This window comes from Phascolarctos cinereus, unplaced genomic scaffold, assembly GCF_003287225.1.
Source record: "Phascolarctos cinereus isolate Bilbo 61053 unplaced genomic scaffold, phaCin_HiC Scaffold_8;HRSCAF=390, whole genome shotgun sequence".
Classification (NCBI taxonomy): domain Eukaryota; kingdom Metazoa; phylum Chordata; class Mammalia; order Diprotodontia; family Phascolarctidae; genus Phascolarctos; species Phascolarctos cinereus.
In genome coordinates this window covers 61,497,118-61,641,296 of record NW_027556291.1, presented here as the reverse complement: position 1 = coordinate 61,641,296, position 144,179 = coordinate 61,497,118, and the positions used below count along the sequence as shown (strand labels likewise).

General features: G+C 41.6%; 1 protein-coding gene across 6 annotated transcripts; it reads left to right on the top strand.

Annotated features, from left to right (window-relative positions):
* The first annotated feature begins 37,691 nt into the window (after positions 1-37,691).
* Positions 37,692-119,203, top strand: ACSL4 (acyl-CoA synthetase long chain family member 4). Of its 6 annotated transcripts, none has more exons than XM_020967209.2 (17): positions 37,692-37,840; positions 46,622-46,705; positions 63,464-63,510; positions 77,065-77,590; positions 78,058-78,235; positions 85,107-85,216; positions 85,981-86,119; positions 93,465-93,615; positions 93,868-93,991; positions 100,728-100,799; positions 105,767-105,906; positions 106,944-107,116; positions 109,370-109,444; positions 112,270-112,461; positions 113,565-113,679; positions 114,600-114,757; positions 116,254-119,203. In XM_020967209.2, the coding sequence occupies exons 4-17, from the start codon at positions 77,240-77,242 to the stop codon at positions 116,409-116,411; spliced, it is 2,136 nt and encodes a 711-aa protein (XP_020822868.1). In that variant the 5' UTR covers positions 37,692-37,840; positions 46,622-46,705; positions 63,464-63,510; positions 77,065-77,239; the 3' UTR covers positions 116,412-119,203. The 6 variants fall into 6 exon arrangements, with proteins under 6 accessions (XP_020822868.1, XP_020822869.1, XP_020822872.1 ...); XM_020967213.2 differs by having other exon boundaries at positions 37,693-37,840; positions 77,354-77,590; XM_020967211.2 differs by having other exon boundaries at positions 37,693-37,840; positions 77,351-77,590.
* Positions 119,204-144,179: the final 24,976 nt, after the last annotated feature.

Sequence of the window (144,179 nt, the reverse complement as noted above, 5' to 3'; positions counted from 1 at the left end):
CAACTGATCCATCCCTAGAGGGCCAAATAAAAAAGCTATAAGTGCAGATCTGGCCATGCCACTCTCCTACTCAACAAATTCCAGTGGCACTCGATTGCTTCTAGAATCAACTATCATTTTTTTCTCTGCCTGTCTTTCAGAGCCCTTCCACAACCTGGCTCCAGCCTATCTTTCCACTGGACATTGGTCCCCTCACACATGGCACTCTATCTCCCATCTCTGTACCTTTCCACTAACTGTCTCCCATGCCTGGAAAGCACTCTCTCCTCACTTCTGCCTCATAGCATCCTTCTCTTTCTTTCTTTCTTTAAGATGAAGCTGAAGCCTAGCTGCGTGAGTTTCGGGAAATAGACTCAAACAGAAAGCACTATTTCTTACCTTCCTGGGAGAGACCAAGGGACTTGGTCTTTGATTTGGGCTTCTCTTTCGAGAAAATGTACAGAGGGATACAAGGTTGGGAAAGAGGTCCATGACCACCCAAGTCATGTGTGAGAGGAATATACGTGGACCTTAGGGAGACAGAGTGAAGGGAGTCTCCTGGCCAGCACACCAGACTCCATGATGGTAGCTGGTACCTTTGCCCACTGAGACAAATAGGACAGCTGTGATCAGAGCATGGGGTGGTGAAAAAAGTTCCAACTGGCAGAACATTTTCCCCCTAATTGTGAATTAATTCAGATGGTGATGTGCCTTTTCTATCCTTTTCTAAACCCTATTATCCATGTTTTTTAACTGAGTTCTTAAGTCAGCTTTAACTGGGTTCTTACTTTGGCAATAAATTTCAGGAAGGCGCAGCTAGACACGGCACAGTGGATAGAGCACCGGCTCTGGAGTCAGGAGGACCTGAGTTCAAACCTGGCCTCAGATACTTACTAGCTATGGGACTCTGGGCAAGTCATTTAATCCCAGTTGCCTCCACACACACATAAATAAATAAATTCCAGGAAAACTTGACTGAGTTAAACTATCACCTCTATTCAGGTAATTCCCAGACCAATGTACTCAACTACAGTCCCTTTCCTGGGCTTCAGTCCCACATCACCAGACATTTTGAACTCGATGTTCCCATTGGCATCTCAAACTCAACATGCCCAAAATAGAACTTACTATCTTTTTCCCAAAACTGGATTTTTCCTACCTTCCCAGTTTCTGTTGAGGACACCACCATCTTTTCAGTCACCCAGGTCTGCAGTCTTTGAGTTATCCTCAGCTCAGATCTCTCTTTCATCTGTCATATCCAATCAGCTGTATTTTATTCTGGGGGCAATACAGAACCCCTGTGGCCTTCTTGGACAGGAGAGTGACATGGGATTTAGTAGCATCAATTTGGTATCTGTGTGGAGGCTGGATTGGAGAGGAGAGAGATTGGAGGCAGGGAGACCAATAGTCCAGGTGAGAGATGATGAGATCCTGCAGTAGGGTGGTGGCTGAGTAAAGAGGAGTCGGTTGCAGGAGATGTCATGGAAATAGAATCTGACAAGGCTTGGCAACTGATTGGATGTGTGGGATGAAGGAAGGGGAGGACTCAAGGGTGACAAAAAGGTTGTAAAGCTCAATGCCTAGCACAATAGTTGTGCCCTCAGCAGTAAGAAGGAAGTTTGGAAGAGGGAGGTTGGGGTAGTGGGTGGGGGTGGGATAGAAGAACAAATTCTATATTGGACATGTTGAGTTTGAGATGGCTGTGTAACATCAGCTTGAGATTTTAGCAGGCAGCAAGACACTGATGATGAAAGATGTGGGCTCAGAAGAGAGGCAAGGGCTGGATTTTAAATTAATTTAATTTAAATTAATTGATAAATAAATTATAAATTATTATTATTATAATTATTTTACAGCTGTGTGTTATCATCCTCTGTAACCCAGACTGCAATTATGAATACAACATACCACAGGAGCTCAAACCAGAACAGAGGAAAACGAGATTATCATCATCCTCATTTTGGATTTGTCATTCAATCCTTTTTTCAGTTGTGACTGATTCTTTGTGACCCCATTTGGTGTTTTTTTGACAGACATACTGGAGTGGAGATAGGGATGCGATTTGTATAATAAAATAGAGTACCCACATCAGTGATGCCTCACATATATGGAAATACTGATGTGAAGTAATAAAATTTAAATTATGAATACTCGGATTCAAAAAAAGTAATCCCTCAGTTACAGGATAATTATTATAAATTATTATAATTATAAAAAGTATTATAAATTATAATTATTGTATTAATATACAGTTATAAACTAATTAATTAATTAATTTAAATTTTTATATGTGCATAGAGTTGATAGTTGAATCCAGGGGATCTGATGAGATCACAGAGAGAGAGAGTAGAGGCAGAAGATAAGGAGGTCCAGGACAGAAGCCTAGAGTTAGCTAGTCTAGCAAAGAGAATGGGAAAGACCATGGAAAGAGCAGGAGGAAGGCAAGGTTACAGAGAGGCTAAGAAAGATGGTTACACACAGTTAGCCAAGGTTTAGAGGTGGCATTTGAACTTATGCCTTGCTGAGTTCATGTTTAACGCTCCGTCTGCACTACCTCTAGGCTCCATTGCCTTTATCAATACCAAGCAAGGCATAAAAAGAAGAAAACGTCAAAAGTGTCCACCATGGTTGTGGAGAACGTTCTGTGTGGATTACAAACACAAGAAAGATTTCTCACCGATGGAGAGAGCCTATAGATGCTTGTGTTTGCATATTATATTGTGCTGATTATATCAAGCTGCACAACATCACAGAACCTCTTCAGTGAAATCCCTGCTTGCTTAAAAGAGGTTGGTTTAACAAAAAACCAAAGGGATTAAGAATGTATATTGGATGGGGAGTCCAAGTGTATATACACACTTGGTACACACATACACATATACATATATGTGTTATGCTATAAATATTTGTGTGTGTGTGTGCATGTAGGAAGTCACTGCAGATGGATAGCGATCTGGGCCCAGAATTTCAGAAAAGGAAAAGAGAAGGTTGGATTGCCTTTGGGACATGGCACATGGGACATGACTCTCAATGATCCCAAATTACTCCCTGACACAAAACCCATCTTTAACACCAATATTATTCTAGTTGTGCTATTTCGGATGCAAATCTTGAAACAATAACAGCAACACTTTATAACGATCAACTGTGAATGACTTAGCTCTCCTCAGCAATACAACGATCCAAGAGAATTCCAAAAGGCTCCTGATGGAAAATACTATCCATCTCCAGAGAGAGAACTGATGAAGTATGAATGCAGATGGAAGCAGACTATATTCACTTTCTTTATTTCTTGTGTGTGTGTGTGTGTGTGTGTGTGTGTGTGTGTGTGTTTCTTTAGGTCTGTTTCTTCTTTCACAACGTGATTAATATGGAAATATGTTTTACACAATTGTACATATATAACCTATCTAAAGTTGCTTTACTGTCTTAGGAAGGGGGGAGTTGAGGGCGGGAAGGACATAATTTGGAAATCAAAATTTTTAAATTAATGTTAGAATTTGTCTTTACATGCAATAGGAAAAAATAAAGTGCTAGCTGAAAAAAAAAAAGACAGCCCCAATCTCACTTTCTCCAGGAGGCCTTTCTTGGCCTCTTCTCTATCCTCCATTTTCCCCTCTTCCCTAGTGCCTTCCTTTCTGAGATTAACTTCCATTTCTACTGTATAGACCTTGTATATACATAGTTATTTGTGTGTCTCCTCCATTAAAATATGAGTTCTTTGGGGTCAGGGACTGTGTTTCGGCCTTTCTTTGTATCCCCAGCATTTAATATAGTAAGGGCTCAAGAAATGCTAGCATGGGAAATTATATAAATTTACATCATCCAGGCAACATAAAATTGGAAAAAGTAGTAGGCTGGCCATATGGCAATAATACGAGAAATCAGATGGATGGCTCATGGACTATACTGGTACTCACAAAATATTAAAAAGAACAGGCAAAAAAATCATCCAGTCTGTTGGGTACACACTTTTTGGAGAATTTATTGGGAGGCCATGAACAAAGATCTCACCAGTTGAGAAACAACAGTAGGGATATAATTTGTACAATAAAATGGAGTATCCCCATCAGTGACGTCTCACGTATATGGAAATATTGATGTGAAGTAATGAAATTTAAATTATGAATACTTGGATTCCAAAAAATAAATTCCTCAGTTGCAGGATAGGGGAATTATGGTCAGACAACAGTCTTGTAAAAGAGACCTGAAGAGTTTAATGGACTTCAAGTCCATGGTGTTAGATGTAAGTTTAAAAAAAAAAAAGTGGCAGAGCAGCTAGGTGGCACAGTGGATAGAGCACCAGCCCCAGAGAACTTGAGTTCAAATCTGGTCTCAGACCAGACACTTGACACTTACTAGCTATGTGACCCTGGGGCAAGTCACTTAACCCCAACTGCCTCACAAAAAAAAAAAAAGGTGATCCTAACCTCTATACCTAAATGAAGGATAGCATCTGAAATGAATTCAAGTTGGCCTCAGACACTTACTAGCTGTGTGAGCCTGGGTAAGTCACTTCACCTTGCTTGCTTCAGTTTCCTCATCTGTCAAATGAGCTGGAGAAGGAAATGGCAAACCACTCCAGTATCTCTGTCAAGAAAACTCCAAATGGGGCCATGAAGAATCAGATACAACTGAAAAAAGGACTGAACAACAAATCCAAAACGAGGATGATGATAACCTTGCTTTCTTCTGTTCCGGTTTGAGCTCTTGTGGTACGTTGTATTCAGTTCTGGGTGCCACATTTTGGTGGCAGGGAGGCAGATTTTGTATTTATTGCAAGGATAAACATCCTAACAATTAGAGCTGCCCCAAAACAGAACAGGCTGCTTCAAGAGGTCATGGGTTCATCCTTACAGAAAATCCTCAGGTGAAAGCTAGATGGCCATTTGTTGGGGCTATTACAGGAGGGATTTATTCCTCAGTTGATGATTAAACTAAATGACTTTTGCTGTCCCATCCTAGTCAGAGTCTACATTTTTTGTCTTTCTCAGGGATTCTATGATTCCAATATTCTGTGTTCTCTTCTGCACATGATGTCTTTGCCATGGCCTGCCTTCACTTTGGATGCCTCCCTATTCCTATGCCCTTCCTGAGTATACACGGTACTTACTCACTTCCTGGCTCTGACTTTTTTTTGTCGTTGTTACCTGTCTCTATCTCCACTCTGTAGTGGCTCCAGGCTCTATGGCCACCAGCTCTCTCTCAGCCCTGCCTGTCAGAGTTGTTGTTCTAGAGGATGTCAGCACTACCACTTGGGAAAGCAACTCTTCTAAATGAGTAAGAAGATTGGGAGGATAGCAGGGAGCCACTACAGGTGGGCTGCATTCCTAATGTGAAGACTGCATTCCACAAGATATTTATGAAGAAGGAAGGGCTGTTATCAGCACTAGTAGATTTAACTATGTTGGTCAACTTTTGTGCCTTCAGGGTAGTACAGAGTAAACTAGTCTTGGAATCAGGAATACCTCAAATACTTGCTAGCCTTGAGACCCTGGGCAAGTCTTCCTGCCTCAGTTTCCTCACCTGTAAAATGGGAATAATAAAAACACCTACCTTCCAGGGATATTGTGAGGATAGAATGAGATAATATTTATAAAGTGCTTTTTATATAGTGCTTAAGGCACAATAATATGCCATTATTATTATTATTATTATTATTATTAGGTGGTTCCAATGCTTATCACTGTGCCTGGCATATAGTAGGTGCTTAATAAATACTTGTTGATTGTTGATCAATGATTCGTGTAGAAAAAATAAAATCAGGGCAGGTAGGTGGTACAGTGGATAGATCACCGGCCCTAAAGTCTGAGGACCTGAGTTCAAATCCGGCCTCAGACCAAACACTTGACACTTACTAGCTGTGTGACCCTGGGCAAGTCACTTAACCCCAATTGCCTAAAAAGAAATCCAGGTCAAGCTTCTGGTGTATGTATTGTTCCATGGCTGAGTTTTCTGTGAAGAATTGTCCAGAAATGGGTATGCCCTTCTGTAGGGTATACCCACCTGCAGAGAACATGGTGGGAGAGAGCTGTGCATCTATAAGTTCCTTCTCCAGGGGTCTGGTGCCTTGTAGTAAGTAGTATTTGGTTTTGATGTTGTTTTTCAGTCACGTCTGACTCTCTATGACCCCATTTGAGGATTTCTTGGCAAAGATACTGGAGTAGTTTGCCATTTCCTTCTCCAGCTCATTTGACAAATGAGGAAACTGAGGCAAACAGGGTGAAGTGACTTGCCCAGGGTCATACAGCTAGCAAGTGTCTGAGGCCAGATTTGAACTTAGGAACATGAGTCTTCCTGGCTCCAGGCCCAGTGCTCTATGCACTGGACCACCTAACTGCCTAGCAGTATTTGGTACCATCCCCAAATATCAGGGTACCTAGTCCTGGCAAGAGCAGAGTCTGTGATAATGAAGCCTGTCAGGCAGTTCCAGCTGCATTTCTGAGATGCCACCCCATCACCCATGGGCATGTTTAACACCCTAGACTAATGGCATAGCGCCCTGTACTTGTGCCCCTTGCCAAACCTGGTCTTCTAGAGGATTTCCTCAGTCTGCAAGCAGAGGCTAGATGATTGATTACTCATTGTGAAAGTTTTAGAGGGTAGTCTTGGTCAGGTTCAGATTAGACTAGACCTCTAAGCTGGCTTCCAGCACTTAGCACAGTGCCTGGCACATAGTAGGTGCTTAATAAATGTTTATTGGTTGGCTGACTCTGAGGTCCCTTCCAAGTCAGGAAATTCTGTGATTCTATAATTTACTACAGATCTTTGCCCTGACCAATGTAACAACAACAACAACAACAACTACTACTACTACTACCACTACTACCACTACTACCACTACTACTACTACTACTACTACTACTACTACTACTACTACCATCACTACTACCACTACTACTACCACTACCACCACTACTACTACTACTACCACTGCTACTACTACTACTACTACTACTACTACTACTACTGCTACTACTAGCATATTTATAGTGCTTTAAGGTTTGCAAAACACTTTACGTATTATTTCACCCTACCCTCACAATAACCCTGTGAGGTAGGTGCTATTATTATCCTCATTTTACAGATGATGAAACTGAAGCAGAGAGTTAAGTGACTTGCCCAGGATTAAACAGCTAGTAAGTGTCTGAGACTGGGTTTAAGGTCCTACAGACTCCAGGATTAAGGTCCTGCTAACTCCAGGCCAAGCACTTTATCTACCATATCCCTGGTGTTAACATGGAACTAGTCTCACACAAAACTGTGAAGTAGAAAATGTTTTTGTTTGGCATCACTCCTGGATGATATCAGTAATTTACGCTCTAGAAATTTCCAGATTGTCTTCTATTAAACTTTACCAGTCTATGATCTCATACCTTACCTAATTGAATAAATAATATTATAAATGATAATACAGTTAATAATTCATGTTAATGGTATTCCCAGCTCTCTTCTTTCCCGGGTAGCCTAAAGTGCAGTTTAACATGGGCCTTCTGGAAATAATATCTTAACTCAAAGAAATGTTCCTAATGGTGGAAATTTCTGGAACTCTGCCAGGACTTTTGAGGAGATCTCTTTGGGCGGATAAGGTTGTGACTCCCTTCAAATCTTGCTGCATAAGCAGCCATCTATTCTGTCCACCCCCTAAAACACCAAATACTTATAGATAGTTCTGAGGGATACTGAGGGGGAGAAAGAGGTGAATAAGACAGCCCCAATCTCATGGAACTCAGAGTTCAATGACGATGAATAAATATATAAGAAGGTATGTCCAGGTGGGGATTAATTCCATATTCTCTGTGGACTACAGCCTCCACAAGGCTGTGTGTGGGTTCTGCAGAGACCAGCTAGGGTAGCCTCATGAGAATGGGGTTTTGGATACAGCCAAGGTTGTCAGAGACACAACAACACCATTGGAAAAGAAAGCCTGTTGGCTGAAAACAGGTGTTACAACTGGAAGAATCACAAAAGTTAATGGAAATGTCTATGGTGTATGCCAAGAAGCTGGACATATCCAAGAAACACAGAGTATACTTGCCTACCACTTACCAGGAGAGATTGACGTGTAGGGAAGACGTATAAGTTAGTTGGCTCTCAGGAGGTATTCTCAGATGGTAGCTTTGGGGTAATAGGTGCAGAAAATGATTGCTAATTAGTTTTGGTCATCTTGTCTTGACTAAACGCCACCTTTTGAAGTTATGTTTCATCCTGGCTTGGATGAAATTGTGAGATTTGATAGCCATGGGTTTGAGTAGATGGCACATCTAAATAGACCCATCAACTTAGGTAAAGCTTTCAGAGGGTCACACTGAGGGCATCCCAGGTGCTACTGATATATGACAGAGTTGGAAGAAATTATTCCAATTCACTTTTCCTCATCTCGAGACCTCACAACAGGGAGAAACAAGACCAGATGTCTCTTCTCAATTTACCCTAGATTTGAATTTTGATGAAATGGAACTACATGGTTTCTGTGGAAGACTTCTCTTTTTTCATGATCCATCAGAACTCAAGAGGTTTATTTTGGCCATAGACTATCTTGAAAGACTGGTTTCTTCCCCCCAAGCTTACTTCAAAGGGCAAGAGTTCAGTTATACTAGTCCCCAAATAGCCAGAGTATATGAGATCCAGAAGGCTGACCTGAGGCAGATTGTCTCTGCTCTAGACAATGGGCATGCCCCATTCTTCCTGTCCAACTTCCTCTGTTTCTGCCTTCTGGATATTTTTGTACCCCATGCTCATATGCCTTATTTGGTTCAGCCTGACCTCTTGCATTAGCCAATACCTAAGCACTGAAACAGGAAATCAACTGGATTGACCTCAGCAAGTCCCCTCCCTCTGAAAGTCATGACCTTCAGTGGCCTCCTGAAGCTATCATTGGCAGGGAAGCGATTGCAACCCAGGTTGCCTTCTGGCTGACTAGGAGAAAGTTATGGAGAGCTCTGAAGAGATTGATGTGCCTGAGGGTGACCTCTCTCAAGGCTCTTTGACAGCCACCATCACTCTCTCTTCTTCCTCTTGCCAGGCTCTAGGACCAGCTCACCCAAACTGGCTATACATTGTTTCTTTGTGATCCTCTTCCCCCAAGCTCCTACCCTCCCTCCTATCCCAAGCAGGTGCTTTTCATTGCATTCAAATTCATCTATTAAGTGCCAGACCCTCTTACACCAAGAGTTCAGGACACACAAACAAAAACCAGGACCTGCCCTCAAGGAGCTTATAATCTATTATCATTATTACATACACATATTTGTTATTACGTGTACATATGTAGCACTTCCTTGGAGTACCTCCCACCACCCCACTGCCACCCCAGCTTCCATGCACTTGCCTAGAATGTTAGCTGAGTATACCCTAAGTGTGTGTATTGGGGAGGGGGTATTCATGGTGGGTTATACAAAGCAAGTGTAGATATTCTCTCTCCCTGTGGCCAACCCAACATGTGGACCTTCAGAAGCTAGTTCTGTCCACAGAGTTTCAGGATCAGTACTGTATGTTGAAGGGGGAAGGCCCCTTGATCACACATACTGGGAAGCTGCGTACTCCATCTGCTTGCCTGTAATGCCCATGGAGCAAACTGAAGGGGGGCACCATACACAGATGAGTGAAAAGTAGAGAGAGTACACACCCCTTACACATGACTGCTGGGATCCAGGACAGGTTGATAGAGAGTGGTACCTGAGCTAAGCCCAGAAAGGATTCCAAGAGGTGGAGGTGAGGTGGGTGTATGTTCCAAGTGAGTGAACTCTTGGGCCAAAAGACTGAGAGACCATTTTGGCTTGAATGTGTCTGGGAAGGCTAATGGTGAGGGAAGGCTTTTACCAGGCAAGTAGAGGAGGTTGTTTCTGTTTTATCCTAGAGGCAATTGAGGGGGGAGGGCTCCTGAAGATTCCGCATCATGGTTAGGTCCCAAGCCTTCTCTTGTGTGAAATGCACAGTATATAAAGGCCTGTTGCTTTAGGCACTACTGGTCAAAAAAGAGAAAAATCAAATGCTGTGTCTGATGCCAACTACCAGTGTGAGCTGGACAAGTCACTTTACCTTCCTGGGCCTTGGGAACAGAAGGAAGATATATAGATATAGATATAGATATATAGATATAGATATAGATATATACACATACACACATATATACATACACATACCTATATGGTGGTCTATAGAATATATGTATATGTATATGTATATGTGTATATATATATGTATATGTATATGTATATGTATATGTATATGTATATGTATATGTATATGTATATGTATATGTATATGTATATGTATATGTATATGTATATGTATATGGTGGCCAATAGATCCTAGGCCTAGGGGCCCATAATTTCTGTTAAGGCCTGGGGTACTTGCCTTATGGCATGCTTTTCATCACTAAGTGGGTTTTTAATGGACGTAATCGGTTTTTTTTTAATAGAATCAGGCCCATTTGAATACTCTAAAATAATCAGAAGTATTTTTGAGTACTTGGTGCTAAACATATGAGCCTGGGCATGTCGGACCTGGAAGTCTGATTTGAGAAGCTGTGGAGGGGTGGGGGTAGGGGTTGAGAAAGGAGACAAATCATTTGGTTTCCATGCTCTCATCCCTAAGATGAGGGATTTAATGTAGATGACTTTAGGCTCAACTGATCTCCAACAAAGAGTTAAATATTTCAAAATCTGTATAGGCAAAGTACTTCAAGAACAATAGGTCATAAAAAACTAATCTCAAGGAGATGGGAAATTTTCCGGGCCCTGGAGCTGTAGACTTTGGCTTTGGGATCACTAATAGCTGAAGGTTAAACTGAATCACTTAGAATACTTTCTATCATACACAACCAGAGAGATAAATAGATGCCCAGAGTCAAGTCCTGTCAACGCCATGCTGCTGATGTCCTCTGTATGAGCAGGAGATGCAGAAGGGAACAGCCAGCTGTCTTTGGGGATGAAATCTTTGGGATTGAAGCTGGTGATTCCTCTGTAAGTAGTCCTTGAGAATTACCTCAGAGAGATTAAGTGACTTGCCCAGGGTCACACAGTTAATATGTATTTGTGGCGGGTCTTGGAGCCAGATCTTCCTGGTTATAAGGCCAGTCATCTATTCAATCTGCCTTGTTGGAACATAGAGTGGAAGGGAATAAGAAAAAGGAAGCTTAAAAGTTAGATCAAGGTCAGTTTATGGAAGGCCTTAAATGTCAATCTAAGGACTTTGTCTCTTCCAGTGTTGTAACAGGATATTTTCACAGGCAGATTCCTACCCTGTGCCACTTACCTCCACCTCTCTTTTGGGTATTGTCTTCCCACATTTGATTGTAAGCATCCTTGAGGGGAGGGACGTTTTTCTCTTATTTGTACCCCCAGCTGCTTAGCACAGTACCTGGTACACAGTAGGCACTTAATAAATGCTTATTGACCATTAACTAATTATACTTCAATTTTCTGAAATAAACTGATGGGTCTACCTCATCAACTGACCATCCAAGCCAACCCTTTTGTTTTACAGAAGATAAAGTTGAGATCCAAGGAGGTGAAGTCATTTGTCTAGGGTCACACAGATGTGTCAGGGGGCAGCTAGGTGGCACAGTGGATAGAGCGCCAGCTTTGGAGTCAGGAGGACCTGAGTTCAAATCCAGCCTCAGACACATAACACTCACTAGCTGTGTGACTCTGGGCAAGTCACTTAACCCCAATTGCCTCATCAAAAACAAAACAAAACAAAACAAAACAAAAAACACAGATGTGTCAGAGGTGAGACTTGAAAGGATGTCAAACACTGCTGGAAATATAAATAATAAAAAGAAAGACAGTCCCTTCCCTCAAGGAGCTTACACTCTAATGGGGGGAGACAACACACAAAAGGAGGCAGGAATGGGGAGGAGACACCAGGGGGTATCTGGTTCCATAACGTTGAAACTAGGCAAAGCAGCAAATGCAGAATGGAGTGAGCTGAGTCCAACTTCTGCATTCTATAAATGGCAGCTAGGTGGTGCTGCAGTGGATAGAGCACCAGGCCTGGAGCCACAAAGACTCCTCTTTGTGAGTTCAAATCCAGCCTCAGACACTTACCAGCTGTGTGACCCTGGGCAGGTCACTTCATCCTGTTTACCTCAGTTTCTCCATCTGTAAAATGAGCTGGAAAAGGAAATGGCAAATCACTCCAATGTCTCTGCCAAGAAAACCCCAAATGGAGTCACAGAGTAAGACTACTCAACAACAAAACATGGGGAGGAGTTTGGTACTTCACCCTCCAAACAGAAGGAAGAAGAGGCTGAGAGAGGTGGGGTCAATTAAGTATTAAATGGGGGGGAGGGAGTGATGAAATTAGATGATGAGCTTAATCTGGGAGGATGGGGGGGTGGGGAGAGGGGGAGTTGAAACCAGGTAGGGCAGTAGTAGGTCCTGAGTAGCAAAAATCAAAGAAAAGCTTTTATATTAGCTTTGGCATATGAAACAGCTAAAGTACAGTTATCCCTTCCACATCACAGGGGTTAGGGGCACAGCACCCCCTCCATCTGGAAAATCCACATAAAATTTTTTGACCCTACCTTTGTACCAGAGAAGTCTGAATTATGGTATTAAAATATAAGCTATGTTGATATTATACAATACTGTACATATATTGTATGCATTTCTGAGTTTCTAAACTTTTTCTATGTTGTCTACTAGCCTTCATGTGTCATCTGTGGCTTCCACAAAACTCTCCCAAAATTACCATTTAATTTCTTATGCTGACCTGCAATATATATTGAAACCGCATGGGGAAAGTCACAATGGGGAAAAGATAGCCAATCAATTAATCAAAACAGGCCCAAAGCTGCCTCAATATAGTGATTTTCTATACTTGCTGAATGGATAACTATAGATATTTTATGTGTCAACAAGTCAGTTAATAAGCATTTATTAAGCACCTACTATGGTCCTAGGCACTGAGCTCAGCACTGGCTAATAGAGAATTAATAATTCTGTAGAAAAAGCCCTGAAAATAGGAGTCAGATGCCCTGGGATGCCCAGTCTAGGTCCCAATTCTGTCACTTACTGGCTGTGTGTTTATGGGTAAGTCTTTTCACCTTTTCTGCCTTTTTTAGTTTCTTCCTCTGTAAAGTAAAAAGATTGGACCATGACCCTTTGATTGAATCCAGACTTCACAGAACAAATCCCCTAAATAAAAGGATTTGTTCTGTAAAACTTGGATTAAGTCAAAAGGCCACACTCAAGGACCTAGAAGGCCACATGTGGCCTCAAGGCCACAAGTTCCCCACCCCTGGACCAAATGCTCCCTGAGGTTCCTTCCCATTCAAATATTTTATGATTATTTAAGCAAAACATCTGTGGCAGACTTTTAGCTTTTTATTGTCCCAGTTTTCCAATACTCATGTAAATTTAAGAGATAACCAGTCACCTGGGGGTGGGGTGGGGGGGAATTGTAGTTTTTAAGCATGACATTACTGGCCCTCTTCACAAGTATTGGGCACCTTGTGTCCCCTGGGCATGTAGTTTCTACATTCTGGTGGTAAATACCTGGTACATAACTCTGCTGGCCATTGCTCTCAGCTACTACCTTCTAGGCTCAGCTAGAGATAGCTAGGTGACATTGTGGATAGAGTACCAAGCCTAGAGTCAGGAATACCCAAATTCAAATGCAGCCTCAGATACTTACTAGCTGTGTGACCCTGGGCAAGTTACTTAAATGCCGTCTGCCTCAGTTTCCTCATCTGTAAAATGGGGATTATAATAGCATCTACCTTCCAGGGTTGTTGTGAGGCTAAAATGACACAATATGAGTAAAGTGTAAACCAGTACAGATCCTGGCACATGGTTGAAGTTTGACAAATGCTTGGTCTTTGCTCCACCTTCACCCCCACCCCCACCTCATCTCTTTAGGGCCACTCCTGGCCATCTTTGCGTCATTCTACTAAGGTGTAGTACCTACCAACTCTCCTTGAAGAAAGCAGGCAACAAAGCTATACTGGGTGCCCTAGGCTAAGATTGAATCATCCCCCAAGGGAAAGATCAAAGCCCCTTTCCCCATACAGTTTAGATAACCCTCAAGATAGGGGCAGCATTGGATAGAGCACCAGGCCTGGAGCCAGGAAGACCCATCTTCCTGAATTTAAATCGGGTCTCTAGACAGACGCTTACTTGCTGGGCAAGTCACTTAATCCTGTCTGCCTCAGTTTCCTCATCTGTAAAATGAGCTGGAGAAGGAAACGGCGAACCACTCCAGGATCTTTGCCAAGAAGATCCCAAATTGGGTCATGGAGAGTCAGACATGCCTGAAACAACTGCACATCAGCAACATCCAGATTTTCCAGGGACAGCAGTGACTTCCCATTGCCTTTCTTTGTATCCCCAGCTCTTTGCACAGAGCCTGGCGTGTGCTGTTGTTGTTGGGTTGTTTATTCACGTCCAACTCCTCGTGACCGTAATGTCCATGAGGTTTTCTTGGCAAAGATACCGGGGTGGTTCGCCATTTCCTTCTCCAGCTCATTTTACAGATGAGGAAATGGAGGCAAACATGGTTAAGTGACTTGCCCAGGGTCACACAGCTAGTAAGTGTCTGAGGCTGGATTTGAACTCCCAAAAAGGAGTTTCCTGGCTCCATTCCCAGCGCTCTATCCACTGTAGCACCACCTAGCTGACCTAAGGCACTGTACAAAGCTGCCTGGCACATTACAGGGGTTTGATAAATGCTTATTAACTGACTGGCCTCTGAAGTCCTTCCCAGCTCTAAATCTCTGAGTTCCAAGTTGTTTAGTGAAGGGGAGGGAGATTGACAATTCAGGGTGACTGTTCTTACAATCCTAACAATCTGATTATCATTCAGATTAACTGTCAGAATTAGAAGAGACCTTCAAAGGAATGGAAACCAGAATAAAAGGAAAGATAAGGAAGCTAGTTCTTCGTTCTTCACCTTCTATCTCCCAAGTCCTCACCTTTGTTATGTGTATCTGTTTGTGGGAAAGGAGACCTGAAGAGAAGGGCTTTGCCCAAGATCTCAGTGCTATTAAATTGCAGAAAAAATACAAGACCCCAGTTCTGATTGCAAGGATGGGTTTTCTCTCCCCACAGCCTCTATAACTACCTTCCTTTCTCCAAAGTCTTTCTTCTAAAGTCAGCAGGACCAGAGAAAATTCATGGGAGCGAGGCCAGTGTGGGTAATCCAAGTCTACAAACAGAAACTAGGGTTACTATGTGAGAAGGGAAAGAAGGTTTATTGCTGTTATAATAAGCAGTCTGTACACGCATTTGCTGGGGAAACTGGATCTATCCATTCAAGCAGATGAGAGTTTGGCTCAGCTTTCAAGATAATTAAATGCTTATAGAGGGTAATCTAAGCATATAAGGTTGGCCTTATGCGTAGGAGACAGCCACCTGTGTGGTGTTAGGGGAAGGGCACCAAAAGCCTGCCTGTACCCAAACGTCTCCTTTATCAGCTGGCCACAGTGACTGACATTCCCATCATTAAGGCTGTGCCTTAGGTTACACAGCTGTTATGCCCCAAGCTTCTGTTAAAATGCAAATGTAAGTGAATAAACTCATAGTAGCCAGCAACTGATACAAGGTATCCCAAAAGTCCCAGCATAGTCTTAAGTTTTAGAAGCTTAAGACTGCACTAAGATTTTTGGGACACTTTATCTAATGCCTTAGGTCAGCGAGGTGGCGCTACAGTGGATAGAGCACTGGACTGGGAACCACAAAGACTCCTCTTTGTGAGTTCAAATCCAGCCTCAGACACTTACTAGCTGTGTGACCCTGGGCAAGTCACTTCACCCTGTTTGCCTCAGTTTCTTCATCTGTAAAATGAGCTGGAGAAGAAAATGGCAAACCACTCTAGAACCTTTGCCAAGAAAATCCCAAATGGGGTCAGAGAGAGTCGGATAGGATTGAATTGACTCAGCAACAATAACAATAATATAGTGCCTTTAAAGTACTTTATATACATGATCTCATTAGATCCTCACAACCATCCTGGGAAGCAGGTGTTATTGCTATGCCCATTTTACAAAAGAAGAAACTAAGACTCCAAGAGGTTAAGCAACTTGTCCAGGGTCATAGAACTAGTAAATAACTGAGGCAGGATTTGAGCTCGAGTCTTCCCAACTTCAAGTCCTGCACTCAGTGAGCTTACTAAAGCATCCTACAGGAGGTTTATTGCTCTGAAGTTTATGAAGGATGGGTAGAGTTTAAAGGGGGGGACAGAACGAGGAATAGAGGTCTAGAATGTGATACAATCAGAATAGGATACCTCACTGGGGGGTGGGGGTGGGGGCGGGGAGTTATTGGCAACAAGGAGGTATACAGGACCTCATAGGAAGAGAAGAGCTAGGAAGGGAGTGGAGTAATAGAACATCAGTAATAGAAAGCAGTAATAGAACATCAAAGGAAGATCTAAAATTTCATAGGCTCATGGATGTAGGCCTGGAAAGGACCTTGGAGATTATCCAGTTCTTTGAGCTCTCATTATACAGTGGAAAGAGCTCCAGATTTGAAGCAGTTATTCCCAAGTAATCAGAGTAACATGAAAGTTATATGAGCAGACCACAGACCACATAGGCTTTCCCAGTCCCTATTGAGCTTGAAAGACTCGGATGGTGGGGATGACTGGCAAATCGTGTGTCTGCTACCTGAGGACCACTCTAGCTAACATCAGAGAAGCTCATCAGCCAGGAGCTGGCCACCAAGGGATGAATTTTTCATCCATGGGATGAAAGGACATTTGCTAAATTTACTACAGTGGTCCTTATTGTCTCCACTGGTAGAAGAAGAAAGTGGTGATCCCTGAATCACAAAGAGTTCATAGACCATTCCATTAAGGAGCCCCAAAAGCTGCTCAACAATCAAAAGGCCCAACTTTGGAAACTGGACCGTTCCCATGCAAGACTTGAACTGCCTCTAAGGTCGGCCTATAAAGAGCTGGATTAGGGCCTTCTCTGATCTCTGATCAGTTTTCCTAAACAAGGATTTATCAAAACAATCCAATCAGCCCCATACCCTTTCCAAAGTAGGCTAATCCCATTCTGAATCAAGGAAGAAGACCAACTCTGGGGTAAGCAGCTAGCTTCACCCTTCCCTTCGTTCTACTTGGAGTAAGGGAATTTCTGGGATTACAAGATGCCCCACCCTTGCCCCCATTCTGGAAGCACTCTAGAACAGTGAGGTAAGGAACATCCAGCAGAGTAAAGTGATAATGTGTATATAAACACAGTAATCACAATTTTACATGTTATGTATAATATAATATTATATAATATTAGTCCCGTCCAACTCTTTGTGACCCTATTTGAGGTTTTCTTGGCCAAATACTAGAGCGGTTTGCCGTTTCCATCTCATTTGACAGATGAGGAAACTGAGGCAAACAGGGTTAAGGGACTTACCCAGGGTAACATGGCTAATAAGTGTCTGAGGCCAGATCTGCACTCAGGTCTTCTTGACTGTAGGCCCAGCATTCTATCCACCACACCACTGAGCTGCCCTATAGTTTTCCAGAGGAGTTGAATCTGGCACCTGGCTCTGAGATCCCCATTCAGCAGATGGCAAACAGCAGAGCTGAGATTCCTGTTAGCTTTGGGGTGGGGCCTCTGGCTCCCCAGAAATGCATAGAATGCATACCTTATGAGAGGATGTCAGTTGAGTCTGCCATGTCACATCATTGACCTCATTGACCTAGGTCAATCCTTTGACTTAGAAGGATTTAGGTCTTTTTCATAAGAACTCTTATCCAGCCATGCCTCCCAACCTTCTACCTGTAAAGTTTATTTTTTTAATTCAAGTTTAGGAATTTATTTTCGGGGAGAGGCAACGTAGCATAATGGGAAGAGTATTGGCCTTAGAATGAGCTAACTTGGGCCCAAGCCCCAACTCTGTGTGTGTGACCTTGGCCCAGTCACTCAACCTGTTTGGGCCTCTTACCTGTTTTCTCACCTCAAAACTGAAAGTTTGAATTTAGATGATCTCCAAATCCCTCCTAGGTCTAGATGCTGTATCTCTTTTAATCATTTTCTTGGCACAGCTAGGTGGCAAAGTGGATAGAGCACTGGACCTAGGAAGACCTGAGTTCAAATCCTGCCTCAGACACTGACTAACAAGTCACTTCACCTCTGCCTGCCTCAGTTCCTTCATCTGTAAAATAAGGATCATAACAGCACCTACCTCTCAGGGCTGCTGTGAGGCTCAAATGAGATATTTTTTTAAATTGTTATTATTATTATTATTTTTAGGCAATTGGGGTTAAGTGACTTGCCCAGGGTCACACAGCTAGTAAGTGTCAAGTGTTTGGCCTGAGGCTGGATTTGAACTCAGGTCCTCCTGACTTCAGGGCCTGTGTTCTATCCACTGCACCACCTAGCTGCCCCTCAAAATGAGATATTTATAAAGAGCTTTGCACAATGCCTGGCACCTTGCTGTTCAGTCATGTCCGATTCTTCGTGACCCCATGAACCATAGTACGCCAGGCCCTTCTGTCCTGCACTACCTCCCAAGGTCTGTCCAAGCTCATGCTTGTTGCTTCCATGACACTATCTATCCATCTCATCCTCTGCCCTCCCCTTTTCCCTTTGCTTTCAATCTTTCCCAACATCAGTGTCTTTTCCCAGGAGTCCCATCTTCCCAGGATGTGGCCAAAATATTTAAGCTGCAGCTTCAGCATTTGTCCTTTCAATGAATAGTCAGAGTTAATTCCTTTAAGTATTGATTGATTAGATTTCCTTGCTGCCCAAGGTACTCTGGCACCCAGAAAGCATTATATAAATGTTAGCTATTATTAATCAAATCATTTTATTCATGTGGTTTTCCCAATACTTGAATAGTTTCTACATTTATATGCATCACTATACATGTAACAGAAACAAAATTTTTTTAATGGGTATTCAAATGAGTTTTCCGCTCTACAATGCAGAGAAATTGCTGATGTGTTGGGAGAGGGAGTTTGCCCACCTGGAAATTCTCTACACTAGTCAAATCCCAGATCTAGGCCCTAGCTCTAATGCTATGGAAGGAAGAGATGTTTGGAGATAAAAACTGGAATTTGAATAATGAAAGAAATGTTCAAATCCCAGGCAGTACTTGTAGGAATAAATTCTTGATATGTGGACTACATTTCTCTAGTCTTAAATTTCTACCAGTTGTCACACTTCACTTGCCGCTTGCCACACACTACAGAGGCAGTTGTCGGCCTTGATCCCTATTAAATTTCACGTCATTAGATTTTAGCCTACCATTCTATCTTGTAATATTTTTGGATCCAGACTCAATCACGTAATGTGTTATCTCACTCTCCCAGATTAATATTATTAGCAAATGTTTTAAAAAGTCTTAGTGCTGTCTTTTCTTTGCGTATCGCAGTCATTTATCGATATAATAAGAAATTGTATAGACTTGTGATGTCATTAGTATAGAGCAGTGATTCTCAAATATGGTCTGGGAATCCCTGGTAGTACCCCTTTCAAGAGGTCCAAAAGGTCAAAATTATTTTTATAATAATACTAAGATGTTTTCATTTTAAAGTATATATTAATATATTATAGATTATAAATAATATAAATAAAATAATACACATTATATCTAAATAAATATAATTAATATAACACATATTAATGTTTTTAATATGGTAAATATCAATAGATGTAATCCATAGAATCTAAAGCTCTTTGGGGTCCACAATAATTTCTAAAAGTGTAAAGGGGTCCTGAGACCAAAAAGTTTGAGAATTCCCACTGAGGAGCCTCCCTCTACAAGTACAGATTGACAACCATTCCACAATGTGCAACCTTACAGAGCTGCTTGGGGGCACTGAGAGGTCAATCAGTCAATCAGTTAGTCAATAAACATTTATGAAGAGTCTATTTATGTACCTGGCACTGTGCTAAGAGCTGTGGCTACAAAGAAAGGCAAAAGACAGTCCCTGCCCTTGAGGAGCTCATAGTCTAATGGCAGAAGCAACATATGAATAACTATGTACAAACGAACTATATCCAAGATAAATCAGAGCAAAGCTCAGGAGGAAGGCAGGAGAACTGAGTGACTTGCCCAGTTTCACACCCAGTTATGCATCAGAAGTAGGATTTGGACCATGATTTTCCTCTGTGACTCTAAGGCCAGCTGTCAATCCACCAAACTTCCCCCTAATAATAATAAGAATAATGGTGATGGTGATGATAAGCTTTCATTTACATAGTGCTTTATGATTGTTAAGCATCTTCTACACACGATCTTCCTCGATAGTCACAATAGACTTCTTAGTGATGACCATTTCTTGCCTTTCTCAGTGCTCCCAAAGCCAGTCTTTTAATCATATTTAACTTCTCCTCCAAAGAGGTTGTCAACATGGCCACCTGACTTCTTCTCAGAAGTCTTTTTCAAAACCAACAGAAACAGGAAGAAGCCCAGCGTTGCCGGTCCAATGCATGTGTCTCTACCCTTCGGTCTTCCCACCAGATGACCATTTTGTCAGTGTCTCAGTTAAGAGGGGTTACAAGCACATGGAAGAGGAAGACAAATTAGGAAGATCTGCATGAAGTGATGCAGAGATAAGAAAAGCAGAAGCAAAAGACTAGACCCATTGACCACAATGGTACAATAATAACAAGAATCCTTTAATATGTAAAGGAGTTATGATTTTAGTTGCATAGGTACTCTATCCAGGGACCTTTTTACAACTTGGTGGACAGTCTTTGAGAGTTGGCCACAATAGTAAACAACAAAAGTCAGATAAAAGCACTAAAAAGAGCCATTCTGAAGAAGAATGTGGAGACAAATAAGACATGTTTTGTTACTATCAGATGTCAATGAATAGAAAAAGTTTGAATGAATTTGTATGACCTTCACTCATGCACCCAAGGAAAGTTGGCTTCAGATTACTCTGAGACCCTTCCAGAGTTGACCTAGACAACTGGGCAGACCATTTGCCTTGGAAGTCTTCTAGAATACCCTTTGACTAGTTTGGGTCCAGATTGGAGCCTTAGATCAAGGGGTTCCTGATCTTTTGTGTGCCATCTGGTGAACCCTCTGGACTCTTTCTCAGGATCATTTTATTAAATGTATAAAATAAAATATGGAGGGTTACTAAGGAACCAATTTTATTGAAATACAGTTATTGAAAGGTTTAAAAAAAAAAATAAACAGGTGCCGGGATCCCAGGTTAAGAACACCTACCCCAGAGTAACTAAAGGTTGAAACTGGATCTTGGGTGTTCCTTGAATAATAATAATAATAATGATAGTATTCCTTGAACCCTAAAGACAGCTGAATGTTCTTTTATTTTCAGTTTCTTTATCTTGGATATCAAGTTCTTCTTGATCCTTTTTTTTGGGGGGAGAGGGGAGGCAATCAGGGTTAAGTGACTTGCTCAGGGTCACACAGCTAAGTAAGTGTCAAGAGTCTGAGGCCACATTTGAACTCAGGTCCTCTTGACTCCAAGGCTGGAGCTCTATCCACTACGCCACCTAGCTGCCCTTCTCTTGATCATTTTTGTCCTCACCTTTACAGTAACAAGTATCCTTCTTCTTGGCAGAGAAAACAGAAACAAAATGAGTTGAGCAGACCTGCCTTCTCACCATCATTCATTGTCATCATCTCATCCAGCCTTCTTTGGCCCTCCACTTTTCCCCAACATAACTAAAAAAAGAAAGAAACAAAGAAACAAAGGAAAACAAAACCCCAAACAAACCCAATAGCCTTTTTTGTTGGTCAAAGCATCCATCTCCAGCCTCAGAACATTTGGAAGTTTAGCCCTTCACACACTATTTCATATAGGACCATACTATCTTATAGTTATTCGCAGTTAGCTACCCTTATTTCCATCTTCTAGACATATCTTTCAAAAATCTAAATTAATGGTGGATAACTCCCTGTGTATTCACATTGGTCTTTTTAGACAGCTCCTACTTTCCTTCCTTGGTTTCTTTTTGAAAACACATTTTCTTTCTTTTTTGGAGGCAATCAGGGTTAAGTGACTTACTCAGGGTCTCACAGCTAGTAAGTGTCTGAGGCTGGATTTGAACTCAGAGGCTGGTGCTCTATCCACCTAGCTGCCTAAAAATAATTTTTTAAAAAAAACTTTTATTGATGCCTCTCCTCCCCATACCCACTCCTTGAACTCTCCCTTGGAGGAAAGAAAAACCAACTGAGTTAACAAGCTGGTACATCAGTCCAAGGCATTCAACTTTCAATACCCATCTGCCTTAGAGGGGTGTGGATCTCATTATCTGAACTCTGGGACCAGATGACAACATGGTTTAGTGGGAAGAGGGTGGACTCTGTAGTTAAAAAAAAAAAAGACCCCAGTTCAAATCCCAGCCTTGTTACCCAGTCTCTTTCTGGGACTGAGTTTCCTCTTCCATAAAATGAGTGTTGGACTGCATGAACCTTCCAGTTCTAAATAGTAATCTTTTAACCTGAGGACAGCTGCCTTTTCAGAGCTGTTATCATTGCTATTATTGTGCTGTTGCCTTCCTTTGTCTGTATTTGCTGCTTCAGAATTTCATTCCCCAGGAGAGTTTCTCCTCCCTTCTTGGGCTGACTTCCTGAAAAAAAAAATATCAGGCCATAGGATCCTTCCTCTCCTTTATAAAAACTTTGAAATCCATGTGAGCTTGCATGTGAGACTCTGTAGTTTTTCTCTCTGCCATCATGAATTCTAAGATAGAGTATCATTTCCCCCCACCAAGGTTCCCATTATCTCGACTTCTAGCAACCAGTTCCTCCTTCTGGTTATAATCCAGTCCAGAATAGCAGTTCCTCTCTCTGCTTCTTCCACATTTTGAAGGATGACATTATTAATAATAACTTCCATTTCTATGGCTGTTCTTCTTGCGTTATAACTAATCTCAATGGCAGGAGTTCTTAATCTGGGGTCTCTGGACCTTCACGAGTCCATGGATAGATTTCAGGGCATCTATGAACTTGGATGGGAAAAAAGCTAAATCCTTATTGTCACTAATCTTTGGCTTCCTTTGGGACCCTATGTATTTTATTTTATGCATTTAAAAACATGGTTCTGATTTCCCAGACTAACTAAGGGGTCCATGCCACAAAAAGGCTAAGGACCCCCTGGATTTGATAGTTTCTGGGGTCCCTTTTGGCTTTAGATCTATTATCCAATGTGTGACCTTGAACAAATCTCTCAAGCTTAGACTTGATCAGATATTCTTAAATTGGGATCTGTGAACTGTTCTTTTTTTTTTCATTTTATTTTATTAATTCATTTTGATTTATCAACAATCACTTTCATATGCTTTTGAGTTTAATATTTTTCTCCCCCTTCCTCCCCTGTTCTTTTTTTTAAAGATATACTTTAATAACTATTTTGATATAATCAGTTCCCTTTATAATCCTATGTACTTTATTTTATGCATTAAAAGCATTATTCTGAGAAGGGCTCCATAAGCTTCATTAGACTGACATGACCCAAGGTTCAGAAACCCTAGTCTAACCTAATTCACTTGATTGATATACATGGGCAGTTTTCCCAGCCCCCTGCCCCCCTTCTCTGTTTCAAGCCATATTGATTAGATTTGCAAAAATAGCTTTAGCATCTGCCCTTAGGTGCACTACCTTTCTGGTTAAGAGCCCAGCAATTCCCTTTTTGAAGCCTGGTCCAAAAATGCAAATCCTGTTCCAACATACCATCTTCTTAAATAAGCTGTTCATTTCCCAAATTGGCCTTTCTCCTCTGAAGCTCTTACTTTCAATCAGAGGCCAAGGGAGGTAAGGCAACATGCCCAAGGTCACAAATTAGATCATGGCTCTAGAGCTGGAAACTCAGAGGCCATCAGGTCCAATCCTCTAGTTTTACAGAAGAGGAAACCGAGGCCCAACAGGGTTGAGTGACTTGCCCTAGATCACACATAGGGTCCTAACTCTAAAGCTGGAAGGGATCTCAGAAACCATTCTTTTCTTCTTCTTCTTCTTTAAGTCTTTATTTATTTATTTTAGCTTTCAACATTCACTTCCACAAGATTTTGAGTTCCAAATTTTCTCCCCATCTTGCCCCTCCCCCCACTGCAAGCATTCTGAATACCCTTTCTCCTAATCTGCCCTCCCTTCTATCATCCCCACCCCGTTATCCCCTTCCCTTTCTATTTTCCTGTAGGGCAGGATAGATTTCAGAGACCATTCTAAATCTACCCCCCTCATTTTACAGAAGAGGAAACTGAGGTCCAGGGAGGAAAAGGGACTTGCCCAAGGTCACACATTCAGTCTTAGATCTAGAGCTGAAAGGGACCTCAGGGATCCCCTAGTCCAGGAATCCTTAAGCTTTTTAAATGTTCTGTACCATCCCTTGGGCAGTCAGGTGAAGCCTATGGACCTTTCCTCCAAATGATGATTTTAAATACATAAAAGAAAATACATAGGATTACCAGGGAAACTGATCATATTGAAATATAGTGATCAAAATGTTAAAAAAAAAAGTTTACATACTTCAGAGTAAGAGTCCCAACTCCAGCCCTCTTACAGTGATGAGCAAATTCACTGGGATTTTGTCTCAGTTATAAACATTGACTTTTACAATAAACCTTACAGCATTTTGCATCTTTAAAACCCCTTTAAGATGTAATATGTCCTTGGCTAATATGGAAATATGTTTTGCATGACTTAACATGTATAATCAATATCCTATTGTTTGCCTTATCAAAGGGTGGGGGAAGGAGGGAATTTAGAACTCAAAACTTTAAAAAATGTTTTACATGTGATATATTGTTTTGTATATAATTTACATATAATTACATATACTTGTTTTACATGCAGTTTACATATGATTAACAAAATAGAGTATGTTCAAAAATATTTTAAAGATGCAACATGCCTTCCTTTTGCTACAGTCACTTGTTTTACATGACTTGGCACTGAGTTCATGAGATTTTCACACCTTTGACTCATTCTTCATCATGAAAACTCACTTTTGTCACCCTGAATATCAAGGGGACCTTTGATGAAGGTCTATTTGTCCACATCTAGCTCAAAGATTTTCAGTGGAGTTTAAATCTGATGGGTGCCCAGACTATGGAAGCATGTTTATCTCCATCTCATAAATATATTTCTTATTCTTTGATGGTGTCTGGCACAGTACAAGGTTGTATTTCAATATTCCATCTCCATTTGGGAATTTCTGTAATTCTTGGACAATTTTCCCATCTCCAGTACACCTGGATTTCAGTAGGATATTTGGCAAATGTGCTGATAAGACTATATCCATCACCTTTAAAACCCTGCCTTTTTTCTTCCTTAGATTGTTCACTCTTGCTTCTTCAGAATTTCATCTAAAGTAGACTTCCCTTTTAGATACCTTTTTGAGAGCTGCTCTCATAAAGACTAAAGTTCATAAAGGTTAGATTCCACCTTCTCCTTACCTACTACGAGCTCTAAGAAGAGGCGATCACTATCTTCCAAGGCCCCTGTCATTTAGCTTTGGCAACCTTTTTGTGGGTCAGAAACCAATAAATCATGAAATGATCAATTCAACTCACCCAGAAGAGTTCTGGATAGCAACCAACCAACCGATATAGGACAATATTTTTCTTTCTACGCTGGAGACATAGGCAATGGTGGCAAAGGGGAGGCAATATGGTTGTGATGAAACTACTTTAAATCTCTATTCAAAAACTTCAGGAAGTTTTCACAATCTTAATCACCAGAAAGGTTAGGGATAGAGTCTGGCCCTGTGGTTTCATTGGGATAGCACTGTAATATTCCATGGTATTCATGTACCACCCATTCCCCAATTGATAGGCATCTACTTTATGACCAGTTCTTTGATACATAAGCACTGCTATAACTATTTTGTTGTTCATGGAGGGAATCCTTTTGGTGTGTCTTTTTAAATGTTTCATTGATGTTATCTTTATTTTTCTTCTTCTCTTTTTTTTTTTGGTATCACTATTACTGCTGTCTCTACTTCCCCTCTCTATAACTCCCTATATATTATATCCTCCCTAGTACAATGTGAGTCTGTGGAGGGCAGATAGTGTATTGCTTTTCATTTTTATCTTCAGCACAATGTCTAGCACATAGCAGGTGCTTATTAAGTGTTTTTTGTGCTTGTCATCAAAGGATCCACCTCTGTTCAATTCAGAGAGCCTTATCGGGGGAAAGCAGGACATTAGGTGATGCTGAGCCTTGAAAGACACTGATGGTTCTAAGATACCCAGGGGAGAAGGAAATGCATTCCAGGCATAGACACAGAGATGGGAGAATTCCAGGAACAGTTAGTAAGCTAATTTAGCTGGAAAAGAGTGCATGAAAGAGAGTCTTATATAATAAGTATGGAGAAGTAAGCTGGAGCTACTCTGTGAAGGGCTTCAGAAGCCAAACAGAAGGAGTTTGTATTTCATCCTAGATTAGAGGTCCATGAACTTATTTTAAAAATATTTTGATAATTGAATTTCCATATGATTGGTTTTCTTTGTAATCCTCTATTTTATTTTATTTTATGTATTTGAAAATGAGAATATTAGAAGGGGTCCTTACGCTGCCCTGGGATGCCAAAAGGATATAGGATACAAAAAAATGGTTACGAAACTTGTTCTGGAGGCAATCTTAGGTGGAGCCACCTAAGATTTTCAAGTAAAGAGCAATATTGTCCAACCTGGGCTTTAGGACTATCCCTTTGGCCTCTGTTTGGAAGATGGGTTAAAGAAAGGAAAAACTGGAAGCAGGAAGATCAATTAGAAGGCTATTGTGGTGGTAATGAACTACAGTTTTTCCTTCCACATCTTAACTTTCCCCATTGCTGTTTCAATATATCTCGGGTCAGTATAAGAAATTATAAATGGGAATTGTTTGGGAGTTTTGTGGAAGCCGCAGATGATACACGAAGGCCAGCTGATGACACCGGAAAAAGTTTAGAAACTCAGAAATGCTTATACCCCAAATTTTATAGTACACTCCATAAAAGAAAAAGAAAAAAATCAGACTTCTTCTCTGGTACAAAGGGAAGGACAAACAATTTTATGTGTATCTTCCAGATCTCGGAGGCACCATGCACTTAACACCCCAAGATGTGGAAGGGATAACTGTAGAATGGTGGTTGGGTCGATGGAGAGAAGATCCAAGAGATGTGGAAGCAGAATCAAGATTAGACAATTGAGAGAAGGTGAAGGGTAAGGGTTAAGAAAGAGCCAAGGATTAATCCAAGGTTACAAACCTGGGTGGTTGGAAAGATGACAATGCCCTCAGCATAGATAATTACCCACTCCTACAAAATCACAGATTCTTAAATTATTAAAGGGTGTATGAAATTTACAGAGACTGGATGTATCCAAATTCAACCTTACAGCAGCTTTTACAAAATGCCTAGAAACAAGGTCTGAGAAATCAAAGAGAGCAACTGGAAAGTGGTAGGGGAGAGCTGTGTTGATATGGAACCTGGGAGGCATTTAAGTCCAGGGAATGGTATTCAGTGGAATTGTGGTGTTTTTATACCAAACATCCAAACAACCCTCACTGCTTTGTGTCCAGTGACTTAATTGGGGTGCCATTATTTTAAAAATATTTTATTGATACATTTTGTTTTTTTACAACACTTTCATTTCCCAATATAATTCTCCCGACTCCTCTACACAGAGAGCTATCCCTCATAAAAAGAATAAAGAGGGGAAAAGCAGTTCAGCAAATCTAACTGCTCCATCAATCAAGTCTGATGGAGTGTTCCACATTCAGGGTCCTTTACCTCTGCAGAGAAGAGAGAGAGGTACGTTCTCATGTCTTTGGGACCAATCTTAGTAAAACTGAATTTTTTTTTGCTATTGTTCTTTCCATTTACACTGTTTTAGTAACTGCGTGTATTGTTTTCCTGGTTTTGCTAACTTCACTTTGCAACAATCAGTTTCGTTTTTCCCTGTTTCTCTGTCACCTTGCAGTCATCATTTCTTACAGCATTATAGTATCCCATTACATTCACGTGCAACAATGTGTTTCACTGTTGTTCAATCAAGGGACATCTCCTTTGTTTCCAATCTTTTGCTACCATAACAAGTGGATATTTTTCTGTCTTTGCCCTCCTTAGGGAATATGCCTAACAGAGGGATTTGGGGAACAAAGGGTATGAATAGTTTAACCACTTTATTAGCACAATTCCAAACTGCTTTGTAGGATGGTTAAAGTAGCTCTCCGTCTTTCCGTGATTCCTCCTATACTGACTTTTTTCAGCTTTTGTCATCTGTGCTAGTTTGTTGCTGGTGAGGCGAAGCCTCAGAGTTGCTTTGATTTATATTTCTAGTTATTAGTGATTTGGATCCGTCTTTCATATGGTTGCTAATAATTTGTAACTCTTTTTGTCCCTCTTCTTGGGCCACTTTCCAACAGGGGAATGGCTTTTGATGTTTCATATTTGTGTTACTTCCTAAATATCTTTGATATTGGGCCCTTATCAAGTACATTGGATACAGGCTTCCCCTACCCTCCTTCTCTTTCCTCACTCCCTCCTCCCATCCCCTGCTTTTCTTCTTATCCTAATTTTATTGATTTTGTTAATGCAAAGCCTTTTCAGTTTCACGAAATCAAAACGATTGATTTTGCCTCGTGTGATGGTTTCTATTGCTTGTTCGATGAAGAATTTTCTTTCTAGCCAGAGATATGAAAGGTACCTGACCTGTTCTCTTCTAACTTTCTTATGGCTTGACTGTTAGTATTCAGCTCATGTATCTATTCTGAGCTTATTGTAGCATATGATGTAAGATATTGTTCTAAATCTAATTTCTGCCAAATTGCTTTCTCATTTTCCCAGCAGTTTTTTACCAAATAGGGAGTCCTTACCCCCAAGCAATTTGTTTTCTGCCAAAGTGCTTTCCCATTTTCCTAGTAGTTTGTGTCAAACAGGGAGTCCTTACCTTATGTTCTCTGGCTTATCAAATGCTGGGATGTTGAGTTTAGTTGTCCCTGAGTCATCCTTATCTATTTCCTTCCTCCGGTTCACTTTTTAATTTTTAAACTAGTATCAAATTGTTGTAACGGTAAACTCCTTTATAACAGAATTTGAGGCCTGAAAGTGCTATTTCTCCTTCACTCCCACTTTAACTTCACTATTTCTCTTGAGATTCCAGAGATGTTGATCCTCCAAGTGAATTCTGTTATTATTTTGCCAAGCGCTATAAAGTATCTCCTGGACAGTTTGGTAAAACAATAGATACCGAGTGTCATCATTAATAATTTTTCATAAACCCATCCTTATTCCTGTATTATTTTAAAGAGACCAGTATATTCTTAAGTGTATGACATGGTTAATTCAACAAACAGGTCTCAAATTCCTTATTTTTGCCCTGTGCTTGTAAAGATGAATGTTTTCCCCTGCCCTCACTGAGCTAATGATATCTTGGGCTCGATGGTTCTTTTTTATAAGGTTGCTACTCTAATTTTTTTTCTTTGAATTCCCACTGAAGGGCAATGTGCAAATAGTATTTCATATTCAGAAATCTATCAACACTGGAATCTGTCCATCTGCTTCTGCTATATCCACCCTTCAGAAAATAGCCTGATTTTCCCCCATGGCAAATTACAGAAAATGATACAGCCAGAGACAGAATTCGATCTGTAACTTGACATGCCTCTACCTCCTTTTTTGCTCAGGAGTAACAAAAGCAGTCATACAGAACCATTTAATTTGGAACAGTGGGCTATATAGCAAAGACCTGCCAAATTTGAAAACCACACCAAAAAATTACCTTCCAATAAATTGGAGTTAGCCGCTTTAGGGTCTAGTGGCCTTTAGTAGGTGTCTGCAAACAGAAGGCCAGCAACAGTAGCAGCAGCAGCAGCAGCAGCAAGCAGATACAGTTTCCTATGGGAACATTCCCATATTTACTTATTTGTTTATTCATTCAGTTTGTTTGTTTGTTTATTCATTCATGCACATATTTGTTTGTTTATGCATCCATTTATTTGTTCATCCATTTATTTGTTTGTTTATTTACTTACTCATTTATTCATCCATCCATTCATTCATTTATTCGTTTGTTTATTTACTTATTTATTCATTTATTCATTCATTCACACATTCATTTATTCATTCATCCATTTATTTATTTGTTTGTTTATTTACTTATTTATTCATTTATTCATTCACTCATTCACTCATTCATTTATTCATTCATTCCTTTGTTTGTTTGTTTGTTTATTGCTAAAAACCAATGTGTAGCTCTAAAATGCGGCCATGTCACAATTTCACAACAGCTGTATGATTATAGGGTCAGTGGGCAGGACAAAACTGCTTATTAAACTGCAAGTTTTCCTCCAAATATGGAACTATGGGTTTTCACATTTACTTTATGGTACGTTATCCATTAATTTGTGAGATACTTGAGGGTAGGCACTGTCTTTTGCCTCTTTTTGTCTCCCCAGTGCTTGGCACAGTGCCTGGCATATAGTAGGTTCTTAATAAATGCTCATTGACTGATTGACTGCTAGGTGCCATACATGGTATAAGGGAGAAGGCATTGTCTTAGCATCTATTAGACCAAAGAGGAAAAAGGGTATTCTGGGTTCATGGGGGCAAAGACTAAGGAGAATGAATCCATAGGTGTGTTGGGGGAGGTGTTAATCCATGATGGGGACCTGAAAGACAATTGTAAGAATAGTGTTGGGGTAGTATGAATGAATGAATGAAAAAGCATTTACCATTTACTATGTGCCAGGCACTGTGTTAAGTGGTGGGGATATTTTTTTTTAAAGAAAGAAAGTCCCTGCCCTCAGGGAGCTTATATTCTAATAAAAACAATAATGAAAAATAATTTAATTTGTAAAATAAATTTTATTTTTTCAATTAACAATTTTTTTTCTCTCACCTACCCCTCCACTGGAAAAAAAGAAAAAGAAAAACCAAGTCCTCCTAATGAATGTGCATAGTCAAACAAAACAAATCACCTCACTGTCCATGTCCAAAATATTCAGGTCTCATTTTGCACCCTGAAACTATCCTCTCTCTGTCAGGAGGTGGGTAATGTGCTTCATCACTGAACCTCTGGAATCATAGTTAGTCATTGTGTTGATCAGCGTTCTTAAGTCTTTCAATACTGTTAGTCTTTGGGATGTTGCTATCCTTGCATGATGGTCTCCTGGTTCTGTTCACTTCATTGTACATCAGTTCATATAAGTCTTCCCAAGTTTCACTGACACCATCCCTGAAAATGCATTTATAGTTATCCCTTTCACATCGTGACTTTCCCTGTTATGGTTTCGATATAGCACAGGTGGCCATAAGAAATTAAATGGGAATTTTGAGGGAGTTTCGCGGAACCTTAGATGACACAGAAAAAGTATTTTTACTTAACATTGACCTACATATAGCCTATGACAAAATACTTAACCCAAAGTTTACAGTAAGGTACTGTAAACATCTCATGAAAGAAAAAGAAAAAAAATCAAACTTCTTCTCTGATATGAAGGGAGGGCCAAAAAATTATGCATGGGTTTTCCATATTATGGGGGCACTGCACCCCTAACTCCTGAGAAGTGGAAGGGATAACTGTATTAATCACTTTATGCAAAGGGGCTGATTTGGAAGCTTAAAGATGGCCAAAGCATGAGTTTATTGAGAGAGAATGGACTTAGCCAATGAGTGTTGGCTACATTCTCACTTGGAACTCAGATCTTAGGTTTGAAAGCAAAGAGTAAGATAATTAAGAAGTAAAAGAAAAAATAGTGTTTTACAAATTGGAAAAACATGGATATTCTTGTCTGTGAAAGAGAAAGAATTAGGGAGAGAAACGCGTATAGCCAGAGAGATAGGGTAAGGAGCTTGGCCTACCCCTACTCCTGAAACAGGGCTGGACTTGAGCAAAGAACCTTAGGGGAGAATCTAACATGGGCCATGTTCTTTCCTCAGCTTGGCTGACTTAATGGCAAGCAGAGACTGAAGCTTCTTTCAGTGGCCTACTGGCCTGAAGGGGATAACAAGTACTTTCTGTCCTTTCTTTCTGGTCCTTTTTTTTTTTTTTTCAGTCTGGAAGGGGGCCCAAGGCCCAAGGCAAGGTATCTTGAGAGTGTGCCAAATTTCTTCTGGGCATGAAACTCTGCTGTCCACCAGAAAATGTGTCAACCTCAGTGTTTGTTATTCCTTACTTATTTGAGTGGAGAAGTTCTAAAACTTGTGAAAAGACCCATTAATTTCTAATTCTTCATTGCTTCATTGTTATTTCTTTAAAAAAACTCAAAGGATGGTTATTAGAAAAAAGTAGAAATCTAATCTAATTAGGATCTAATAATAGCTAACATTTATATAGCACCTTAATGCCCGATCACATTTGATAACAACCTTGTGAGGTAGGGTACTTTGATTACCATTTTACATATGAAGAAACTGAGGCTAAATGTAAGTGTCAGAATCAGGCCTTGAATTCAGTTCTCTCCCAACTCTAAGTCCAGACCTTTCCACTCTCCCAGTCATCTTTGGTGTTAGAGAATGGACCAGGTAAATTACTGAAGGTAAGACTTAGTCTTTCGATGGTGGCTATACAACATAAGGGGCAGCTAGGTGGTGCAATGGATAGAGGGTCTGGAGTAAGGAAGATTCTTCTTTCTGAGTTCAAATCCAGCTTCAGACACTTACTAGCTGTGTGACCGTGGGCAAGTAGCTTCACCCTGTTTGCCTCAGTTTCCCCATCTGTAAAATGAGATGAAGAAAGAAATGGCAAACCACTCCAATATCTCTGCCAAGAAAACCCCAAATAGGGTCATGGAGAGTCGCACGTGATTGAAAACAACAACAACATGCCATAAAGTTTTTTTGTTTTGTTTTGTTATGTGAGGCAATTGGGGTTAAGTGACTTGCCCAGGGTCACACAGCTAGTGAGTGTTATGTGTCTGAGGCCAGATTTGAACTTGGGTCCTCCTGACTCCAGGGCTGATGCTCTATCCACTGCACCACCTAGCTGCCCCCATAAAGTTTAAATGATCAGAAACCCATGGGAAAATCTGATAAAGGTAGCTTTGTCCTTGATAAACTGGGAAGGGTTTGTAACATGGAAGGATTTGTCAGAGACACAGTGCTATACTGTGGGGTATTACTGCCTTAGTGCCAAGAGGTACCCAGGTTACTTGTTTCAGAAAATGGACAAAAATGTAGTTTGGAATCAGAGGACCCACATTTAAATATCACCCTGGCCACTTACTATATATGGATCGTGGGCAAGTAAGTCCCTTCACACCTCTGGGCCTCAGTTTCTCCACCTTGACCTACATATAGCCTATGACCAAATACTGAAAATAGATTCATTTTATATGACCCTGCTCATGCCAATATCTTTCATCTATTCCCTCAGTACTTTTAAGTGTGGTTTCTACACTTGGCAGGTGCTCATTGATTGATTGAGTATGTGTTTTGTACTTAGGAACAAAGACTTAAAGCTGAAGGCATCTTAAGGTCATCTAGTCCAATTCCCTTATTTTATTTTATTTTTTACAAATGAAGAAACTGAGGCTCACATGGGTGAAGTGAATAGCCCATGATCACTCATAGGATCACAGACTTGGACCTTGGAGGCCATCTAGTCTAACCTCCTCATTTTACAGATGGTGAAACTGAGGCCCAGAGATGTTCAGTTACTCAAGGTCACACATAATAAGTGGCAGAGCTGAGATATGAACCTAGAACCTCTGACTCCAGACAAGCAAGCAATCAACAAGTATTTCTAGAGTGCCTACTATGTGCCAGGCACTGTGCTCATTACTGGGGATACAAGAACAAAGAATGAAGCAATCTCTGTTTGCAATCCAACATTCTTTCCACTGCTTTGTAAATACTCTCCAGTCTGTTCTATATGGTAAGATGTGCTGTCATGCCAAGTCAGGGCTTTTTAAAGTCAGAAGGTATAGTTTCAGGGCCTGGCTTTGCCAGGGGGGAATTGAATTGATGAGCTGAGTAGCTTGCTACTGATCTGATGCAGTTAATTTGACCATGGGCAACTCACCTCCCCTATCTGATGCTCAGTTTTCTCATCTGTAAAATGGGGCTGATACCTGTAGAACTTACTTTACAGGGTTATTGCGAAGATGAAATAAGATGAAGCATGTAAAAAGGCTTTGTAAACAACCAAGTGTCCTATAAATGTAAGGTATTATTATTCTCGGCAAATGATGAAAGTTCCAAAAATCATGTTGAATGACCTCTGAGAGCTTTCAGAACTCTGGGCAGCCAACACATGCCAGACTGGTAATCCTTCTTCATATAGATTAATGCCCTGGGCATCTGCTCCTCTTCCTTGTTCTCACTTTTTCTCTAAAATGGTGCCAATTTAGAATAAGGCAAATTAATTTGGACAGTCACATAAATTCCTCCAAGTAACAATTAATTTTTAGTGGAAAAGAACAAGGTTAATATGTTTTTTTGACCTTCCCTTCCATCCTTTTTCATTTAAAAAAAAAGAGTTATGAACAACAAGGCATTAGAGACCATCTAATCCAACCTTTTCATTTTATAGGTGGAGAAACTGAGGCCCAGAGATGTGAAGGGACTTACTTGCCCATGATCCATATATAGTAAGTGGCCAGGGTGATATTTAAATGTGGGTCCTCTGATTCCAAATCCCTTTCCTTCCCTCCACACCTCCCACCCCATATTTATGGTTAGGCACTGCAGGGAACTTCCTAATCTTAATGGGGCCAAGATCAACACCCTCAAATCTTTACCAGTACAAATGATCAATTTCAATAGGTCAACAAGATTTTATTAAGCACCCACGGTATTCCAAGCACTGTGCTAGGCACTGGGGACATAGAGAAAAGTGAAATAGTCTCAGTCCTCAAGGAATTTATGAGGCATTTGATAAATGAGCAGTTTCCCATGGGAAAACAAGGAGTTTCTGGAAATGCTACAGTTCATTTCTTTTCCCCCAAATACCTTGTGTCAGAATAACACTAGGTTTTCAGTTGCCTAGGAACCAAGACTGGGGGGGGGGTCTAGGGTGGGAGAGATGGGGGAGGGGGTACAGCAAGGAAGATATTTTTAATTTCAAACTTGTGCAATTTTTTTTCCTTCTCAGAAAAACACCATTCTTCCTGGAATGCAGATGGTTCTTTTGTGATCTGTGAAGTTGTATGTGTCATAGCGACGTCCCAAGAGTCTCCCCTAGACAAAAGGTAGCAATTTTCAGACCTGGCCCAGGGCATACAAGTGCCTCCATCTACTTTGCTAATCTTTTTTGTACTCTTTTCATGTCCAGGTCATTTAGAGCTGTTTTTTTTTTGGGGGGGGAGTATGTGACTTTGCTACTTTGCAAGGTTTTTTAGTTGAACAGGTGGGCATTTGTATGCCTGTGTCTGATATCCTCAACAGTGAGCTCTTAGAAGTAGGGGTGAGGGGTGGGAGGAGGGCTGTGCATTCTTTTCTTTTTCATTAGAACCATAGCACCCATGACACTGCTTTCAACACTCTAGACACTCTAACAATGCTTGTTGAGAAATGATTACCTGTTTCTGACATTACAAGGAAATCTCATAAAAAAATACAAGACAATTAAGTCTGTTGTTTGAAGTCCCCAAGATTCTGGGAGAAGCCTGGAAAATAAAGATGGTTGTATGACTTCCTTAAACATACTTATAGAAATAGCCTGTATAGCCTCCATTTTTCTTTTTTTCTTTCTTTTTTTGGTCTTTGAATATACAACTGGAGGCCCTCAGAGCCACAGCTATGTGGGAAGGAGACAATATCCCAACACATCAGGGCCCGAACCTCCAGAGAAGAGTAGACTTCTTTCCTTGGTTGAGTTGAGATTCCATCTCCCTCCCAGTTTGCAAAGCCTCTTTACTCTTGTGCACACTGTCAGCCCAACGGATCCATCCTGTGTAGCTGTGCTGATCACTGTTTTACCTAGTGCCTCGACAAACAGGATTGTTTGCCATCTACCATTGTCTTTTGCCTAAGAAGAGTTTGGTGTGAAGCAAGTAGGATAGTGAGCGTGGAAGAGAATCACTCCTTCATTTTCTTTGTATGGACTTTTAAGAAAATGAATGAATACCCCAACCTCAGATTAGGAACTAACAAACTTTGATATCTATATCTGTGTGTATGTGGTATATGTATATATGTGTACATATATACACACACAAGGTGTCCCAAAACATTAATAGCTTACACTGTATAGAGATATAAATATATAGACATAGACATGTGTGTGTTATGCATTCATATATATACACACACCACACACACAGATCTAGATCTAGATAAATGTGCAACTCCAAGGTAACCTCCCCCCCATTCTGTTTTTCCCAATTTTAATTCAGGAAATTTTTGATCTTTCAAACTCAAAAAGTGGTGGTGTTATTCTTACCCCCTCAGTACGTAAACTCCTTGAAGTTAGGGACAGTTTTCGCTTTTTGTCCGTAACCCCAATATGTGCCATTTCCTGGCACACAGTGAGAGCTCAAACAATGTTTTGTTGCTTGATTGATGCTAATACAATAATTAAGGCAGTTTCAGCAGCACAGAATGGAGGAAATTTTCCCTTTTTTGTCCATTACTAGAGAAAGGCAGATTGATAACTTTATGAAGGAGACTAGAGGAAAGGGCAGTGTTTTTTTTTATTGAGATTGTTAGACCATTTTGGTTTTGTTCTCGGTAGTTTTCTTGGCAAGTGATTCTTGAAGGATGCAGTTGCTTGCATCTAGAATTTACTGCCTCCGTGTTCCTTTGGGCACTCCTGGCCCTGGATGTTGTGCATGAAGCCCCCTCAGATCCTACAAATACTACAGATATCGTTAAAGGTAAACGTGGGCCCAAGGTGCTTCCAAAGAGCTGACCAGAGACTTATCAATGCTATTTTAGAACTACAAACAAATGCAGCTGACCACCTTTTTCTTGATTTTACCCCTGACAGCTTCTGCACAGCCTTCACATTTCCGGTAGAACTTTTATTGGTTCTCGAGCAAAGTCCGGTGCTAGGGAAATGTGCCTGGGCTATCTCTCGGCTTTCCCTTCTTGTCAACAACCCCCGGAGGATGACGATGACAAACAAGGTGGGACACTCATGGCAGGCTCGGCCTTGGTTTCCTTCCTCCCTTCCTCCCTCCTGGCCCCGATCCCCCCCTTCGCCTAGCTTCTTGTAACTGACATGGGACGAAACTGAAGGCGGTGTGATGGATACTTCCTGAGGATAAGGCCGATGTGGCTGAGGGGATGGGCATGGGGATGAGGATGGGGATGGAGATGAAAAGGATGAGGATGAGGATGAAAAGGATGCGGCCGAGGATGAAAAGGATGCGGCCGAAGCTGGGGCTGAGGACCACGAAGTACAGGGGCTGTAATGGACACAACGTGATGCGGCCGAGCTCGGGAGAGGGCAGCGCGTACTTTTTCGCTAGTCATGCAAATGGCCTAGGCTGAGGCATGGCTAGTCCGAGCCCGGGGACGGGAACTGTGAGACGCGATGAAATCACTCCCAGGAGCCGTTAACTGACTTGCTCCCCCCTGCCAGAACCCAGCTGGGGACCGCCCCTTCGCGTGAATTTTCCAGCGGGCGGGGGGGAGGGAGAAGGGGCGGGCCCACGAGCGGGTGGCTGTGGCCCTGGCGCGCGCCGCCGGCTAGGTCCCCCCCTTCCACCCCCCTATCCCGGCCTGGGCGGCCGCGCGCTCGCGCGCTCGCCGGCTGGCTGGCAGGCTGGTTCTCTCCGTTCCCCGCCCCGCCCCGCCCCGCCTCGCCCCGCCCGAACGGGCCGGCCCGGCCCTCCAGGCCAGTGTTTCTGGCTGCCGCCCGGCCCCACCCCCTCTCCCCCTCCTCCCCCTCCCCAGCAGGGCGGCGGGTCGCAGCGGGAGCGCGCGCCTCGGCGGCTTTCTTCTGGCCCCCCTCTGCGGCCCCCTCCTCCCCTTTCCGGTGGCGGGCACGCGGCTCCCTGTTAAAGCTTCGCGAGAGCGGCTGGCCGGCTAGGAGAACGCTGCGGGAGCGCCTTGGGTGAGTAGTGCTTAGCGATGCGGCTCCGGCTCCGGCTCCGGCTCGGCATCCTCAGCCGGCCCACCTCATCCCCGGGCGAGCGGCGCGGCCAGGAGCCGGGGCAGCGAGGGGCCGGGCGCCGGGAGCCGGGCACCGGGCGCCGGGCACGAGGCTGCTGACCGGCCCTCGCCCTCCCTCTCCGTCTGGCTCTTCCTCGGCCTCCCCCTCCCCCTCCGCCGCCGCAGCATCATCCCCTCTTTAGCCGCGCCTCGGCTTCCCGGGGAGGGACCGACCCGGGGCCCCCCGCTGCCATCGCCGCCCAACCCTGCCCTGGCAGCGGATAGGGCGATGGCGGCGGTGCCCAGGGCCCCCGGCCCCGATGGGTGCGGGTCATCGTCGCGGGGCTGGCACCTGCCCAACCTTAGCCTGGCACCCACAGGCTTCAGAGGGCCGCCGCGTGGGCTCCGGGCCTGAGAGGCCTGGTTCCGAGGCGGACTGGTCCTTTTACGAGGGAGGAAACTGAGGCCTCCAGGGTGGGCAAGTGGCAGACCCAAGGTCACCCTTAGGAGCCGAGCTCTAGAGCTGAGATTAAAATGATGCCATCCAGTATAGCTCTCCCATCTTGGTTGGGGGGGGGGGAGAGGACTGAATCCTAGGGAGATGAAAAGGTGGAAGTGACTTGCCCAAGGTTATATATTATGTCATTTTCTGGGCAAATCTCTTCCCTTCCCTGGGCCTCAGTTTCCTCCTCTGTAAAATCAAGAGGTTCGACTGGATGACCTCAGGTCTTTTTCCGCTCCAGATCTATGAACTCAGGTCCTCTAGAGCTGAAAGAGACCTCGGAGGCCATCTAGTCCAAACTCTTTCCTATAATAGGAAAGGAAACTGAGGCGAATGGGGAGGAGGCCTCCCCAAGGTCACAGAGACAGTGAGTAATCTGTCAGAAGTAGGATTTGAACCCAGGTCTTCTGACGCCAGAACCAGTGCCTTAGCCCACCTTACCAAGGACTAGAAAGGGCTGGAACCAAGTAAAAGTTTAGTTTGATTATTCCCTTTGATACAATGCCATCCTCATTCTGCTTTATATACTTCCTCTTTCCACACATTTTTTTTAAAGCCACCCTAGGAAAACCATGACTATTTGCCTGACTCCAAGGAAATGTTAATATCCTTAAGCTAGATCTGACTTTTTATGATAAGTAGTGTGCTGTCTATGCAAAGAGCTCTGTATTTAAAGTCAGAGAAGCTGGGTTCAAAGCTATCTCTGTGATCTTGGGCACATCACCTAACTTCTTGGCCTCAGTTTCCTCATCTGCAAAATGAAGCAGATTGGTCTGTATGACATCTAAGGTCCTCTCAGGCTCTTACATCTTACGATCCTATGAGCCTCTGAGGTTCTTTCAGTGTCGAAATCTGCAATTCATTCCTGCAGTTTGAGGTAGCAAATAGAGGGCATAACTTGGGATTCAAAATAATTGGGTTTTAATCTAGACTGACTAGCTTACTAGCAGTGTGGTCATGGCATGTAAACTACTTTCATCCTTTAGACTCAGTTTTCCCCACAGTAAGATGGGACTGATAAACTTGTATCACTCCTCTTGGAGGGTGGTCATGAGGAAAAGTTACAAATCTTAGAGTCATAGAAATGTCATTGTTACCATCGCCTTCAGAGGCAATTTATATTCTTGGAATTTGTTTTTATCGCCTAGTTAAAAATAATCTAGTAATTTTCTTCAATAAATAAAAAAATAATCTAGTAATTTTCTTCAATAAATAAATAAATCTCCCATGTGCATGGAGAATGCTAGGTGCTAATAAGATCACCAAAAAATGAAAAATGAAACAACCTTTTCCCTCAGAGATCCTGCTTTCTAATAGGGGAGAAGGTAGATACAGTATGTATAATATAAAGATAGAGTATGAATAATACAAAGTACAGGGTGGTGGATGCAAAGAAGGAATCCCCATCAAATATAATGGGGAAATTTGAGTCAGTTGAAAGCTTAATTTATGTGTGTATGGGGGGGGGGAGTCAAAAAAACCCTGTGAGAAGAGTTGAATCTTGAAGGATGGAGAGAGGCTTTTGAGAGGCAGAGAGGAGGAAGTAGCATTCTCCAGGGCCTGGAAAAAGGCACCAGATGGGAGAGAACATATCGTCATTTTTTTCCCTCTATGTTGCTTCAGGAAAGAAAACTTAAGTTCCTAGATCTATCTATCATCTATCTATCTATCTACCTATATCTATATACAAGTTCTGCTACAAGCTGAGGACCAGAATTATAAGTAAAATTACTAGTACTTTATCATTAGCATGGTAAGAGAGACTTTAAATAAAGGAAACAGTGAGACCTTTTTTTGGTGGGGGGGGTTGGCTAAGGAGGCTTATGTTTTAGACTAAGTTTTGAGAGACAGCACCCATGCTATAGTTAACAGTTGATGTGATGGAACTGTGAATGTTATTAAACCATCAGATAATAAACTATATTTGGACCATTATTTGTCCTGATTAGAGAAATAATTTGAAACCTAAGAACCTCGTAGATGTTGTGACATATAAGCCTTGAATAAATCCTGTTGATCTGAACTCCTTTAATATGTAATAAAACTTAATTGATTATGAATGGTGGTTTCGTGGAGGGGGGTGGAGATTCTCAGGGCAGTGTTAGAAAGAATTTAGGAGGAAATGGGAAAACTCATAGAAAAGTTAACATTGGCCTGCAAGTCTAGAGACCCAAGTTCTAGTCTTGGTTCTACTAACAACTAGCTGGTGACCTCATGTAAAATGGGACTTCATGGGGGGAGGGGGAAGAGATTGGTCCACACCTAAGCTGAGGTGCCAGTAATACATCTGTCACCCAAGCACCAACCTAGCAAAATTTGGAAAAGCTTACTTATCACCAGATTGACTTCAGGGTGATGACTTTTTTTTGTTAGTAGCGATTCTCAAAGACCCCACTACTAAGGCATAGAGGGGTTGCAATCTTCATTGGGGAGGGAATAAGCAGATCAGTTAAAATTGAAATTCCTTGAAGAATTTTACCCCTTGATTTTAGTTGGCTTATAGCACCTGGCTTAGTTTGGGTTCCAGGAATGTTGGCTTTTCAGCTCTATACACCTACATTATTGATTGGGATCTAAAAGACCTGGATTCAAATTCCACCTCTCCTACTTACTACTGGTGACCTTGAGCTAACTGCATTCTTTTCCTCATGTCAAATAAGAGGATTGGACCAAATGATCTCTAAAATAATTTGACCTCTATATCAATGCTCCTGATTATCTGGGAGGGTTTGCCTTGGAACAATATTGTTCATATGTTTTGTGGTCTTTAATATCAATAGTAATTTAATAATATCTCAGATAAGCGTTCTTTATTTTAACAAGCCCAGACCTCAGAGTGTTTTCATAGCTATCTATGTATGCTCTTCTGTACTAAAAGAGTATGCCTGTTATACTTTTAAAATAGAATATTGATTAGTCTGTGACAATAAATAAAGGCAGAAATATTGTGCTATGAAGTAGGGTTTTTTTGGTTTGTTTTAGTTTCATTTTCTGAATTTAAATTATTTCAGTAAAAACTAGAGCTTCGGTTAACAAGGTTTTTTCATCAGCAATTTGAAGCATAACAGTATACTCTCACTTATAAATGGGTTAAAAAAAGTCTATTTCTGTACTGTCAGTAATTGAAGTAGTAAATTGTGACAGGGTATGCAATGGATGTTTTTCAAGAAATTTTGAACCAAGAACCAATTAGAACCAAACTACCTTTTTTTTTTCATTAATGCAGTAGTAAAAAATGGTTTTCCTTCATACATTTCAGAGGTAGATAATTACTGTTCACTTTACCTGCCTTTTAAAAAGAAATCTCTTTAAGATGGCTCTTTATATTTCTTATTTTGAAAAGTTAATGTGCTGGTGCTACGAAAAAACATGAAAAAATAGATGTTCTATTTTCTGAGTTTTAATTAGATTAAAAGGCATTTTTGATACTAGAAGCATTAGTGATACTTTCATGTCATTAAATTTATTTTAAAATACTCTTATTATAGTTAAAGTAAAGCATGAATTTTTAATACTCCACTGGATATTAGTAGGTAGGCCATAAAAAAATAATGGCTCATAGAATCTCAGTCCCGGAAAAAACATAATGAGCTATTTATTCCAACCCATATCTGATCAAAAAGTATCCCCTCTAAGGCATAGGCAAAAAATACAATCAGGAGATCATAGCTTTAGAGCTAGCTCTGAGGGACTTTAGAGGTCATCTAGTCTAAGGCCCCCCCCCCCATTTTACAGAGGAGGAACCTGGCCCCCAAGAGTGGTTAAGTATCTTGTGCAAGTTAGTAAGTGGTAGAGTGGAGCAGGGATTCAGAGTAAGAACATAGAATCCCAGAATTTCTGTTAGGAAAACAGTCGGTGGCCTAGTCCAATCCATGTCACACCTGAAAAAGGACCTCTACTCCAGTGGGGTCAAATTCAAATAGAAATGGGGGTCTTGCAGGCCACAGATTGACTTTAAAAATCACACATTTATGTTCTATTGTGTTTTTATTTATTTTTTAATACCTCTTCTTAACAACTTGGGTCCTTAATCTGGGGCCCATGAACTTGGATCTGGAAGACAATCACATCTTTATTTTGATATAATTGGTTTCCTTTGTAATCCTCTGTCTTTTTATTTTATGCATTTGAAAACATTATTCTGAGAAGGGTTCCATATGTTTAACCATCCTGCCAGAAGGGTCCATGCACAAAAAAGGGATAAGAAGCTCAGCTCTTGCAACATTCCCCTGACAGGTGGTCAATCCAGCCTTGGCCTGAATATGTCCAATGAGGGAAAACCTACAGTGTGACAAAGCAGTACATTCCATTTTGGCATAGTTTTTAAAGCTTAGGAAGTTTTTCCTTGGATCAAGCCTAAATTAGCCTCTTTGCAACTCCCTCCTATTCCCCATTCCACTCATGGTTCCTAGTTCTGCCCCTCTGGGGCCAGAAACAAAGGTAATCCATCTTCCAGGTGACATTTTCTCAAATCCTTGAAGATAGCTGTCATTGCCTTTTCTTCTGCACACTAAACATCCCCAGTTCCTTCAGCCAATCCTCATTAGACTCATTGCTCTCCTCTGGACACTATCCAGCTTATCTATGCCCTTCTTAACGGCAGCACCCAGAACTGACCCCAAAATATTCCAGATGTGAGCTGGTCTTGGCTGCTATATCACACTGTTGAGTCATATTGAATATACAGTCCATTTGAACCCCCTAGAGGTTTTATTTTTTATTTCCAGACAAACTGCTGTCTAGTTAAGCTTTCCGCATCTTGTATTTGTGAAGTTGATTTTTTTTTGGCTTTTTTTTGGGGGGGGGTAGGCAGTTGAGGTTAAATGACTTGCCCAGGGTCACACAGCTAGTAAGTGTCAATTGTCTGAGGACGGATTTGAACGCAGGACCTCCTGACTCTAGGACCGGCAGCTCTATCCACTGCACAACCTAGCTGCCCCTGAAGTTTATTTATTTATTTTTTTAACCCAAGCATTTATCACTATCAAATTCCATCTTAGTTTGGCTCATTGCTCTCAAAGTCTCGTTGAGTTTGTCGTGTGTGTGTGTGTGTGTGTGTGTGTGTGTGTGTGTGTGTGTGTGTGTGTGTGTTAGCTATCCCTCCAGCTTTGTGGTCTCTGCAAATTTGATAAGGATGCTGTGGAGGCCTTTATACAAGTCATTTGGTAATAATGTTAAACAACTCAGGGCCAACCACAGATTCCTGGGGCATTCTACCATAGACCTATTTCCAAGTGAGCATTGAAACCATTAATCCCCACTGCTGTTGGAGTCTGGCCATTCACCCAGTTCTGAATCCATCTAAATTGTTTTGTTTTGTTTTTTAATCATCTAGCTCTTTTTCCAAATAAATACAGTCCAGGTACACTCCTATCAACTGCATTCTTGGAGCAGTTTCTTAGTCATGTCCAAAATGGAAGTAAAGTTAGTCTGGTGAGACTCATCCTTGACTAAGCCAAATGGACTTCCCCGAGAGGTCAGTGACCTCCCCGTTCCTTTAATAATGAGTGTTAGGGTTTTGCCAAGAACTCCAGATAGTCTCGCAGCAGACCTTGACCCTCATACCATATCTGGCCCTCTTTCCTCTGTACCACATTGCCTCCCACAGGGAGTTGAATGACAGATTTTGTAGGGAGCTGTTCCTACCAGTTATCAGGGAACCCTGAGACCTAGGGAGGAAAGGAAATCATAGTAAAGCAACATAGTTAAAAAACAAAACTAACCAACTCTCACTCCCGACCAGGCTTTGGCTCTCCATACTACTGGGGTTCTTAACTTTCGGTCCATAAACTTCTTTCTGAATGTATTTTAAGAACTTTCATAACCTTATAACAGTATAATTAGTTTTTGTTTTGTTTTGTTTTTTGTAACCCTGCCCATTCTATTTTACACATTTAAAAAGATTCTGAGAAGAGGTCCCTCCCCCTCACCCTAGGGCATAAAAATGGTTAAGAACTTCCTACCAAGACCGGGACACTTAGGGATTAAGTGAGTTGCCTAGGGCCACACAGCTCCAGTATTAAGTATCTGAATAGTATTAGGGGCATCAGTCAATCAAGCGACATTTTTAAGCTGGGGATACAAAAAGAGAAAAGAGGAAAAAGACTGGCCCTGCCCTCCAGAATCTTTCAATCTAGTGGAGATAACAGAAACAAATACAAGCAAAGCAATCTATATACAAGATAAATAGAAAATAATTAAAAGGGAAGAAAGTATTAGAATTAAGGACCTGGGTACTGCTCTCCTCTCGGGGCCACTTCTTTAGCAGGATAGCAAATGTCCTTTTGAAGGCTAAAGCTACCTTGAGGATGATTAGTCACGTCCAGTGATTTTTATCTTGTGACTGCTACTTAGTTTCATTCTTTTTTGTAATTTTGAAGTGATGCTTTTTTTTAGTTCTCTTTTAATTGTCAAAAGTACATATATGTTTTCAGGTGTAAACTGATTATTTTGATAGAGAGTTAGTAAATGGCTTCAATTAAGAGTACCAGTATGCTGGGGGGCAGCTAAGTGGCACAGTGGATAGAGCACCAGCCCTGAAGTCAGGAGGACCCTGAGTTCAAATCCGGCCTCAGACCAAACACTTGACACGTACTAGCTGTGTGACCCTGGGCAAGTCACTTAACCCCAATTGCCTAAAAGCAAAAAAAAAAAAAGAGTACCAGTATGCTTGAGGACAGGACATAGTAAAAATGTACGGAGTCTGGTTGAAAAGACAGAACATTACAATCCATTTAAAATAAATGGTTCAAGGCAATGTGGCATCTTGTTTTTCTTGAAGTTACATGCTGCCCTCCCCCCAAAAAAAACAAAGAAAAAAACCAAAGAATTTTTTTAAAGTTGTTACATGGACTGATGTGAAAATATGTTTAATAGGAATGTATATGTAGAGCCTATATCAGATGGCACGCTGTCTTGGGGAGGGAGGCGGGAGGGGGGGGAATTTAAAACTCAAACTTATGGAAGTGATTGTTGATAAATCAAAATAAATTAAGCTTTAAAAAAAGCTTATGGAAGTGAATATTGAAAATTAAAAATAAATTAATTTTTTTAAAAAATCTTAAATTATGTACATTAAAAGATCCTTAATCTTCCTTAAGAAAAAAAAAGTTCTCGTGGTTAAACCAGTTTAATTTCAGATATAGCCATGACTGGTTTCTCTATTATACCAACCAATATAAGTTAACATCAGATCTCTGTGGGTGCTATTTAGCCAGAGCTCAGGGGAGCCTCTAAAACTGAGCTTAAATTCCTCCTCCCCCCATTTTGGGTAGATAATCCTATTTTGTTTCTATTGAAATCCACAAAAATAAAAGCTCTGCAGGCATCTCTGACAAGGTAAAACTTTTTGTTCAGGTATAATTGGCCACTATGAGAGTTGTATTGGAAGGTCAAGTTTGTTAGAATTATTCTTATTTCATTTGGCAAGCATGTATTTTGCATTTTCATATCATTTAGAGTCAATTCTGCTAGAGCCTCACCTATAAATCTGCCCTAGAGTTCTGTGTTATAGGACTGCCTTTCCTGTGTAAGTAATTAAAACCCCCTTGGATGGGATCCAATCTTAAACCAACTTTCATTTTGTAGTGAGTAATGACTGTACCCAGTACTATTATAGTGATTTGAACAAAGACCCTGGCCTTAACGGTGATGATTTTTCAGTCTTTTTTGAACTGATACTTTTTAAAAAATTAATTGATCCTTCATATTTTTGCATCAGCTTCATTTCAGATATATCCCAGCTCCTCCCCTACTCACAGAGTCGTTCTTTGTGACAAAGAATAAAAAAGAAAGTTGGGGTGGGACATGAACATGAAGCATGCTTGTGGTTTTTTAAATTAAATTAAATTTAATTTTTTGGAGGCAATTAGGGTTAAGTGACTTGCCCAGGGTCACACGGCTAGTACATATCTGAGGTCAAGTTTGAACTCAGGTCCTCCTGACTCTAGGGTGGCTGCTCTATCCACTGCGCCACTGCCCCCTGCTTGTAGTTTTTCATAGCATCACATTTTTTTCCCCCAAAGTGTTGGTGAGGTAGAAGATTTTGTGAGTGGTCCCACAAATTTCCTATTTCTCACTTGGCTGATAAGTGGGACAAGTGATCTCAGGATGCTAGAGAGGGAGTTTTGAAGGCTTTAATCTAGTTGAGGCTTCTGTGATTATCTGTATTGCCTCCATTGGTGTAAATTGCAACCCATCAACACCTTATCCTGTCTGATCCTTCTCCATGTTCTGCCACAGCTCTCCATAGAAGATCTACCCAGCAAGTTGAAGAGCTGCCTTTTTTTTATATTTTGTGCGTACCAGTGCAGGACCTGGCACATAGTAAGTGCTTCATAAATGGTTTTTTCGTTCATTCATCATCTGTCTCTCTCAAACCATCACCAAACCACCTCTTTTCTCAATCATACCTTTCTTTAGAAGCTATCTTTTGTAAAATATTTTGTGCATAGGTTATCCTTAGAAATATGCAGCTACCCATGTATGCATGTCCCTTAAGAATTTCCCCGGGGCAGCTAGGTGGCACAGTGGATAGAGCTTCCATCCTTGGAGTCAGGAGGACCTGAGTTCAAATGTGGCCTCAGACACTTGACGCTTACTAGCTATGTGACCTTAACCCCAATTGCCTCCCCAAAAAGCAAAAAAAAAAAAAAAAGAGAGAGAGAGAGAGAGAGAATCTCCCCATTGCCTTTCTGGTTAGTTGCAACTTTCCTGGGAAATTCCAGTGATGGAATTCAGCATGTGGTGAAATGCCCCCTTTTCCTTTTTGACATTGGCTGCCACCAATAATGAGCCATTATCATATGGGATACTATAAAACTGTTAACAGGATTCCCAGACTGTTTCTAAAGGGGCTGGGGGGGGAGGGTTTGGACACACACCTGAGTCTTCCTCCTAGTTTGCTAGCTACTCATTCTCAATCTCCTTCACTTGCTTATTCTCCTTTTCTCACCTCTTATGCATGGGTGTATGTATCCCAATTGGAGACCCTCTTTTCTATTCGCAGTGACCTCATTGGTTCCCTCTGATTTAACTGTCACTTCTATGCAGACAACACCTAGATATTTATATCCAGTCCCAGTCTCTCTCCTGAACTCCATTTCCCCATCACCAACTGCCTCTGGGATATCTTCAACTGGGTGTCCCATTGGCAACTCAACTTGTTTGGACAAGTAGTTTGGACAACTCATTCATTTGACTCTTTTTCCTAAATTGCCTATTTCTGTTATTTTTCTGGTCACTCGGTTCAAAACCTCAGAGATAGCTTCTACTTTTTCCTATGACCCCACACATCTAATCAATTGTCAAGTCTTGTTATTTCAACACAATGTATCTCACATCTGTCCCCTTCTCTTCACTCACATAGCTATCACCCTGGTTAAGCCCCTCGTTGCCTTTTACTTGGACTGTTATAAATCTCCTAATTAGTTTTCCAGCTTCCCATCTCCTCTCTCCAGTCAATCTCCATATATGTGTTAAAAAAAATAGCTAGCATGTATATAATGCTTTAAGGTTTGCAAAGTACTTTATAAATATTATCTCATTTGATCTTACAACAACCCTGAGAGGTTGGTGCTGTTATTATCCCCATTTTGCAGATGAGGAATCTGAGGCTGAGAGGGATTATAACTTGCCCAAGGTCACACAGCTAGTGTCTGCAGTGACATCTGAACTCATGTTTTCCTGATTCCAGGTTTGGTATTGTTACTCATTGTATCACCTAGCTGCCTCTAAAATTTCTGTTTCTTATGCATAGGCCAGACCATGTCACTCCCAGGGCTCCCTCTTGGATAAAACACAAACATCTTTTTGGGGTTTCTAAAGCCTTTCACCATCTGATTCCAGCTATGTCTGTTGGTATGGCCCAAGATTCATTTTTTGGGCTGTATCAGCATTAAACTCATAATGAACTTGCAGTCCATGAAGAACTGCTGCCCCCTCCCATCCTTTTTCAGACAAATTTTTGTCTAACTGTGCTTCCACTCTCCTGTACTTGATCTTTTTTTTTTATTAAACAATTTATTTGTTATTTTTTTAGTTTTCACTCTTCGCTTCCATAAGATTTTGAGTTTCAGATTTTTTCCCCCTCCTTCTTTCCCCCCCCTCCCCAAGACGGTGTGCAATCTGATATAGGCTCTACTTATATGTTCATATTAAGCATATTTTCCCATTAGTCATGATGTAAAGAAGAATTAGAACCAATGGGAGGAACCATGAGAAAGAAGAAACAAAACCAAGCAACAGCAAAAAAAGGAGAGCAAATAGTATGCTTCCATCTGCATTCAGACTCCATAGTTCTTTCTCTGGATATAGATAGCTTTTTCCATCATGAGTCTTTTGGAGTTCTCTTAGATCCTTGCATTACTGAGAAGAGTTAAGTCTATCATACTTGGTCTTTTTTAACCCTTATAAAATTTTACACTTATCTCAGATACATTTAATTTGCAATCAACAAGCATTTCTTGAACATTTGCAACGTGGGAGGAGCTGTATTAGACACGAGGATCTTCTTAGGTTCAGTGTCCATCCCTGGGATACTCTACTGGAAACTTCTTTCCAAGTGGACATTGAACCATTAATTACTCTTGAATCCAGCCATTTAACCGATTCTGAATCCAGTTAATTGTATTCTCTAGGCCACATCTTTGCATTTTCCCACAAGAATAGTTTGATTTACTTTATCTAGATTTTAGCAAACCATTTGATAAATATCATTCCCTTGATCTACCGGTTTAGTAACTGTCAAAAAGAAAAAACTTATCTGGTCTGGCATGACCTGTTCTTTTTTTTTTTTTTTTTTTTGTAGTTGGGGTTAACTGACTTGCCCAGGGTCACACAGCTAGTAGGTGTCTAATGTTTGGTTTGCTGTCAGATTTGAACTCAGGTCCTCCTGACCTCAGGGGCCGGTGCTCTATCCACTGCGCCACCTAGCTGCCCCTGGTATGACCTGTTGTTAATGAAGCCATGCTGACTCTTTGTAATGACCACTTCCTTCTCTAGCCACTCCTTGAGTTTATAACATAGGCTGTCTTGGGTCCATGAATGAACTGAGAGCTAGAAACATTTCTCTCTCTCTCTCTCTCTTTCTTTTTTTTTTTTTTTGCTTTTTGGGGAGGCAGTTGGGGTTAAGTGACTTGCCCAGGGTCACACAGCTAGTAAGCATCAAGTGTCTGAGGCCACATTTGAATTCAGGTCCTCCTGACTCCAAGGATGGAAGCTCTATCCACTGTGCCACCTAGCTGCCCCTAGAAACATTTCTCAAACAAGAAGTGGATACTTTAAAGGTCAGGGCTAAAAGTGAGTCTGCTTTGGACAGATTACTAAGACTGTGTGATATTATATTAATAATATTAATGAGAATAACTAACATATCACATTTTAATGACCTTGTAAGGTTAAGTGCTATTATCCCATTTTACAGATAAAGAAACTAAGGCTGAGAAGTTAAGTCATTTGTCTGGGGGTCACACAGCTAGAAAGTATCTTAGGCAGGATCTGAACTCAAGTTTTCATAATTTCAGTTCCAGGGCTCTATCTACAACACAATTTTGCCTCCCTATTCTGTGTTTGCAATAGAACCTCAATTTCCTTATCAGTAAAATGAACGGGTTGGACATCTAAGGTTCCTTCCAGCTCCGAATATGTGATTCTGTACAGAAAGGCTCCTGGGAAAGATGATATTCTCAGTTTGAGGCCACAGAGTTCCTAGAAAGATATTCTCATATAAGAGAGATAGTATTATAATAATTGGAGATATTACAGATACTTTCTTGATAACCTTATCAAGCACATTGGTTATCTACTGCCTAAAAAGGCAATGTCCCCCAAAAGAGAGATAGTATTATAATAATTGGAGATATTACAGATACTTAATGACCTTATCAAGCACATTGGTTATCTACTGCCTAAAAAGGCAATGTCCCCCAAAAGAGAGATGGTATTATAATAATTGGAGATATTACAGATACTTTCTTAATGACCTTATCAAGCACATTGGTTATCTACTGTCTAAAAAGGCAGTTGTCTATACCAGGGGCGGGGAACCTGCAGCCTTAGAGCACAGTGGCCTTCTAGGTCCTTGGGTATGGCCTTTTGACTGAGTCCAAGTTTTACAAAACAAATCCTTTTATGAAGGGGTTCCACAGGTTCCCCACCCCTGGTTTACACAGTTTACAAAATGTTAAGTGGAATCTAAGTTGATACCAACTGGAAAATGTTCCAAAAACTTGGAGTATTTTCGTGTTTAATTGAATGCACATGCTTACAAAATCAGAATTACTGTCAGCTTTAATGTTACATAATAAAAGAAGACATTTAAGCATTTTATCATCACATAAGTCATTTTAAAGAGAAACAAGCTGTAGAGTGGAACCCAGGAGTCCTTGAGAGGTAGGTAAGGAAGTGGGCAGCCCCCTAGGGTACACTGGGGAGGTGCGCAGCACACACACAAGATAGGACAGGCGATGTTTAATGTATGGAATTTCTTTCCGGACTGCTCTTTCTAAAGTACAGCTCTGAACATATGACCCTTCTTACTTTACTCTGCTAAAAAAAAAAAATCAGTAGCTCAAATAAAATCGAAACTTCTTAGGTTGGTATTCAAGGTCCCAACCTCTTATTCCATATTCTTATCCTAATCTCCCATTATTCTCCTTCATTCAAATGGTTTGGACCACTTGCCATCCCTTCTGCTTGAAATATCCTCCCCATCTAGCTCTTCCTTCCAAGACACAGCTCAAATGCAACCCGTCTCTGTCTTCCCCTCCCTACCTAGATTGAAAGCCGGTGAGCAAGGACTATGTCTTATCTTTGTTTGTAGCTACAAAATGCTTTGGGGCACACTGCTTAGTAAATGTTTAATGAGTGATGAATTCAGGGAGTGAATTCAGTGAGCTCAATTCCTCCAGTTGAATGTTACATATATTACATATATCATGCTCCTTGCTTTATGAGTTCTCTAAATTTCTTATTCCTCCTATTGAGTTGCTGGTCTATAATGGTGCTCCAGTTCAGTAGCCTCTCCAGTGTGCCCTCGTTTTCACCTTATCTAACATTCCCTCTGATAGGCTCAGGCAGCTGATAGAATGTATGGATGCCATCAAAATGATGGATGCCAACATTGTCTCTCTTTTTGAAAACCTTAATGTTTTTCTGGTGGAGAAAAGAAATGAGCTCTTCAGCACAGTATTATGCTCATGCCAATATCATTGAGTGTGTTACTGGATTCTTTTGTGACTTCCTGCTTCTGTGCTTAGCTTCTGCTCCGAGGAAAACAGTATAGAACAAGGCTTCTTAAACTTTTCCCACTCGTGATCCTATGGGGTCATAACCCACAGTTTAAGAAGCACTGGATAGAATACCATCCTTGGGTAATAAGTTAGAGAAATACCCAGATGGGAAAAGTGAGGAATGTTCAAGTGGACTGATAAGAAATATAAACATTTATGCCCGAAGGGGGATTTCTATCACCACCACCACCCATACGTAACTTTAGTTTTGACATCTTTTTGTGCTGTATTCCATTACAGTTATCCTTTCCACATTGTGGGCGTTAGGGGCACAGTAAGATCTAAGATCTGGAAAATCTGCATAGAATTTTTTGGCCCTCCCTTCATAACAGAGAAGAAGTCTGATTTTTTTCTTTTAGGAGCGGTGTTTACGGTATATATGATAAAATATGTTTAAATATATAATAATATAACAAATATATGTTTAAATAAGATAAAATATGTTTATATTATACATATATTTTATACATTTTCTGAGTTTCTAAACTTTTTCTGTCATCTGCTGGTCTTCATGTGTCATTTGAGGCTTCTGCAAAACTCCCCTAAAATTCCCATTTACAGTAATTTCTTATGCCGACCCTCAATATCTCAAAAGCGCAGTGGGGAAAGTCATGATATGGAAGAGGTAATTGTACTCTGTTTTTAAAGAGGGAGAACTTTTAGTAGGTGCTAATTTCCATTTAATTCTTCTCTGTAACACCTGTAGTTTCTGATTTTTTCCCCTCATGCCAACAAAAGCTAGTAATTCACTATTTCAGGCAGAGACATCATTCTAGTTACCCAGGTTCGCAAACCTTGAAGTCATCCTGTATTCATCACTCTCACATACTCCACATATCTGCTCAGATGTCAAGTCTGGTTGGTTCAACTTCCATAGTTTCTCTAGAATTAGCCCTTTGTCTTCACTCATACACTGGGGCTTTATGAACTTGAACCTGGACTAGACCTGGCAGTGACTTGCCCAGGGTCACGCAGCTATTAAGTGTCAAGTGTCTAAGGTCAGATTTGAACTCAAGCCCTCCTGACTCCAAGGCCAGAGCTCTATTCACTGCACCACCTAGCTGTCCCCTGCAGTGCTTCTTAAACTGGGTCACGACCCCACATGGGGTTGCGACCCACAGTTTAAGAAGTGCTGAAGGGGTCACAAGTGGAAAAAGTTTAAGAAGCCCTGGACTTGAGCAATAGCCTCATTGGCCTTCCTGATTGAATTTCCTCCTTGTCCAATCCATTCTCCATGTAGCTACCAAAGCGATTTTCCTAAAGCAGGTCTGACATTGTCTCTCCCCTGCTCAGTAATCTCCAGTGGCTCCTGATTACTTTTAGGAGCAACTACTGAGTCTTCTACTGAGCACTGAAAGCCCTCTGTAGCCTGGCTCTGGCCTGCCTTTCCAGGTTTGCTACATATTACTGCCCTTCTATGATTCATTCTTCAGTGCAGCCAAACTGATCGTCTTGCTGTTCCTCACACATGACCTTCCATCTCCAAGGTCCGTATATTTGCACAGGCTGTCCCCAGTGCCTGGAACGCACTCGCTCCTCCATGCATTGCCCCTTAGAATTCCCAGCTGCCTTCAGAGCTCAGCTCAAGTGCTCTCTCTTAAATGAAACCTTTCCTGATTTCCCTCCTCCCCAACTGCTAGAGGGAAGCCCCTCTTGAAATTACCTTGTGTTCTGTATGAACTCAAATTGAAGTGGTCTCTACCCTTAAGGAATTTACTGCATATAAACGTGTGTGTGTGTGTGTGTGTGTGTGTGTGTGTGTGTGTGTGTGTGTGTGTTGTATGTGACCTCCCTCCCTCCCCCAGGCTGTAAGCTCCTTGAGGACAAGGATTGTTATTTTGTAGTTTATTCTCTTCCCCTAGCACAGTCTGGCAACATAGCAGGCTCTTAATAGGTGCTTGCTGATAAGATACCTGCTGCTGCTTCAAGTCCAGAGAAGAGAAGCCTTGGAGGGAACTTGAAATTGTGTTTAAGTATTTGAATGGCTATCATTTAAAAAAATTTTTTTTAGTTTTTAGGCGGTTGGGGTTAAGTGACTTGCCCAGGGTCACACAGCTAGTAAGTGTCAAGTGTTCACTCTGAGGCCGGATTTGAACTCAGGTCTGACTCCAGGGTTGGCGCTCTATCCATTGCGCTAACTGCCCCAAATTGAAGCTTTTTGTCAGGAAAAATATCCTAACAATTTTGAGCTGTCCAAAAGAAGACTAGGCTGCCCCAATTTAGAGGACATTCCCCCTCATTGGAGAGCTTAAGGAAAGGTTGACCAGACATCTGTAGGCTATGCTGTAGTGGGAATTCTTTTGGGAGCAAGGGTCTCTGAGGCCCCTCCCAACTCCTTCAGTGGGATTTCAACTTGTTCTTCCTGGTCTCAAAGAATACAGCTAGCTGGAATAGGTGTAAATTGCCAAAAGGCAGATTTCAGGTTGGGATATAAGGAAGAACTTAAAAGATTAGCACTCTCCAGAAGTGGGATGGGCTCTAGTAGAGACAAGTCTTCAAGTATGAATTGGACTAAGTGCCCTCTGAAGCCCTTTACAATGCTGAGATTTTGGTATGTCTATCAGCAAAGTGAGTGTTTGATCCCAATAGCGTAGGTGCTGTTGAACGTTTTGTTTATGGCTCCCTTTGTGATGACCAGTAGCAGCAGGGAAGCAGCTTGGTACTGGGGGAAGAAGCCTGACTAGGTTCAGATCCCACTTCTGACATATTACCTGCATGCCTTTGGACCAGTCCCTTCCCTTCTCTGGGCCTCAGTTTCCTCCACCATAAAATGAGGCAATTGGATTAGCTGGACTGAGGTCCCTTCCAGCTTGAGATCTCGGGTCCTCTGTGACTTTCTGAAATAGCTCACTGTATCTGAGAGCTAGAAGAGGCCTCCAAGATCCTTTAGGACCTAACCAAGCATTAGACTCTGTTTGTAGATCTCATAGCAGAAATTCTATTCTCCCAGAGCAGCACCATTGCACTGATAGCTCTCATTGTTAAAGGGTTTTCCTTACATCAAGACAAAATCTGCCACCTCTTTGTAATATAGACCTGTTTGTTCCTCGTCCTGCCCTTTTGTGCCAAACAGAACGAGCCTAATCCTTCCTGAACTAAGACTTGAATGCTCCTTCCAGCCATCTTTCTATGAAGATCCTGAATCACCCGAGAAAACAGCACCCAGGCCCCTCTTACAGCATCTCTGCCCTTTGCTGTCCGTCATTGCACACAGAAATGGAAGGCTCTAGCTTAGCCACCTAGCAAGGCCTAAATTTGGATGCCTCTAGATCACATGATTGGAAATCAGAATCCTAGCCCTACTACTTATTACCTTTCTGACCCCGGGCAAGTTTCAATTTCCTCATCTGTAAAAGGATTGGGTTAGACTCCACTCCATGATGTCCGAGGTCTCTACCAGCTCCAGACTTGTTCAGGACAGCAGTCTCTACCGCTGCAACCAGCTGGCAGGTACAGAGATCACACCTGTAACCTTGGCCCCATTGACACCATGCGCTAAGCAGCAGAGTTTGTTGGACCAGCAGATAACATATCCCCCAGATTTTGTTATGGTGTCCCTAATAGAAAAAATGTGTAAGGCTGTTGAGCAGATCACTTATTTTATTATTTCTTACCTAGAGTAATAGTGAAGTTCATTAAAGACTCAGTAATTCTCAGTTACTTTTTGTCCTTGTCAATCAATACTCACTTTGCAGATGATAAAATGATATGTAAAGATGACGTAGTTGAACCCCCTTGGAGGAAATTGATGTCCAGAAAGTCACTTAAAAAGTGGCAGTCAGGATTTGGACCAAGGCCCTTCTCAGACATAGAATTGACTTCTCCCTCCCCCTCAGTCCACAGCCATTACACAGGTCTCTCTCAGACCCTCCTCACCTTAAAGAGTAAGTAATATTTGAACATAAGTGCCAGAAACAAACACAATCAACTTCTTCCTGGAGAAGTGAATGACTCAGAGGTGAAAGAATCATCTACTGGCAGAGTTAAGATTTATTTGTCTATTGTGGAAAGGATGTGAAGTGAGACTGGGGGAGGGGGTGGCATAATTGATGTCAAGTCTTAAAGTTTACTATTAAGTGTCTTAATTCTGATTAAGTGGCAAGGAGCCACTTCCTGGTTCTGAGAAGGGGAATAGTGTGGTTAAGAGGAAGAAGAATCTTCCTGCCACGTAGGTCTAGAGACAAGGGGCTGTTCCAGCTTGGTCATCTAAGCAGGAGATGGAATTAGGGCCAGGACTTATTATCCAGGGAAAGAACAAGTCTGAAAAATATGTGGAGAGGATTCAGTAGGATTTGGTGATAGATTAGATGATATGGGACAGGAACAAGAGGAATGGAAGATTTTTGAATTTCCAGATTTTGAAGCCCAGGAATGGAGAGAGAATTGTGCTACTGAGGATGCAGAAATTGAAAGTGTAGGCTTTGGGAAGAGAAGAGGATGAATTTCAATGAACCAAGTTACTTTGGTCTTTTTTTTCCTCCTGAGAGAAAAAAAAATGAGGCTAGAATATGAACACTATGATAATATTGTGGGCATTTACATGTCCAGTTAAGCCATGATGCTGAGCATCTTTTTGAAGAGATTCCCACATCCATAGCTTCCATTGTTACAATTGTAGACTGAAGACTTTTGCACATTATTCTCCTGAATTTTACATAATACCTTCATATCTGACTTCATGTTCTCAATGTTGGTCCTTAGGTCGAATCATTTTATATTTCCCTCATGCCACTCAACAGTTCAGGTTATATGTTACAATTAATGCTTAGCAGTGGGCTAATGTCCAGGAGGTTTACACTGCAAACTGAGGAATTAGAAAGTTTTCCATTGAGGTGCTAATATGCCCTCAGTAGTGCCATTCCCCTTTCTCCCCCACCCCCCACAATTGGCAGGGTAAATTTACACCTCAGAAACTGGATTTCTTTTTCTTTTTTTTTTTTTAGTAGTAGTATGTTTACCTGGAATCTTTGAGAAATGGCCCTGGATGTCTTGTTTTCCAGCTAAGAAACTCTGGCAGTGCCTTAAAAAGAATCATGACAAAGGCTCTCTTATTTCCTCTATGGCACTTACCAGTGTCTGACAGTTAGTGAGTGTCAGGAGGAGGATTTGGACCCAGCTCTTCCTGAGTGGCCTAGCACTCTCTCTACTTGTGCATGACTTTATAACAAAAATATATGTCTAATTATGTGGAGGTGTTTTCTTTCTTCAATAGTACCACTCCTCTCAATTTCCAATTCTTCCTGTTCCTTTGTCCTTTATTAGCATCTAATGCTAAATACTGTTGATTCTTTTTAAACAATATCCACTCTTTGGATAACTACAGGCCCTAAATTCACCTCCTGCCTAGACTGCTTGACTGTAACAGCCCCTCTGGCTTTTTCTAGGCTGTACAAAACAGGAAGACTTTTCCTGAGGTGCATTTAAAAAAATAATCTTTTTAAACAGTTTTGAGTTCCAAATTCTCTCCCTTCCTCTGGCCCCTCCCTCACCTATTTGAGAAAGCAAGCAATGTGATACCCATTATACATGTGAAGTCATGTAAAAACATTTCCATATTAGCCATGTTGCAAAAAAAAAAAAGACAAATGTAAAGTGAAAAACAATTTGTACTCAGAGTTCATCAGTTCTCTCTCTGGAGGTAGACAGCATTTTTCATCGTGAGTCCTTTGGGATTATCTTGGATCATTGTATGAATCAGAGTAGCTAAGTCTTTCATAGTTATCACTGTTAAAATATTGCTGTTATTGGTGTAACAATGTTCTCCTGGTTCTGTTCATTTCACTTTGTATCAGTTTAAGTCTTCCCAGGTTTTTCTGAAACCACCCTCCTCCTCATTTCTTACAGCACAGCAGTATTCCATCACAATCGTATACCATAACTTGTTCAGCCATTCCCCAAAAGATGGGTATTTCCTTGATTTCCAATTCTTTGCCACCACAAAAAAAGAGTAGTTGCTTGCTTTCCTTCTAATTTTGGCTGCCTTGGTTTTGTTTGTGCAAACCCTTTTAAATTTCATGTAATCAAAATTATCCATTTTACCTCCCATGATCCTGTCTATCTCCTGTTTGGTCATGAATTCTTCCCATATCAATAGCTCTGACAGACAGTTTTCCATGCTCCCTTAGTTTGTTTATAACAGCACCCTTTATGTCTAAATCATGTACCCATCTTGACCTTATTTTGGTATATGGTTGGTATGAGGTGTTCTGTGCCTAGTTTCTGCCAGACTACTTTCCAATTTTCCCAGCAGTTTTTGTCAAATAGAGTTCTTCCTCTAAAAGCTTGGATGGGTTTATCAAACACTAGATTACTTCAACTGCATTTTATAACACCATACTCCCTTCTCAGAATTGGGAACTTACTACTAATTATCACTCATCTTAATCAGAACTAAGAAACTTAATCTTATTAAAGCATTTTTTTTCTCCAAATAATAAATACTTTTGTAAATGAATCTGTCCCTCCCACTACTTCTGCCCCTGCATTGAGCCAAATTTTTTTAAAAGCCCAACCCAAAAAACAAATTCCTCAATACATCTCTACATAGTCCAGCAAAACAAATTCTCTCTTTTAGACTTGAGGCTTATCATTGCAGTGATTAGAGTTCTAAAGTCTTTCAGTGTTTTCTTTCCTTTCAAATTTTCTTTTCCTCTGTAATATCATTGTCCTTTTATAAATTGTTCTCCTGGTTCTGCTCACTTTACTCTGCATCAGTTCATAAAAGTCTTACCAGTTTCCTCTGAATTGTTTTCATTATTTTGTTGTTGTTGTTGTTTAGATGTGTCCAACTCTTTGTGACCCCATTTGGAGTTTTCTTGGCAAAGAAATTATTTCCTTCTCCAGCTTATTTTACAGATGAGGAAACTGGGGCAAACAGGGTTAAGTGACTTGCCCAGGGTCACACAGCTAGGAAGTGTTTGAGGCCTAATTTGAACTCAGGTCTTCCTGACTCCAGGCCCTGCACTCTATCTATTGTGCCACCTAGCTGCCTTGAAATTTTGTTGTTTTCAGTCATTCCAGTCTTGTCTGACTCTTCGTGACCCCATTTTGGGTTTTCTTGGCAAAGATACTGGAGTGGTTTTGCCATTTCCTACTCCATCATTATTTGTTATAGTACAATAACATTCCATTACATTCATATACCACCATTTCTTTAGCCATTCCCCAATAGGAATGCCCTATTCCTATTTCTAATTTGGGGCAGCAAAAAGAGATGCTATAAATATTTTTTTACATATTGGCCCTTTTCCTCTTTATAGTAGTGGTATTGCTGGGTCAAAGGATATGTACAGTTTAGTAACTTTCTGGGCATAAATTCAAATTGCTTTCCAAAATGGCTGGACCAATTTACAACTCCACCGACAGTGTATTTGTTTTCCCAGAGCCTTTCTAACATTTGTCATTTTCCTCTTTTGTCATCGTTGTTGGTGAGTTAGAGCATTTTTTTGCCATATGGTTGTTGATAGTTTGGATTTCTTCTTTTGAAAACTGCATGTCCATATATTTTGAGCATTTATCAATTGGGGAATGGCTCATAGACACAATTTCAAAATTAAGGCCCTAAGTCAATTATGCCCTCCATCTTCACCCTTAAAATTTCATCACCTACTCTCAAATAGTCCAATCATACTATGTCTCTTTTGATCCTTACAATGATTTAATCTGTGGGGAAACTGTCTGCATTACTAGATGAGTAATTCTGTCATTTCATTTTATAGAGTTTCTTAGGGCACAGAGAAGTTAACTGATGGTCATATAGTTAGGATGTGTCAGAGACAGTATTTGAACCCAAGTCCTTAATCCCATCTTACTCTCCAGGTCCTCACTCCAATTACAGGTGAAGATTCTGAGCCAAAGGCTAAGTTACTTATCCAGGGGCACACTCTCCACTACCTCTACATTCATTGGTTACACTATGCCAGAGCTGACATTCTTCAAAGAGCCAAAAAAGTTTTCAATATCAACTCTCAGGAAGGTTAAGTTATTCTGTTATAAAGTAGAACAGTTTACCTGCCTCATGGTAGCCCTTGAGATACTTTCAGTATCTTATCGACTTTGTGATCTCCCTAATGTGGGTACTCCTTCTGGCAATCTAGATTGGATCCTATTCTATGCCTTCCCATTATGTGTATCCTCTCATGAATCTTCCATAAAGAATATATCCAACATTCATTCATATAATCCAACTTCATTCTCATAAGTTACGTATAGAGATGATTCACATGCCATCCAGGTAGGTCATCTTGCCATCGGCCCTGGTGACCCAGCTTCTCTTGACCTCTAGTAGCATCCTATACACAGGATCTCTAGAATCTATGCCCCAAATCCTCCCTTACTGGGAAATTACTCTGTTTAGCTTTACAACTCCCACCCTGGGGCTGAGCCATGTTGAATGAGTATAAACTTTCTTAGCCCACTATAACCTCAGACAAAACCATCTCAGACCAGACATGATGATTCACATCCACTACCATCCCATCCACCCACCCACCCAGGTCATCTTGCTATCTGCTCTGCTAACTACATGCACATCCTATTCCCCACCCCTCCTTCCCCCTTCCATCTCTGTCTCTTTGGACACAGTAATCAAATCAATAGTATCATTTCTTTTGGAAAGGGTGTGTCAGTTGACTGCCCTATAAATCAATTCACCATCCCTGTGACTCCTCCAGACCCAAATTCCTGTCTCTGACCACCATTCTTCTGTATCTGTTGTCTCCTTTATTAGAATGTAAGTCAGGGATTGTCTCATTTCTCATATTTCCGGAGCTTAACATACTGCCTGGTGCATAGTAAGTGCTTAATAAATGGTTTTTTTTTTCATTTATTCATAGGAAAGTATGTAGATGGTTGGTAGTTGCCAATCTTATTTTTTTTGTGAATACGGTCATTGATTTTCCAGCCCGAAGTATTAGCCTGTCAAGATCTTTTTGCATCCTGTTACCTGGTATGTTAGCCATCTCTTCTAGCTTTGCATCAACTGCAAATTCAATAAGGATGTCATCAGTATCTTTATCCAGGTAGCACAGGACCAGACACAGGTCCCTGGGACACCCACTGGAGACCTCATTCCAAGTTGATAGCAGTCTCTTTGATGTCTACTCTTTGGGTTAAGCCATTCAACCAGAAGGTTCAGATCATCTAAATGTATTCTTTTCTAGGAAATATCTGAATTTCCATTGCCTTTCTAGTATCATCTGGAAGAAATTCTATGATGATGTGCATGATATACAAGTAGATAAGGCTTCTGTGTAATTTGTAAGCTTTTGGCCTATTATTATTTTTCTTATTAATTTATTTTGATTTATCAACAATCACTTTCATATGCTTTTGAGTTTAAAATTTTTCTCCCCCTCCCTCCCCATCACCTTCCCCAAGATGGTGCACAATCTGATATGAGCTATACATATACATTCCTGTTAAACATATTTTCACATTAGTCATGTTGTAAGTAAGAATTAGAACCAATAGGAGAAACCACCAGAAAGAGGAAACAAAACACAACAGAAGAAAAAAAGGGCAAATAGTATGCTTCCATCTGCATTCAAACTCCATAGTTCTTTCTTTGGATGTGGATAAAATTTTCCATCACGAGGCCTTTGGAGATGTCTTGTATTGGTGGGAAGGGTTAAGTCTATCAATATTAATCATCACATAATATGGCTGTTACTGTACAATGTTCTCCTGGTTCTGCTCACTTCACTCAGCATCAGATCATACAAGTCTTTCCAGGTTTTTCTGAAGTCTGCCTGTTCATCATTTCTTATAGCACAATAGTATTCCATTGCATTCATCTACCACAACTTGTTCAGCTATTCCCCAATTGATGGGCATCCTCTCAATTTCCAATTCTTTGCAAAAAAAAAAAGGAGTGGCTATAAATATTTTTGTATATGTGGGTCCTTTTCCCATTTATATGAAGGCCTCTTATTATTTAATCCTGAGCCATATTTTGCACCCTATTTTTTCAGGCCTTTCCTGTGTCTACCTGTTTTCATTTGGTTTGGAGGAGCTCATCTGTTTTTCTGAAGAAATCCCATATAATGTCTCTATTGCTTTGGTTTTTAAGGAAATTACAAAACTTAATAGGAATAAATGCAAAGTATTATACTTGGTTCACAAGTATAGGGTGAAGGAAGCATGGCCAGGTAACAATGTAAGCTCCAGTTTCCTCATCCATAACATAAGAAGGGTTAGACTAGGTAATGTCAAAGGTCCTTTCTAGACCAGTGTTTTATGATTCTATAATCTGGACATCACAGCATACATAGTAACCAAAAAAGCTATGGCTCTCTTAGGCTGCAGGCTGTATTAATTTCCTTGAGCCTGTTTATTCACATGGAAAATGAGCAGGGTTTGGTGACATGGCCTCTGAGATCACTTCCAGCTCTAAGTCTGTGATCCCATGATCTGAATAGAAGATTCATTTAAAAAACAAGGGTGGCAATAATCCCACCATGTTCCCTGGTTTAGACAGTATTGCATTTTACACCAAGTCAGAGAGCATACAGATGAGTACAACAGGACGGGCAAAGGTCTGGGGATGATACTATAAGATAATTTGTTGAAGGGATGAGGGAGGGGCAGGACAGGGGGGAGTGGAATTTAATGTGGGGAAGAGAAGAATTGGGGGACATAATTACTGTCTTCAACTATGTAGAGTGTTAGATGGAAGTATTAAATTCATTTTCCTTGACCCCAAAGGCCAGAACTAAGGTAACAATTGGGAGAAGTTGGTGAGTGGCAAATTTTGACTTGATGTAAGGAAAAACTTGGTAGCCATTATAACCGTCCAAAAGCAAAATCAATTTTCTCAGAAAGTAATGAATTCTCTGAGGTAGCTAGGGGGTGCTGCAGTGGATAGACCTCTGGGTCTGGAGTCAGGAAGACCTGCATTCAAATATGACCTCAGACACTCACTAGCTGTGTGACCCTGGGTAAGTCACTTTGCCTCTGCTTGCCTCAATCCAGTGGAGAAGGAAATGGCATACCACTCTAGTATCTTTGCCTAGAAAACCCCATACCGGGTCACAAAGAGTCAGGCATGACTAAACAACTGAACAATTACAATGAATTCTCCAGTGCTGGTGGTATTCAGTGGAGGCTGGATTACCAGTTTTTCAGGGTGATTATTATTTTTTTTTAGTGTTTTTTTAAAAAATTTTTTGCTAGGCAATGGGGTTAAGTGACTTGCCCAGGGTCACACAGCTAGTAAGTGTTTTGTGTCTGAGGCCGGATTTGAACTCAGGTCCTCCTGACTTTAGGGCTGGTGCTCTATCCACTGCACCATCTAGCTGCCCCTTTCAGGGTGATTATTGAAGGGTATTCCTGTTCAGGTACAGGTTGGACTAGTTGACCTTTCAAGATACTTTGATAGTCTCTGTTCCTGCCTTTTTACACTCTGTTACTACCCTGCTCTCCTGGGGTAGGTGTGGGGGTAGAAGGGAGAAATAGGTCCACTAGAGCTACTTTCCATCTCTTCAGAGTTTGATCTGCCACTTAGAGAATGTCTTCAGTTGACTTTCTTTTTGGAGTCCTAATACTGTATGTGTGTGTGTGTGTGTGTGTGTGTGTGTGTGACACATACCCCTAATACTAATATTTACTATTTATAATGCTAATACTATATACTAAATACTAATAATAGATGTCTGTAGCCATTTCTTCTTTGTCCCTCCTTTGCTGTGTTCTCACCACTTGACATATTCATGTAATGCCAATTTACATTTGGGTTTTTCCAAAAGCAGTTATTTTCCTCACTTCATAAGTTGACTCATGTTGTCTTCTGTTGCAGATTTTAATCACAGAAGAAATAAATATTCATCTTAAAATAGAAGGCCTGTAAGTATTGGAATTATTTAAATGTTCTGTTTGCCTTTTAAAATTGCAAATTAAGAATTTCATATTTTTTTATTTTAAAATATATTTTATTTCTTTTCCAATTACATATAAGAAGAATTTTTTAACTTTCATTTTAAAAAATTTTGAGTTCCAAATACCCTCCCTTCCTTCTTCTCCCCCCTTATTGAGAAGCCAAGCAATGTGATGTAGGTCATACATGTTTGGTCATGCAAACATATTTCTATATTAGTCATGTTGTGAAAGAATAGATTTCCCCCCCTCAAAAAAAAAAAGAACCAAGAAAAAGAAAGTAAAAGAAAGTATGCTTCAATCTGCATTCAGATTTCATCAGTTTCTTCTCTGGAGGTAAACAGTATTTTTTATTTCCTTTGGAATTGTCTTGGATCATTGTGTTGCTGAGAATAGCTAAATCATTCACAGCTGATCATTGTACAATATTGCTATTGCTGTGTCCAGTGTTTCCTGAATTTGCTCACTTCACTTTATATCAGTTCATCTAAGTCTTTCCAGGTTTTTCTAAAAGCATCCTGCTTATCATTTCTTTTTTTAAATTATTTGATATATTTCATTTTTTCCCCCAATTACATGTCAAGACAATTTTTAACATTCATTTTGTTATTGTTGTTGTTGTTGTTGTTGTTGTTGTTTAGGCAATTGGGGTTAAGTGACTTGCCCAGGGTCACACAGCTAGTAAGTGTCAAGAATTTGGTCTGAGGCCGAATTTGAACTCAGGCCCTCCTGACTTCAGGGCCAGTGCTTTTTCCACTGATCCACCTAGCTGCCCCTTAACATTCATTTTTACAAGATTTTGAGTTCCAAATTTTTATCCCTCCCTCTCTTCCCCTTTTCCAAAAATGGTAGGCAGTTTAATATAGGTTATACATGTGCTATCATGTAAAACATATTTCCATATTAGTCACATTTGTGAAAGAAGAAACAGATCAAAAGAAAAAGAAACACAAAAAAGAATAAAGTAAGTGAATAAAATATGCTTCAAGCTGCATTCAGAGTCTTTATCTGGATGTGGATAGCATTTTCCTTTGTGAGTCCTTTGTACTTGTGTTAGATAATTGTGTTGCTGAGAAGAGCTGAGTCGATAGTTGATCATCACACAATGTTGCTGATACTGTGTACAATGTTTTCCTGCTTCTGTTAATTTCACTTTGCATCAGTTCATACAAGTCTTTCCAGGTTTTTCTGAAATCTGCCTGTTCATGCTTCTCTTGGGTCTTGATATTGGAGATCAATTTTTTGGCTTAATTCTCGTCTTCTCCTTATGAAAACTTGAAATTCTTCTATTTCCATTGAATGACCATTTTTTACCTTGTTGTATTATGCTTAATTTTGCCAGGTAAGTGATTCTTGGTTGTAGTCCTAGCTCCTTTGCTTTCCAGAATATCATGTTCCATGATCTCCAGTCCCTTAATGTTGCAGCTGCTAAGTCCTGTGTAATCCTGATTGTGACTCCCTGATATTTGATTTGTTTCTTTTTGGCCACCTGCAGTATTTTTTCCTTGACTTGATAGTTCTGTAATTTGGCTGTAATGTTCCTTCGAATCTTTATTTTGGGATCTCTTTCCTGAGGTGATCGGTGGATTCTTCCAATGCCTATTTTCCCCTCTGGTTCCAGGATACCAGGGCAGTTTTCCTTGATAATTTCTTAAAAGAGGCTGGCCAAGTTCTCCTTTTGATTATGTCTTTGTCCAATGATTCTGACATTGTCTGTCCTGGATCTATTTTTCAGGTCAGTTGTTTTTCCCGTGAGGCATTTTAAATTTTCTTCTACTTTTTGATTCTTTTGAATTTGTTTGATTGATTCTTGATGCCTCAAAGTCATTAGCTTCCATTTCCCCAATTCTAACTTTTAAAGAATTGTTTTGCTTGATTAGCTTTTGTACTTTCTTTTCTATTCATCCAATTGTATTTAAGAAGTTGTTTTCTTCAGTGGATTTTTGTATCTCCTTTTCCATTTGGCCAATTCTACTTTTTAAGCAATTGTTTTCTTTTTCCAAGCTGTTGACTCTTTTTTCATAATTCTGTTGCATCACTCTCATTTCTTTTCCCAATTTTTCTTCTGCCTCTCTTATATGATTTTTAAGCTCCTTTTGAGCTCTTTCATGAGTTCTTTCTAGGCTTGAGACTATATCCCGTTTTTCTTTGGGGTTTTGCCCATAGGTGTTTTGACATTGTTGTCTTCTTCTGAGTTTGTGTCTTGGTCTTCCCTGTCACCATAATAACTTTCTATGGTCAGATTTTTTTTTTATTGTTTTTTGCTCATTTTTTTTTGGCCTTTTTCCTTTCTTTTAAATTTAAGCTCTGCTCCTAGGGTAGAAAGGGCACAGTCTCAGGCGTTTTGTGCCAGGGGCTACAGGCCCTTGGCTGTTTACCTGGTGCTACACTGATGTTACCCTGAGGCCCACAGGGGACTCTCCTGTCTGGTGCTTCTCTGAGGGGGTGGGAGGTAGCTAGTGCTGCTGGAGGCAGTAGGGGTCTGGCAGCTTACCTGGTGCTGAGATGGAGTCCTAGTGCTGGTGTCTGGAGTGTGCTGAGGCTGGTGGGATGTTTCTGCATTTCCCCAGGGCTACACTAAAACACATGGTGTTCTGGCCACTAGAGGTTGCCTGTTTGTCTGGGGCTATGCTGAAGTACATGGTGGTTCTCAGACTCATATACCTTTTTAGAAAAGTAGTCATGTTTACAGATGTTGTGATGATTTTGGGGGTTTTTTTGGTGAGGCAATTGAGGTTAAGTGACTTGCCCAGAATCACACAGCTAATGAGTGTTATGTGTCTGAGGCTGGATTTGAACTCGGGTCCTCCTGAATCTAGGGCTAGTGCTCTATCCACTGTGCCACCTAGCTGCCCCTCCGATGATTTTTTTTAACATCTAAAGTACATCCAGATATTTATGGTAGCTTGTCCAATGGAAAACATTTCCAAGAGTGAAAATGTCTCTTTGCTGTAACCTCTTTAAAAGTTGTACATGAGTGTTGCAGAGCAAAAAACTTGGCCAAGTACATATCCAAACCAGACTTATGCTGGTAGTAAGGCGAAACTGGCGATTTGTTTCTGTTTGCTGGAGGTAGGGAGATGACTGGCTGATTCTCAGGGTGGTTTGGACTTCTCCATGACCTTTAGAAATTCAAACATGAGCTTGCTGCTTTCATTCACAATGTAAAATTACACACATGATCTTTCCAGCAGAGCCAATAGAGAAGAGGCCAAGAAACAATACTGAGATTCCTATACTTGAATCATTAAATTCAGGTGTGTTTAAAACCCTCAGCAGTCCAGAGTCCTGGTAACCAGGAATGATTGCTAAAGAGTTCTTTTATGATGCGAGCCTGGTCTCATGGGACAAACCATTCCCCATCACCAGCAGAATGAAGTAGTCACCTCTTTTGTTGACTTACTCAGAATGGACTTAAGAAGAGCTGAAAACCAACTTGAGATACCCGAAGAAGGCAAGCAACAGTGATCTCCATAGAAATACATCCCATATGGTTTTGGGGAAGATTGGAGCCAGTTTGATTAAGCTGCTGACATATACAGGACTTCACGGTGCAAACTGTGGTGTAAAGAAGAGAGAAAGCATTCAGTTTCTGTTGCTTAACACTTGCTTGGTCTTGGGTATGATTCTTCAGTTCTAGATCTCAGGTCGCTCAACTCTAAGGGGCTTGGGTTTTTCACCTCTAAGGTCCCTTCTGTTCTGTGATTTTTAGTCTCCTCTTGAACTGCAGTGGTAGCTGTCTTCATCTTCCTCTTTGTCTCAGCCACCCCCCAAAAAAGCCTTTTAAACAAAACTGCACAATTGCCCATCCCTCTTCTCTCCCCAAAGGCCTCTTTCTCCAGTCAGGGAAGGCCTGAGCCAGACAGGCAAGACAGAAAACATCTCTCTTCAGGCCTTAGGTCATCATCAGCAGTCTCAAAAGCGATACTTTTCAGCTGCAGTATGGAGTAAATAGCATGAAGGCGTTGAAGGAGGAGACAGGAGGGGATCTGGGTAACTGAATTTTCTTCCAAATTTGGTCTTCATTTGAGCTTTGTTAAGTGAACTTTCTTTTTTTTCTTTCTTTCTTTCTTTCTTTCTTTCTTTCTTTCTTTCTTTTTTTTTTTTTTGAGGCAGGGGTGGCCCACTTTTGATTTCCTTGGTGATGGGAAGTCTGAGGGAGGAGAATCTCTCTACCAGTGCAGACCCACAACTCCTCTGCAGTTTAGACTCTTAGCAAGTTGCTGGGTCATTCTGATATGAGTAAGTGACTTCCCAAGCACCACACAGACAGTATGTGTCTTAGAGGCTGGATTTGAACCTAGGTCCACCTGACTCTAAGACCAGCTCATTGCCTTGTATTTCATTGATTAAGAATTGCTCATCTTAGACTGCTGGACATTCTCATATTGATATTTTAAGTATAAAAATTAATTTTCTTTTTTTAATGGTGTAGTTTTTTTTGAAATTAATTTATTTTGAATTATCAACAATCACTTCCATAAGCTTTTGAGTTTCAAATTTTTCTCCCCTTCCCTCCCCACCTCTCTCCCCAAGACAGTGAGCATATACATATATATTCCTATTAAACATATTTTCACATTAGTGATGTTGTAAGTAGGAATTAGAGCCAATAGGAGGAACCACTAGAAAGAGGAAATAAAACACAACAGAAGAAGAAAAATAGCAAATAGCATGCTTCCATCTGCATTCAAACTCCATAGTTCTTTCTTTGGATGTGGATAGCATTTTCCATCATGAGGCCTTTGGAGATGTCTTAGATCCTTGTATTTCTGAGAAGGATTAAGTTTATCAATATTAGTCATTGCACAACGTGGCTGTTACTGTGTACAATGTTCTCCTGATTCTGCTCACTTCACTCAGCATCAGACCATACAAGTCTTTCCAGGTTTTTCTGAAGTCAGCCTGTTCATCATGTCTTATAGCACAATAATATTCCATTACATTCATATACCACGACTTGTTCAGCCATTCCCCAATTGATGGGTATCCTCCCAATTTCCAATTCTTTGCCACCACAAAAAGAGCTGCTAGAAATACTTTTGTACATGTGGGTCTCAAAAGGAATTTTCAGTGCTCTTTTGAGAGTATTTGTACCATTGTTTCTCTCTTCCTTAGCATTGAGAGTTGGCTGATTATGGGTGTGAGATTTGCCTCTTCACAGATGAAAGATTTTTATGGACTATTTTTATCTACCTTGCTTCTTAGGCATATTTTTTCATTTTCATCCCCTTTTAAAAATCTTATTTTTAAACTATATAAAAAAAGGAAAAAACCCAAACCTTGTAACATATGCATACCCAAGCAAAATAAATCCCCTCATTTGCCATGGCCAAAAAATATATGCCTCCTTCCACACCTTGAGGCCATCCCCTCTCTGGTAGGGGGTGAGTAACTTGCTTCCTTATCTGGTCCTCTAGAATTGCATTTTGTCATTATATTAATCAGAGTACTTAAGTATTTCAAAGTTGTTTATCTTTGTAGTGTTGTTGTTATTGTTATTTAAATTGTTCTCCTGGTTCTGCTCACCTCCCTCAGCATCAGTTCACACAAATCTTCCCAAGTTTTCTGAAACTTATCTCTTTCATCAATTCTTGTGGCATGTTGGTATTACATTCATATATCATAATTTTTTCAGCCATTCTCCTTACTTTACAGTTCTTTGCCACTACAAAAAGAGCTGCTATAAATATTTATGTACATATGGGTCCTTTTTCTCTTTCTTTGATCTCCTCGAGATATACGCCCAGTACTAGTTTTGCTGGGTCAGAGGCTATGCACAACTTAGTGATTTTGAGGGGGCATCATTCCAAATTGCTTTCCAGAATGAGTGGACCAATGCACAGCTCCACCCAAGTGTGTCAGTGTGTTTTGTTTTCCCACAGCCCCTCAAGCATTTGCCATTTTCATTTCATTAATATTGCCAATCTGATGGGTGAGAGGCAGAGCCGCAAAGTTGCTTTAGTTTATTACATTTCTCTAATTATTAGTGAGTCGGAACATTTTTTCATAGAGGTATTCATACCTTGGGTTTCTTCCCTTGAAAATTACCTATTCATATACTTTAACCATTTATCAGTTGGGGAATGGCTTTTACTCCTAGACATATTTTTACATTAGATGACAGTGCAAAATCACCAGAAATACTTCTCATGATGTAATTCTATAGGACTGAGTTTACAACAACAACAACAATGATATCAATGATTATGATAATAATAGCTGATATTTATATAGTTGCTAAGCACTTTAACATTATTATCTCATTTGATTCTCAACAACCTTGGGAGGTATTTGCTATTATTATCCACATTTTACAGATGAGGAAATGAGACAAGTAGAGGTTAAGTGCCCAGCGTTACATAGCTAGTGTCTGAGGTTGGTTTTCTGACCCAGGCCTGGCACTCTGTACTATCGTGCCATCTAACTGGGAGTGAATGACAATCACAACATGCCCAGATGAGCCAAAGTGGACAATTTGCAAGGAATAGGTTAAATCATTATGCTTTTTTGGAAAACAGCACTAGCAGAGAACCAGCCTCTTATGTAATGACAAGAAATTAAATGGCTCCTCCCAGAGCAAGTATGTGTAGTTGCCTATAAAGTTAATTTCCATTGCCCCAGTTTTCCTGCTGTCTCTCATGATAAAATCCAACTTGCTCCTATGACAGTAAAGAGATGAAGATCTACCTCCCTCCCTCCCCCGGCATGTTAGATATTGCAGTTTAGTAGCAGGAGTGTGTGTGTGTGTGTGTGTGTGGTGTGTGTGTGTGTGTGTGTGTGTGTTTCTCAATGCAGTTCATTTTCCTTTTTAGCATTTTCCCAGTTCTTGTATCTCTTTTCCACCATCAACTATCTTCCTTCTCTTCCAAACCATGCCTATTTCTTCAGTGCCTATTTATTCCCAGATTCCATACTTTTAAACATCAGGACTTTGTTCCTTTCCTTTTTCTCTTTTAATTTTAGAATTGGTTTAATAGAGTTGGGCTGTAATGTCTCAAATCCCCTGTAGGTGTCACCAATTGACATTTATCTTTTAGTTTAACTCAAACATTTATTAAGCATCTACCAAGCATGCTTGGTGCTAGAGATAAAAGAAAAAAAAAAAAGGAAAACAATTCTTATTCTCAAGAAGCTTATATTGTACCAGAGGATAAAACATGTACCCAGGATGTGTACAACATATTTTGAGAAGGGAAAGAGCACAAACAAACAACTTGGGAGGTCCAGGAAGGGCTTTATATAGGAAGTGGTACCTCTGCTGAGTTTGGCAGGAAGTTAAGGCTTCTAGTAGGCAAGGGTGAGGAAGGAGTGCATCCAGTGTGTGAGGGACAGCCTTTGATAAAGCAGGGAGATGAGATAGAATACCAAGCTGCAGGTCCATTTGGAATGAAGAGTATATAAAGAGGCATTATCTGAAACAGTTCTGGAAAGGTAAGTTGGAATCATTGTGAAGAATTTTCCATGCCCTCCTGAAGGGCTTATTATGTTTTATCATAGAAGCGAGAGGCAGCCACTGAAGATTATTGAGTAAGGTGAGACTTATTTTTGGCCTCTGAAGAAGGTGAAATACAGAGACAGGAAACAAGGAGACAATTAGGCTGTTGTAATAATCCAAATGGCAGCTAGGTGGCGCCATAGTGCATATGGAGCACTGGGCCCTAAGTCAGGAAGACTCGTCTTCCTGAGTTCAAATCTGGTTTCAGACACTTAGCAGCTGTGTGACCCTGGGCAAGTGACCACTGCTCACCCAGAAGGTCAGCCCCAAGAGCCAGCAGCAAGGATAGAGGCCCTTGTTTCCAGCATGTCTGGAAGGCAAGGGGAATCTGGCAGTCATCTTCATCAGAGAATGAGAAGGGGCAATGCTGAATGAATGGAGAGCGGGCCTTGCAGCCAACAGGACCTGAGTTCAAGTCTCACCTCTGATCCAGCCTGGCTGTGAAACCCTAGGCCAGTCACGTCCTTTCTAGGTGCTCTGCATGGCTCCCTGAGGCCGTAGATGCCAGAGAAAGTGCTAACCTGCACTGGGAGAAGGAGCTTCTTCTCTGGGAGTTCGCTATATCAGTGAAATCACAGATCTAGGTCTTCTTCCCAGCAGAGAATGCCCTGGGTTTGTGTCTCTGCCAGTACCGAGTCATGGCTAGATAGGTACCAAGTGCAGGATGGTTTCACTTCTAGAGAAGAAGGTGCAGGGGCTTGAGAAACCTCCCTCTACCCCAGGTGACTAGGGAGAATTAAGTATTCTTCCTCTGTAAATGGAGGATCTGACCAAGTGAGACTAGAGCCCTTGGAAGCCAAGGAAAGAGGTAGGAGGTGATGACCAATGCGAAAAGGCCATTGGATCTAGCAGTTATGAGATATTGGTATCTCTTGGTGCCTAGCATGGTACATTATAGATATTACTTACCCAATAAATATTTAATGAATAATGTAACAAATGCTTGCAAAATGAATATGTTTACATTTTAATTTTCTCAGAAGCAAAGCTTCATATTATATAAAATGAAATGTTATTTCATAAATTTTGCAAGTTTGACATTCTGTATGTTGACTTTACCTAGAAGAAAGAATACCTGTATGTACTTGTACCAGTACAGGTGGAAGGTGTAGGCACCATTATTACTTTACATATCCATATCCCACAATATTTCGACATTATAGAGATAGGCTCCTTGTTATAACACTCTGACCTAGAAAACACACACACACACACACACACACACACACACACACATTATGTGATGCATCCTGAGGACATTCTTAAGGCATTCTGGGAAAGCACTCATGCTAGAGCATGAAAGACCATCTTCAACATGGCTGCTGAAGTGCTTTTGTTGCTGGGAAAGGCTGGAAAGAAACTAGCAGGATGGCGACTTCAGGAATTAACATCTCTCAAGGTGATGAAGCAGACAGGCTAGGTTAATCTTGTGGGAGACTCACCCAAAAGATCAAAGTTTGTAAGAAGCTTTTCGTCTGAACTAGCTAGGCACAAGTGGTGTGGTGGTACATTGATTCTAGTCCCACTGTGGGAATCCATGTATTCCTCCTAGGTATTTTCTTTCTGACTTAAAAAAAATGATACTCTTTATTGGAGAGAATGTTGAATGGTTTAAGGTATTTTTATATAGATCATAGAGTCTAATAATCTCTGAGTTACATCTAACAGGAGCACAGAATGACTGATGAGGTATGACCAGTTCAGTTAGACCCATTGCCTAATGACTGGAGATCTGTTAGTTGTAATGCTTTCATTACTTTGGCGTGGTTGAAATTGATTTTCTGGAGAGAATTCTGGTCATTTGGAAACATCGCCTATGCTTGAATGTATGTGTGAAATGCAGACTTTCTCTTGAATGTAGCAGTTGAGTTTTCTCTTGAGTGTTTTGGGTCCATTGAAAATCTTTACCGTGCTTTGTAAAAGAAGATGTGATTTTTGTTTTTACTAAGCACTCCACCTCTTTACAAAATTCTTGGTGATGCAACATCATCTTAGCAACATAATTTGTTTAAGTAAATGGGTATCGTTGTCTTTCATCTCTTAGAAGCTCTTATAATGTTTCATTTCAAATGTAGTGAATACCAATTAAATACTTTAGATCGTGTGATGTAGAAAGTTGGTTTTTCTAAACATGGTGCTTTTGTACTCAATTCTTGATTTTAAAATTATTTATGTGCTTGCAAAATGTCATATTCAGGGCAGTGAATTCAAGTTAGATTGCAACGCGTGCTGCCATGTCCCAGGTTTAACAGCATAACATCTTCTCAGCTTTGAGGATACAATATCTTCGTTAACCCTGTTGAATTTCTTCGATTTCTCACTCATCTTTATTTGGTGGTGTGTTGCATGCTTCTGGGGAGATGGTTTCCTGTTTGGAATCCAAGCTTTGATCAGTCATTCTGTGTTGTCTGTTAACCAGAGCTTCATGTAGTAAGTACTAATGCTTGTTTCTTTTGTGGTCTAATAAACTCTGTCAGAAGCAATATTGGAAGTAACTGGAATGAATTAGCTATCAGCTATCAGACAGAAAAAATGGAGATTAAATAAATACTTAGTGATTCCTTTCCTAGGAAAATAAAAGATTTATTCTGGGATAGATACAATGGTATGCAGGACAAAGACCGATATTCAAAATTGATGCCAAAGTGGCTTTAGTCAATATATCTCCTCCACTCCTGGGGGTGTCAGCATGGCTACATTCACAGGCTCTCCCACACATGCAGTCATCTTCAGCAACACGGACACACTGCCCCTAGCCACCTAGGTCACAAAATGCATCCCTTGAGAACAAGAAGGACTAAGTGTGTTTCTGTAAGACCCTTGTTCTGCTAAAGGGAGGTTGTTAGTATCATCATCTTAAATATAAAGGGTCACTGTTTAAATTCTAAGGTAAGGGAAAGGCATTAGAAGCCTTATGTAGTATATGACTTGGGTAATCCCCATTCTTTTATAACTTCTTTCTCTGCATAACAGAGAGATTTTCCAGCTTTATGTAGCAATGTAATGTGTTCACATGCATAACCGGAGAAGTTAAATGGATTCTATGTAACTTTGGCATGAAGAAAAGATTTTTAAAGTATCTAAAGTTAGATAGCTGCTCCCAATCCATAGGGTTTTAATGAGCAATGATACCATGCCCTCAAATCAATAATATACATTTTCACTTCATTTGAACACACACACATGCTGGTTTGTTCTTTTCAACAACTCTACGAATTATATTGGTGTAGGTATTATCATCATCCCTAACTCTTAGAAGAAGAAACTGAGACAGAGAAGTTGAATAATTTGCCTTACCTATCACACATGTTAGTGGAATTGGAATTAGAAAGTAGATCACCTAATTCCTGGTTTGATATTCCTTTCCAGGATAGCTTTTATTTTATTTTATTTCATTCAGTCTATTCTATCAGTAGGATTTTTTTGAGTTCTCACTGGATCGTGAAATTTTCATGCACAAGTTACTCCATTTTATGGAGTAGATTTTGTAAAGTAAATCCTGCCTTTTCATTTATTTCACCCCCACCCTCCATCATATCAGAGATATATTAACATGGATAAAATCTCCCAGTAGATTGACTGGAAAAAACCTCGGACAAGGAAGGGGTTAAGATCTAGGCAGTCCCCTGCAGTGCCTGGTCTTGTAACACATGCCCCCTAGCAGTTTTTCCTCCCTGCCTGTTATTGCCTCTTTTACTGATCTTTCCACACAGTAGAGATTAATTTCATTCTTAAGAGTGCCTTGCAACGCCTCATTTGAGGGTCCCAGAACTCTGAGTACTTTTAGGAAAGGCCTTCCCTCTTTGGGTCCATTTCTTTGTCCTGGGAAGGGGGACAACTTTGTAATTTAAAATACTCAAGTTGTGGTGGTCTGGGTCCTTTGAAAAAGGACCTCTCATGTTTTTAGCGCTAAAACACAAAAGAAGACATTGATGCTGGTCTTCAAGGAACTTAAAATGTACTTAGCAAAAGCCCATCTGAGTCCAGAAACTACCCAAGGTAGTCTGTAGGCCCAGCCAAGTGGTAAATTCTCAGGAGCCATTTGCCACATACCTTTGGGTTCCCAGCACCTAGCACTCCATGACAACTAGCAGGCTGGCATTCAGGAAACGCTCATTGGTGATGGCATAATCACATTCTAGAGTATACAGACAGAGACTAAGGACTATAGGAATTCCAGGAAGGGAAAGACTGTTGAGGATGCTTCATGAACAGGTGGGCCTTTGAAGGAAGAGGGGGAAGGGATGGGAATAAGCATATAGATAGTGCCTACCGTGTGCCAGGGACAATGCCAAGTAATTTACAAACATTATCTCATTTGATCCTCACAACAACCCTGGCAGGTAGGTTCTGTTGCTATTATTCTAATTTACAGATGGGGAAACTGATAGAGTTTAAGTGACTTGCCCAGTGTTCCACATCTAGGAAGTTTCTGAGGCTGGATTTGAACTCTGGTCTTCATGATTCTAGGCCTAGACCTCTGTCCACCCAGCTGCCCTGAAGTCAAGGCTTTAGATAGAGAAGTTTGATCTGATATTTTGGGTTGAGGGTGGGGGTAGGGACTGTGAGACACAGAAACCATTATTTATTTGTGAAGACTAGTGTAAGGAGACTGGCTTGAGCAGAACTGAAGATTCATAGAGGAAAGGAGTGAGAAATAAGGTTGGCCATGGAGGCTACCAGCCCACCAAGGACAGGGGCTACCGAAATGTGGGCTTTGCCACTCTGTATTTGTAATTGACTAGTAGTTCATGATAGCTTTAAACGTTCTTAAAGCAATAACAGAAGTTGGCTTTCCTTTCTCGACTTGAAAAGCTTATTTTAGCAGAAGCAGCACCAGCCTGGTTTTTAAGCTGCTGATTCTGCTATAACCCCTTCGCTGAGCCTCAGTGGCTTCAGATTTATTATCATATATCATATATTATCTACCTGGCTTGAGGCCTCAGACTACCTCTCCAGTCTTGCTTCCTACCACTCTCCAACACGTAGCCTCTGTTTTGTGCAGGCCAGTCTCCTCTTACCCCCCCCCATCATCCCATTATGCACCTTGGCTGGTTTGCTCATTTGTGCAGGCTAGGTCCCCACCTGGAATGCCTCCCCTGCATCTTAATCCATCCCTATCCAAAGTCCTGACCTAGTTTTCAGAACCCACCTCTTCCTTGAAGCTTCCCCGACTAGTCTAGCCCTTAGTGATCCTCCCGTTTCTTCAGAGTGCTACTACATTAAGTATATACCATACCATTTAACACTTGGGTATTATGTAATGTTTGTTTGTTTGTCTCATGTGTTTCAGACTTGCCTCCCCAACTAGGTTGTTGTGAGCAGGCACCTAGAGGGTTCAGATCGTGATTTTCGTATTTGCCCTCTCCCCCTGGACAGTGCTGAAAAGATAGGCCCTCAAAAAGTTACTTGGGATTTATATTGTTCCTTCATGGGGCAGAAGGTAGCAAGTAGAGTCAGTTTCAGAGAACTGAATTCCATTTTGTTTTTTAATGTTCTGAGCGATTCTGGTAGCTTGGGGCTATCAGCTAGGCACAAATAAGGAAAAATCACCTCAAAGAACAGTCCATAAAAGTATCACTAGTCCTTGAATAGAAATTTTCTGTTTGGATCCAACATCTATGACTGTTTTAACAGTTCTGGTTGTAGCACAATTATTTGAGTCAAATAACTGACCTTTGCCATATTTAACCATATTTACTCATGTAAATCTTTGTTTAGGATTATTCCACCACCTTGCAAAATGGAACGATTAAAACACATTGGTGTATCCTAAAAACCTAGAAAAAAATGAAAGAAAAATGTTGAAATTAGTCTAAGAAAATCTTTTTTTTTCCCTTCACAATAATGAACAAACATGGAATGCTTTTTTCATGCCAGTTATTTCAGCTTTCTGTGTTGAGTTTCATAATAAGATAGAGTCGGTAAGGACTAAAGCGGTGAAATTCATGGTGCTGTTACCTTGTTAACTTTCTTTTATTTTTGTTTTCCCTGCTCTCTGCCTTGGTCCTCATCTTCACCTACAGGTGTATTTTATTGTCGGCTTCCAAAGATTACTAACTTCTATCTATAACTTTAAAATTGAACTGCCTTGGCTATCCTGCTGTTCCTATAGCTGCTTCCATTATTGCCTTCTTCAAAGAACACTCAAAACCCAAAGAATAACAAAAGACAAACACCATTTTTAGAAGTCTTTCCACAATGAAACTTAAGCTAGATGTGCTTACCATTACTTTGTTCCCTATCCACTTGTTAATATACATATACAGTGCCCTTATATTTATTCCATGGTATTTTTTTACCAATGCCAAGAAGAAAAGCACTATGGCAAAACGAATAAAAGCTAAACCCACCTCAAACACGCCTGGAAGTCCATATCGCTCTGTCACCCACTTCGACTCACTAGCTGTGATCGACATCCCTGGAGCAGACACCCTGGACAAATTGTTCGATCATGCGGTAGCTAAGTTTGGGAAGAAGGATTGCCTTGGGACCAGGGAGCTGTTAAGTGAAGAAAATGAAATGCAACCAAATGGAAAAGTGTTTAAAAAGGTAAACTCAGATTTTGTGATTGTAAAAGGTAGGTGGCAAGTTTTTTTAAGCAGGTAAGAACTTTTCATTTTTATTGGTATCCTTTGTTTTGATATCACTTCCATTTATGAATATATCCAACCCTGGGAGTCATCCATTGCAACAAAGAATTTGAAAAGAGGGAGGAGGGTGGGGAAAAGCAATTCAGAAAATTCAGAGTCCACACATCAACCAAGTCTGATTTTTGCATTGTTCCCCCACCCTTGGAGGAAAAGACATTTCCTTACCTTTAAGTATGCTGGTATTTTGTTACAGAATTTTATTCCCCCTCCTTTGGTAACCCAAAGAAAGTAGCTTGCATGATCTTTTAGAAATGTTCGTAGTGTTTATATTTGAACTTGAAGGTGTTTTTAATATTCCTCGCTTTGAAATTGTTTTGTATTTTGCTTGCCTGAATGGCTGTGCCAATATGAGTTTTGCTTCAACAGTTAATCCTAGGAAACTATAAATGGATGAACTATGTCGAAGTGAACCAGAGAGTGAATAATTTTGGCAACGGACTTACTGCATTAGGCCTGAAACCAAAGAGCACAATTGCCATCTTCTGTGAGACCAGGGCAGAATGGATGATTGCAGCACAGACCTGTTTTAAGTATAACTTTCCTCGTGAGTGTTCTGGCCTCTTTTTTTAAAGACATCATTTTATCAGTCATCCTAATTGTACTTTCTTTCAATTTATGTTTGATGTATTCCTCTCTTTCTCCAAAATCATATGGATTTAACAGCATTAAATTGTTGACTGAAGAATCTATGAATTCCCTAAGAAGCTAGTACTCTTATGACTGAAGTCATGATTTATAGCTGTATTTTCAGTTGGCTTGGAATCTTTTCCTGAATTCCTTTTACCAAGTTGTAATCAGAACAGAATTTTTGTTTTGTTAACTACTCTGGATAATTTTATACAGTGCCTGGTACAGGGGTGGGGAACCTGGGGCCTCAAGGCCACATGTGGCCTTCTGGGTCCTCAAGTGTGGCCCTTTGACGGATTCAGAGGGCAAGGATTTGTTCTGTGAAGCTTGGCTTCAGGCCTGGCACATAGGAGGCACTAATAAATGCTTGTTGATTTTATTTGAATCTTTCAGAAGACTTCAATATACTCAATTGTTCATCATACATGTATCTTACACATGTAATAAAACTTGAATTGACATGAAATGTATTAGGTAGGAAATCTTTTAAAAAGTTTTATGATCCTTAAAATATCTTTCTGCAATTCATATAAGAAATGAAATGACTCTCTGGTGATAGCTAGTTTATATTACAGAAAAGTAATAATTCCTACCTGTGTTAGGTATTTCTAATACCTGCCATGGAGTTGACTCCTGAACCAGATAGCACCACTAAGTTTCCAAAAGGAATAGATCCATGAACCAGAACTGACCTGGAGTCCTCATGGATTTGCCAATACCAAAGGGCTAATGGTAGAAGGTGGACTGCTCTGGGGAGACCACATCTGGGCCAAGCCCACTGGTGTCAGCTAGAAGGAAAATGACAGAGAATGTGGACTGGCAGCATTCAGTCATCTGACACTGGGAAGAACTGGATTTCTTAGTTATAAAACAGTAGAGATGAAGAGAGATAGGGGTGGGGAGAATGGGGTGGGGAGGAAGGGAAGGAGGTAGAGGGGGGAGAAGAGAGGGAAAAAGGCAAGGGAGAGGGAAGAGAGGGTGAGGAGGGGAAGGAGGGGAAGAGGAGGGAATGAGAGAGGGAAGAAAGAATGAGATAAAGAAAGAGCAAGAGAGGGGAAAAGGGAGTGAGGGAGAGGTACAGAGGGACATGAAGAAAAATGGAGGGAGAAGTTGAAGGGTAAGGCTAACATTTCTAAGATTCTGGATGCAGAATAAATTAATGGCAGGTAGGAACTGTGAGGCAGGGTCCTTCAATGAATAATTTACTCTTGAAAGCTACAAGGCCAAGCCAACGGGTTATCTCAGTCTCCACAGAAGCTGTTCCCAAACTTTCTCCCTCCATTTAGAGCAGATAAGCTAGAGCATGAGAACTGGTCAATAAATACCATAAATAAGCTTACGAGGCTTTAATCATTTTCTCAAACATTCAGAGCTCCTCCCGTTTGTTTGTACAGTGACCCCTCAATTTCCTTCATCTGTGAAATTGAGGGCTGATAAATTAATCATAAATTCCTTCAGTGGGTTTTTGGTAGCCCGGCTGCCAGTCATGCCCCACTCCATGCTTTAGTAAATGTTCTTCAGAAGTTGTGATCCAAAAACTCGGAATATTTTTGTGGCCAACTTGTGGTCCAACTGCTGCTGCTGAAGCTTTCTGATCTTAGTGAGATTGGGCCCCAGACAACAGGCCCTCAGAGCTTATCTCTTTGACTGCAGCCCAGATATTTCTAGCTTGGTAAGACATGCCAGAGTTTGCAGTCTTTTGGCATAGTGTTTGAGAACCCAGGGACATCTGTGTCCTCTGATGAAGCATTGCAATACAACTTGACCATGGAGAGAAAGGAGTTCTTTTCAAATACTCAGGAATACCTGCTTTCTAAGCTGTCTTCTTCCATTTGCTAGCCTCTGCACAGACTTTCCTCTGGGCTGGACATGTACTCCTTTCTGACTCGACCCTACCTTTTAGAGTCCCTGGCTTCCCTCAAAGCTCAGTTCAGTTGGCATCCCTTGCAGAAGGCCTGTCCTGCCCTCCCCACTTCCAGGGCCTTCTCGTGCAAAGTCCTTAGAACAGAATTTTCTGTATTACATACATGCTGCTTCTCACCCAGCCCATCCCTACCCCCACCCCTAAATAGATCTCTAAGTGCTTAGAGAGCTGGGAATGTTAATCTCTATATCCCCAGTGACTGGCACATAGTAGGCACTTACTAAACGCTTAGTGAAAATGAAAAGGGTATCACTGCAGGGGAATGGTCTGTGCATTAAGAAGCTTCTTTGGGGCAGCTCTTTAAAGGATGAGTTGGAGAAGGGAAAGATTAGAGGCAGGGATGCCAGTTGGGGGCCTATTAAAATTGCCCAGTGAGTATGGGTGGCTAGGTGGTGCAGTGGATAGAGCACCAGCCCTGAAGTCAGGAGGACCTGAGTTCAAATCTGGCCTCAGACCAAACACTTGACACTTAGTAGCTGTGTGACCCTGGGCAAGTCAGTTAACCCCAGTTGGCTAAAAAAAAATGTCCAGTGAGAGATAAGTAGGGTCTGAATGGTAGAGGTGATTCTGTGAATAGATAGAAAGGAGAGGATGCAAGAGACAGCAGAGTTCAAATCAACAAGATTTGGCAGTTGGCTGGATGTGGGAAGATGAATGAGAAGGAAGAATCACAGAATGAGGAGGGAGGGATGAGAGAGAGGAAAGGAGGGGGGGGAATCTCAGCCTCTTTTTCCACTCATATGTGAATGAGAATCCCATATAGAATATTACTAACAAGGGATCATTCAGTCTTTGCTGAAAGACTTCTGTTGAATATAAAGCCCACTGCCTCTTGACAGCCCTGTCCACTTCTTTTTGTTTTGTTTTGTTTTTTAAGTTGTTTTTCAGTCATGTTCAACTCTTTGTGATCCTCTTTTCTGGGGGGGTTTCTTGGCAAAGATACAGGAGTGGTTTTGCCATTTCCTTCTCCAGCTCATTTTACAGATGAGGAAACTGAGACAAATAGGGTTAAATGACTTGCCCAGAGTCACATAGCTAGTGTCTGAGGCTGGATTTGAACTTGGGTTTTCCTGATTTCAGGCCTGGCACTGTGCCACCTGGCTGCCCCTTTTAGGCAGCTCTAATTATTAGGAAATTTTCTAAATCTTCATCTCTGCAATGTCTACCAATTCCTCTACTTCTTGAACCAGTCCTCAGATGGCTTGAACACGAGGCCTTTCACCAGCCTCAACACCCTTTTTCTGGTTGTTTCTCTTGCATTGTGGTCCTCTGAGCTGAACACCACTCTCCAAATGCTCTCTGCCCAAGGCAGAGAATGGGGGTAGGGACTCTAACCTGTCTAGGAGACATGCCACCTCTCTAAATAGAAGGCTGCCATATCACACTTGTATCAAGCTTACTGGGGTCCACAAAAATGCCACGCCTACTGCCTAGACACAATGTCTCTGTTTTATATTCTTGTAGGTGTGGTTTTGAGCCCAAGTATAAAACTTTACATTTACCGCTATTCAGTTTCATCTTTGCTAAGCCAGCCTGGCAGTTGGGTCCTTTGGGATCCCGACTCTGTGGCCCAGAATGCACTTCCTTCTCTCTGGCAGCCTTGTGCCACTCACACATTTGACGAGCATGTTGTCTGCACCTTTTTCCAGGTCCAGCAACAGGCCTAAGGGAGAAAACAAATCAGAGTTTAGGTTTCTACTCTGACTCAGCATCATGACTAGTTTCAAATGCACTGAACTCGTAACTCTAGGCAACCTTTCCCCTTGTCCACAAGAATAACATGAGAATCTTTGTCACATGCAGTGTTAAAAGTCTGGCTGAACTAACCATCCTGCAATCTAAAAGTCTAGTATCTCTGTCAACGAAGGATGAGAGCTTAGTCTGTCCTGACCTGTACTTGATTCAATCACACTCATTCTTTCCTGGGTGTTCACTAACCTTCCCTTTAATAAGATATTCCAGAATTTTGTCAGAAATCACTGACCTGTAGTCTGCAGACTCCATTCTCCCCCCCCCCAACTCCCAGTTTTGAAAATCAAGACAGCATGTGGTACCAATTCTGTGGCATCTCTCCCATTCTCTGTGGCTCAGCAGTCACACCTTGCAGCTCTTTTGATACACTGGCCTGGTGTCTAGAAGAGGAGCTAGCTACTTTCCTAGAATTTCCTATAATCTCCCAGCTAGGCATTTGTGTTCTGTCCTTGCCAGCAGAACAACTCCACTTTTATTGTCTCATCTGAGACTTCAGCACCAGTTCAGCAAGTGCATATTAAAATGTACTATGTGTAAAGCACAGTGCTATGTGCTGAGGACCCAGTGACAATAGAAAAAGCAGCCACTGCCTTGATGAGCTTCCATTCTACTGGCGTTTCCAATAGGCAGACAGATAAGTACCTCCATTATAGTTTGAGGAGCACTGAGAACTAGGAGGATGGAGAAAGTCTTCCTGTAGGAGGCAATATCTGAGTGGAATCTTGAAGGAGGCAGAGGTGAGGAGGAAGGGTATTCCAGTCATGAGATACAGATGTTGATCTTAGGGAACAGCAAGTAATATACTTCAGCTGTAGTGACATCATCAATGGGAAGACCATTTTGGAGAGGAGAGACTGGAAGCAGGGCGACCAATTGCAGTAGCCCAGGTGGGAGGTAATGATGGCCAGAATGTTGACTGTGTGAGTAGAGAAGTTGCAGGAGCTTCTTCTGACAGTTGCAGGAGAAGCTGTGGGGATAGAATTGACAAGATCTGACAAGTGAATATGAGCCTTGTTAGGAATTGAAGAGTCAAGGATCATCTCAGATATTACAAACCTGGCTAACTAGATGAATCCTAGATTCTTGAACAGAAATAGGGGAGTTTGGAGGAGGGACAAACCTAGGCAGAAGATAATGAGTGCATTTTAGATATGTTGATTTCACATGCTGAGACATTCTGGTGGAGATGCACAGCAGGCAGCTGGTAATGAAGGATTGGAATTCCTGGATGAGATCAGGGCTGCATATATAGATTTGGGAATCTTCTTCTTAGAGGTGAATGAACCTATGGGTGCTAACAAGACCACCAAGAGAGGGAATATCTTATATATACACCTATACATATAGGTGTATATATACATAATTATATATGTATGTATATATGCATACATGTGCACATATATGTATTGTATATATATCTACACATCTAATGTATATGAGAGGAAAGCTTTGTGAGACATTTAATGAGTAGGAGATTAAGGAAGCCTAACTAAAGGGACAGAAGAGGAGTAGTCTCACAGAAAGCCAAGGGAGGAAAGAGCTTGAGGGGGAGAAGGGAGTTGGTCAAGAGAGTCGAGAGCTGCAGAGAGATTACAAAGAGTGAGGCCTCCCTAAGGAAAGGTCATGGGATTGAAAACTTGACCTTAGAGAGAGCAGTTACAATAGAGTGGTGGGGTCACAAGCCAGATTTCAGAGGGTGTAGAGTATGAGGAAATGAGACCAGGAGTATAAGCAACTTTTTCCACAAATTTGGCTGCGAAATGGAGGAGAGATATGAGATGCTAGCTTGGTGGGGGATGGCAGAGTCAAATGAATGTTTTTTGAGGATGGAGGAGACCTGCACATGGTTATAAATGGCAAGGAAAACACCAGGCAATGAGGAAAGACTGAAGATGAGAGAGAGGAGCTGACCAAAGGGGCAAGCTTCCAGAGGATGTTTGAGGCCTTGGGACCAAAGGCATAAGCTGATGGTTGCCTTTGTTATTAAAGAAAAGGGCTGCCTCTTCATTAGCTATTGGAGCAAAGGAGGAGAGAATGGAGATCATATAGGAGTTCTGAGATATAGAATGGGAAGAAGAGAGAATGTGTGATGCATGGCCTCTTTCCTCAGTAAAGTAGGTGAGAATTTAGAACAGTTGCTCTGGGGAACACAGAATCAGTCAAGGCAGAATAAAAGGATTGCCATGTAGCAGAGAGAAGTTGCGGTAGGATAACAAATTTGTAGCAGCCCCAGTCAATACAGATGTGTGACTTTCTCCAGAGGCATCCAGGGACTTGCAAGTAAGATTCCAAACCCAGGCCTTTAGACTCCCAATCTAATGCTTTCTGTTAGACCATGGGCAAGATATTCTTTCTTAAGCATTGGTGAGCTGGTCTATACCTCTCCCTTTCTTCCCTGCTCTCTCCACCTGAGACCTTTCTTCCATTGTAATGTCTCTGTGTCCAAAATGAACTAGGTGACTTATTTGTATAAAATAGGAATAAAAGGACATTTTCATACAAAAGATATTCCTTCTTATCACTTAGCACCATCATCCCTTCACTGAACTCTTACGGTAGCCTCCCACATCTTCCCATCTCCATTTCCTTCCCCAACCCCGTTTTGTCCCTCTCACTGCTGCTACAATACACGTCAGTCTGGTTGTTCATGGCCCCCCATAATCTGGCCCCACCCTACTCTCTATGAGCTTTATTTCTGTGTCTGTGCTTTGCGTAAAGTAGATTCACACGTACATCCAACGGTGTCCTGTGTCTTGGCACCTCTACGTCTTTTCTCATGTTATTCCAAGTCTTTACTTGGAATGCCCTCCTTTGCCCTCTAACCTGTTGAATTCCTGTTCTTCCTTTAAAGCCCAATACACATGGCTACCTTCTTCAGGAAACTTGACATACTCCCTCCCCCACCCCATTCAATAGTAAGATTCCCTCTCAACTGTTAGAGAACATTTTAGTTTATATCAGACATTGCCAAAGCTACAGGGTAGGCAAGTGTTGTCTAACTTTAATATTTCCCTCCACATGATTGGCACTTTATAAAAGTTTGTTGATGATTAAGATCCTTCTTTACAGCATTCTGATTGTTGATTATTTTTCCCCTATGTTTATTGATCAGTTGTAACTCTATATGCAACTCTTGGCAAAGAGGCCGTAATCCACGGGCTGAATGAATCTGAAGCATCCTATCTGATTACTAGTGTTGAACTTCTAGAAAGTAAGCTTAAGGTAAGTGGGAAATCTACTTATTCTTTCCCAGTTTTTGTTCTGGGTGGTATTATCTGCCTCCACAGAAGCCTAACTCCAATGCCTTCTGAACTAAATAATCATGTATTCTCAAAGGCTATGCCCATGAGCCCAGATCTGGCAGCACCCACGTAAAAGGCTTTAGGTTGGGCTCCACTCTGGCCGGTGCCAAAGGGCTAGCCTGGCTAGTGTGGCCACACTGAAGTGTTTGGTCTCAGCAATTCTTAAAGATCCTCAATTGTAAGTCATAGGGGCTGTGATTTATGGCATTGAAATAAAGCAGTCACATTAGCAAAATCACAATATAAGAATTATCTAATGGCAATATTGGGTGATTTAGTTTTCAGTGTACAATTTATAGGCTTACATACAGATTTAGCACTAGGAAGGACTCCAGAGACTGTCTGCTCCAACTCCCCCATTTGACAAGTAAGAAAATGGAGGCTGAAAGGTCAAGTAACTTGTGCAAGGTCACAAATAGTGACCAACAGGGGCTTTTATATGTGCAAAGCATCTTACATAACATCTCTTTATTATCATCCCCATTTTTCAAATGGGGAAACTGAGGCTCATAGACATTCAGTGAACAGGGACTTTAATGTTTGCAAAAGACTTCACATACCTTCTCATTATTATCCCCATTTTATAGATGGGGAAACTGATTCATTGAGGGTGACTTGCCTAGGGTCACAGAGTTAGTAAATGTCCGAGACAGGATTTTGCCAAGGTTTCTTTCCTTTTCATAGACTGCACTAGTAGACATCAACTGTGTTCAGCATATCATCTATGTGGGCAATAAAACTATTGATAAATCAGAATACCCTAAAGGATTTGAAATTCACAGCATGCATTCTGTGGAAGAATTGGGATCCAAGCCTGAAAATGGTAAGTAACAGAGATTTTTAATGTACTTAATGAGGCTTTTCACAGCCTATGATTTGTATAAAATGTACATTGTTTATTATTTTATTATTATTTATTTAACATTTGAAAAAATTTTGAGTTCCAAATTCTCTCCCTCCCACCCCCTCTCCTACCCACTGTAGAGGCAAGCAATGATACATGTGAAACCATGTAAAACATTTCCATACTAGCCATATTACAGAAAAATAAAGTAAGAACATTTATACTTCAGTCTGTTAGCATTTTTCATCATGAGTCCTTTGGAAAGGAATAATCCTTTGGATTATTGTATTGATCAGTTCCTTCCCTTTTAAAATTAATATAATGAAAATTAGACTGTTTGTGGAAATTATTGTTTTTCTTCTTTCAAAAAGATAACTGTCCTTTCCTTAAAGGAGGAAGAAAAAAAATCAGTTTCTGACTTTAGAATAGTTGCTTCATCCAGGCCCTTTACCCATTTGGCAAACTCCCGAAGCACTCCACCCCTGCCCATGCTTGATAAATCATATTTTTAAAATGATTTTTATTAACTAACCTCAAATAACAATGTTGATTTTTTTTAACTCAATATCTTTTGGTTTTATGTCATCTCTTTTCTGGTGTATCCTTCTCCCCACCCTCCCAGAGAGCCATCCCTTCCAATAAAGAAGAAGAGGAGAAAAATGGGGAGAAAAAAACCAGTCCCACCAAACTGGAGGCTCCAGCTGCTTTGACAGTGGGGAGTTTTCCAAAGGCCTCCAAATAATCAGCAGATTTCATGCCAGGACTTGCTCTGCTACTCATTTGAAACAAGTTCACAAAACTGAGCTACTCTTCCCTTCTTATCTCTGACTATAAGATTAGAGGGTTTTCAGGTTTTTTCCTCCCCTTGATAGAAAATACCACAAGATTTCAAAGTAAAAGCTTGGTTAATATAGGGTATGTGTTATTTGCGTGGGTAAAAGCTGAAGGGCCAGGGTTCCTTGGAGCAGCAGAAAGTTGAGGAAGTAATGCTCCCAGCTGGGGGGGAAAATCCATCACAACCTCAATAGGACCCCAATAAACTAACCAGAAAGTTAGCTGGAGATCTCATCAAAGAAGCACAGAAATATTAATTGGAAGGAACTCAGAAGTCACCTAGCCCAGCCAATATTAGAACAGACTTCAAAGAAGGCCTGGATCCAGCGAGGGCTATCCCAGTATCTCCTGAGGTGGCCCATTCCTCTTTTTGGACAGCTCCAGTTGCTGGAAAATGTTTTTTTCCATTAAACTGAAATCTAACCTTCAGCAACTCCAACTCCTTGGTTTTGTATCATCCAGGATCAGGCAGGACAAGGCTAAGCTCTCCCCACCATGAGTCCTTTCAATACTTGAAGGCAGTTATCACAATTACCCTTTGGGCCTGATCATTCAGCCAAGTCCAAAGCCACCTAACTGCTCTCATAGAGCCCACATCTCTCCATCTTCTTGTTGAAATCTAGATATGCCATGTTCATAGCATTCCTTTAATCTACAAGTCAAATAACCCTGACTCCCCCCTTACCCCCCCAAAAAAAAAGGAAATCGTTAGTTTGGCATAATCTAGTCTCAGTGAAGCCTTGCTGGGTTCCTTTTCTAAGTGGTTGTTAGCCCTTTATAATACAGTCAAGAATTTTGCCAAGTATAGAAGCCGAGCTCATGGGCCACTAGTGTGCAGAAGGATAAATCCTTCCCTTTTTTAGGAAATTGGGGCATTTTCTCTTCCCCATTCCTGTGGTATCTCTGTTGCCTCTCTCATCTTTCAAAAAAAATCACAGAAAATAGTTCAGCGCTCACATCTCAGTACCTAGGATGTAGGTTGTCTCAGGCCTGGTAACCTGGAAGTCATTGAGGGTCAGCTAGGTTTTCTCATCTTCTCACATGTTGGGTTTTAAATTCCCGTTAACTATTTTTGTTCTGTCCTTTTTAACCCAAAGATCTTTCTCCCTGGTAGAGAGAACAGAAGTGAAATTGGGTCAAATAGTTCAGCATTCTTTGTCTGTTTATCATTGACCTATCCACCCCAAGGAGCTGTTCTCTTCCTTCTTTGAGCTCGCTCTTTCCCACCCACCCCCGGCTTTTTACCAGCCTTTTTGTGCTCCTTGACATTTGTCACCAGCCCTGGCTCTTTGGATGCTTTAGCGGTCCCAATGCTATTCTTACCAGACACCCTGGCACCCTTTGGCAGTCCTCTCTGTTTAGCCGCCCTTCGCTGCCTGCTTACCCCTGCCCCTCTCTCTTTCACATGCCTTTTTCAAATCCAAGTTGAACATGAAGTTCTCTAGGTAGCCACATTGGTTTCTTCTCTTAATCAGAATTGTTTCTACTGATGTTTTCAGGATTTCACGAGTCCATCATACCTCTTGGGCTGACATCCTCTGCAGAAGTTTAGGCCTTGGAATTCTACCAGTCCTTTCTCCTAATCATTTTGAAATCTGCTTTCCCCAAATTTAGGGTACAGGGTTCCATCCCAACTCTCCCCTCATCATTTTTCCCCTGCTTCTCCACCTTTTTGAATAATGAAATGGTTCTCACAAAGCCAGAAATGAGCAGCCAGAGTGGTTTTGGACAAAGCAGAGAAAGCTCTAGGAGGTGTTTGGACAGTTAAAGTTCCTTATCAAGCCTAGAGCACAGCTCCAGATCAGCCTGGGATCCTTCTGCTTTTGTATTTTCTCTCCCAAGTGGCCTGAAGCATAATTTCATGGTGGTGGTGTCACCTGCTTCTCCCTTTGTTGGGCCTCATCCAAATGCGCTCTCCTGCGTTTACTTCCTAGATTTCTCCACATCTTTTTAATATTTAGGACTCTCCCACCATCCCTTTTGTCTAGTCTGTCTCTTTTTTAAAAAATAATTAATTTATTTATTTTTAGTTTTCAACATTCACTTCCATAAGATTTTGAGTTTTAAATTTTCTCCCCCTCCCTCTCCTCCCCAAGAGGGCATGCAGTCTGATAATAGGCTCTACTTATACATTCATATTATAATCTGTCCCTTTTGAATAAGGTTATATCCTCATAAGAATCAAACTTCAGATACTTCCTAGTTGTGTGACCCTGGGCAAGTCACTTCACCCTGTTTGCCTCGGTTGCCTCATCTGTAAAAGGAGCTGGAGAAGGAAATGGCAAGTCTCTTTGCCAAGAAAACCCCAAATGGGGTCACAAAGATCCAGATACAACTGAAACAACAATATCCTCACAGGAGAGTGAACAGGACAGAGTGGCTAAGGAGCCTTCCATAGCATTAGCCCAAGTTAGGTTCAGGTACTGACTCTGGCCTAGAACCTCTTAGGGTTGTAGGTAACCCTGTAGGAAAGGACTCAGCAAATCTGTGGCCTCTCTGGCCACACGCAGCCCAAAACCTGGTTTCGTATGGCCTGTGAGAATTTAAAAGTGTAAAGGCGGTACAGAACCAGGCACTGGGCTGGATGTGGCCCAAGGGCTTATTGTTTGCCCACCTAGCCCTAGGCCTAGAAGGTGCAGATGATGTGCCAGCCTGCCTTGGTAGACGGGATTTCCTTACCAAGAGCTCCTTATACAGTGAAATCACAGCTCCAGTCTAAAAGAAAACAAAAGCAGAGAAGCCCTTCTTTCCCTAGTCATGCCTTTTTTTAAAAAAAAAAAAATCTTAATTCTGGGCTTGCCCTTTTAAACGTGTTTTGTAGACATGATTTTTCTGTAACCTTCATTTCTAATCTGCTCCGTTTCCTTGCTCATTTAGCTCTCAAGGACCTTCCTCCCTTCCTCCCCCACTCCCTCCAGCCACCCAAGTGCTTTTATCCACCATGTTCTCAGCCAGCTGTTCCCAGGCCCAAACCTACCTATACCTTCTGAAGCCATAACAAACAGCAAGTGCTGAAGCCACCAGCTGTGCCTTGGCAATACTTTCTAGTTTTGTGTCAGCGATAAAAATATCCCCCATACTCCCCAGCAGACAACGTCCTCAAATGGCTGAGTCTCAGCTCTCAGTCATACCCCAGATCTAGACTGGGAAGACAGCTCAGGCAACAATGACCCTTCTCCATCTTCTTGGGCAGGGAGGCCCCAGCTACCCCTACTTGGGTTTTCTTCGTTTGACTTACTAAATGGCCTCTGACCTGAGGGCCCCAGGGCAGTGGGATGCAGCTGCTTCTTTCCTCCTTCCACAGCCAGAGCCTTGAACCTGCACTCTTACCTTCAAGTGGTCAGTGGGCCTCCTTTTCTTCTGGGCCACATTGTCCTTCTAATTCTGTTTTAGTCTGAGAGGTTGAGACCTCTCAAAGACTGGAGTACAGGATGGGGTTATCTGGAATGAATTCACAGACTCAAGTATTCTTTAAGTCAAGTTGGCAAAAAGTTTATTGTTACGCTTTTCAGCAGGCAAGGATTCTTAAGGAACCTGTGACCTTAGAGGGGTACAGTTAAAGTTTATATAGGATAAACTATAATAAAACATGTATCAAATATGCTAACTAGGTGATTCAGGGCAGGATCAGGGAGTGGTTAAGGAGTGGTCAGTTCTTAAACGAACATGCACTTCTTGTACCTACTGGGCTGGTGTTTTACCCAGAGTTCACTAGGAAAAGCCCACAAGGGGGGCCACATGGAGGTGTGGTTTTAGGCCTGCTACATCATTAAGTCAGCCAGAGTTCAGGGTAACTAAGAGCTGTCCAGTCTGCCACCAATCAACATCTTGTTTGACAAGATAGATGTAGGGAGTATACATATGTCTCAGGTCTAGAATACAGATAATGAGGAGTCCAGAATGTAGATAATGTAGATAGTATAGTAGTGGGTAAGAATATCTTTATGACCCAGTGCAAAGCCAGTTCAAACTAATAATTCCTTCAGGTGCTATTTATAACTGCACCAGAGAGAAGAGATAAGGGTCTTGCTGGGGCCCACTCATGAGTAATTGCTAGGCACAGTGTCCTTGGGCTGGGGGAAAACTGCCAGGGATAATGTTTCTGAGACTAGGGAGAAACATGGTCATGGAATTGGGGTCCTAGTACAAGCACCCAAGCCCTCCATCACTTCCACCTGATAAAAAGTAGGCTCTCCAGCTGCTTGAGATTCCTTTTCTTTCCCTTTTGAAAGGATGGAAGAGCATTTGTTCAGTTGTGTCTGACCTTTTGAGAGGCTTTCTTGGCAGAGATACTGGAGTGGTTTGCGACGTCTTCTCCAACTCATTTTACAGATGAGGAAATTGGGGCAAACAGGGTAAAATGACTTGCCCAGGGTCACATAGCTAGTGTCTGAGGCCGGATTGGAACTCACAAAGAGGAGTCTTCCTGACTGCAGGCCTGGCACTCTATCCACTGCAGCACCACCTAGCTGCCCACCTTGCGGATGAGATGCAATTCAATTGGCCCTGACCAGTTCCAACACTACCACAAGAATACCCACTGTAAGCTACTTGGGCAGCCCACAAAGGTCAGATCCTCCATTTACAGAGGAGGAATTCTTAATTCTCCCTAGTCACCTGGGGTATAGGGAGGTTTCTCAAGCCCCTGTAACTTCTTCTCTAGAAGGGAAACCATCCTGCACTTGGTACCTATCTAGCCATGACTTAGTCCTGGCAGAGACACAAACCCAGGGCATTCTCTGCTGGGGAGAGGACCTGGATCTGTGATTTCACTGATATGGGGAACTCCTGGAGAAGAAGCTCCTTCTCCCAGTGCAGGTCAGCACTTTCTCTGGCATCTGCGGCCTCAGGGAGCCATGCAGAGCACCTAGAAAGGACGTGACTGGCCTAGGGTTTCATAGCCAGGCTGGATCAGAGGTGAGACTTGAACTCAGGTCCTGTTGGCTGCCAGGCCAGCTCTCCATTCATTTAGCATTGCCTCTTCTCATTCTCTGATGAGGATGACTGCCAGATTCCCCTTGCCTTCCAGACGTGCTGGAAACAAGGACCTCTGTCTTTGCTGCTGGCTCTTGGGGCTGACCTTCTTGGTGAGCAGCAGTCATTGCTGGCCGGCTCTCAGGCAAGCAGCTCCTCCCTGAGCAAGGCCTCATTTATTGGGGTTTGCCTGCAGCAGCTTGCTCAGCTGACTTGAATAGGCAATTATCAGGTTCCTGCTATGGAAAAGAGCAGCTGTGCTCAGCTGTCTTCCTTGGGAAGGTCTCAAGCAAACAGAAAAGAGCTAGCAGCAAGGCTTCCCCTAATTAGCTGGTGGAATGCACCTCTCTCCTCTCTATTCCCAGAGACTTCATTTACTTGCCTTCCCTGGCTGCAATTCATTAAGTCCAACAAGCATTTAAGAGCCTACTATGTGCCATGCCCTCTCCTCTGCAATTTGTGCTACCAAACTAATAAGGCCTAATATAAACTAATATGTAAGTTTTATAATATATAAAATATTATATAACTAATAGATAATATATAAAGTATTATATAACTTTTATTTTTTTATACTATTTTTTTATTTAGTATATTATTTTATACTATTATATAGTGTATATGTGTATATACACACTATATAACTTATAGGGGAAGACTTGTTTGGCTCCACAGAGTACTTGGGGGTAAAACCAAAAAAATCCCATAAACGTTCCCCCGCCTTCCACCTTACCATTGAGAAGGGGTGTGTGTGTGTGTGTGTGTGTGTGTGTGTGTGTGTGTGTGTGTGTGTGTGTGTGTAAGTGTGTAAGTTCTTTCCACAGGATAATACATAAATATGGTGAACCACTGCTTGAAGGGTCGCCTCTTGAGGAAGAAACTGAGTAGATGTACTTATTTGATTTTGCTGACGCCTCAGGAAGTGCTTTGTTTTGCATGCTTTGGGATCTCTTTGTTTTGGGTCACAACATAAATGAAATTGGTGCCTGGAGCTCATTGTTAGGTCTAGATAGGCAGCTGGGCTCACTTGAGGAGGAAGGCCTCAGGTATTTCAGTGAGCAGTCACAGGAGCCTGCCTAGTAACACTTTTTGACCCACACACCCCTGAGAATGGGCCCCAATGGCCTGTCTTTTCCCATGAGCCATCGGTTAGTTGTGGGGTCTGGTTCTGTAATTGTTGTTGTTATTGTTGTTTGCAGTATCCAAAAATAGATGGTGAAAATGATTGTTGGGGGAAGAGGGGAGTGGAGAACAGAAGAAAGAAGCCAGTTGTCCCAGATTATAAGCCCAGCCAGAACAAAGGTTCACACATCCAGTCTTTCTCAGTTTTCTCTAAAAGGAGGCTCTGACCTTTGAGTACCTTACAATGGGCATCTTGTGGTAGTGTTGGGACTGGGCTGGGCCGATTGGATTGGAGCCTCATCTGCAGGTTGCCATTTAGAACTCGTTCCTCCTGTTGCCATTAGCATAATAATCTGTTTCAACTGAAGAAAGTGTGACTCTTTCTCTCTTCCAGCAAACATTCTTCCCAATAGACCGTCTCCCTCTGACCTGGCTATCGTCATGTATACCAGTGGCTCCACGGGGAAACCTAAAGGAGTGATGATGCATCACAGTAACTTGATAGCTGGAATGACAGGCCAGTGTGAGAGAATTCCTGGGCTTGGGTAAGGACTCTTCAGCCCTCTTCTATGTGTGACCAAGAGCCCTGCAATTAGCGCTTATGTTCATCATTTACCACACCCTGTACTTTGTAGTTTCAAAAGAATTTCATTATTTAAAATAAAAAGTATCACAAAAATATAAGTTGTCTATCAACAATTAATATAATATTATTACAATATTATAATATTTATTTTCCATTTTTTCCTAATTTGAAGTGCCTTGAAAGTGTTTTAATACAAGTCTTTCCCTTTCAGACCAAAGGACACCTACATTGGCTACTTGCCTTTGGCTCATGTGTTAGAACTGACAGCAGAAATATCGTGCTTTACCTATGGCTGCAGAATCGGATATTCTTCTCCTCTTACACTGTCAGATCAGGTGACAAACCTTTCAGTTCATTGACTTAATTATCTTTAGCTGGTTTGCTTTACTAAGAACACATTATTGGAAAGCAATAGATACTTTAGTTCAACAACGACCTTCTCTGTGACTTGACTAGTTCTCATGACGTGTGTGGTCTGTGGTGTGATGGACAAATGACTTTGGGAAGAATGATTTTGCCTATGAATGTTTAAATTATTTCAAAACTAATAATTTCATTTTCTTTCTCAACCAAGACTGTAGAAACAAGAGCAGTTGGATTTTTTCAGGTATTTCTCCCATGGATACATTTTGGGGGGGGGACACATCTTTGTATCAATTCAAGATACCTGAAGGACCTCAGAAGATACTTTCACTTATGGCATAGAGATGGAGCAACTCATTCCTATCTATCCCTGCCCCCATAAGCTACTGGTAACACCAGGCTTAAAACATCTGCCCACATGGGCAGCTCCTAACTTGCAATTGCAATTAGGAACTTGCAATGTTCCCAAACTAATAGTTGACCCCAACTACCTGAGGGAGTTGGTTATCAGTTTCAAGCACATCTCAAACTACTTTTGGTGGCTTGTTTTTTTTTTCAGTCATGTCTGACTCTCCATGATACCATTTGGGGCTTTCTTGGCAAAGATACTGGTGTGGTTTTGCCATTTCCTTCTCCAGCTCATTTGACAGATGAGGAAACTGAGGCAAACAGGGTTTAAATGGCTTGCCCAGGGTCACACAGCTACCAAGTGTCTAAAGCTGGATTTCAACTCGGGAAGATGATGAGTCTTCCTGACTCCAGACCTACCACTCTCTCCGTCATACCACATAGCCACTCTGGTGGCTGCTTGTACTTATAATCTTTTTTTTTATCTCTTTTTTTCCCACTAGAGTAAACATTACAATAGAAAAGCATTAATCAGAAATCCAGAAAGAGCTGAAGGGGCAGGGAATTTTTAACTCGCAACTAGAAAACTCATCACAGACAGTTCTGGCTGCTCCTCCCAATCATTTTCCACTACATCTTCAGCCTTCTAGGTCCAAAAGTGGTACTATTGCCCAAGGGGAATGACCCCACTCCTTTCTCTAGCTGCCAGAACTTCTCTCCTTCCTCCCCTCATCCATTTTGAACCAAGCCAGGGGGCAGGATGGGACCTCAGTGGGATAGATACAAGATAATTCCTATCATCATGAGTTGGAACTCAGAAACCATTGTGCCATCGAATCTATCTGCCTTCTATAGCATTTTTATACTTCAGTATTTTGATGAATCCATGATCTCATCAATATGGTTATTCTTTCTGCTGGTGCTAATCACAACCCATTCATGCCATTTCATCTTCCATAACTCTCCTCCATGTGTGGATCCCTAGAAGATCCACTGAACATATGGATGAGGCCTTTAGACATCACTGTTATTTCTATGGTTCTGTTCTAGTCCTTACATACTGTCTCTGCCCAGTTCTACCAAATAATAAAGGCCTAGAGTGTGAGGCTGGTGATGAACAGTCTGTTGTTTAAAGGCCCAGCCTAGGTAGTTTCAAAAAGGCTAATCATAGAACTTTAGAGTTAAAATAGAGCCCCAGAGGCCAGCCATTCCAGAGCCATCCTCAAACACAGATCCCCCACTCGCCAGCATCACCTGACGTGGGTAGCCAGCTATTGCTGGAAGACTTCCAGTCAGGGGAAACCCACTACCTCTTGAGAAAGTCTTTCCCACTTTTGGAGAGCTTTGCTCATTAGGACATTTTTCCTTCTTAGAGCCAAAGTCTGTCACTTTGCAACTTCTACCTGTTATCCCTTAGTTCTTCCCTCTAGGGTCATACCAAACAAGGTACATGCTTCTTCCATGTGACTGTCCTTCAGATACTTGAAGACAGCTGTCACATTATCTTCTCTCCTCCATGCTAAACATCTCCAGCCCCATCACCATACTGATTGCCTTCCTCTGGACTCTCTCCAGCTGATCAACAACCTTTCTACAATATGGCATCCCAAACTGGACACAGTGCCCTAGGTTTTGTCTGACCCAGACAGTGTGTGGTGAAGCTATCAGCTCCATCACCTTAGACATTATGTCTAATGGCATAATGAAGCCTAAGATTCTGTTGGCTTTGAGGGTTGCCGTTTCATGCTGTTGACTCATGGTGAGCTAATTCAGATGAACTGCTGTCATCACCAGTTTGGCCATAGGATAACAAATTTTTGGACCAACAACTCTTGATGGCCATCCCCTATAGAATGGCCATGGAAGGGTTAAAGTCTGTGGTTGTATAGAAGAAGGTACCCATACTGACAAAAATATAGGCCCTTGAAGAATTGGAGTGCAGGTTACTTTATGGGTTCTATAGACTTCTGTGGGCTAGCCAAGGTATCTAACCTGCCTTTCTAATGGCGCTTCTATGTGGAAATGTGTTCTGACTTTGAATTAACATACTTACAAGTGACTTTTTGGAATACAACTTGTGTATAAGTTAGGGACTACCCATGTGGGCACATTGTTATAGTTAGATGCATTATTAAGTTAAAAGATCAAATTAAAAACCTATTCCAATATTAATGGAGAGCAAGACAGATTTAGTTTCATTATGTAAATTATCAAACAAAACTTAACTTCATCTGGTGAAACTAAAGTAGAGGTGGATTAGTCTGGCAGCCAAGTTGTTGATGAGTAGATATTTTCCTTGGGGGTTTTGTTATTAAAATTCTTCCCAGTTTTAATCTTAAATTATAACTGCATATGAAGGAGAAATACCTATAATGTTATACAGTTATTGAAAGGGGAAAAGATTTTGCAGTAGGCTAAGAGTGTTGTAGGGTTTTCCCTCATAGAGAGTTTGGACAGCAGCCAATTTCTTCTGTTCCTTCCTGGAAACAATAGCTCCAGTCTGGGGAATGCAAAGAAATTTGAGATTGTTGATGGCCTGGCTTTTTCCATTCAGTAATTTAAGTATGACAGTAGAAGTTTTTTATAAAGAAGGCTTTAAGGGATGTATACCTGTCTTATTGGTTAACTGTATTATAATGAATTCCTAATAATTCTAGAAACCTCAAGTTCTAAAACTCCCCAGGAAACAAAACCATGGAAGCAGATCTCCCTCCCATTCCCACATCCCTTAAGAAGTTACTAGAGCTGACCTTCCTTTTTCTTGGTCGGTATGCGCTGCTCTGCTGGCAGACTGAATAGTACTTTAACAACTGCAAGAGTAAATAAGATGAAAAACTAGTGATAGTACTTGGAATAACAACGGGGGGGGGGGTGCTCAACAGAAGCTGGAGCCTCCCTGGTCACTGTCTACAGCAGCTGCTGATCCACAGCAGTCCCCAAGCTCTGGAGGACGCACACAAGAAGCCATTTTCTCTCCAGTGCAGATTTCCCATAACCCAAGTCTTCACATTTTCCTGTTCCTCTTTTTCTCCCTCCAGGGGACCTTTTCCCCCCTTATCTCATCATCCTTCTGAAGCTAGACAGAATCACAGTAGCCTGGAGGCAGCTAGGTTGCACAGTGGATAGAGCACTGGCCTTGAAGTCAGGAGGACCTGAGTTCAAATCTGGCTTCGAATCAAAACACTTGACACTTACTAGCTGTGTGACCCTGGGCAAGTCACTTAACTCCAATTGCCTAAAAATTAAAAAAAAGAATCCCAGTAGCCCAACAGCTGCAACATCTTTCATGAGTAAAACTTGTAGAAACATCAGGCATTGAAAGGAGCCTGCCTGGATTTCCTGTTTCCCTTATTAGATATGGTTCAAGCTGGGAAATGGCCAAATGTACAGAATAGCAAGCTTCTTTATGACAGGCAGACTTGAAAGCCGGCTAAGCCAGATCTGCCTGAGATTATTTGTAGATGTTTGTTACAAACATATCTACTCATGTTTCTATTAGCAACAGTCGTGGAAGGATCAAATTCAGACTTGGCTCGCACCACACAATAGTTGGTACACCATGTGATGAAGTAATAGTAATGGCACTCAAGGTGGAATCAGGAAAGAGTAATAGACAGATTTTCTGCAGGATGGACTTGCATAGGTTTTTAGGCTATTTCGAAGAGGGGAGATCTCAGAAGAAGAGAAAAATCACAGATGAGCCATCCACCCAAAAAGACAACCGAGAAGAGGTTCCCAACTACCAGTCCGTGTGCCTTTTTTCCCTAAACTATACAAAATTATTATACATGTAACATTTCAAAAAAATGGATGTTTTGCACCTCATGTTCATATTTCTAAAGTTTAATTGTTCATTTAAAATTAATTAATTTAAAATTAATTTTTAGGCTTGATGAATAAAAAAATAGTTATGATTGAGTTTTAAATATTTGCCTTAGGGGCAGCTAGATGGCACAGTGATTAGAACTCCCGCCTTGGAGTCAGGAAGACCTGAGTTCAAATCTGGCCTCAGATACTTGACACTAGCTGTGTGACCACGGGCAAGTCACTAATCCCGATTGCCTCACCAAAAAGCAAAAAACAAAAACAAACATCTCTGGTTTAAATATTTGCCTTTTAAAAAATTCCCAGGATTTTCGCCCTAATAAAATGTGCTCAGCACTCTGATGGGATAATCTATATATGTGTTGAGAGGGCATTCTTCATGAAAACATTAGAAGGGATAGATGTGTTTTTGTATATGATTTTTTACAATCAGGTACACTTTAAAACCAGTGGACTACATGGCCTTAAATCAGGGAGTGCCATGATCTCAGAAAAGTATAAAGTACAGATAATGCAAAGGGCAATGATAAGATGCATGGTGGGTAGATATGTTAGCAGTAATGACTTGTGCCTGAGAAGACTGTAAAAGACATCATCATTATCAGGCATTTGGCTAACTAGAATCAGAGGTGAGCCAATAATATAAGGACCAATGGATAGCCTGTGTTGCCTGAGCATTTGTGAGATGTTCAGAGAATACATCAGCACTTATATGTTTTGCACCCCAGGGATATAAAACCAACAATAAAACACTCCCTTATGTTCTACTGGACCAAGAGCTGTTGGGAGGTTGAGGATGGAGGTGCCATATGAGCTGCTTTTGAAAGGAAGACAGAAGGGAATTCCTCAAGCCAGTGCAAAGACACAGAGAGAGGGGATGGAATGTTGTATGTGAGGAAGAGCAAGAAGGCCAGATTGGCTGGACCATCGAGTGTGTGTGTGTGTGTGTGTGTGTGTGTGTGTGTGTGTGTCTGTGGTCTGTGTCTGTGTCTGTGTGTTGGGTTGGGGTTGAGGGGGAGTAATGTATAAACTTAGATAGATTGGGATCCAAGACAGTTCTGAAGGACTGTCCATCCCCAGAGAAAGAACTGTTGGTGTCTGAATACAGATTGAAGCTTACTGTTTTTACTTTATTTTTCTTGAAGTTTTTTTCCCTTTGTTTTCTTTCACAACATGACTGTTATGGAAATGTTTTGCATGACTGCACATTTATAATCTATATAGTATTACTTGCCTTCTCAATGAGGAGGAGTGGGTAGGGAGGAAGGGAGAGAATTTGGAATTCAGAGTTTTAAAAACAAAGGTTAAGGGGCAGCTAGGTGGCAAATTGGATAGAGCACTGGCCCTGGATTCAGGAGGACTTGAGTTCAAATGTGGCCTCAGACACATAATACTTCCAGCTGTGTGACTCTAGGCAAGTCACTTAACCTCAATTGCCTCACTAAAAAAAAAAAATAAAAATAAAGGTTAAAAATTGTTTTTACATGTACCTGGGGGAAAAAAACACAAAATAAAAAATTTGGGAGGGGTGGGTTAGGCAATTGGAGTTAAGTGACTTGCCCAGGGTCACACAGCTAGTAAGTATTGTGTGTCTGAGGTCATATTTGAACTCAGGTCCTCCTGACTCCAGGGCCAGTGCTCTATCCACTGTGCCACCTGGCTGCCCTCTAAAAAATTTTTAAAAGATAGATTGGAACTATGTTCAAAAGGAGCTTTAAATGCCAAATAGAAGAGTTTGCGTTTGATCCTTGGAGGTAAAAGGGAGCCACTGAAGTTTATTGAATAGGAGAGTCACATGGTCACACCTGTGCTTTGGCAGCTTCATGGAAAGAGGAGAGACTTAAGGCAGGCCAGAACTAGAGTGGTGGCCATGTGAATGAAGCAAAAGAGCCAGATCCAAGACGTGATGTGGAGGGACAATCAACAGGTCTTAGAAACTGGTTGGATGTGAGTGAGAAGGAAGAATTGAGGGTGACTCTAAGGTTATAAGCCTGTGTTACTGGGAGTATGTATGGTGGTGCTGTCAACCAAAAGGATGAATTTAGGAATTAGTTGTAGGTTTCGAGGAGGAGATCATTTGGAGCATGTGGTGTTTGAGATGCCTACCAGAAATCCAGTTTGGAATGTCTCCTAGGTAGTTGGTGATGTGGGACTGATGCTTAGGAGAGCAGGGGAGTAGAGAAGTGGGAGTCCTCTGTATAACGAGGAGGAGACTTGAGTTCATGGGAGGTGATTCCACCATAGAGAGAAAAAAGAGGGCCTGGGAGAAAACTTTGGGGAGCATTCAGTCAATGGTTAAAGCTGAGAAATTATGGAAAGATACAGATAAAAGTCCACCAGAACCAGAAGGCACGTTGGGATTGGGAAATCCCAGATCCATCAACATAAAACTAATATGGTAACAGTTTTGTACCTGTAGCTCTTGTAATGCTCGAATGACACTTAAACACTTTTTCACTAAGAAAGCGTCTGAGTTATTTTGAACGTTTTTTGTGCTTTGTTTACATAACATGTTGAACTTTTTCTTTGTTATAGTCCAGCAAAATTAAAAAAGGAAGCAAAGGTGACTGTAGTGTTCTGAAGCCTACACTTATGGCGGCTGTACCGGTAAGTGGAGGCTGACATCAGCAGTGAATAATAATGGTTCACATTTCTGTAGCACTTAAGGTTTATAGAGCACTTTCCTCACGAGGGTCCTATGCAGCAGACAGAAAACTTGAATTCCAAAGGGGTATTTGACTTCCCAAGACCATCCAGCTAGTCTAGGGGTCAGAAGCTGGGCTTAAACCCAGGCCTTCTGACTCCAAAGCAAATTTCCAATACATAACAGTTTTGATCATGAATTTGTTTGTGAATGTGTAAGTGCCACATGCCTTTTTTTTTTTAATAGCACTCATAGATGCTCATTTCCATAGCTTGGCTTTTTATTCAGTGCCTAAGAAAAGTAGGTTTCAGTTGGGTGGTTTAAAGTCATTCAAACATTTGAGAAAAAGAAATGAAAGCTTCCTAAATATGTACCTGAAAACAAGATTTAAAAAAGGTAATACTGTTTTCAAATAACCCAGTGAGAAGACTTTGCCATAGTAATAGCCAATATTCAGACAGGCTGGATAGCCTTATCTTGGGGACGGGACAGAAAGCATCAGCTGCTTGGGGCAGGCATTGGACCGCAGAAGCCCCTCCCAGCTTAAGCATTCTGTGATCCTCCAGCTGGAAAGGGATCATCTAGCCAGGGCTTCTTTTTTTTTTAATTTTTATTTTTAGGCAGTTGAGGTTAAGTGACTTGCCCAGGGTCACACAGCTAGTAAGTGTCAAGAGTTTGGTCTGAGGCTGGATTTGAACTCAGGTCCTTCTGACTTCAAGAGGACTGCACCACCTAGCTGCCCCTAGCCAGGTCTTCTTCAACTTTTTCCTCTCATGACCCCTTTTTGGCAACATTAGTTGGCATTGTGTGGCCTGAGGGCCTGTGAAGTGCAAAGCACACATGCTTTGTGTTCAGAACCAAGGCGGCAGTGAAGTAACGCTGCCAGAAGCACCTCTAATTCCTTACACATTTGATTTTTAATTAATTTTTGGTCATTGCATGTTCAGAAAACTTTTACTGTTGCCAGATTTTTTGTGACACCATATGTGGTTACAACCCACAGTGTGCTCATCTAGACCAGCCTTGCATTTTTACAAATGAGGAAACTGAGGCCCAGATAAGTGAAATGATTTTCTCAGGGTCACACAGCTGGAATTAGAGCCCAGGTCTCCTGACACTGGCTTGGCAAGACCTTATCAGCATAAATGATTCCCAACCAGAGGGAATCTAGTTTGAGCAGCCTAGGTGTTCAGAATTATTCTTTTACATGCTGCTGTTCTTCACAAGGGGGATGTTGACTTTTATAGCCTTTCTGAGATGAGAGTTTGGAAACAATTTTGAACATAGCTGAAACCACTAGCTAATAAGATTTTTGCCAATTTGACTTTTCTAAAACTAAAATAGGACTAAATCTGCTCTGCCTATAGTGGAATATATTTGCATATATGTTTCTTGGATGGATGAACTATCACTTATGACTCCAACTTCACCTTTATCCATATCTCTTGCAATATTAGTTTTTTTCATATGGTAAATCTAAGAAAATTAAAATCCTCATCTACTACTCCAAGAAATGTGTGATTTGAAGTCTTCTTAATTTTAGACTACAAAATTATTCCAGTAAGGCAGATAATAAAATTGTTTCACGTGACGGTATCTTTCTATGTAATGATAAAAATTCACAGAGCACTTCTTTCCCCAACAACCTTGTGTGGTAGGTAGTGCAAATTCTCCCCATTTTGCAGCTGAGAAAACTGAGGTTTGAAGAAGGCACACAGCTCATGACTAGCCTCAGAGCCCTGAGCCTCCTGCCTCCAAGTTCTGGGTTCTTTCTTATGTGCCTTTTATACCTCTCTGATAATAACTTGCATTTATATAATGTTTTAGAAGATCTGTTTAGAGGTGTTTATAATTCAAGTCCTTGCCAAGGGAATTGAAGTGTGAAAGTCTTCAGCCTGCAAAAATAAATATGGTTACCTCAGTTACAATTTGTATCACATATAATTTTATTTTCTCAACTGCTTTTCTCTCCTAGGGCAGACAACACATACAATCTTATTCCCACTAAATGAGGATTCAGATTAAAGCCAGTGAATATTAACCATAGCTCGCATTAGTAGCAGCCTAGTACTACATCATCTCTAAAGCTGGAAGGGACCTTAACAGTCATCTTGTCTACCACCCCTTTCTCCCTGATTTTGCAGAGGAAATAACTGAGGCTCAGGAGTATGAAATGAAAGTGATTTGCCGAAGGTCAGACACTTAGCTAGTGGCAAAGCCTGGTAGATTCAAACCCAAGGCCTTGTACAGAGGGCATTGGTTTTAGAAGTCCCAGTCTCAGACCTATGTGAAGGATTGTAAGTGTGATGGTCATTCCTTTGAATTACTGGAATATAATAGGGTTTGTATCTGTTTGGATGACAAGAAGGCATCCCCCCCCAAAAAAAGGTTTGTTCTCTCTCCATCTCTGAACTTGTGCATGGCTCCACAGGAGCCATCTGTAGTTTGATTCAGTGCAAAGCTTAGTCTGTGATTATTTATAGTAATACTTGCTGTTTTTTGGAACCTGTGTCTAGTAACATTAGATATTATTGTTCTCTTCATAATTATTCTATAAAGTGTGAAGATTTTGTTGTTTAATGGTTTTCCCTTATTGGTCAAAGACTTTCTCCTCCTTATAAGTAGAGCATTGATTGGGCTGGGTATCAGAGAAAGTGTATCTTAATCCTGATTCTACCACTGATGATTTAAAAGGCCCCACATGTAAAGTTCTCATTTCTGGGCCTCTATTTTTCCTCTATTGAATTGGAGTAAGACTATTTAAATCTTCTGGGGCATAGGATTTACAAGACTATCAATAGAGATCTTTATTCAGTACAAGTCAATTAAAAAAAAACATTAACAGTCTCTTGGGATTGGGTTTTCTTTTGTTTTTGTTTTTTGCTTTTTGGTGAGGCAATTGTGGTTAAGTGATTTGCCCAGGGTCACACAGCTATCTTTTTTCTTTTTTAATTCAGTGGAACAGTTGGTTTTTGAGATGGACCTTAAAGGATTTCAGCCGGTAGATTTCAGAGCATTCCTGAAATAGAGATCAAGGGGAACAAAGACATAGAATTGACATGGTTTAGTTGGAGCGTAACACACATGGAGGTTAATAAGTGTGAGGTGGCTAGCTAGGAAAGGGGGGTAAGACCAGATGGAGATTGGCTAGGGAGTATCAGCATTAGGGAAGCATTGAACATTTCTGATCTATACATAAGAAAAAGAAATGGGAAGTATCAGAGATGACTAGGGAGGAGAATGAAGATGGGAAGACCATTTGGGAGACTGTTGAAGATGATGGTGATAAGAGCCCATCCAGGAGGTGGTGGAAGGAATAGAGAGGAAGGGCAGCCAAGAGAGTTATTGCAGAGAGAGAAACTAACTGATGGGACATGATAATCAGTGGGTCAAAAAGCATTTATTAAATGCTTACAGTATACCAGGCACTGAGAATAAAGGTCTGCCTATAAGGAGCTCACATTTGGTAGCGGGAGGCGGCACATAAAATGGATGGGAGTTAATGTCAGGTGAAGGCACTAGCAACTGGGAGGAGGAGTAGAGGGAAGGAGAATATAAGAAGGTGGGAGAGGTAGGAAGAGGCCAAGTTATGGAGAGCTTTCAAGGTCAAATAGAAGCGTTTCAATTTGATCCTGGAGGTAATATGAGGAGCCATGATACTGGAAGCAATATAGGCAGCCACTGGGGTCCACTGAGCATGGCCTCAGGTCTTCTGACTCCAAGAGGGGAGGATGAATGGTCAGACTTGTGTGTTAGAATATCACCTTGGCAACCAATTGGAGGATGGATTGGAGTGAGGAGAGACTCAGGTAGGGAGATCAGTTAGAAGGCTATCACCATAGTTCAGAGTAATGAGGACCTAAGTTAGGGTGGTAGAAAGAAAGGGGACATAGGTGGAAAATTTGCTAAGGTAGAAATGACTAGGTTAGAGATGTGGGGTAGGTGAGAACAAGGAGTCAAGGATGACCCCGAGGTGCCTAGGTGATTGGGAAGCATACACTTTAAAAGGGAGGGTATGGGAGAAAGGATAATGAACTCATTTTGAATAGGTTGAATTTGAGGTGCTTTTATATGGGATATTCAGTTCAAGATATGCAAAGGGCATTTGATACAAGACCATAGCTCAGGAGAGATACTGGGCTAGATAGATAGATCTAGGAGTCATCTATATAAATAGCATAATTGAAACCATGGAAGCTGGTAATATTAAGTGAAATAGTGTAGTTGGAAAGGAGATCAGGCCCAGGCCCAGGGCCTTGGTAGACAGCCCAGGATGAAGAAGCAGAGAGAAATGACAAACCACCAAATAAGACTGAGAATGAGCAGCCAGAGAGGTGAGTGAAGAGAGAGCTGAATCATGAAAACCGAGAGAGGAGAGAGTTTTAAATTCTGCAGAGGGGGTGGTCAAGGAGGAGGAGAAATGAAAAAAGGCCATTAAACTTGGCAACTTGATTGGATATGAAAAATGAGGAAGAAAGAATAGTCTTAGATATCCCAACCTTTCAAACATGAGTAATCAATGTTTTGAAACTTGAGGAATGTTTAAAACTGTTTAGCCCAAGAATATATTTCAATTCAGATGAAGGAAATGAAACATTTCTTTTTGTGGGAACTAGATGAGTTGTTGACACATTTATTTGATAATATTTCTTATTTCAGCATAAGTATGCAAGAGGGGCCGCTCCCATCTCATACTTTAGTCATTTTAAAATAGTTAATTATTGCCTGTAATTGAACAAAGTCAGTAAAAATTAATTACATGTTAAAGAAAATAAGTATGTATGATATGCTAAAAATTTTCATAAGTGTTGTCAATAAACTGTCTTCAGTGAAGAGAGAGTGAGTGTGTGTGTGTGTGTGTGTGTGTGTGTGTGTGTGTGTGTGTGTGTGTTTTGCATAGAAGTCACTTTAATCTTTTCTTCACCTTTAGGAAATTATGGACAGAATTTATAAGAATGTTATGAGTAAAGTTCAAGAGATGAACTATTTTCAGAAAACTCTCTTCAAGATAGGCTATGACTATAAGCTGGAACAGATCAAAAAAGGATATGACGCCCCTCTGTGCAATTTGTAAGTACATTTCTTGATTCCAATACTATTATAGGTCATCTTGAAACCTTCTATTTCCAAAGCTCATTGGGGTGTAATGGGAAGAGCCCTGAATTTGGATGTATGTTGGGCAACTGACCTCTCTTTTGGGGACTTTATTTTCTTCATCTATAAAATGAGAGGGCTGCATCTGGTGACCTCTAAGTTCTCTTTAAAACTACATCCTGTGATCCAGAGTATTCAGGTGGAAGGAGCAAATGGACTTTATTTTGGGGTTACTATCATGATGGCCCTTTAAGCCATTTCTTCCTAATGTGAAATTATTCAAATTCTTTGATGTGTCACAAAACAGACATGGCAAACACTTGGGAAATGCACAAGAACTTTACCAACAGTTTGGGCTCAACATGTTAGCAATTTTCAATGGATTTTCAAGCCAGCTCGGTATGCTTTGGGTATCAGAAGTGTCATCATTTGCCTATATAAGTTAAGAACAGAACTCTTAGTTTTAATAATTAGGTGGATATTTTTGAATTGGGAATCAGAAAATGGCTTAGTGCATGGACTAGACTTGAGTTAGGAGATTTCTTTTGTCTTAGACTCATTTCCTCATGGAAGTTTCATTGATTCATTTGTAAAAACATACATATGTAGATTTAATGGCCTTATCTGGAATTTCATGCCATAGAAAGGGATAAATACTCAAAGATAATTACTTTAATTTCTAAACCTGTAATCTGTGTCATCATTTCCAGATGTACATTTGTCCAGGCTGTAGTGTCCGGTATTTGCCTTTCTAGATATAGCTCTAAGTATGACTTCTGTTCTTTTGTTTGTGTAAAGATCATAAAATCTAACCTCACTTGTTTTTAAAAGGAAGAGTGTCTTTGGACAGTTATTGCTTTTTAATTCTCATAATACTGAGGTTTTAGTGCTTAAGCAAAGCCGAGAAATCCTTACTAAAGCAGTTCTCACTAATTTGCTCTTTAGATAACCCTGTGTCAGCAAAAATGTGCAAATATTTCTCCTTCTCTTCCCCACCCTTCCCTTTTATCAAGTCTGCTGTTTAAAAAAGTAAAAGCACTATTAGGTGGGAATGTCCGTATGATGCTTTCTGGAGGAGCACCACTTTCACCACAGACACACCGGTTTATGAATGTCTGTTTCTGCTGCCCCATCGGCCAGGGTTATGGATTAACTGAATCTTGCGGGGCTGGAACAGTTACTGAAGGTCAGTGTTGTTTTTGTGTGATTAATGATGGTAAGTATGTACTCTGCCCCTACAGCTATTTCCATTGGTACATAAGCATGAATGAAAACTTGGGGGGGGGGGGAGTCATCTTATTATTACCTCCTGTGTGATAGGAATCAGATCTTAAAGCTCCTGAGCTAGAGAGGTGGAAAATAACGCCTCTCCTTACCAGTTTTAAAGTCTCTGAATTGGGGCTTCATGTTTCTAGCTAGGTTCTGTGGGAGAAGTCTCTGCCTCCTGCATGTGTGATACTGAGTGGGTCATTTGATTACCGTGGGCCTTAACTTCCCTGTCTGTAAAATGAGAAGGTTGAACAGAAGTTCCCTTTGAGCTCTAAATCTCTGCTTTCCTAAGTCCATGACCCACATTCTAGTCTCATGTCTCCAACTGCCAACAACACATCGCCACCTGGTTATACTGCTGTCACTACAGACAACACATTAGAAACTAAGTTTGTGAACAGTCAACAAAAACTCACTTCCCTTCCCCATTTCTCTCTTCCGTCATCAGTACTACCATTCTTCAAGTTTCCCAGGCTAGAAACCTTCAAATTCCCTTTGAGTGCTCACTCTCCATTGTCCTTATCCTACCTAACCCATCACCAGGCCCTGTCATTTCTTCCTTAGAAATTATTTCTTATATTTTCTCATTCTTTTCCACTGTAACTACCTTAGGCTAAATTACTGGACCACTAAAATGGTCTCCTGACTGGTCTCCCTGTCTCCGGTCTCTCTGCTACTCTCCAGCCCATCCTCCATCCTGGTGCCCAAAGCATCTTGCCGAGACACCAGTCTGACTGAAGGGAATTTATTCTCAGAGAACTGGTCCACTCTTTTTGACCTATATTTGCTTCAGTTCTTCTGTATGCATATAAAATATATTTTCTGCATATTTGGTTTTGCCTTTTAACATTTTAATTTAAGAATTTAGTATTTCTTTTTTCAATTCAGTCATTAAATTCCCCGGTGTGTTGATATTTTTATGATGTAAAGTGATCTTGTACTGCCTGACGGACTGGTCTTTTCTCAGTCTTCCTTCTAGTTGACTTCTCCGGTAGCTTTTGACAGTTGAGCCTCCTCTTGCACACTGTCTTCTCGGTTCCTGTGACACTTGTCATTCTCCTCCCTGTCTTACCACTCCTCTGCTAGGACACGATCCTGCTCCTACCCCTGATGACTAAATGTGGACATTCCCCCGGGCCTCCAGCCTGGTGCCAGCTCAATCATCGTCTCCATGGGATGCCTCCCACATCACAGTCCTCTCATCACCACCCGCCCATTGGGCATCTTTATCTGGATACCTTATGGGGGTCTCAAACTCAACATAACCAAATGGAAACTCGCTGTGTTACCCACCCTTCCGGCCACTTGCTCTATTGCTGTTGTGGGCACCACCATCCTTCTCGTTGATTCGGGTTCACAAACTTGGAGCTTCCTTTACTCTTTGCTATCCTCTTGGCCTCTCATTTGCTAAGTCTCATTGTTTTTACACCCACAGCTTCTCTTTCATCCATTGCCTTCCCTGCCATTCACATAACCTCTGCCCTTTTAAAATCACCTCTCAACTTGACCAGTGCATTATTAGTCCAGTTGGTCTCTCTGCTGTTTGGCCTTCCCCTTTACTCTGCTGTCCACACAGCCACCAAATTGAGAATCCTAAAAATCGGCTATGTTACTTTTCTGCTCTGATATCTTCACTAGCTCCCTGTGGGATTCTGGGATAAAACACCACTTCCTCAGCCTGGCACTTATAGGTTTCCACAACCTGGCTCTTGCCTCCATTGCCAGCTTTATTTCAGATCATTCCTCTTCCTAATGCACTCTCTTCTAGTCCAACATTTGTACCTCTGTGCTCGGAACCCTGTCCCTCTGAGAATCAGGAGTTTCCTACAGAGCTCAGCTGAGCTGGTGCCTGCTGTATGGTGCTCCCCATCATCAGTTTGTACAACTCGACATACACTCCTCTGCATATATATTATACCCCTAAAAGAAGATGTACTCCTCAACCACAGGACTGTTTCACTTTTATCTTTGCCTCTGCAGTACTTGGCACAGTGCCTGCACAGAGCAGGCGCCGATAGATGCTTGGTGAGGTGACTTCTACTTTTCTGCCAACTCCTTCTCCTTTTTTTTCTCTCTGACCCTCTACCTCATGCCATTCCTCCCATATTATACAGTCTAGAATGTCATAGTCAATGCTGGTCTCTTTTTTCCCTCTCTCTCTCTCTCACAGTTACTGACTACAGCACTGGTCGAGTAGGAGCCCCTCTTATTTGCTGTGAAATTAAGCTCAAAGACTGGCAAGAAGGTAAGAATTTTATGCTGTTCTCAGCCCATTGGACAGTGCCCACTGAAGACCACTCATAGAGGGTGAGGAGTATCTCTGGCTATGCTCTTCCACCCAGAGCCCAACCCAGATGTTTTCAGGGAGTTGCAGGTGGCTCTGCCCCACCTTGCCTTGGAGATCCTGGGATCTGTCTGGCCTTTTAGCTATTCCCCATATATAATGTTCATCTCCCACCTCAATGCCTCTGTATAGGCTGTCTTCCATGTCTGGAAGGCACTTCTTTCTTGCCTCTTAAACCTGCTTTCAAGGCAAGACTCAGCCTCATCTGGGTTGTGAGTCCTTTGCTGTGCCCCATTATTACTCTATGTATATACAGAGCCCCACTCTCCCAATAGAATGCAAGCTGCTTGAGGGCAAGACTCCTTTGTCTCCCCAGGATCTAGCACAATTCTTTTTGTTTTTTAGGCAGTTGAGGTTAAGTGACTTGCCCAGGGTCATACAGCTAGTAAGAGTCAAGTATTTGGTCTGTGGCTGGATTTGAACTCAGGTCCTCCTGACTTCAGGGCCAGTGCTCTATTCACTGCGCCATCTAGCTACCCCCAGAGCATGTAATTCTTAATAAGCATTATTGGTTGTTGAATTGAAGCTGTCTGAGGAGCAGCCTGGTCAAGAAGGGCCCTCAGTCCCACGTTGTCCCTTTATGGTTCCACGGCAGTGGTGGCAGAGTAATAGAAAAGGGGCCAGAGGCGTACAAACACTCATTTAATGGTCGGTGTGCTAAATGTAGACTTAGGTTAACCCAACAGTCATTCAGTTGGCAATGGCGGTACTCCAGAATATTTGGAGTGCCAGGTTATCTAAGGTGGCATGCTTTGCTTTATGCTGATGATTTCCTTAAGCTTCCTCTTCAGAGCTGAACCACTCCCTCAGGGTTCCCCAGAAGAAAAGCTCCAAAAGCTTTGGCAGATAAATAAATAAGAAGATTCCTTTGGTAATTTGTGATTCACCGGTACTGTCTAGGTGGTTAAATTGTGCTCATCTGCTTTTAAAATGCCCACTATTCTGTTGTTCCTTTTATTGATTTTTTCTTTTTGCTTTGCCCATGAAGAGAAAGGTAAGCTAGGCCTCACCACAAAAAAAAAAAAAGAACATTAACATCCCTAAACAAACGATTGACGGTTCCCTTGCCTCCAGGGACTATTTTATCTTTTCTACATCTTCTGGCAGTCAGTACTAGAACAGTCAGAGGCAAGAGAACAGAATTCTTTCTAGCCTTCCTGCCCAAGTCCTTGAGTTCCAAATCTCACCACTCCATGCCACCAAGCTGTCATCAAATAATTTTATTTTAAACATTGGATCTCAAAAAGTCTATTACATTCATTCCTCAGGGAATCTCTGATTTCATCAATGGTATTCCCTAGTGCATTGTTCAAACCCTTCCAAGTCTTAGGACATAGTAGCTGCCAGTGGGTGGGGTGAGGGGCTCCATCACTTGGTGCTTATCTCCAGAAGAGTAGCCCAGACACATGCCAGTCCTTGAATGGCAGACACAAAGTCCTTTGCCATGCCTTTCTAAGTTCAGGCAGGGCCTTCAAGCATCCATATTACCATGAAAAAGCATCACAGGTAGGATTTAAGTGATGGCTTTGATTTGAAAAGTTTGTTATTCCATCCAAAGGCCACAAAACATGTGTCTAATTTTCTAACAGAAGCCTATAAAGAAAATGTCAGTCAAATTGTCATGCAAGACTTCAGAAAATTTGTCAACATATTTGAAGTACAAAAAATGGAAGAGCTTTTGCTAAATATGTGAGAGACACTATGAAGTAGTGGGGAAAAAAGGTATTGAGCAGACCCCACCTCAGACCTTGACTGCGTGACCCTGGGCAAATCATGTAACTTGTCAGTTTTCACATCTGTAAAATAGCCATGACAGTATGCGTACTCTGTGCTTCACAGGGCTGTTATGAGAAAAAGCCATTCCCAAGGCGCCTCTAGTGTTCTCTAAAGATGAGCTGGTAGAAGGAAGCTCCCTGTGTTGCCACTGTTATTGGGGAGGGAGGTCCCCAACCTGTCATTTCATCAATTTGGGGAATTCCCAGTGTGGAAGCTCTCTACCAATGCAAAGGAGCAATTTGGTCATAACACATAAGTCTTGCTATGTCTTGGAGCACAAAGAGGCTCAGTGACTTTCTGAGAGTCACACAGCTGGTATGTGTCAAAAGACAGAGCTTATATGAGGCCTTAAACCAGCCCTCTATGCACTGGGCCATGTTGCCTCTCTTGGCTTTTTCTTATTATTATTACTGTACTGCTAAACTTAAGACCTGTCCATTTTCATACCTTCTCTCCCCTGGCTTTGTTTGTTCCTGTTATCCTACTTCCTGTAACTGTAAATGTAAATTCCCATTGAAAATACTCTTTACCCACTCTATGTACAAGGACATCTTTCCACACATCAGACTTCAAGTTAAGTCTTTTACCTCCAAACTGTTCTTCCTATATCTGTCCTCTGGGACCGACTAGAACACAGCTAATCCTTCTTTTCTGTGTGACAGACATTCGGGTATTTGAAGACAGCCTTCCTTCCCTGCCCAGGTCCTCTCCAGGCTAACCATCCATAGCTCCTTCTCCTGCCCCTTGAGTGGAATGATCTCAAGGCCTGTTACCATTCAGGATATGCTCTAGCTTACTGACAACATAAGACTGACCCTCTGGCAGATTGTAGTTTAACATAATATATACAGTGTTTGATTACTAGCTAATTATAGAAAAATCATGTTAATGATTAGCAAAGTCCATTGTGTTTTTAGAGCATGGGGCCAGTTTGCTTTTTTGATTTCTAGGAGGCTATACCATCCATGATAAGCCAAACCCCAGGGGTGAAATCGTAATTGGCGGGCAGAATATTTCCATGGGGTATTTTAAAAATGAAGAAAAAACAGCCGAAGATTACTCTGTGGATGAAAATGGACAAAGATGGTTTTGTACTGGAGATATTGGAGAATTTCACCCTGATGGATGTTTACAGATCATAGGTCAGTTTTTTGTTGTGTTTTTTTTTTTACTTTCTGCAGGTTTAATTTGCTTTTGATAACTTAAGTATCTGTAAAGGTGATAATGGGAAAATCCTTAGCAGTTGGATTCAGTCAACATTTAAGAAGTCCCTACCTGCCTACAGAGCACTGTGCTAGGTATAGGGCTGGTGCTCCTGTTGAGTGAAAATAGTAGGTGTGTGTATGTGTGTAGGAGTGGAGGGCAGGGGGTGCAGAATTTGATGTCCACCAACATGCATCTGGGCTCCTCTCTCCTCAGCTTACTCAGCCCACCATACCTCTCCTTTCCCCTTGTCCGGTACTATCCTCATTGTCAAATTGCCAAAGGGCAACACAGGCACATTTTGGTCCAAGATTGCAGCTTCCGTAGCTCTAGCCAGATTTAGTCATTGGGAAATGTTAGTATCAATAGCAGACATTAAGTTCTTCTTGCTTTGACCCCACTTCAGAAAATTCTTGGGAAGGTGAATTTGGATCCTTCCACAAGTTCTGTGCTGCTTGGAAGAGAGTTTCCAGGAACATACAAAATTGAATCCCAAACTTCTGAGACCTTACTCGAATCCCCTTTGGAGCGCACCAACAGGGGGGCCCTGGAGGCTGCTTGGCCTTACAGTACAGCTCTCGAGTGGTTGCCAGGCCATGTTCAGGCCTTTGAGCATGAGTGCACTGGTTGTAAAGCCTCTACTGATCCCGCTCATGTGCCAGTGTGCTCTGATATTGTGCTATCTGCGGCTCCAACATGGCTAAATACTTAAAGCCACAGGCTCCCCGGGGCCATTCAAATTTTCTTTCTTAGGCATTTGCCATTTATCAAGTAGGAGGAAATTTCATCGTATTTTTTCATGGGTCTGAGATTCAAATATGGCTATATAGAATGAAATGTTCATGTTCCTAGCAGTTCTTAAAATAAAGGTCAAGTAAAATGATGTGTGACAGAAGTATTAAATGTAGGAAAGCAATCAGATTTTGAAGGACTGTCTCTACCTTTAACATTAAGGCAGAGAAACTGAAGTCAAATCTAGATTTTAGCTAAAAGAGTGAGTCCAATTCTGAGTAAGTCAAAGTTCTTCTCTATGACTTCCTAGATCGGAAGAAAGATTTGGTGAAGCTCCAAGCTGGGGAGTACGTGTCTCTGGGCAAAGTGGAGGCTGCCTTGAAAAACTGCCCACTCATCGACAATATCTGTGCCTACGCCAAAAGGTCAGTGTCCCATGAAGCACATTCTATGTCTGAACTTCTTTCTGAGAGGAGCAGAGGTAATTAGGTGAGGGGTGTGCATATGTGTGTGCATGTATATATGTGTGTACTCCAGAATGCTATAGAATGGAAGGAACCTCAGAGCTGTCCAACCATTGCATTGTATTTATTTTATTTTTCTTGCTATATTTGTTTTGACACAAGCAATTCCTAAGAATCACCCCCATAGGACCCTCTCATTAGGAAAAACAAAAACAAGCAAAATTCTAAATGATAGAGATCACAGCTGACAACACATGTATTTTTCCCCTCTTGTAGTTTTTATCTTTTCTCAAGGGAGTGTATTTCTTATGGTAAATAGTCCAATACTTTAACATATCCCAGCTTTTTCAGCTGTTATCCAGTTGTTGGGCACGTAATTTGTTTCTAATTTTTTACTACTCTGAAATAATTCTGCACTGAATGCTTTAATACCCATGGGACCTCCTGAGGGTACAATAACCCAGATGTGCAACCCCTTAAGATGAGGAAAGTGAATCCCAGAGAGAGAAAGTTCATCCAGTTAGTTCATGGCCAACCAGAACTGAACTCTCTGAGCTCTTGTACTCCAGGATTTTTTTTTCTGCTGTTCCTGAAATACAGTTTTATTTAAAACTGAGACATCAGGAGCATCCTGAAATTGTCAACCGAATAATGTGTAGCCTAAACATTTTAGTCTTGAGATGTAGAAAATTGTGACATTGAGCTTTCTAACTCATTTACATGAGTCAGTGTATGTTTTTTGTGAGGCTTTGTAACTTGTTAATCAGACCACGAATAACTTAGAAGAGTACAGCTTTGGAAATGTTTTGACCACTGTTTCGTTTGTCATCACTTAAGATAAACTGCTTTTTGATATGATATGTACTTTTCCAATCTTTTAGTGACCAGTCGTATGTGATCAGTTTTGTGGTTCCTAATCAGAAAAGGCTGATGGCCCTGGCCCTGCAGAAAGGGGTAGAGGGATCTTGGGTAGACATCTGCAATGACCCTACCATGGAAGCAGAGATACTTAAGGAGATTAAAGAGGCTGCAAATACCAGTAAGTATGATGACATTGGCATCTGGCCTGGTGTCATCGGGAGCCACTCAGAACTTGAGCTTATAAAAGACCCCATCGTTAAAGCCTCATTGTGGGGCTTTTTAAATTTCTGTAGCAGTATTCAAGAGATGTCAAATTATTTAAATAATTGGGATAATACATCTAGTTCTTAAATTTTTATATCCTTGGAGAAGAGAATAGGAAGCGTTTTCCTCCTAAATCTTTCCAGGTTCATCCTCCATGTCCTCTTCCTTCTGTGTCGGTGTCCTCCAGGCCTCTATCTTGGTCCCTCTCCTCTTTGCATGTTCTCTGTGTTCTCAGCAATTCCCACAGTGTAGGGGAGACACTGTTGTAGTCCCCAAGTATTTGAATTGCTCTTTTGGCCTAAGAGGGTGGCAATGGAACCCTTGGATAGAAGGTACAGAGAGGCCCGTTTGGCTCATTGGGAGGGAATATTTTCCTCCTGTCCAGAAAGTAGAAGGTGCTGCCTTAGAAGGTAGGTCATTCCTGATCACCATGGATCTTTAAGAAAAAGCTTTGGTAATATATAAAATAGGAGTCACCTGAGATTATTATGAATAAACCTTTGGAGTTTTAGTCATTAATTTTTATTAATAATAAATAACATGACAAAGCAGTTTTTCGGAATTACCATCATAAAATGCTTTGGTGTTTGTCTGAGTATAAATAGCAATTGCTTCTGCTCTGGCCAGAAACCCTGAGGGTCTTCCCTTCCCAGATTTGATTTTTTTTTTTTGAGTAGGTAAAAGAGGCCATTTTTTTGACCTCATTTCTTACCTAACCTTAATCACTGAATGGATATTGCCTAAGAGAACTGGGAAAGATCTTATCTTACAAAGGCTTTCACTACATCCAGGGTCATCTGCAGTCATCCTGATCTATATCTTGCCACTTGACCCAGATGGCTATGGAGGAGAAAGTAAGGCTGATGACTTTGCACAGCCCTGCTTCACTTAAATCCAGTTCTCTTGCAACTCAAGACATCACCTTCCTGGTGTCATTGGTCCTCTTCGAGAACAAAGGACAAAAACAACAACAACTTCCTAATTGAAGTCTGTAGGCTTTCTACTTGTATGAAATCCACAATTTTTCCCTCTCCTTGGCCATTCAATGAAGTGTGTCTAGGAAGACTCAGGATTCATCTCCTATTTGGTACTTGAGCTACCACAGTGCCCAGAAAGAGTGTGTTTGAAGGTACAATTGTACATAAATATAAGCCTACACAGGCAAAAATCCCATCCAAATAAGGGAGTAGATATGAAACCACCTTGTAAAATACTGTTAGTAGAAATATTTGGCAGAATTATTATTATTAAGCGATTTAACATTCCCATCGAGTTCATTTCTCCTGAATCACTTGTGTAGAAAACATCACACTTCATGAAGTACATCATTCTGCCTGGTTTGTTTGGTTTTTTTCTTAGTCCTGTGAGATTCAGAAACACTTAATTTGACTCTCATTCTTTTCCTTTTAGTGAAATTGGAGCGTTTTGAAATTCCAATCAAAGTCCGCTTAAGCCCAGAACCTTGGACTCCTGAAACCGGCTTGGTAACTGATGCTTTCAAGTTGAAAAGGAAAGAGCTGAGGAACCATTACCTCAATGACATTGAGAGAATGTATGGAGGCAAATGAATGTTGGGCCTTTTCTGAGAAATAGCTGGGCCATGCCCTCTGCAATTCGATATTTTGGTGTTTTCCTTTTGCCTCTGGCTGTTAGACTACACATAGAGCTATTACAATCTAAAGTTAATCAAATCAAAACAAAAAGAAAAACCAATTCAAATGGCTGTTGAGTCTCCTTTAACTTTTATTTGCATTGTTCTCATGAAACCTAGATGGAAATCTTTTGCCTCTAGCTACTTTATTGAATTTTGATTCTTGACCCCATCTGAGTTGCAAAGCAAAAATGTAACTTCCAGGATCTACCTAAGGTTCATTTCTGGTTCCTTAAACCTAGGTAAAGTCAAAGCAAAATAAATAGGGTTGGAGTAGAGGTTAAAACTTGCACTTTCTAGGTTCAGTTGTCTTCCTAATTAGAAGCTTCCTCCTTACTTGTCAGGCTTGACAGACAGACCTATGATCTCACTACTCAGTGCAGCACCACTTGGGGGCTTTGACATCCTTTTCCAATGTTTATATATGTTATGTAGTTATCGAAAAACAACTCATGGCTATAGTATCGTAGACAGATATAAATGAAATACCGTATTCTTTGAAAGAGTCTATAGGATAAAGAATTAAGGTTACAGACATGCATTAGAGATGGTATCATCTATACATCATTATAATATTGTGAATATTTACAGTGCCTGAAGTTTAAATTAAGACAAAAAAATGCTACTGAGTAATGTATTTAAAGGGAAACTGGATTGCTTCTTATCACTGGTTGAGATCCGAATTCAATAACCACATTCCTTTGACATTTACAAGTGGCAAGTGCATTTTTTTTTAGGTTTCTGGCAAAATGCCTGCCAATATCTATTTAAGTTGAAAACACAGGATCAAAAGCAAAATGGTGGAAGGTTACATCTCATGTGAAAGACAGTGGCGTCAACAAATTGTAAGAGTTGTGCCCAACTCACAACACTTAAGAGCTCATGTTTGCAATTTTTTTTGACGACTCTGAAGAATCAATTTCAAAATGTACTTCCATTAAAACAAATATATTTTTTAGGGTTTTCTTAAAAAGGTTTTTCTGTCACTGGTTTGGATTCTTGGTGTTTTTCATTTTGGAAAGTCTTGCAGTTCACCCTAATTCTAGTATATTACAAACGAATACAATATTTCCTTAGCAATCTTGTCTATGTCCTCTGGGTGAGTAACTTGGTTCCGTTCTTGGAAGTTGGTTTAAAAGGGAAGAAAGCACTGTCATCCTATTTTTTCCTCTTTTGTAGAAGAAGTTAGAAACTGGAAATTCTAGGTGTGGGCATGGGACCGTTCAATAAGGGTTCATCTATTGTTTGTGCTGTAACTTATTGTGCGTGTGTTTTTGTTTTTTAAACCCTTAAAATTTTTTTTGCTCCCTTTTCCCTGCTGGCTATGTGCACTTGAACTATAGTTACTGTTAAAAAAAAAAAAAGTGAACATTCTTAATACTGTTATACTTTGCACTTTTTTTTCTTAATAATTTTATGTTGTGCATGTGTGTGTTGCTTACATTTCTTTAAAAAAAAAAAATGTTGGCCGCCACTACAAGATAGTTTTCCTTGCTCTAAAATATATTATAAAGAAAAGAGATTCTTCTATTCATAAATATTTAAATGTTATGTATATGATGGTAAAAAGGAAAATAATCTGGAATGAAGGTTTTTGTAAAGATTTTATCTGTTTAGTGTTCAGGGATGTAAAATGCTGGGCAAATTGTTTGTGCAATGATACGTGTGTGGGTATTCTCCCGATCCCCGGCTCTTCTTTGATCTGTAAAAATCAACCATCATTAGTTACTAAGTGAACAACTCAGCAACCTTGACTGTTTAGGGACTGGCCTTTAGGGACTCTTTTCTTAGACTTTTTAACTTCATAATTTTTCTTTCCATTTGTAAAGCTACCTTTGGAAAGGTGACTTTGGCTAAATGTGTGTGATATTTTCTCAGATTTTCATTTCCCTCATTCTCATCTCCCTAAAGCTAGAACACTGCCAACTAATCTATTGTGTCAACCCTTTAGATTGAGTAAATTAACACTTTAGGTGCTGCTAATTCTTTATGAAAATCCAAATATCGTTTAAGGGACCAGGGAGATAGATGCCACTACGCCCCACTTTTTTTTTTAATCTAAATGCATATTTGTTTACATACACAGAAAAGTCTTTTCCATATGAATAGTGGCTTTTCAGAGATTTGATCTTTGGAGATTGACCCCACGTATTTAGTACACGTTTAAATTGCTCACTGTTGATTTTTTGTGTCAGCCATTTCACAAAAGCTGTAATTAAAAAAAACCAAACCAAACCCAGTTCCATAGGCATGATTCTAAACTGAACCTTTGTGATTTGGGCTTTCTACACCTGAAATATATCATCTTGCCTCAGTTTCTACTGTTTATTGTCATGACTTTCACCATATGTGGAAGTATAATTGCATATTTTCCAGAGACTAAATATAAATGGTTCACAAAGTCAGAGTGTTCCGTTTCTTTGATCGCAGGGATGGGTTAGAATACTTAGCTGATAATGTCTCCATAGAATATGTATGTAATGTGTTTCTGAATTAGAAAAAATAGGAACAGAGAGAGGATTGTGTTGTTTTCTTGGTCTAAGGGGAAATGTTTAATTTTCAAATATGCGCCTGTTTGTACTTTCTGTTAAAATGCATGATTGCAAAATCGTTATTGGGTGTGGTGTGCTGATTCCTAATGGAAAGTTTTGTTGTATTTTTAAAGTTTGCACTCAGATCTTAAGAAATAAATCCATCCATAGAACCAGGTCCATTTGTGTGGAGTTTTGTAACAAAATTGAGCTTATGTGGATGAGGGGGTGCCAGGAAACATTTTTAAGGGTCTTCCTTTTAAAACTTATCTTTTAAAACCCCACATAACTAGCATTTACATAAGCCCCCATTCATTTTGTCCATTTGCCCCATATGACACCACGGTTCATTTGAATGGAGACTATTGCTTTTTAAATGGTTAATGGGTGGAACCCCTTTCTGGTGTGGGAGCAAAATGACTGTCATATTATCTAAGCCTGATGCTGTTAGATCAGTCTATGCCCTGGAAGTTTTTTTGTCTGCACTATATCTGACTCATGTGTTCAGCAGTATATTTTTTCTTTTTTTTTTAATTTATTTTTAGTTTTCAACATTCACTTCCACAAGATTTTGAATTCCAAATTTTCTCCCCATTTCTCCCTTCCCCCACCCCAAGAGCTTGCATTCTGAATACCCCTTCCCCTGATTTGCCCTCCTTTCCATCTCTCCCTCCCTTTTCTTATCCCCTTCCCCTTCTATTTTCCTGTAGGGCAGGATAGATTTCTATACCCCATTGCCTGTATCTGTTATTTCCCAGTTGAACGTTAAAAACAATTTTTTTAACATTTGTTTTTAAAACTTTGGGTTCCAAATTCTCCCCCTTCCTCCCGGCCCCCCCACCCTCATTGAGAAGGCAAGTAACTCGATACAGGTCATACATCTGCAGTACATTTTTTAAAATACCGGAAAATCCAGGGCACTGAGAGATAGAGGCGTGACTTCTGAAGTTTAAGGGGAAAGGTCACTGGCCTAGGAAGAAGGGTGCCTGGCTTCTAGTCCCTTCTCTGCCACTAACTGGTGTGTCCTCCCCTCCCTCTGAGCTTCAGGAAGAGGATGGGATTAAATGCAGTACAAAAGCTCTCCATACTTCTCTTTCAGAGGCTTTTTTATTAAATGAGGAACATGCACAAATTTCTTGTGTTTAGGAAGCTCTCACTTCCAAATTGGAATGAAATTGTCCATGAACTTGAGCTGTTAAGAGATGTTTTCCACTTTCTGAGACTGCACCAAGGTTCTTAGGATGGGATACATAGACACTGAAAAAGAGATCTAGGCTAGCCTCTCAAAAGGCAGGCTTGAGCCTACTAGATTTTGTGTCCAGGTGTCTGTCCCTGGAGCAGACCATACTTCATGCTTTCTTTGTCCTCTCTCCCTGGATACTTCCCTCCTAGGTCAACACAGCACACCGATTTTTGTCCTAATGCTAGCTCAGAAATTGTTAGAGGGCCCATACAAATGAAGGGAAGTGAGGGAGGGGAGAACTGCTGGCTGGGCTTTTGGTATTCCCAAATAGGGCACCAGCTCAGTTGTGCGGGGATGGATATGGCCCTGCCAGTATTAACTCCACAAGAAAAGTTATCCAAGAGCTGATAGCTGAGATACTACGCCTTTAACTATTTCCTGGAGAACTGGGAGATCCTGGCAAAAACTAGCCAGGATGATGCATAGGCATAGGAGGTAGTAAATGGCAGAGGCAGGATTTGAACCCTGGTCCTTTGACTCAGGAGCCCCAGGCTCTCTCCCCTATACACCTTGTTCCACAACTTCTAGCCTTTTCCCACAATCTCTCCCTCAACTATACAGCTGCTCCTGTGGTTTCAATGAGCTCTATGCATATGACTCCCCGGTCTCTGGTTTTCTTCCCAGCCTCTCTTCTGACAGCTTCATCTTGGACAGCTCCCTCTAGACGTCCCCCATCTAACTTCCAGCTATTTCTCCAGATGACGCCATTGTTCTCCCAAAGCCATGAATCACCTTTGACTTCCCTCACCACCTTCTTCCTTCCCCATCCACACAGTTACCAAGGGCTGTCTCCTCTTTCACAAGATCTCTCTCTTCCTCTCCACTCTCCCTGTAACCATGTATATATGTGTATATATATATAAAATGTAAAATTATTCTATACTTCTGTTTATCAGTTATTTCTCTGAATGCAGATAGTGTCTTTCTCCATATGTCCTTTATAGTTAATTTGGGTATTTATAATAGTCAAAATAACTTATTCGTTCAAAGTCATTCTTAAAACTATGGCATCGGCCATGCACCGATCCCTAGGACTGAGTTGCCCAAAGCCCTCTCTCAACCTGGGGCAAATGAGCTGCTGTGCAGCAAAAGGAAGAGATCTGAATGAGAAATCGGCTTCCGGCTTCCAAATGGGATCCCAGCCTTCCTTCAGCTCTTAAGATCCCAGGACTCCCAGACTAGCCTTAAACTTTCTTCTAAGTGAAGCTTTGCATATTAACCAGATTAGAGGAGAAGAGCACCTGCAGGGCCTGCCTCTACTTGTCCAAATTTACTTTCTCACCCTCCAAACCTTCTCCTCCTTACTCCACCCTTTATCTCAGAGGAACTGCCATTCAGCATGCTTGAAACCTCTGCCACCTCCCTCCACAGTCTGGCACAACGCTGCCCTCCCCACCCACTCCCCAACGCACAGTGGATGTCCAGTCATTTCCCAGTTTTTTGCTCAAGTCCTGCTTTCTCCCAGCCTGCCCTATGCCCCACTCCTTGCTCTAGAACTCCCACTCCTCTGTCAATACCCAGATCAAATGCCAGCTCAAACACCTGCCTTTCCTGGCCTCCCTCTCCTCCCTATGAGCTCAGGGATCTCCAACTGGCCATCTAGTGTAACACTCTCATTTTATAGAGGGGAAAACAGGCACAGGAAGAAACTTGCCCAAGGTCACACATAGGATAACATTAAAAGCTAGAAGGGAACTGGGAGGCCAGCTAATCATTTTACAGAAGAAGAAACAACCCCCAAAAGGTTGTGACTTGACCAAGGTCACACATAGACTAGATCTAAAACTGTCAGGGCTCTCAGAGGTCACCTAGTCCAACCCCCTCATTTTCTGGAGGAGGAAACTGAGACCCAGAGAGAAGTAACATACCCAAGGTCACACAGAGGGTTCTAAATCTACAGCTAGAAGAGTCCCCAGAGGCCATTGAGTCCAACACCCTCAATTTGTCTTTTTTTTTTTTTGGTTAGGCAATGGGGTTAAGTGACTTGGCCAGGGTCACACAGCTAGTAAGTGTTATGCCAACACCGTCATTTTACAGAGGAGGAAACTGAGGTCCAGGGAAGGGAGCAAGGTCACACAAACTCTGACATGTCAGAGGCTATCTAGCCCAACACAGAGAAGGAATTTTACAGAGAAGGAAACCGAGGCCCAGAAAGATGGCTGTTAAAAGCCATCAAGTCCAACTCTCTCATTTTACAGAGAGGGAAACAGGCCCAAGGAGTCTAAGTGACTGGGTCAAGGTTACACAAAGAAGCACAGATTTAGAAATGAATGAGAGTCCAGAAGCCATCTAATCCAACCCCCTCATTGTACAGGGGGAGAAACGAAGTGAGGTCAGGGAGGGGAAATGAGTTACCTACCCAAAGTCACGTAAGTAGCTTAAGCATCAGAAGCAGGATTTGAATCCAAGTTCTCTGACTCTAGAGCCAATAGACCAAGTTGCCTCTCTAAGTCAGAACTGATCTTCCTTCCTGCCCTCCAATTGTACTTTGTGTCTCTTCCATTTGGCATGTTCCATCTGATATGGTCTCCCACCAGAGCACATCTTTGACCACTTAAAAAGGATGGTGATTGGTGGGCTGGGGAGCAAAGCATTATCTCAGTTCCAGGCTGAGGAAATCTTTGAGTACTCTGAGTAAAGCTAAGTGGGGAAGCAGAGGTTTCTAGGCTAGTTTTAGGGGTGACAGCAAAAGAAAACAAGAAGTAATGAAAATTATGCTGGTATACAGTATAGTGGCCAATGAATATGGGCCTGAGTCTTCCCAGAGAATGCCAGGAGGTTGGCCTTGGGTTGTTCTCTCAAGTAAGGACCAAAGGTCCTCCACTAGAGATGTTTCTAGTTTTCCCCCTTAGGAGTATTCTTTACATGAATACTCTTTGGAATTCTGTAAGGGGCAGGCACAAAGATCCTAACAGGAGGAAAATGCCCAATTATGAGTCTAGCTGTGCACGAATGAGTGTGTGCACATTGTATATAGTCTGTGGCAAGTATTCTCGACTGATTTGCATTCCCCCAAAGACTTATAAGAACTTGCAGTTACAAAATCCCAAGAAGCAAACATCCTTATCTATATCTTAAGAAAGATCATAGGGGCAGCAAGGTGGTGTAGTGGATAGAGCACCAGCCCTGGATTCAGGAGGACCTGAGTTCAAATCTGGCCTCAGACACATAACACTTACTAGCTATATGACCCAGGGCAAGTCACTTAACCCCACTGCCTGGCCAACAAAACAAAACAAAAACAAAAAAAGAATTTCTTTTAAAAAAAAAGAAAAAAAAGTCATAGACATTACCAACAAAACAAAACAAAAACAAAAAAAGAATTTATTTTAAAAAAAAGAAAAAAAAGTCATAGACATTACCAACCAGACACTCTGTAATGAACTGGTGCAGTCAGAGTTTAAGGAATCCTGCAATACCCTCTGCCCCACCTCTCCAGCTCCAAAGCAAAAGTAGCTCAGAGGGCAATGGAGAGATCTATGGTGGATGTAATCAAGGCCACATCAAATTTCCAATGGTTATCTGTAGGCAAAAGGTGGTATAGGCGACACCCTCAAAGACACACAGGCTAGGAGAGAGATGTAGGCTGACCATGTTGGGAGAGGGAGGAGTCACAGTGCACTGTTAACCTGGGAAATACAGAGTCCTTAGAAGGGAGCAGCACTTCTAAGTACATGGACTGGATATTCCAGAGTGGGAGGGTCTGGACAAGGATTGCACAAAAGGTGCAATCTGAGGTGGGTTACAAGGAACAGCGTAGCCACACCTGGGAGTTAACACAGTTGGAAGGGCCCTCCGAGGCCAGTTAGTCCAACCTGCTCATTTTACAGAGGAGGAAACTGAGGCCCAGGGATGGGACGGGGCTTGCCCAGAGTTATATAGTTGGTAAATAGGACAGAGCATGGATTTGACCCCATGAGCACAAGTTCAGAACTGCAAGTTACCAGTAATTTCTTTGGCCAGTATTGATCACCCTCTTCTTCCTGATATTCTCTTCTCTTTCTTCTCTCTAGGTTTTTAAGATACTATTCCCTCCTGGTTCTCCTCCTTCCTACCTATCTGCTCACTCCTTCTCAGTCTCCCTTGCTGGGTCCTCCTCCAGATCACACCCACTAACGTGAGTGTCCTCCAAGGCTCTGGCCTGGGTCCTCTTCTTCTATGCCACTTCACAGACATACTTGGACAGCCTTAACCTCTCTGTTGACCTCTTGGCTTGTATCTTCACTGCCTTTCAGACATCTCAAACTGGATCTTAAACTCCACATGTCTAAAACGGAACTCATTTTCTTCATACCATCCCCTTTTCTGAACTTCCCTCTTGCTATCTGAGGGCACCGCCTTCTGGCTCTTCACCAAGATGTCAACCTGGAATCCTCATTCTCATCCCCCAGATCTAATATGGTGCCAAGGCCTGTTGATTTCACCTTTGCCACATCTCCCAAATATACCTCCTTCTCGCCTCTGATATGACCACCCTTCAGGTGCGGGCTCTCATCACCTCCCACCTAAATTCTTGCCATAGCTGCTGATGGGTCTGCCTGCCTCGAGTTTCTCCCCACTCCAGCCCATCCTCTATTCAATACACTCCAGTGGTTCCCTGTGGCCTCTAGGAGCAAACACAACATACTATGTTTGGCATTCAAAGCCCTTCATAGTCCAGTCCCTTCCTACCTCTCCAGTCTTCTCACGTACTCTTCTGCCCAGTGACACTGGTCTCCTGTCTGTCCCACCAACAAGCCCCTCCATCTCTCAGCTCTGGGCATTTTCTCTGGCTGCCCCCCATGCCTGGAATCCTCTCCTTTCTGTGTTCTGCCTCCTGGCTTCCTCCAAGTGCCCGCTAAAGTCCACCTTCTACAGGAAGTCTTTCCTGATCCCCCTTAATTCCAGTGCCTTCCCTCTATCTCCAAGTCATCCTGTCTATATCATGCCTGTCCATAGTTGGTCTCAATGTTGTCCCCCCCGACTAACTGGGAGCTTCTTGAGGGCAAGGCCTGTCTTTTGCCTTCTTTGCTTCCCTAGTGCTCAGCACAGTGCCTGGCACATAGTAGGTGCTTAATAAATGTTTATTGATTTGTCAGCTCCAAGATCAGGAAGTAAGTACCCTTTCCACTGAAGAAGGTTCACATGTTCATCTTTAGTATGTGGAACATCCTTTACTAGCTAACAATCATAACACTGACTCATATCAATAGCGCTTTACTGAATGCAAACCTCTTTCATACACCATTTTACAGAACAGGAAACTGAGGCCAAGGAGGGGAAGGGACTTAGGATCATAAATCTAAACTTAAAAGAGCCTTCAGAGGCCCTGGAGTCCAATGTCCTCATTTAATAGGGAGAAAATTGAAGCTCAGAGAAGGGAAAGGCCTAGACCAAGCTCACGCAGTAGTGAGCACCCAAGTTGAGATTTGAATTCAGGTCCTCTGACTCCATAGGCAATGCTCTTTCCACTGTGCTACACTGCCTCTTTACCATAATCCTTTCAGTGGGTGGGGAGGGCTAGTCATTCAGATCTGCTCCCTATACCTCCCCAAGACTGGAGTAGGCTGGAAGTAGGCTTTTGAGACAGCAGCACAGACACTACTACATTTTGCCATCTTTAACAAAGGCATGGTTTCACGAAGTAGAGGCCACTAGGGGGCATCATAATACATAGATTCCTGGATCCCAAGCCCTGAGTTCAAATTGGACCTCAGATACTTACTAGTTGTATGACCCTGGGCAAGTCACTTCACCTCTGCCTCAGTGTCCTCATCTGCAAAATGGGGATCATAGTAACACCTACCTCCCAGGGTTGTTGTAAGGATCAAATAAGATAATAATTGTAAAAAACACATAGCACAGTGTCTGGCACATTGTTCAGTTGTTTCTCAGTCACGTCCAACTCTTTGTGACCCCATTTGGGGTTTTCTTGGCAAAGACACTGGAGTGGTTTGTCATTTCCTTCTCCAGCTGTTTTTACAGATGAGGAAACCAAAGCAAAGTGACTTGTCCAGGGTCATCTAGCTAGTAAGTGGCTGAGGCCAGATTTGAACTCAGGAAGATGAGTCTTCCTGACTCTATCCACTTCCACTCTATCCACTGCTCCACCTAGCTGCCCCTGTATAGATATGTTAACTATTATTATTATTGTCTGTATAATGGTATGAGTATAGGCGATCTAGATTGAAAGGGGGCAGGTCCCAGGAATGGGGATGGAAGTGGCCAATCACAGGGATTGTTTGATAATTTTTCAATAGGAGCAATATTCCATTTTCATATTCCTAGATCTATATTATGCTAACGAGAGCCTACCTTACTGGCTAATTAATAAACTAATAGATTGCTGAGATCACTGCTGCTGTAGTATCTCAAGAGTCCCCGGACCTATACTACTGATTGATCCATTGATCAGTCTATCCATCCATCTCTCTCTCTCTCTATCTGTCTACATATACCAATGATATGGCTGATATATATATCAGATACATAGAAATATATTTATTTATACATATATACATGTATACATGTGTGTATATATATATATGTATATGCATATATATTCTATAGACAGAAAAATAGGGAAAAATAAAACCATTAAATAAATGGACAGTAAATTATTCATATAAGATAAAGTTCCTGGGCTTGACTTGCTTCACCTGTGAAATAAACATAAGAATCCTTCTATTCTCTACCTTGTAAGGCTAGTGTGAAGAAAGTACATGGCAAAACTTGGAAACCCTATGGAAATGTGAATTGCTAATATTGTTTGTCTTTGTAATTAAATTTCATAGCTCAGTATGGGGCAAATTGTCTGTACACTCCTTCACTGCCTGGAGATGCTGTTAGGATGAGGCGGGAGGAGATGGGGTGTCTCTGCTCCAGATGGGAGTGCACTGTGCTGTCTTTCTCAAATGGGCTAGATTTACAAATAACAGCTTCCTGCCTAGGGTCTAACGCAAACAGCAGTTAACCTTAACCTTAGTCGAAGAGGAGGAGGGGGAGGGGGGAAGGGGGGGAGGAGGAAGAGGGGATCCAACTTCCACCCACTTCTGGCTTTCTTGCTGTGTTTTTCCCTTCTCGATGCTGGACAAAGACAGCATTTCAATTGCCACCTTCCCCTCCCTTTCATGCGGGTCATCATGCTTGCTAAAATGTGGGACCAGGGACAGAATAAGCTGGTCACAGGAAATGACTTTGGTAAGGTCAAGGCGAAGCCGTCACTGACTTGTTTGTGGGGCAAAATCTTCTATATCAAAGTCTAAGCTTCTCATAGCCCAGTTAGTGCAAGGGAAAGCATTTAAGGAAAAACAGGCACATAATCCTCCCTCACAATAAGCACTGTGCAGCCCCCCCACACACACACACACATACACACACTGTTCCATTGTGAAGATGTCTCATCTGTCTCTCCCCTGCTTTATCTTTTTTTTTTTTTTGAGGCAATCAAGATTAAGTGACTTGCCCAGGGTCACTTAGTAAGTGTCTGAGGTGGAATTTGAACTCGGGTCCTCCAGACTCTATCCACTGTAGCACCACCAAGCTGCCCCTTCTCCCCTCCCCCCCCTACACTTTAAGGCCAACTACCTTGGCACCTGGCTAATGTTGCCAACATCATTCTTATAAGGGGCTAGCGCTCCCCATCAATCCTCTAGGAGGACACAACTTTTTTATCCTCATCAGCAGTTACCTGCCCTGACTTCTATCCTTGTTCGTGGCCTTTTAAAATCTGAGTTTAACTCTCGAGTAGTCATATTGGTCTCTTTAGACTCTCCCTTTCTTTGTCATCAGAAACTGTATTTCCTCCATTGGGGCTTTGTTCTTGAAAGCCCTACCATTCTAATGGGGATTCTTTTTCAGGTATGGGTTAGATGAGATGGCCCTTAATGTCCTTTCCAGCTGAAATCCTGGGGTCTGAAGAACCTACATGGGCCTTCTAGACTGTCGTACTATCGTGGATGGGGCCCCCTCTAAAGGGGAAAGCACTTGGGATCTCGTAAGAGTCAAGCTCCTTCCTTAGACTCCACTACACGTAACACGAGGGAGGACGAGGTCCAGGCATATTCTTTTGCTTCATGGACCCCATCCTTTGTGGCTTCTCAGGTCTGAGTCCCACTTGGTCCAGATTCCTCTGCTTTCTTTCCAGGAACTTGGAATGGTCCAAGAACTGGGCCTTTTCTGTGCCCCCACTGCAAACTCACATTGCTGTAGCTTCCAGTTTGGCCCAACACTTCTTTGCCACTGGCTCACTGGCTCCCTCTGCTGCTATCTCTAGGGCCGTATGATTTCCTAGAGGGTCCTCGTGCTGCTGGCTTCCCTCCATTCTAATGGGAGAGAGAGAGGGGCGTATCATGCAAAAAACTGTACATATAACACATACACAGTGTAAATAGAAGGACATCTCCGAGGGAGTAGTAGCTGCAGTTGGGGGGCAGGGTATAGGGTGAGATGGAAGAGACCTTTGGAAAGGTCCCCAACAAAAGAGGCAATTCGAGATGAGTCTTGCAGGAAGTCAGGGAAGCCAAAAGAGGGAGGTGAGGAAGGAGAGCCAGCTGAGAGGCACAGGGATGAGAGGTAGAGGGCCCTGTGCAAAGCGCTTCTACGATTACAATCTCACGTGAGCCTCACAACAACCCTAGGAGGTAGGTACTGTTATTAGCTCCATTTTACAGCTGAGGAAACTGAGGCAAACAGAGGTCCAGTGACTTGCCCAGGGTCACCCAGCTAGGAAGTGTCTGAAGGCAGATTTGAACTCAGGTCTTCTTGACTCTAAACCCAGCCAGTGCTCTCTTCACTTTACCACCACTGCCTCAGTATATGAATTGGGTAAACAATAAGCATTTACATAGAACCTACTGTATGCTAGGTGTTTTAGCCCCAAGGTAAATCCACTTGGTTACCAAGTGCTACAACAAACTGGAGCTGGGCCTTGGTAAACTGAGGCACTTGCCCTCTCCCTCACCCTCTGGATACAAGCATATAGACCAGGCTCAATCCTGGGGGTAGGGTGTGAAAATTCTTCTGGGTGCCTGCACAATATAGGGTACATGGAATTTCTTTGAGGCTTCCAACCCAGTGCTCTAAACCATAGGTTCCCAAATTGGGCAACACCATCCTCTGGGGGTGCTGGAGCAATGGGGGGGGTGCTAGTAGCCTCGAGTGCAATTGGGGAGGCACTGAATAAGAATAATGGGGCGGTGGAAGCATAAGGAAAGAAGAGAAGAAAATTTTGAAAAACATGTTTATCTGTTGTGCAACAGAGTTAAGGTTGTAGTGATTATATTATTTTCCAAACAAACACACAAAATGCAAGTTATAAGCAATTGGTGGTCAAGTCCTCCAACAGTTTAATAAGCAAGTGTTGGCGGGCTCATTGTCCTGAAGCCCAGCATGCATTGGCAGGAATATATGCATGTAATGACTTGTTTACAATACAATATTATACAGTTACATGATACAATATTGTGTCATCAAAATTTCAGTGTAGGAAAAAAAAACCCACAAATTTACAATAAATTGTTAAAGATGCATACTTTTATAAATATATATTATATTTTTTGAAATGATGCAAATTTTAAAAAAAGGTTAAAAGGTTAAAGAAAGTAGATTTCCGGGGGGGGGGGTGCTGAATAAATTTATTTTTGAAAAGGGGGCAGAAAGCCAAATAAGTTTGGGAACCTCTGCTCTACAGCCAGGGTTCTCAACCTGGAGTCCATGGAGTGATTTCAGGGGAGTCTACTAACTTGGATGAGAACAAATTGTGCCTTCATTTTCACTAACCTCTCACTGAAATTTAGCATTTCCTTTCATTATGACTTTTTTTTTTAAAAACCTATGATTCTGAGAAGGGGTCTATAGGCTTCCCCAGACTACCAAGGGGGTCCATAGCTTCCAAAAGGGCTCCCCTGCTGCAGCCTGTCATGTCTATCTCCTAGTATTTGAGCTCTCTCTTTCAGTTTTCTGTTACCTGCAGAGTTGATGGGGACTCCATCCATGTCTTTCTTGAAGTCATCAATAAAAATGGTGACTAGCACAGATCTAAGCACAGAATCCTGGGGGCACCCTACTGGAGAGCTCCTTTTAAGTTCACATTGAACTCATTAGTTAGTACTCTGAGTCCAGCCATTTAGCTAGTTTCGAATCCATCTAATCATCTTCACTTCTCTCTAGACTCACTGGCTTATAGTTTACAGACTCCGATCCCTTTCCTTTTTTGAAAATTGAGACATCTGGGGAAGGGAGGAAGGGATCAAGAATGTATTAAGTGCCTACTGTATGCCAGGTACTATGCTAAGCACATTACAAATATTATTTCATTTGAGCCTCGCAATCACCCTGGGAGGTAGGTATGATTATTATTCCCATTTTATAGTTAAAGAAACTGAGGTAGACAGAATTTAAGTGAATTGCCCAGGGTCACATGGTTAGTAAGTATCTGAGGCCATATTTGAACTCAGATCTTCCTGTGTCCAGGTCCAGTGCTCTCTTCACAGCATCATTTGACCTTCTTCAATTCTATGTCGTTGTTCAGTCATTTTTCAGTTTTGTCCACTCTTTGTAACCCCATTTAGAATTCTCTTCATAAAGATACTGGAGTAGTTTTCTATTCATTTTACAGATGAGGAAACCGAGGCAAACAGGGTGAAGTGACTTGCCCAGGGTCACACAGCTAGTAAGTGTCTGAGGCCAGATTTGAACTCAGGAAGATGTCTTTGTGGCTCCAAGCCTGGTGCTCTATCCACTGCAGCACCACTCACCTGTGTGGGACCCTCAGCCCACTTAATCTCTCAGTGCCTTTATCAACTGTTTTAAGATTAGCAGTTGAAGAGAAGGTGCTGACCTGAATTGGTAGAGAGAGTTCTCTCCTCAGGGAGTACCCTTTTCCAATGACATGGCAGGTCTAGCCTCTATCATTTCTTATAGACCTTCATCACACTATTGCTTGCATTACCAGTCACAGAACCACAGAATTTGAGAGCTGGAAGGGAACTCGGTGGTAGTATAGCACAATCAGTACCTACAGAGAATCCTCACTCAATTGTACCTGTGGTCATTGAGCCTCTGCTTGGTGACTTCCAAACAGGGAGAGCCAACTCCCTTCCGAGGCAGCCCATTACATTTGGGGACAGCTCCAATTGTTAGGAAGTTTTCCCTAACATTGTACCTAAATTGGCCTCTCTGCGACTTCTCCTCTCCCCCAGGTGCCCTGCCTCCATTGCTCTCAGGTCTACCCCCTGGGGCCAAGCAGACCAAATCTATTCTCTCTTGTACAAGGCAGCCCTTCAGATACGTATAGACAATTGGCATATTCCCCCATGAATCTTGTCTTCTCTGGTCCAAACACCCACAGTCCCTTCTTCCTGTCTTCTTATGACCCACACTCAAGGCCCTTCGCCATCTTGGTTGCCCTCCTCTGGACCTTTCTCCAGCTCATCAATGTTCTCATTAAACTGTGGTCCTAGTTTAGAACATAAGACTCCAGGATGTGGCGCAGACCAAAGGGACCATCATCACCTCCTTCAAGATCACAAGAGCTTCTTGAGCTGCCACATGACACTTCTGACTCATATGGAGCTTGTGGTCCATTATAACCCCAGATCTTTTTCCAGAGAAACTGCTTTTTTCAATAAAACATGGCTCCTCTACCTTATTCTGTACTCATTGAGTTGACTTTTTGCACCTAAGTGTAAGACTTTACATTTATCCCTACTGAATTTCATCTAGATTCAGCCCACTGTTCCTTTTTGGATGCTGACTCCGGCACCTAGTTTATTTACTCTCCCTCCCAGCATTGTGTCATCTACAAAGTTGAGCGGATGGGAATTCCATCTGTGGCTTTATCCAAGTTATCAGTAAAAATATTACTTAACGCAAAGCCAAGTGCAAATCCCTAGAGCACTCTACTAGAAACCTCCTTCTAAGTTTAAACAACACTCTTTGAGTATTACTCACCCACTTCTAAATCTATTTCTATTATCATCTTAGCCTACATCTCCCTCTCCCATCAAAATAGTGTGAGATACATTATCAAAAGCTTTGCTAAGATCTAGGCTAATTGCGTTTACAACATTTCACTGATCAACTAGTTTAGTCACCTGATCAAAAAATAAAAAAGTCAAAAACCTTAGTCTGGTATAACTTGTTCTTGAGCCTGATTACTGTTTGCAATATCAGCTTCCCTTTCTAAATATTCACTAACCATCTCTTTAATGATCTATTCTAGGATTTTCCCAGAAATCAAAGTCAAGCTCACTGACCTGTAGTTTGTAAACTCTGTTTTCTTTCCTTTTTTGAAAACTGGGACATTTTAACTTCTCTGGTCTCATTTTCCATGATCTTTCAAATATAGGACTGCCCCCTCTGGAGGAAGCTTAGTAACCATTCCCAGTAGACCACCTTAGAAGCTTGGGAGCCATCCTGCTTCTAGACATGCACAACTACTGGGAGGCTTACAGTGGGAGATGAGAGAATGCCCCTCATTGGCTAATGATCTGGAAGAGCTGATGACTCAGTGGGCCTTTTAAAGGAGAAGATTCTTGCTTGGCCCTCTGGGCTCTGGCTGTCTGGACAGCAAGGTCTGACTACAGTGAAAGATGGGGAAGAATAGGGTCATTCTCCAATTCAGTGTCATGGCAGTCCTACCCACCTGGTGGCTAATGCTGGAGTCAGTAACCAGGTGCATCTGTGCTAGAGGCCCCAAGCTGCCTTTGCCTCTCTTTTGTGTTTCCTTTTCTTTAGATGATGCAGTTTCCTGGTAACCTGAGTATAAAACCAGGCAGAGCAGCGAGAGATTGGGGCTCTTGTCTCAGACCTTGGACCACAAATTAGCAACATGACCCACAAGAACACAAGACTGCTGCACTCAAATGAGTCAACTGTATCCCCATTGAACATCCTTACCCTGCTCTGAATAGCCTTCACCGGCTATGGCTAATTAAACCCCTTTTGTTAACTGTGCAAGTATTTCATTTCATTCCCATTCTGAACTTGAGTAAATGGCTGAGGAGGATTTTGAACTCAGGACTTGCTGTGCTCTATTAACTATGCTACCTAGCATAGTGACTGCTCTAATGAACCCTGACCTATGACAAGGTCAAGTGACAACCATCATCCCACCCCAAGTTTGATGATGAAACCTAACAGTTTGATGGACCTATCACACTAGGGCTGAGAGGGGTTATTTATGGGCCTGGAAGAGAGGCGCATCAGTGTGACCTTTGTAGAGTTGAGAGAGTGCAGGAGTTGAAGTCAGGAAGATCTAAGTGCAGATCTGCTCTTAGAATAGCATCTGCCTTCCGGGATTGTTGTGAGAATAAAATGAGAAAAGGTGTATATACAAAGAGCTCTACAAACCTCAAAGCACTATTTACAGGGTCAGTAGTGTTGCCATAATATCTGCCCCTAGTCTGCCTTCTATTTCCCAGACTTTGCCACTTAATCCACTAGTGGCTGGCCAGGCGTCAGTGCAGATGCATGCCTCAGTCACACACATACCTGTCCCATGACAGTTGTCCAAGTCCACAGTTCAACCCATTGGCATCCTCTCTTCAGGCCCTGGTCATGAAGTTCCATTCCAGTTGCTGCATTAAGTGCCACAGAATTCTAGGTTTATTAGCCCTGTACAGATGGAGCCAAACCATCAGTAAACCAATGTAGGCTTGTTGATCTGAGGGCAGTGAAGCCTGTTTGGCTAAACAGGATGACCAGCCTCGGGGGCCATTCCAGGACTGCTTTCTAAAATTGGCAGGGGAGCATAGTACAGTGTTGGGGTCAAGAAGACCTGGGTTGGGGGCAGCTAGGTGGTGCACTGGATAGAGCACCGGCCCTGGAGTCAAGAGGACCTGAGTTCAAATCCAGCGTCAGACACTTGACACTTACTAGTTGTGTGACCCTGGGCAAGCCACTTAACTTCATTGCCTAGCAAAAAAAAAAGAAAAAAAAACCACTTGGGTTCAAATTCCGCCTCAGACTAGCTGTGTGACCCAGGAAAATCATTTAACCTTAGGCTTCAATTTCCTCAGTGGACTCAATGGTACCTAAGGTCCCTTAGAACTCAAAATATGTATTCCTAATTAGCCCATGAAAAGTCTCTTGGGACCAGATTTTACTAGTGTCCACTTAATAATGATAGATTCAAAGCCACACCCAGCTTGTTTAGTGAGGAATCACTCAATATCCATGGCATTATTGGGATCGAAAGCTGAAATTAGACTGAGTTGACTCTCATGTGGCATTCTGTCTCAGCTAAAGCCTGGCACCAGGCCAACAAATGCTTTTCAAGCTAGGTATGTATTACCATTCAGCTACAGATAGTTAACTGTGTGCCCCAAATCCCAAAGGTCTATTAATAGGGTTCCCCTCTGGTGTTTGGCACAGACACCATAGAGTTGGGGGGGGGCAGCCTGCAAAGATACTTCAAAATCCTTGACTAAGCAAATCACTTGCCTCTTTGTGCCTCAACTTCCCCATCTGTAAAATGGGGATGATAACAGCACCTAGCTCATAAGGTTGTTGTGAAATCAAATGAGTTAACATGTAAAATAAACGTTACGCAAATTCTAAAGCAGCCTAGAAATGCCATGACGATGTGAATAAGGGCCAAGGAAAGTACAACTCTTTCCCAGTGTCTAAAGCACCTGATTGTCTAGGTCTCGTGTCAGATTGGACCTTTCGCTGATTGACTCTGGCCATACGCCTTTTGAGAGTTAGTTCCACCCTTTCCCTCCTCATTGCTATGCATATAAGTAGCCGATCTGTCAAAACAACTTCCTTCTCATTTTTTTCTGTTATCAGTATATGGCCTAGAAAAGATACTGCTTTTCTGACACCTGCTGGAGATTTGGAGTAGTGCAGTTGAGAATCTGCCCAAAGGGTTTGGGGGTTTGGTTGTTTGGGGTTTTGGTGGGGAGGGGAGGGCTGTTTGTTTCATCAGTATGGGTGACTTCTGGCATGGAAACTCCCTCTCCCAGTCCAGATGAGCAATTCCTTTCTAGCTTGTACTTAGGTTTCAGGGAGGCCCTGAGAGGTTCTGGCGCCCACCATTACAGAGATAGTGGTATCAGAGGAAGGCTGTGAACCTGGGTTTTCCTGACTCTAAGGCTGTCCCCCTCTCCACTAAGCCACTTTCTCTCTGCTGGACCATCTTCTGCCAGATATGCAAAGTCTCAAAGGAAATACAGGATATGATTGTTTCTGGCGCGCTTGGCAGTCCAAGTGTCGGCCAGCATTACTACATCCGGTACTGCCATATAATAGGAGACTCCATAATCCATAGTCACATGCCAAAAGCCAGACACAGTTGTTTTTTTTCCTTTTGTTTTGATCACCACACAATGGAATGGAGAATTAGTGGCCTTGAGAACTTCAATTTTTTCTACATTTTGAATACTATTTGTAGGCTCTTGCCCACCTCCTGAGATCCTATATTCTGTTAAAGTTATCATTTTAGAAGATGCTGGCAGCTGCAGGGGTTTATTATTGGCTTTTTTATTGGTAAGGATTATTCCATTGGCTTTATCCACTAATATAGGTATAGGATAGAGACTGGAGTTGTGATTTTGTTGGTGTAGGGAACTCCCCTGGGGAAACTCTTCCCACCAATGTTGGTCAGCACCTACTGTGCAATGGATGCTCTTAAATAGTTGCCTTGTCTGATAGCCAAAATATGTAGGAAATTGATACAAATACATAGAAGCAAGAGTCATTCCCCAATAGATAAGTAGTCAAAGGATGTGAACAAGGCAGTTTTCAAGAGAAGAAATGTATGCTAGCAACAATCATATGAAAGAATGCTTCAGATCACTAATAAGATGCAATTATTGTTGTTGTTTTGTTTGTTTTTGGTGAGGCAATTGGGGTTAAGTGACTTGCCCAGAGTCACACAGCTGGTAAGTTTCAAGTATCTGAGACCAGATTTGAACTCAGGTCCTCCTGATTCCAAGGCCGGAGCTCTATCCACTATGCCACCTAGCTGCCCCTATAAGATGCAATTATTGCAAATTAAAAGAACCCTGAGATTTCACCTCACATCTATCAGACTGACAAAGAAAATGTCGAATTCTTGGATAGGCAATGAGGGTAGGCAGTTATGAGGCTTTTACTATGTGCCAGGCACATAGGGATGCCTTCTAATAAGAGAGACTAAATGTACATTTGTAGTTATATACATGATATATATAGACTAGAAAGAAGATTGGAAGGGAAGGCACTAGAAACTGGGGGACCAGGAAAGTGGGGCTTTGAGCTGAGTCTTAAGGGAAGCCAGGACTTCCTTCTAAGAGGCAGAAGTGAGGAGGGAGGGCATTTCAGGCATGGGGGACCATGTATGCATGACAAACAGAAACCAGGCCAGTGTGGTTGAACCAGACAGTGGATTAATTCATAAGAAACCTGGAAAGGTAAGAAGGGGCTGGTTGTGAAGAGGTTTAAATGTCCAACAGAAGACTTTGTGATTACAGTGGTAATAAGGAGTCTTTGGAGTTTGAGTAGAGGAAAAGGGGGGATGAGCATGCATTTATTAAACACCTAATATGTGCCAGACACTTTGATCATCACTTTACAAATATTATCTCGTTCGATAAGGGGTAGGGAGGCGACATGTTCAGAAATGGATTTTAGGAAAATCCTTTGGTAGCTAAATGGAGGATGGACTGGAGGGAGAGGAGGAGGCACTTGAACCAATCAGAAAGCTCTTTAAGGGGGCAGCTAGGTGGCACAGTAGATAGAGCACCAGCCCTGAAGTCAGGAGGACCTGAGTTCAAATCCGGCCTCAGACCAAACACTTGACACTCACTAGCTGTGTGACCCTGGGCAAGCCACTTAATCCCAATTGCCTAAAAAAAAAGAAAGCTCTTTAAGTAGCACGGGTAAAATGTTATGAAGGCCCAAGTTGGGGTGGCAGCTGGGTGACAGGAGAGAAGGAGATATGTGGAAGAGATGTTTGGAGAAATGACGAGATCTGTGGGATGAGAGGGAAACGTAAAGGACAACAGCAAGTTTGCAGGCCTGGGTGTCTGGGAGCGTGTCAGTGCCCTCCACAGTGAGAGGAGAGTTCTGAAGAGGGGCAGCTTTGGGGGAAGGATGGACGTGTTGAGTTTGAGATGCCCATGGTGCAACCAGTTTGAATATAAAGGCAGTTGGTAGTTTATGGCTATTACTCAAGAAGGAGGGTAGGGCTGAGGCCATTTACAGCTCTAGATCCATGTTCTAGGAGCCCATGAATGAGGCTCCATTCTGTCAGGGATGTAAGTGACACCCTCAAAGGTCCCTTCCAGCTCTAGCTTTGTAATTGTTTGATCCTTCCACCTGATCACCTCCTGCCTCAGTGTTTCCCCTCCCTTCAGTGAGTTTTCTCCTCCCCATCCAATTGCAGAAGTACCTTTGCCCTGGGTGCTTTCCCCTCCCCCACAGGCATCTGGACACCTAGTCCAACCCACCCGTTTTACAGGGGAGGAAACTGAGGCCCATGGAAGGGAAGGGATTTGCCCAAGGTCACACAGGTAATAAGTGACAGAGCTGGGATTTGAATACAGCTATTCTGACTCCAAAGGCCCAAGTAAGGGCATTGGAAATGCAATTAACTGAGCCTCTAGTGTTTTGGTCCTGGCAATCTGTACTTTCAAGGACTTCTGTAAAACTGTTTGGGTCAATCCCTTCATTTTATTCTCTTCTCATGTATCCTGTAATTTCTCTTTAACTATATGCAATTAAGTAACCAATTTCTCAACTACAGTGAGTAGCAACCAGGGGAAACTTCTTTTGCCCATTTTTCAGTTTATGATTAACCCACTACCATATCAGAATCAATGGACCATTTCCTTTTGTCCTCAGGCCCAGGTTCAATGACCTAGGAAAGTCCCTTGGCCATGAAATACCACTTCTTAGTTTATGACTAATACACAATATGCATTATCTTCTCCTTCCCCTGTTCCCTTGAGTACTTTCTTTAAAATGTTCATTCCGGTAACAAAATATTAATGCACTGCAAAAAATGATGAAAGGGACCAATTCAGAGAAACCTGGAATCATTTATATTACATTGACTGATACGAAGCAAAGTAGAAAGAACCAAAAGGACAATTTATACAATGAGGGCAACATTGTAATGGAAAACAATTTTGTAACACTTCAAACTTTTGATCAATACAATGGCTAACTCCAGAGAACCAATTAATGATGACGGTGTTAATAATGATGATGACAGTAACATTTATCAAACACTTTAAGGTTTGCAAAGCGCACATATTCTGTCTCATGCTACCCACCTCCTGCCTAAGAGGTGATGAACTCAGGGTGCAGAATGAGACATATTCTCAGACGTGGCAAATGTGGGGATTTGTCTTACTTGACTATGCTTATTTGTTGCAAGGGAGGGCTTTAAAAAATCACGGGGGAAGGAGGGCTAGTTGATAATAATGAAGGAGAAGAAGAAGAAGAAGAAGAAGAAGAAGAAGAAGAAGAAGAAGAAGAAGAAGAAGAAGAAGAAGAAGAAGAAGAAGGAGGAGGAGGAGGAGGAGGAGGAGGAGGAGGAGGAGGAGGAGGAGGAGGAGGAGGAGGAGGAGGAGGAGGAGAGGGAGGAGGAGGAGGAGGAGGAGGAGAGGGGAGGAGGAGGAGGAGGAGGGGGAGAAGGTCAATGAAATTTCTTAAAATGCATATAACAGAAGGAAGTTCAGAAGAAGACACAAATAGGTCAGCTTTGAGACTAGAATGTTGAATTTGTTACATACTTTTCAAAAAACAAGCTATAAGTAACAGCATCATGGTTTCATATTTTTATTATTCAGTCATTTTCAGTAGTGTTTGACTCTTCATGACTCCATTTGGGGTTTTCTTGGCAAAGACACTGGAGTGGTTGACCATTTGTTCAACAACAACAGAAACTGTATCTGTAAATACTCACATCTATTGGTGTTTGTCAGGTTCAGAATAATGAAAAAAGTCTTCATGCACCCGTAAGAATGCCCTTTCTGGTCACAAAATTCCACTTCTGACACCAATGGCCTTGATCAGGTTATAGATACTGTACAATAGAATTAAGACTCTTTCATAAACTCAGTTAAAAGCAAAATTAATCATCAGAATAGCTCAATTTCCAGACAAAGTATGTTTTTGCATCACTACTTGCCCCTGAATGGGATCTAGACTGGGGTCATGTAATCCATTGATATTCTCCAGGAGGGTGTTTCATGCCCTTCTTATACCAATACAGAGGACCCCAAAATCTAAAAGTTTGAGGAAAGGGATATCTTCAGTTTCCACTTCTCTGGACTAAAACTGATTGCCATTGGAGTATTATAATGTTAGATAACCCAGGACGGTGGAGAGTTCTAATTCAAATGCTTATAATGGGTATCACCTACTTGGTTAGCACTATCTATTGACTCCTGTTCCGTATGTCTTGTCCCAGAATATATTCCTCTACTGGCTTATTGACACCTTATAGACAAAGTCCTGGAGGTTTTAGCATTTTGCTCCCATTCATCATATCTCTCTTCCTTCCTAGTGTCTATCATGCTTCCATGCACTATGCTAAGTGCTAAAGATACAAGAAAAAAAAAGTTCCTGCTCTCAGGGAGATTACCATCTATTGAGGGTTAGCAAATACAAGATAATTTGAGGAGGAAAATGTCACTAACAACTTGGGTGGTGGAAAACCAGGAAAGGCTTATTAACACATGAAACAGAACCCCAGCTGAGCCGAGAAGAAAACCAGGGACTCTAGAAGGGCCAGGAAAGGCGGGGTACATATTCTAAGCATGGAGGAAAACCTGAATAGAGGCAAAAGGTAGAACACAGAGTTCAGCCAAGACCACAGGCCAGTTTGGCAGGTCTAAGGGGGTGGGGCAGTATGATACGGTCTCAAAAGTTAGGGTCATAGCTTAAGAGCTAGTTAGAAGACACTTCAGAGGTCATCCATTCCAATATTTTACAGAAGAGGAAACTGAGACCCAGGAAGTCAAAGTGACTTCCCCAAAGGTCAAAGAAGTCATGGCAGAAGAGTAGTAAGTGGCCAAGCTGGGATTTGGTTTTTTGCAAGGCAATTGGGGTTAAGGGACTTGCCTAGGGTCACACAGCTAGTAAGTGTTAAGTGTCTGAGGCCGCATTTGAACTCAGGTCCTCCTGACTCCAGGGCCGGTGCTCTATCCATTGTACCATCTCTATCCATAGCTGACCCCCAAGCTGGTATTTGAATCCAGGTCCTTAAACTATCTATCTAAAATCTAACACTCTTTCCACTATACCATATTACGTCCCAGTCAATGGAGATTCTTGAGTACCAGGCTGCAGAGTTCGTATTTCATTCCAGAGGCATTAGGAAGCTGCCAGAGAATTTGGAAGAGTGACATGAATATTAATAGTAATATTGAGGTGGCAGTTGTTTAGAGGATGGACGAGAGGGGAGAGAATGGAAGTGGGCATCATGCCCTTTAATATTTTTGTCAGTCATTTAGGTAAAGTCGTAGATTGTATGGTCCAGGGACCACAATTATGAAGCACAATGATAAGCTAGAGAGCGTCCAGAGGAAGTGAAGAATGGTAGAGAATCATCATCAAAAGAATCGTCAGGATGGTAAAGAACATTGAGTTGAGATCATAGGAGGATTCATCAAAGATACTGGGGAGAGTTTGCCTGGAGAAGACTCATAAGAACTATACTCAGATATTTGAAGGACTGTCATGGGGAAGTGGGATTAGCCATGCTCTGTTTGGCCCCAAAGAATAGAACCAGGAGCAAGGGGGAGAGCACAGAGAAGCAAAATGGAAAAACTTCCTAGCATTGAAGAGTTGTTGATCAACCAGACAAACCTTCTCCTTCCTCATCTCTCCCTTCTGGCTTCCCTGGCTTCCTTCAAGTCCCAGTGAAAATTCCATCTACTCCAGGAAGCCTTTCTGTATCAATCCCCCCTAATGCTAGTGCCTTCCCCTGTCTAGATCTTGTGCGTTCATAATTGTTGAATGTTGTCTCCCCCATTGGACTGGGAGCTCCTTAAGGGCAAGGAGTATCTTTTGCTTTTCTGTGTATTCCCAGGGCTTAGCACAGTGCCTGGCATGCAATAGGTGCTTAATAAATATTAATTGAGAGACTGACTCACAATCCCACTTGGTTCAGTCCTGGGAGCAGTCTGGCCTTTAATTAGACAGATTATGCTCCTTTTTTTTTTTTAAAAGGCAATTGGGGTTAAGTGACTTGCCCAGGGTCACACAGCTAGTAAGTGTCAAGTGTTTGGTCTGAGGCCGGATTTGAACTCAGGTCCTCCTGACTTCAGGGCCAGTGCTCTATCCACTGCACCACCTAGCTGCCCCTACCCTCCCTTTTATCACACTCTTTGCCTCATTACCTCCCCTACCTCAGCATGCCAGGGACAAATTGCTTATAGCTTTGTTTGTAGGTCATGTCTAGTGTTTCCCCACTAGAGGCAGCTAGATTGGCACTGCAGTGGTTAGAGAACTGGACATGGAGTCAGGAAGACCTGAATTCAAATCTAACCTCAGACACTTTCTAGCTGTATGCCTGTGGGCAAGACACTTAATTTCTGTTTGCCTCAGTTTCTTTCGCTGTTAGAAAGTAGACGAGAACATCACAAAAAAAAAAGGAAGAAAGAAAGAAAAAGAAAAACAAACAACAACCAAGGAAGAGAAAGTATCCAGGAAAAGGGGTGGTGACGAGTATTAAAAACAGCAGTAAAGTTAAGAAGGAGGAAGAACTGAGCAAAGGCCAATGGGACCAGTAATTAAGGGATAGCTATTATCCTCAGAGAAAGCCCTTTCAATTGATGACTGAGGTCACCAGGGCTTGAGAAGTGAGTGGGAGGTAAGAAAATGAGAGCCATGAGCTTGGCTCGGAGCTTGGAGTAGGGAGAGAGTCTGGGCCTGTCCATAAGAAGCCAGGAAGGAACCAGGGCATAAGGAAAGATTGAAGATGAAAGAGGAAGGATGATTTGGTCAAGCTTCTAGAAAAGACAGGAAGGGATGGGACGAGAACACAAGCAGAAAGGTCTGTTTCTCAGAGACTGGAGTGAAAAAGGAAAGAGTAAGGGACCACAAAGAAGAATTTCAAGGTGTGGACTTGGGGGAAAGAGTGAAGTCACAGAAGATCATCTCATTTTCCTTGGTAAAACAGGACACTAGAATACCATAAAGACAGAGTGGGAAGGAGGTGACATGGGGGACTTAAGGAAGGGACAATGTGAAACAGCTGCAGTGTGCAGGGCAATAAAGAGTCAATCGGCTCAGAAAAACTTGGAAAGATTTATATGAACCGATGCAGAGTGAAGAGAGCAGAACCAGGAGAACATTATACAGAGTAACAGCCACATGGTGCAATGATCAACTTGGATAGACTTAGCCCTTCTCAGCAATGCAAGGATCTAAGACACCTCCAAAAGTCTCATGATGGAAAATGCTATCCACATCCAGGGAAAGGAAAGAACTATGGAGTCTGAATGCAGATCGAAGCATACTATTTTCTCTCTCTTTTTTCTTTCTCGTGGTTTTTCCCTTTTGTTCTGATTCTTGTTTCACAACATGACTAATGTGGAAATAGGTTTAACATGATTGCACATGTAGAGCCTATATCAGATTGAATGCCATCTTGGGGAGGGGAGGGAGGGAGAAAAAAAATTGGAACTCAAAATCTTATAAAAGTGAATGTTGAATCACTAACGTGAAAATATGTTTAATAGGAATGTATATATAAAGCCGTCTTGGGGAGGGAGGGGGAGAAAAATTTAAAACTCAAAAGCATATGGAGGTGATTGTTGATAATTCAAAATAAATTAATTTTAAAAAATTTTAAAAGTGAATGTTGAAAACCATCTTTATATGTAATTGGAAAAAATTAAATGTGGGGGGCGGAAGGATTAAAAAAAAAGAGTCAATTGGGCAATTCAAGGACTAATCATGACTCTGAGGGCTGGAGGTGAGGCATACCTCCAAACCCCAATTACCTATGTCACCTTGAGCAAATCATTTAACCTCTCCTGGGCCTCATTTTACTCATCTGTAAAATGAGTGAGTCAGACTGGATGGCCCCTTCCAGCTGTAGAATCCCCTGTGTGACCTTGAACAAGTCATTTCCCTTCCCTGGGCCTCAGTTTACTCATCTGTAAAGGAGAGGATTGAACAAGATGGTCTGTGAAGCCCCTGCTAGCTCTAGGATACTATGAAGAGCCCTGGAGGATGTCCGCTCTTTGGGGATAAAACAATCTAGGTTGAAGGAGAATTGGGAAATAATTGAGAAGGGGTTCCAAAGGCAAGGTGAAAGGGAGGGAAGAAGAGTGTATGGACTCTAGAGAATGAACAGATGTAGTAGGAGGAAAGAGTTTTTGCCTCAGCAGCTTCTGGAAGACTGCCCACCTTAGGATGGGTAAAGATACAGTCGTTCAAGGCCCCTGTCCACAGAGGCCAGTGAAGCCTGAGCATGGGGTAGGGGGACAGTGCCATCAGCTCCCACCGCTGGGCACTCTGCAAGCAGGGGATCTGCAGGTGGGGGTGGGGGTGGAGGTGGGGAGACAGCCTGCCTACTGGCCAGGCCATTCTACATTTGTATCTATGGGCAGAGGGGACCAGGTGCAGGCCCTGGCCAGTAGGAAGGATGTCTCTCCACCCTGGCCTTGTTCCAACAGCCATGAAGGTGGCTGAAGCAGGCTTAGTCAGACACGGAAAATGCGAAGGACATCCATTGCATCCTGGGCCATCACCGGTAATCCACTGGACTGAAATGACTCTGGAAGAGAGAATGAAGCCAACAACTTTGTGTAGCTATGCCTCACTGAAATCCAATTCACCCTCAACAAGTCAAGACATCATTCTGTGATGTCATTGGTCCTCTTTGAAAATAACAACAACTTGGGGCAGCTAGGTGGCATAGTGGATAGAGCACTGGTCCTGAAGTCAGGAGGACCTGAGTTCAAATCCGGACTCACACCAAATA

Bases quoted from the DNA above. Each gene is read 5' to 3' on its own strand.
- ACSL4 (XM_020967210.2), top strand. From the start codon at position 77,240: ATGAAACTTAAGCTAGATGTGCTTACCATTACTTTGTTCCCTATCCAC. The intron at 77,591-78,057 runs GTAAACTCAGAT...TTGCTTCAACAG, and splicing joins ATGGAAAAGTGTTTAAAAAG to TTAATCCTAGGAAACTATAA. The intron at 100,800-105,766 runs GTAAGTGGAGGC...CTTCACCTTTAG, and splicing joins CACTTATGGCGGCTGTACCG to GAAATTATGGACAGAATTTA.